The 144,179-nt window shown below is 41.8% G+C and overlaps 2 protein-coding genes and 3 long non-coding RNA genes across 7 annotated transcripts; 3 read left to right on the top strand and 2 right to left on the bottom strand.

Moving 5' to 3' along the window:
- Window positions 1-5,689: 5,689 nt before the first annotated feature.
- LOC121820620 (uncharacterized) lies at window positions 5,690-12,506 on the top strand. The gene is made up of 3 exons (XR_006061223.2): window positions 5,690-8,757; window positions 8,855-8,919; window positions 11,293-12,506. It is a non-coding gene; the product is annotated as an uncharacterized LOC121820620 (long non-coding RNA).
- Window positions 12,507-23,972: 11,466 nt separating this feature from the next.
- Window positions 23,973-68,188, bottom strand: LOC101112109 (CD48 antigen-like). Of its 2 annotated transcripts, XM_042255951.2 has the most exons (7): window positions 68,105-68,188; window positions 67,457-67,515; window positions 43,780-44,151; window positions 31,166-31,456; window positions 29,135-29,245; window positions 28,654-28,799; window positions 23,973-25,727 (listed from the first exon to the last, which is right to left on the bottom strand). In XM_042255951.2, the coding sequence occupies exons 1-7, from the start codon at window positions 68,158-68,160 to the stop codon at window positions 25,617-25,619; spliced, it is 1,146 nt and encodes a 381-aa protein (XP_042111885.1). In that variant the 5' UTR covers window positions 68,161-68,188; the 3' UTR covers window positions 23,973-25,616. The 2 variants fall into 2 exon arrangements, with proteins under 2 accessions (XP_042111885.1, XP_012039132.1); XM_012183742.5 differs by lacking the exon at window positions 67,457-67,515.
- Window positions 60,377-64,148, top strand: LOC132658241 (uncharacterized). Its single transcript, XR_009597559.1, has 2 exons — window positions 60,377-61,585; window positions 61,894-64,148. It is a non-coding gene; the product is annotated as an uncharacterized LOC132658241 (long non-coding RNA).
- Window positions 68,189-69,419: 1,231 nt separating the features above from the next.
- Window positions 69,420-111,492, top strand: LOC132658240 (uncharacterized). The gene is made up of 5 exons (XR_009597558.1): window positions 69,420-69,554; window positions 70,063-70,190; window positions 71,790-71,975; window positions 81,736-110,665; window positions 111,099-111,492. It is a non-coding gene; the product is annotated as an uncharacterized LOC132658240 (long non-coding RNA).
- A 419-nt stretch (window positions 111,493-111,911) lies between these two features.
- On the bottom strand, window positions 111,912-127,781 carry LOC101111337 (SLAM family member 9-like). 2 transcript variants are annotated; one of them, XM_012183710.5, is made up of 7 exons: window positions 127,561-127,781; window positions 127,078-127,191; window positions 122,978-123,358; window positions 119,964-120,260; window positions 118,050-118,184; window positions 117,756-117,847; window positions 111,912-117,481 (listed from the first exon to the last, which is right to left on the bottom strand). In XM_012183710.5, exons 1-7 carry the CDS (start codon window positions 127,598-127,600, stop codon window positions 117,389-117,391), a joined length of 1,152 nt encoding a protein of 383 aa, XP_012039100.2. In that variant the 5' UTR covers window positions 127,601-127,781; the 3' UTR covers window positions 111,912-117,388. The 2 variants fall into 2 exon arrangements, with proteins under 2 accessions (XP_012039100.2, XP_012039118.1); XM_012183728.5 differs by lacking the exon at window positions 127,078-127,191.
- Between the last annotated feature and the right edge of the window lie 16,398 nt (window positions 127,782-144,179).

Genomic DNA, 144,179 nt, shown 5'->3' with positions numbered 1-144,179 from the left:
TGGCCAAAGTATTGGAGCTTCAGCTTCAGCATCAATCCTTCCAACCAATATTCAGAGTTGATTTCCTTAGGATTGACTGGTTTGATCTCCTTGCTGTCCAAGGAGCTCTCAAGAATCTTCTTCAACACCATAGTTCTTCAGCCCTCAACCTCTTTTATGATCCAACTCTCATATCCATACATGACTACTGGAAAAACCATAGCTTCATCTATACAGACCTGTGTTTGCAAAGTGATGTCTCTGCTTTTTAATACACAGTCTAGGTATGTCATACATTTTCTTCCAAGGAGCCAGTATCTTTCAGTTCAATTCAGTTCAGTCTCTCAGTCGTGTCCAGCTTTTTGTGACATGGATTGGCACACCAGGCATCCCTGTACATCAAACTCATGTCTATTATGTCGGTGATGACATCCAACCATCTCATCCTCTCTCATCCCCTTCTCCTTCTGCCTTCAATCTTCTCCAGCATCAGGGCCTTTTCAAATGAATCAACTCTTCACATCAGGTGGCCAAAGTATTGGAGTTTCAGCTTCAACATCAGTCCTTCCAATGAACACTCAGGACTGATTTCCTTTAGGATGGACTGGTTTGATCTCCTTGCTGTCCTAGGGACACTCAAGAATCTTCTCCTGCTGGGGTCCAGCCCCGGTGGATCCATGGAATTCGAAGGTGGGAATGGCGTCGGCGTCTTTGGAAAAATACATATTTAATTATAGATATAGAGAGAGATTAGAAACGGATAGTGTAGTAGGAAGATTAGTGGAGAAAAAGAAGCTGAATAACTTGGATTACGTGGAATAGCATCCATGCTCCAGATGGGAATTCCGCCAGAAAAATGGGAGCAAGAAAGAAGCAATATGGGGGAATCAGTCTTTCCGGAAACTGATCCGATTTCTTTATTTTGGGGTTTGCTTATATACCTTTTGTTACACATAGGGATGAATACAGAGTTACGTGGGGGTCAGCAGTCCTGACCTTTATCAAAATCAGGTGCTTCACATAAATGTATAAAAAAGGTCTTAGGACTATTACATCATCTTCTGGCCATGAGTGAGACCTGCTGACATTTTATGATCCTTTCTTTCTGATAACCAAAAAACTTTATTTCTTCCAAGGGTGTTTTTTCTTAAACCAGGCACCACCCTCCAAATAAAGTTACATTCCTATAGGGTGAGGGTGTAGTGAGTTACAATCAAGAAAGGAATTTATTTAACCCAAGGTTAACATGATTAATCTTAAAGGTTAATACTTATTTCTCCTATATGCTTAAAGGTTAATGTTTATTTCTCCTATATGCTAGTTATATTCATTATAAGGGCAGGGAATATGTAGATTTCGCAGCAAACATCAGCCCAACAAATGAAAATCCTTTCACCAATGCTCCCCTTAAGATCTATTTAGTCTTAAGATAGTGATAAAGTTACATTTTTATGTAGAAAGGGCATGTGATTTATAACAAAGTACAGTGATCTATTACAAAGAGAAAATTCATTAACTCAAAAAGTCTAGTATTGCTAACATCAAAAACTACTATATTTCCTTTTCTATATTCCAAATACATTGATTAATATACTCCCAGGTGCCTAAGGATATGGAGGCCTGGCGGCAATCATTGACTCAACAAGAAGAAAAAGCCCTATGCTAATTAAGACTCTCAAAATACTCCAAAACTCTCTGTGCTGTTTATGGTTGAGAGGTAGTAAACAATCATGTGCCGTAGTGGCAGGAGTATGGATAATCCTGTCACACAGGCTAGTCTGTCAGCAGAGAGGTTTGACCTGAGACACCCTTGTCCCACCCAGAGCAGGGAATTAGCAGCAATTATTGACACAACAAATGAAAAACTCTTCACCAATATAATTCCTAACCAAGCCACTATACTAATAATTTCTAACTCCCCAAAAGAATTTGCCTTTAGTAAGTCTAAAACATCTCGTGCCTCTCAGGTTGGGAGGCTGTAAACAATCACATGCGGCCAGACAAACCTATACAGTTGGGCTAGATAGACTTCAGAGGAGTCTGTAAGCTGAAACACTCTTGTCACGCCCAGGAATTTTTATTGACTTGGAGCCGAAAGTTAACTCCTGCTCCGAGAGAAATGGTTATGGGGGAGAGCCCCCGTAAAGTCAGAGGTGTAGGTGAGAGCATAAAACAGACTCTGGTTTTGGGGTAGATGCTCGGGAACAGGGGGTTTCCTGAGGCTTGATCACGCCTTTGCGTATGCCAAGCCTCCTTCCTCATGACCTTTGCCATGGGCGGAGTTCCTCATGCTGGCCCCCAGCATTCTCCGACACCACAGTTCAAAAGCTTCAATTTTTCAGTGCACAGCTTTCTTTATAGTCCAACTCTCACATCAATACATGACTACTGGAAAAACCATAGCCTTGACTAGATGGACCTTTGTTGTCAAAGTAATGTCTCTCCTTTTTAATATGCTGTCTAGGTTGGTCATAACTTTTCTTCCAGGGAGTAAGTGTCCTTTAATTTCATGGCTGCAGTCACCATCTGCAGTGATTTTGAAGCCTACAAAAATAAAGTCTGCCACTATTTCCACTGTTTCTTCATCTATTTCCCATGAAGTGATGGGACCAGATGCCATGATCTTCGTTTTCTGAATGTTGAGCTTTAAGCCAACTTTTTCCTTCTCCTCTTTCACTTTCAAGAGGCTTTTTAGTTCCTCTTCACTTTCTGCCATAAGGGTGGTGTCATCTGCATATTTGAGGTTATTGATATTTCTCCCAGCAATCTTGATTCCAGCTTGTGTTTCTTCCAGTCCAGCGTTTCTCATGATGTACTCTGCATATAAGTTAAATAAGCAGGGTGACAATATACAGCCTTGACGTACTCCTCTTCCTCTTTGGAACCAGTCTGTTGTTCCATGTCCAGTTCTAACTGTTGCTTCCTGACCTGAATACAGATTTCTCAAGAGGCAAGTCATGTGTTCTGGTATTCCCATCTCTCTCAAACTTTTCCAGAGTTTATTGTATAATCATTAGGGATTCAATTTAGGTCATACCTGTATTGGTCTAGTGGTTTTCTCTACTTTCTTCAATTTAGGTCTGAATTTGCCAATAATAATAATTTGGCCCAGCTCAGGTGCTCCTTTCCACCTTCTGCCTGTGTGTGTTGTCCACCCTCTGCCACTGAGTGTGTTCCATCCAGCCCTGTGTCTCAGTTGCCTTGTTTTGTATTGTCTGAGCCTCTCCGGACCTGCTCCTCTCAGGCAGATACGATGTATGCTCACTCTGCATCCCAAGTCTTGTCCCATGAGCTGCTTCAGTGAACACTGGTGCTTTACCAAAAGTTTTACTTTTGTTTTAGGTTTGAAGGATCCATTAACAAAACAAACTGCTTGTCACACACCATAAACAATTTCAATGTATAATAGAGGATTAATGGAGTTAATTTCAATATGCAGTCAATGAAAGAAGATAAAAAGAAACGATAGAGAAAAGTAACAGCACATACATCACAAAATTGGGGCAACCAACGTGCAGACTTAGCTCTGGGAAGTCCCTCATTAACAACAATCTGGAGTTCCAATTCGGAAAAGGTCCCAGGTGATGCATCCATCCAATGGGCAAGACTACAAATTGCAGTTTCAGGGGCTCAGCTTATCAGTTTGCCAGCAAAAATCAGTTTGCAAGCAAAAATGTAGCTCTGGTTTTACCTTAATCTTTTTACAATGCTGTTTGTTTCACATTTCGATCCACAGGATTATGTCAGACTCTGCAGGGTTGTTCAGACCTCCAGGGGCTAACGAATTCCAAGACCACTCCTTTCCTTATCTAAAGTGCCACCTGGCTTGCTGTGCTTGCAGGCAGGCACAGAATCCAGGCAGTGTCCAGGCAGGTCCGAAACAAGTTAGAGGCCTGGTCTCCTGTTTCTGAAGCGTGAACAAGATTTCTCCCATGGGTGGAGCCAAACAGAAAGGATTCTGACAGCTCTGCATCTGCAGCCTGGGGAAAGGACACCAGCTGCTCCTGCCAGTTACACCCTCCCCACTTGGTATCTTTAGTAGCTTCATCTCCATGGACACCTCTCTGCCTTCAAACTGTTAATAGTCAGCGTCCTAAACATGACTGGATTTCTCTAGTGAATAATTTTCAAAGATATGCATAAATAGTTCAAAAAGGAAAAATATAAGCACTTAATGGCCATTTGGGCACATGTTTAAACTTCCTTGTAGTGGTAGAAATGCAAATGTAATATGCATCAGGAACTATAAAATGATCATGCCATCTGCTTTATTGCCCATATCTGGAAATAAATCCTAAGGGAAAAACCCAAACATTGGAAACATTGTATGCTCCAAAGCTGTTCACAGTATTCTTTGTTAAAGACCTTTTTAGTTGTGAAAAACAATACAGGAAGAACATAACAATTAATGTGTAGCTTAATGAATTATAAAAAAACATCCACATAAGCACCACAGGTCACTAGATAGAACACCCCTGTACCCCAGGAATCCCTGTGTCCTCTACAAATCACAAGGTTCCCATCCCTAGAGATAAGCACTTCTCTGCTTTACTCCAGAGTCAGGCATCCATGAACATGGTGAATTACTTCCCCTGTTTGGAGGGTTCACAAAAGTGAATGCACAGAGTTTGTGTTCTCTCCTCTCTGGCTTCACCCAACATTAAAAGAGCCTTTTCCTCATGTCCCTTGAAGCCAGGTGCATGCATCTGTGCAGACCAGGTAGTTATGAACAGAACCAAATGTTACATTACCAAACTATAACGTTCTTCCAGTTTATAGGAGTACATGGAAGAATGTATATAAGCTCCTAGCACAATGCCCTGTATGTGGGGTGGACTTAATACAGTTTCATTCTTACCTTCCGGCTATGACTTGGGTCTAACTGCATATCGAAACAGGATTCTGTCTGCTCCCACCCTCAGTACTGATCTGCTTCCTCTCCTGCTACCACTAATTCTTACCAGCATCCTGAAAGTGAGTTCTGTCGCTCTGGCCACCAGCAACAGAGCAGTCTCAGCATTTTATCTTCTGCTCTTCACACAGCTGCCACCCTCCGAGAATTCCTTAGGATGCTCTAGGACAGAATAAAGCCAACCCAGGCAGAACCCACCCCTCTGTCTCCCACTCCTCATTCTTCACTATAAACTTCATTTCAGCAATAGTTGTAGTGATTTAATGTAGTAATTAAATTTATATGATTTAATTAAATCATTAAGTAGTAATGGTTTAATCTGTATTGCAGAGGAAAAAGGAAGAAAATACTTGGACTTTTTGGACATCTTTTTCAAAGAAGTGGAGGCAAGAGAAAAAAATCTGGAAAATGGAAACAGATGAATGTTCAGGGTTGAAGCATAGGGATGGTGAGGAAGCAGGGAAGCTGCCTGCTGGAGAGGGGCAGTGGTGGGCAGAGTGGAACCTGAAGAAATAGCCTTGGTGCCTTTGGTTTTCTATCCTTTAAGAAAATCACTGTTGTGAACCACCTGCTCAGTTTCCAGGGTCTTGTGCCCTTTTGCAAAGTGGGTCTTTTGTGATTGCCACTGTTGTATATCAGGTTTCAGGGGAAAAGTCCTTGAAAATTCCTATAGGATAGGGAGCAGGCTTTATCGTGGAAACTTAGAAATGTTTGGCCAAGAAGAAAAGAGGAAGTGACCCTGGCTCTCTCATCGTCACTTGGAAAGGAGTGGCCAGACATCAACAATTTGCTCGACACACAAATGGGAGCTGTGTTCCAGAGGAAGGACTCAGATCTCAGGTAATTCCCCCTTCTTACAAGGCAAGCGGTGAAAGCGTCCTTGACAGTAAGGGGATAGGAAGTAAGAGCCTGCATTAAGTGCCAGAAATTTATAAGAGTTTTCTGGGGTTGCAAACAGCCTAGCACCAGTGTCTTGGGGAATGTGGGACATTTGTAAGCCCCTCTCTAACGGATAGAGCTCAGGACCTCATGGGACATTGACTGTGGGTGCTGCTGCTGCTGCTAAGTCGCTTCAGTCGTGTCCGACTCTGTGCGACCACATAGACAGCAGCCCACCAGGCTCCACCATCCCTGGGATTCTCCAGGCAAGAACACTGGAGTGGGTTGCCATTTCCTTCTCCAATAGCATGAAAGTGAAAAGTGAAAGTGAAGTCACTCAGTCGTGTCCGACTCTTGGCGACCCCATGGACTGCAGCCCACCAGGCTCCTCCGTCCATGGGATTTTCCAGGCAAGAGTGCCGGGGGCCAGCGTGAGGAATTCCGCCCATGGCAAAGGTCATGAGGAAGGAGGCTTGGCATACGCAAAGGCGTGATCAAGCCTCAGGAAACCCCCTGTTCCCGAGCATCTAACCCCAAAACCAGAGTCTGTTTTATGCTCTCACCTACACCTCTGACTTTACGGGGGCTCTCCCCCATAACCGTTTCTCTCTGAGAAGGAGTAAACGTGCAGCTCCAAGGCAATAAAAATTCTTGGGCGTGACAAGAGTGTTTCAGCTTACGGACTCCTCTGAAGGTTATCTAGCCCACCTGTATAGGTTTGTCCGCCACATGTGATTGCTTGCAGCCTCCCAACCTGAGAGGCACGAGATGTTTTAGACTTACTAAAGGCAAATTATTTTGGGGAGTTAAAATTATTAGTATAGTTGGTTAGGAATTATATTGGTGAAGGGTCTCTTCATTTGTTGTGTCAATAATTGCTGCTAATTCCCTGCTCTGGGTGGGACAAGGATGTCTCAGGTCAAACCTCTCTGCTGACAGACTAGCTTGTGTGACAGGATTATCCCACTAGGCACATGATTGTTTACTACCTCTCAACCATAAACAGCACAGAGAGTTTTGGAGTATTTTGAGAGTCTTAATTAGCGTAGGACTTTTTCTTCTTGTTGAGTCAATGATTGCCGCCAGGCCTCTATATCCTTAGGTACCTGGGAATATATTAATCAATGTATTTGGAATATAGCAAAGGAAATATGGTAGTTTTTGATGTTAGCAATACTAGACTTTTTGAGTTAATGGATTTTCTCTTTTGTAATAGATCACTGTACTTTGTTATATATCACTGTGTCCTTGCTGTGTAAGAATGTAACTTTATCATATCTTAAGACTAAATAGATCTTAAGGGGAGCATTGGTGAAAGGATTTTCATTTGTTGGGTTGATGTTTGCTGCTAAATCTCCATATTCCCTACCCTTATAATGAATATAACTAGCATATAGGAAGAAATAAGTATTAAGCTTTAAGCATATAGGAGAAATAAGTATTAACCTTTAAGACTAATCGTGTTAACCTTGGATTGAATAAATTCCTTTCTTGATTGTAACTCACTACACCCTCACCCTATAGGAATGTAACTTTATTTGGAGGGTGGTGCCTGGTTTAAGAAAAAACACCCTTGGAAGAAATAAGTTTTTGGTTATCAGAAAGAAAGGATCATAAAATGTAAGCAGGTCTCACTCATGGCCAGAAGATGATGTAATATCCCTAAGACCTTTTTTTTTATACATTTATGTGAAGCACCTGATTTTGACAAAGGTCAGGACTGCTGACCCCCACGTGACTCTGTATTCATCCCTATGTGTAACAAAAGGTATATAAGCAAACCCCAAAATAAAAAAATCGGATCAGTTTCCGGAAAGACTGATTCCCCCATGTCACTTCTTTCTTGCTCCCGTTTTTCTGGCTGAATTCCCATCTGGAGCATGGATGCTATTCCACGTAATCCAAGTTATTCAGCCTCCTTTTCTCCACTGATCTTCCTACTACACTATCCATTTCTAATCTCTCTATATCTGTGATTAAATATGTATTTTTCCAAAGACGCCGACTCCGCCCCCACCTTCGAATCACCCTGGATCCACCGGGGCTGGACCCCGGCACAAGAGGACTGGAGTGGGGTGCCATCACCTTCTCCGGACTGTGGGTGCAGACTCTCCAAATGCAAGTCCGGGTTGTCACTCTGCCTCTGACCAACTGGCTTAAATCAAAAGATCCCATGATCTACTCTTTAGGTTCAATTAATTTGCTAGAGTATCTCACAAAATGCAGAGAAACATTTTACTTAGTAGGTTACCAGTTCACTACAAAAAGCGGTAACTCAAGCTAAGCCAGATGGAAGAGATGCATAGGACAAAGTATGTGGGAAAGATGCATGGAGTTTCCATGATCTTGCTGGGCATGCCACTTACCCTGATTTCTGTGTTCATCAACCCAGAAACTCTCTGAACAAGTTTTATTTCATTTTGTTTTTACCTGAAACTTCATCACATAGTCATAATAATTGGTAGTGGGCAACTGATTCAACCTCCAGCCCCTCTCCCCTCCCCCAGTGTTGGGAGATGGGACTCAAAGTATCAGTGCTCCAATCACTTGGTCTGTTTCCCTGGAAACCAGCCCCAGGCTTAGGTGCTTTCTGAAACTCACCTTATTAACATAAGGCACCTTCTAAGCTCTCCAAACTTAGGAAATTCCAAGGGTTTTAGGAGCTCTGTGCCTGGAATGGGGATGAAGATTAAATATATACTTCTTATTGTAAATCATAATATCATAATAATACATGAATACAACAGATTGAAACTAGTATCAGTCTGAAGTACAAAAATCGATCACTGACTCGATGGACGTGAGTCTGAGTGAACTCCAGGAGTTGGTGATGGACAGGGAGGACTGGCGTGCTGCGATTCATGGGGTCGCAAAGAGTGGGACACGACTGAGCGACTGAACTGAACTGAATTGAATGGACTCTGAAGGCCATTGGGGAAGAAAGCATTCACTTTTTAATGGAGTTGGCATCTCATACAGTGGTGGCGGTAAGAACAAGACTTTTCTCTCTAAACAAATTCCCGAGTGGGATGCAGGGGCCTCTGTCTCATTATTAGTCTGTTTTTTCTCCAATTCTTCTTTCAGATGATGAGGCCAGTGGGAAGTATGCGTGCATTTAAAACTCCATACCAGAGATTGCAACACTAGAGGTGACCATTTATTCAGCTATCTCATTTTTTCTAATGCATGTGTGAAATAATTGCATTTCTTGTTTTGTTACCTGCTTGTTCCAGTCTTATGACCACAAATATATAGATGCATCTCATCTTATTTATTGCATTTCACTTCATTGCATTTTACAAATACTGTGTTTTTTTTATTTTTTTTGCAAATTGAAGATTTGCGGCAATCCTGCATTAAGAAAATCTATCAGAGTTGTTTTCCCAATAGCATTATTTGTAAATTAATGTATGTACATCGTTTTTAAAGATTTAATGCTATTGAACCTTTAATAGCTATAGTATAGTGTAAGTATAACTTTTATATGCACTGGGAAACAAAAAAATACCATGTGACTTGCTTTATAGTGATGTTTGCTTTGTTGCAGTGGTCTGGAACCCAGACCACAATATCTCCGAGGTATGTCTGTATAATTTATTTTCCTTTTCCATTTGCTTTGATTTAATGGCTTTTCTTTCTGGTGAATGAAAAATCCAGTGTTTTTGTGAGCGTAAGTGAGTTACTGATGCGTATCTACCGATGCATTTTTTATTTCATTGTAAACAAGTTTCTGTGGCTCAAATTTAAAATGTAGACATGAGCTTGTGGAAAACTTAGTATCTATGCTCAGTTATTTTCTATCCCCAAGAACAGTCTTACTTTTAAAAAAGAAAATTAGGAAAATGTGGTGCCATTAAGGGGCACTCCTGGAAGCCTGGTCCAGCGGTAGAGCCAAGTATTCATAAGAGAAGCATCTCCTGGAGAATGGGTTCTGGAGAACAGATATGTTTGTGGAGCATTTGTGGCCTCGCTGGGCACATCCAAAGGGCTTCACTTACTAAACCCAGAGACTCCTGAAGCAGGAACACATCTCCAGTTCTGTGACAGCTCACAGGCTCAGATAAGTTCAGATATTTGTCCAGAGCACTCAGGTAATAAGTAAATGAGATGATTTTCAGACATAATAAGTAAATAAGATGTGGCACTGAGATGAGGCACTCAGGGAGGATTTATAACCTCAAAGACACCGGTCAGCACTTTAAAAAAGCTGGTCACTGTGTGTCCTTGGAATCAGGGTCACAACAATCCTCCCACAGCAACATGCTTCTAGTTGGGTCAGGAAGTTTCAGGAAGATTCTGAATGTGGGAGAAAGAGTCCCCAGACTGACCATCACAGGGTCAGTGCCCAGCAAGCCTCCTTGTTGTTGGGGAAAGACCTTGTTAATGAGACAGGGATGTCTAAGGTCCCCAGACTGAAGAGTCTTTTATAACAAACAAAAAGCTTGTCATTTTATTCTGTCATTTTATATCATCTTTGGCATAATTTTGTCAGCATGAGTGTATCACCAAAACTTCCATGTATTATTGAAATACTGCTGCAAATGACACAACTGACAAGGAACTAATCTCCAAAACATACAAACAGCTTATACAGCCTAATAAAAAACCACAAACAATCCAACAACCACAAAAAAGGGTCAGAAGATCTAAACAGATATTTCTCCAAAGAAGACATACGGATGGCCAAGATACACATGAAAAGATGCTCAACATTGCTAATTATTAGAGAAATGCAAATCAAAACTACAATGAGGTATCACCTCACGTCAGTCAGAATGACCATCATTTGAGAGTCTACAAACAATAAATGCTGGAGAGGGTGTGGAGAAGAGGGAATCCTCCTACTTTGTTGATGGGAATTGTGAATTGTTACTGCCACTATAGAGAACAGTAAGGAGGGTCCTTAAAAAAACTGAAAATAGAGCTATCATACGCAATCCCACTCCTGGGTATATATCTGGAGAAAACTATAATCTGAAAAGATACATGCATTCCAATCTTCACTGCAGCATTAGTCAAGAGAAGAAAGCAATCTAAATATCAATCAACAAAGGAATGGGTAAAGAAGGTGTGGTGTGAGTGTATACAATGGAATACTACTCACTCATAAAAAAGTATGAAATAACGCCACTTGCAGCAACATGAGTGGACTTAGAGATGATCACACGGAGTGAAGGAAGCCAAAGACAAATATGATATGATATTGTTTGCAAGTGGACTCTAAAAAATAAAATACAAATGAACTATTTATAAAACAGAAATATAAAAAACAAACTATGATTACCAAAGAGGAAACAGAGGGGATAAATTAGGAGGTTGGGATTAATATATACACATTACGATATATGAAATAGATAACTAATAAAGAAACTGTGTACAGGCCATTGTGTTCCTGTCTTGTAAAGTAAAATGCTGACTCGAGAGTTAATGATTGGGAAATGTGAAGATGTGGCATCTAGTCACAAAAAGGAACTGGTGAGAATTTAGATTAAAACTCTTCTTATTATTTAACTTATATGCAGAGTACATCATGAGAAACGCTGGGCTGGATGAAGCACAAGCTGGAATCAAGATTGCCGGGAGAAATATCAATAACCTCAGATATGCAGATGACACCACCCTTACGGCAGAAAGTGAAGGAGAACTAAAAAGCCTCTTGATGAAAGTGAAAGAGGAGAGTGAACAAGTTGGCTTAAAACTCAACATTCAAAAAACCAAGATCATGGCATTTGGTCCCATCACTTCATGGCAAATAGATGGGAAAACAGTGTAAACAGTGACAGACTTTATTTTGGGGGGGGCTCCAAAATCACTGAAGATGATGACTGCAGCCATGAAATTAAAAGATGCTTACTCCTTGGAAGAAAAGTTATGACCAACTTAGAAAGCATATTAAAAAGCAGAGACTACTTTGCCAACAAAGGTCTATCTAGTCAAGGCTGTGGTTTTTCTAGTGGTCATGTACAGATGTGAGAGTTGGACTATAAAGAAAGTTGAGCACTGAAGAATTGATGCTTTTGAACCGTGGTGTTGGAGGAGACTCTTGAGAGTCCCTTGGACTGCAAGGCGATCCAACCAGTACATCCTAATGTACAGTCCTAACCAGTACAGTCCTGAATATTCACTGGAAGGATTGATGCTGAAGCTGAAACTTCAGCTGAACTGAATACTTTGGCTACCTGATGCAGAGAAGTGACTCATTTGAAAAGACCCTGATGCTGGGAAAGATTGAAGGCATGAGGAGAAGGGGATGACAGAGGATGAAATGGCTGGATGGCCTCACTGACTCAATGGACATGAGTTTGAGTAAGCTCTGGGAGTTGGTGATGGACAAGGAGGCCTGGCATACTGCAGTCCATGGAGTCGCAAAGAGTTGGACATGACTGAGCGACTGAACTGAACTTCTAAATAACATAATCACCAAACTCCCAGTTCCCTGAAAGATATAGATAAAGGCCTGACACGTATTTCTAAGTTGTTTTTCACAGGGAGCAGACTCCCTTCAGATGAAAACTGCTGACCCCAAGAACCAGAAGGTTAATGATGCTTGAAATATTGTCTAATGCCAGTCAATCCAAGAACTGTCTGGGAGCTGATCATGCCCTGCTCCTTGAACACTATAAAACTCCTCACTACCCTTTCCAAGGTGGGTCACATCGTCTTCCAGGTATTAGCTCCTGTGGCCCCTTTTGCCTGCAAAAGTAATTAAAGCTATTCTTTTCCACTTCACCCAAAACTCTGTCTCTATGTTTCTATTTGGCACCAATGAACAGAGGCCAAGTCTCAGCAACAATAAGAACCTATTATATAGCACAGGGAGCTACACTATATGTGTATATACATTGTGTGTGTGTGTGTGTGTGTGTGTGCGTGTGCGTGCGCGCACGCGCTCTGTGCTTAGTCACTCATTCATGTCCAACTCTTTGCAACCCCATGAACAATAGCCCTGCAGGCTCCTCAGTCCATGGGGATTCTCCAGGCAAGAATACTGGAGTGGGTTGCCCTCCTCCAGGGGATCTTTCCAACCCAGGGATCAAACCCAGGTCTCCCACATTGTAGGTGGATTCTTTAATCTGAGCCACCAGGTAAGCCCAAGAATACTGGAGTGTGTAGCCTATCCCTTCTCCAGGGGATCTTCCCAACCCAGGGATCAGACAGGGGTCTCCTGCATTGCAAGCAGATTCTTTACCAGCTGAGCCACCCAGGAAGCCCATATATATATATATATATATATATATATATACACATATACATATACATATACATATACATATATATATATATATATATATATATATACACTGATTCATTTTGCTGTACACTTGAAACTAACACAAAATTATAAATCAGCTATTGTTGTTGTAAGGTCGCTCAGTCATGTCTGACTCTTTGCAGCACCATGGACTGCAGCACGCCAGGCTTCCTTGTCCTTCACCATCTCCAGGAGTTTGCTCAAACTCAGGTCCATTGAGTTGGTGATACCATCCAGCCATCTTGTTCTCTGTCATCCCTTTCTCCTCTTGCCTTCTATCTTTCCCAGAATCAGGGTCTTTTCTAATGAGTCGGCTCTTCACATCAGGTGGCCAAAGTATTGGAGTTTCAGCATCAGTCCTTCCAATGAATATTCAGGACTGATTTCCTTTAGGATTGACTGGTTTGACCTCCTTGCAGTCCAAGAGACTCTCAAGAGTCTTCTCAAACACCACAGTTCGAAAGCATCAATTCTTCAGCACTCAGCTTTCTTTATGGTCCGACTCGCACATCCATACATAATTACTGAAAAAACCATAGCTTTAACAAGATGGACCTTTGCGGGCAAAGTAATATCTCTGCTTTTTAATATGCTTTCTAGTTTGATCATATCTTTTCTTCCAAGGAGGCTCTTTAGTTCCTCTTCTACTTCAGTGAAAATTATATATATATATATATATATATATATATATATATATATACATTTACAAATACAAATGAAATGTTCTGAAAATTTAGAGTTTAGGGGCATAAAGTGCTGAAGATAAGTCTGTGGATGTTGAGATTTTCTTTTTTTTTTTTTAATTTTATTTCTACTTTATTTTACTTTACAATACTGTATTGGTTTTGCCATACATTGACATGAATCCACCACGGGTGTATACGAGCTCCCAATCCTGAATCCCCCTCCCACCTCCCACCCTTTATCATCTCTCTGGATCATCCCCGTGCACCAGCCCCAAGCATCCTGTATCCTGTATAGAACATAGACTGGCACTTCATTTCTTACACGATAGTATACATGTTTCAATGCCATTCTCCCAAATCATCCCACCCTCTCCCTCTCCCTCTGAGTCCAAAATCCCATTCTGTACATCTGTGTCTCTTTTGCTGTCTTGCATACAGGGTCATCATTACCATCTTTCTAAATTCCATATATATGTGTCAGTATACTGTATTGGTGTTTTTCTTTCTGGCTTACTTCACTCTGTATAATTGGCTCCAGTTTCATCCACCTCATTAGAACTGATTCAAATGTATTCTTTTTAATGGTTGAGTAATACTCCATTGTGTATATGTACCACAGCTTTCTTATCCATTCATCTGCTGATGGACATCTAGGTTGTTTCCATATCCTGGCTATTATAAACAGTGCTGCGATGAACATTGGGGTACATGTGTCTCTTTCAATTCTGGTTTCCTCCGTGTGTATGCCCAGCACTGGGATTGCTGGGTCATAAGGCAGTCTGTTTGCAATTTTTTAAGGAATCTCCACACTGTTCTCCATAGTGGCTGTACTAGTTTTCATTCCCACCAACAGTGTAAGAGGGTTCCCTTTTCCCCACATCCTCTCCAGCATTTATTGCTTGTAGACTTTTGGATTACAGCCATTCTGACTGGTGTGAAATGGTACCTCACTGTGGTCTTGATTTACATTTCTCTGATAATGAGTGATGTTGAGCATCTTTTCATGTGTTTGTTAGCCATCCGTATGTCTTCTTTGGAGAAATGTCTATCTAGTTCTTTGGCCCATTTTTTGATTGGGTCATTTATTTTTCTGGAGTTGAGCTGCATAAGTTGCTTGTATATTTTTGAGATCAGTTGTTTGTCAGTTGCTTCATTTGCTATTGTTTTCTCCCATTCAGAAGGCTGTCTTTTCACCTTACTTATAGTTTCTTTTGTTGTGCAAAAGCTTTTAATTTTAATTAGATCCCATTTGTTTATTTTTGCTTTTATTTCCAGTATTCTGGGAGGTGGATCATAGAGGATCCTGCTGTGATTTATGTCGGAGAGTGTTTTGCCTATGTTCTCCTCTAGGAGTTTTATAGTTTCTGGTCTTACCTTTAGATCTTTAATCCATTTTGAGTTTATTTTTGTGTATGGTGTTAGAAAGTGTTCTAGTTTCATTCTTTTACAAGTGGTTGACCAGTTTTCCCAGCACCACTTGTTAAAGAGATTGTCTTTACTTCATTGTATATTCTTGCCGAGCCTGAGATTTTCTTATTGAGGAGTGAGTGTCTTTAGAGAAATTAGCCAACACCCCTGAAAACAGAGCTGATAAAATGTACTTGGTGGAATCACTGAGGAGTTGTAAGAGGAAGTGAGATGATATGTATTAGGATCTGAGAAAGGAGAGCAGGAAGAGGGGTCAAGAGCAAGGAGGAGAGCAACAGACACTTATTGAGTGTTTATCTAATGATAAAGAAATCATGTCCATTTTCAGACGAGGAAACTGAGGCTTCAGAAGTTAAATAGCTTCAGTTCAGTTCAGTTCAGTTGCTCAGTCGTGTCCAACTCCCACTGAAGGTAAACAGCTAATATCTGGCCGAACTGTTACCTGAACCTGATGCTAGTGCCCCACATCCTTTCATGATACCAAGTACCCTCTCAGAAACCGTGGTCTTGATCCTCCCCAGACCCTTACCAGCCCTTCCCTTCTCTAAGAAAGAAAGCAAGTGAAGTCGCTCAGTCGTGTCCAACTCTTTGTGACCCCATGGACTGTAGCCCACCAGGCTCCTCTTTCCATGGGATTCTCCAGGCCAGAGTACTGGAGTGGATTACTATTTCCTTCTCCAGGAGATCTTCCCGACCCAGGGATCGAACCCAGGTCTCCCTCATTGTAGGCAAATGCTTTACCATCTGAGCCACCAGGGGAAGGTCCCTTCTCTAAACTTGCCCTCAAATATAGAACAGCTGTGGACCTTTTGGGCAATTCTGGACCAGCCACCAGGTGGCGACATTCCCTGGCTATGGTTCAGGCTGCCTCACGTGGGGGGATAGGCGGAGGGATATCTGTGGAGGTTGCCCGGTGCTGGTTAGTTTCACCGTATTAACTTAGTTCTCCCAACAACTCTGGGAAACAGGTATTATCTCATTTTATAGAGGAGGACTTTGAGGATCTGCCCATGATTATCCAGCCTGTGGTATTAGCAGAAATGGCATCAGTGTGTATCTGTCTGTAAAGTCTTGCCTCCCAGCAGGCTGGGCTCCCAAAGACAAGGTCGTTCTGTGCTCTCAGGATATACGGCCCGGTGGGCAGGGTAACGAGCCTGGGATGGGGTGTCTAGTGAAGAAGAAGCCTGGGTGAGGATTGTTTAGGCCTTCGATTTGGTTATTGCAGGGGAGAGTTAGGTTTTAGGGTGGAATGAAGTACAGCGTGGGAAATAGATGGGGAAACGGTGGAAACAGTGTCAGACTTTATTTTGGGGGGCTCCAAAATCACTGCAGATGGTGACTGCAGCCATGAAATTAAAAGACGCTTACTCCTTGGAAGAAAAGTTGTGACCAACCTAGATAGCATATTCAAAAGCAGAGACATTACTTTGCCGACTAAGATCCGTCTACTCAAGGCTATGGTTTTTCCTGTGGTCATGTATGGATGTGAGAGTTAGACTGTGAAGAAGGCTGAGTGCCAAAGAATTGATGCTTTTGAACTGTGGTGTTTGAGAAGACTTGAGAGTCCCTTGGACTGCAAGGAGATCCAATCAGTCCATTCTGAAGGAGGTCAGCCCTGGGATTTCTTTGGAAGGAACGCTGCTAAAGCTGAAACTCCAGTACTTTGGCCACCTCATGCGAAGAGCTGACTCATTGGAAAAGACTCTGATGCTGGGAGGGATTGGGGGCAGGAGGAGAAGGGGATGGCAGAGGATGAGATGGCTGGATGGCATCACTGACTCGATGGACATGAGTCTGAGTGAACTCTGGGAGTTGGTGATGGACAGGGAGGCCTGGCGTGCTGCGATTCATGGGGTCTCAAAGAGTCGGACACGACTGAGCGACTGAACTGAACTGAGAGTACAGCAGCCATGAAATTAAAAGACGCTTACTCCTTGGATGAAAAGTTATGACCAACCTAGATAGCATATTGAAAAGCAGAGATATTACTTTGCCAACAAAGGTCCGTCTAGTCAAGGCTATGGTTTTTCCAGTGGTCATGTACGGATGTGAGAGTTGGACTGTGAAGAAAGCTGAGCACCGAAGAATTGATGCTTTTGAACTGTGGTGTTGGAGCAGACTCTTGAGAGTCCCTTGGACTGCAAGGAAATCCAACCAGTCCATTCTGAAGGAGATCAGTCTTGTGTGTTCTTTGGAAGGAATGATGCTAAAGCTGAAACTCCAATACTTTGGCCACCTCATGTAAAGAGTTGACTCACTGGAAAAGACTCTGATGCTGGGAGGGATTGGGGGCAGGAGGAGAAGGGGATGACAGAGGATGAGATGGCTGGATGGCATCACTGACTCGATGGACATGAGTTTGGGTGAACTCCAGGAGTTGGTGATGGACAAGGAGGCCTGGAGTGCTGCGATTCATGGGGTTGCAAAGAGTCCGACATGACTGAGTGACTGAACTGAACTAAACTGAACGGAAAGTACAGTGAAGACCACTCCTGTGGACCCCTCGGATGCTGCTGCAGTGCAGACCCATGGACCACCCTGGGGAAGTCGTCCTCCTGCCTTGGGGGAGGCTGCCTTTTCCTCCTGATAACAGTTGTCTGTGTTTCTGGGCAACGCTACATGAACATGTGTCTGCAGATTGAAATGTTAGATTCCCCCCAGACAGTGATGTGCTAGAAACACCAGAAGCTTGCTTGTGAAAGCTGGCTTTATGCGTCTCTTCCCGAGTCTGTGCTCTGTATCAGCATGCTTGTGGTTTGAAATGAGCCATGGAGGGGATATCCACACCACAGAGACTGACAAATGCTAGAGACCAGAGCCTTCTCCTCCTGAAGAGGCAGCTGTTAAACAGTTCCCAGCAGCACTATCCCCCCAGGGAAAGTGGGTGGGAGCAGAGAGATGGACCAAGGGGCCTGAGGGAACCCATAGATTTACAGCTTCCATCTCAGGCTCACTCCAGACCTTCAGTTTGAGCAGAGAGTAGATTTTCCTAGAGTGGACTTGCTGCACAATTGAAATTTCTCTTTTCTTCTCTCTTTCTTATTGTTGCTGAGAGCAAATAACTGAGTATGAAACATGCATAAGCTGTGTCTCCACTGGAAGCAAGATGGTGGACGCGGACTGTGTCTTTGGGCCCAACCTGTGATGGACAGTGCCCGGGTCCTAAAGAGGTGGGGCACCCATAGGGGACACGGTGTCTATAGGGTGAACTGTGGGGGGATGGAGCACATGTAACACTCTCCTTGGGACTCAGCAACTGCAGCAGATGGTGACTGGACAGGAAAGGAGGGCCCTGGCGACGTGCTCCTTACAAGTGTGCTCAGTAAATATTTGCTGATTTGAAATTGGTCATGGGTGCAGCTTAGCTGAAAGCTGTCTGTCTTGTTTAAGAACATGTGTGATATTCCAGCATTCTCCCAGGAGGGATGGGACCAGGGTGAGTCAACAGAACACCCACTGGGGTAGGACGGGGCAGGGTCTCAGGGGGCCACGTAAGGGGGGCCATGTGGATTGACCCCCTAAAATAGGGAGGTTTTTCCCAGTTACCTGCTCCTGCTGGGGCTGTCTCTCCCCTCTGTGTGAGCACATCTTCAGGGTAGTGAGTAGGGATCTGCCTCTTCCCTGTGGGGAAGTTGTCCTGAGCCCTTGGTGTGGGTAGAACCTTGTGCTTGGTCCAAATCTTTCTGGGTGGAAGACAGATGCTGAGAACTTGTCCAGCCAGGAACAAGAAGGGAAACCTTATGATATACAAAGCCCAGAAGAAAGAGGCCCAACTGATGTGGTTCAAGTGAGAGTCACCTACTAAGTGAGATTGGGCTGGAGCCCCCCCCCCCCCCCCCCCCCCCCCCCCGCTCCCAGGAGCTGGGCACAAGATTGGGGTGGGAGCAATCCCTCTACCAGGGGAATTCTCCAGGTTTAAAAGGCAATGTAGTTGTATGTCTGATGGGATGGATGTTCAGACTAAGCAGGAAAGACCCTGTAAAACTGGACCACAAGACTCTCTAAGAGGACAATTCACTGCCCCAGGGAGTAGGGCAGGTCCACCAGCCTGCAGCTCACAGGCAGTGAGGGTCCCTGGGCCCTGCTCGGAGACCAACCAGCTGAGGCTTCGCAGGCCAGCAGGCTCTGCAGGTCTGGGTTGTGGTGGGAGATTAAGGCCTATTTGTGACTCACTAAATGCTGGGGGAAGTGGTTGTGGTTGAGATCATCTTGATCTCAGAGATGGTTGAGATGCAGCCATGGGCCTTAGTTACTCTATCTGCGGTGTGTGAGGACAGTGAGAGGCTGCCCTGGGACAGTCCTGGCCTCCCTCCCTCTCATGTGGCTTCTCAAGGTTTGAAACCATCTCGAGTGGGAGATTCACTGCACCATGAGGAACTTATGGAAAGACCAGTGGTCTGAAAGAGCAGGGACCTGGTCGGCCAGACTCTGCCATGGACTGACTTTCCACACCTTGGGGTTCACCACTTAACCTCTCTGGAGCCTCAGTTTCCTCATCTGAAAAATGGGAAGGTAATCACAACAGTACTTATCTGCCTCTCACAGGTGAAAGTGCTTTTGCACTGGAAAGTAACTAGATAGCTGGGAGGCATTGATGGTGGTTTAGCTCCTGGGTGCCCCTGATGGGCTGGACACTGGGGGAAATGTCTGTCGTGTAGTTCAGCAGGAAGAGGTGAAGTGGTGCCCTGTGTATCCAGGAGTCAGACTTCCCCCATTCTTAATCCTTTAGAATTCAGCCCAGGGTTGGGCTCCCACCTCATGGTCACAGGCACAGGGGCCTGTCTCAATTACTTAAGCAGAGGACCTCCCATCGCCCACCTTTGGGGGCCCCTCACCCACCAGAGAGATTTTCCTCTTATGTTTAAAACACAGCCAGGCAGCTCTGTGGGCAGTCAGGCTTGGGGCCAGGGGACTGGTGTTTATGGTGGAAAAACTCTAAATGTCAGAATGAGAAGGATTTTCTGAGGCCCAGTACCCACACAAGCTGCGTATTCAGGACTTTGAAGTTTTGTTTTTGTTTTAGAAGAGCTTTCCTTTGTTAATGTCTGAGAAAGAAATTCCTGGCGTCACGGTCATTGGAAGGTCACGCCTGGGCTGGGGGAGGGTTCAAGTGTTGACTGTTTCATACCCAGACCTCCTAGTAGGTTGGTTCCCTGTTTCAGCCCCATTCTCACCCTACTCTCCTTCCTACCTGGCCCTCTGAGCTTAAGTCCTTGTGGTTTCTCTGGGAAGACGACTCCATCCTCTGCTATGTCCCTGCATGCGTGTTCCAGGTCAGTGGTTCTCAAATTTGGCTGCACACTGGGCTTATCTGAGTCATTAACAAAATCCCACCCCCTGGGCACAACCCCAGAGATTCTGATATAACTGGCCCCAGGTCTGACTCTGCCTTGCTAGGCAACCGTTCTCCTTATCGCTGAGGTTCCAGGCATCTCTGGTCTGCTGAATGGTTGCCTCTCTGTTTCTCTTTGATGTGACTGATACACTTAAGCAAAATACTTTTACCTAGTTTTATAGTTCCAGGGAAGAAGAGAACACACATGCATTTACCTGGTTCACGAACATCTTAAATAAGAATCCAAAACCTAATTTCAATCTACATGTCCAATGCCCATCTTCAACCACAACTTTACACTCTGTAATTTGGCAAATACAAACTCCAAAACTGTTTCCTTTTACCCATCTTCACACAGCCGTTTCCCCACATCTGTGGCATCACTCTTGCCGCTCCCTTGGTAACTCCTAAGCCCAGAGAAGAGCTATGACTCAGCCTCTGCACCTCCTGACCTTCCTTTTGCTCTGAAATGGCTCCAACAGTTTCAAGATCCTCACTGTCACACAGCCGCAGTCAGAGGCAAACACCAGTGGGCAGCTTGGGGTAGGAGTTTCTCCTCTCCCTCCTTCCTCTAGTCAGGATGGAAGTCATTTTCAGAAGCTCCCAGAAAACTTTCCTTGCCTATTATTGGCCAGAGTAGGGTCACCTACCCACCATGAGGCTTCCCTGGTAGCTCAGGTGGTAAAGAATTCGCCTGCAGTGTAGGAGACCTGGGTTTGATCTCTGGGTCGGAAAAATCCCCTGGAGAAGGGAAAGGCAACCCACTCCAGTGGCCTTCGGCTGTATAGTCCATGGGGTTGCAAACAGTCAGACTTGACTGAGTGACTTTCACTTTCACCTGCCATGAGACCACGGGAATTTCTCCACCTACACCGCATACACCAGATGTCTCATCTTGCAGTAGGATCAGTCAGGGCTCTGTTAGTAAGAAAAGGGGAGGCTCTGGGAGGAAGTGGAAGTATTTTATTTCTCCACTCCTTCTGTGTCTTCCTTGGGGAACTAGTTATCTACGTGTTTGATTCCCATGGTCAGTCCATTTTGCTCTAATTGCTCCCCTCTTGTTTTCTATATTATTTTCTCATTCTGTCTTTCACATCACTGATGGGATTTCCTGTCATGTTGATGCTATTCTTTGCATTTTTAAGTTCTTCAAAAGAATTTTCTCAATTATTTTCTTCGCTGTCTCACCCCAACTCCCTCCGTATTCTATTAGTTCATCTTTTACCTGTGCTTTCATCGATCTTTTTTGCAAACTGTTGTTTCTTTCCTTTTTTTGGAGGACCAAGTATTTGTGTAGGTCTCTTGTTAGGTTTTTTTTTGTTTTTGTTTTCTGCTTTTCCATCTTTGATTGGAGTCTTTCTGTTTGTTCTCTGTTTGCCTCGGCAAACCTGTGCATTTGCGTTCCTCTGACCCTGCCTTCTGTCAGGACCCTGAAGTCTGAGCACATGAGTTAGAGACCTATATATAATGGCTTGTATTCTTTGTTTGGTCTCACAGCTGCCTGGTGAGAGTGGGAGGAGAGCATGGGCTCTGGGCAATGGGAGTTGGAGAACCCTGCCTGCTCCACTTGCTCTCGTTCTATGAAAACTACTGAGAAACAGTCTCCTCTGGGTGGGGTCTTCCTGTTTCCCGAGCAGTGCCCTGCCCGTGTGGTTCTGCTTCCTCTCTCCTCCTCCCCGTCAGCCTGGGCCGGCTGTGATGTGGCCTCCCTGTGGGTCACGGGCTTTCTGTCTCCTCACCCCTCTGCCCTGTATCTGCTGCCTTTACCATCTGGGTCTATTGCTCCTGGAATGGTATTTCTCAAACTGGTGTGTTTTATAGTCTCGGGCTGCTGCAAGTGCCCTGTTAGAATGCTTATATTTCTTGCTTTCATTTCAATAATAATCTGAGAGTTTAATAATCTCATAATGTATGTATGTATATATTTGGATCTTGCAGGTGCCTACCTTATAACAAAGGCGTTTTCAGGGCTGCATTTGCTTTTGTGTTAAAGAATCTTCTTGGGGGCACCAGATAATGGCACAGACCACCTGGTGGGTGGTTCACATGGAGGAGACAGGTGGGAGGACTGGTCCTGAGGTGGGGCAGAGTGACAATAATATCCTGTACTATTGATGCTGGCACCACTCCAAGTGCTGTGAGTCTGGTAACTCAGTGACTGCCGACAGCTCTATGAGGGAAGGCCTGACAACACCGTCTCACAGCTGAGGAGATGGAGGCACTGGAAGGTTGAAGCCTTGCTCAAGTATATGTATGCAGCTGGTAAGTGGTGTGAGGATGTGATGCAGGCACCTGGGCCCCAAAGCCTAATTTCTTATCCATTAAGCTGTAAGGCTCACGTACATTTGCCCAATGGTTAATTCAGCTAAAACCGGTTTGCTGAAAGATAGTTGATAGAAAAATCCATTTTCTAAGTGGGCAAATCACAGGATGAACAAGTTGATGAATTTGATAAATTTATAAAATATTTGTTTCTATTAACTGTTAATAATAATTTATTATTTGAATCAGATGGATTACCAAAGCCTGTGAGAACTTTGGGGAGAAAAGACCCCAGGGATCTGGCCTCAGAGTTGCCTCCCTGGCCTCAGTCTGCCAGTCCCTCTGCCTGTCCGTCTCATCTCTCTGCACCCCCAGTTTCTCATCTCAGGCTGTCTTATCAACTGACTTCTCTCTGTGTCTCCAGCAGGGAGCTAGGTAGAGAGACATGGAACATTGTGCTCTTAGGAAGAAATAATGAAAACCTGCCAGCTAAAATAACAGAAGTCTTCAAAAGCTGTTAAACCATTTTTTATCCAATATGAATTGCTTTAAGTTTTACACACAGCTAAAAAAATTAGTTTCTGGTAAATGGATAGATTTGATCACTTTGATGACTTGTTGATGACTTGATCATTCACTAAATTGGCATTTGACAAATTGGCTCCCTTCTTCTCCTCAGCACCTCTCCAACAGGCACATCACATTCAAAAGTTCCTGCTAGGTAGCTGTCAGGGACATGTCTGACTTGTGAGAAGAGTTATGGGGTTCATCTTTGTGGTGCAAATTCATAAAAGTTCATTGGCAGTAATGTTGTAAATACCCATTATGGGTGCAAATACCCAATAAAGAACATTCTTATCCTGTGATTCCAGTGGCAAATAAATAGATATCTGTTGAATGAAGACTTCAATAATGTCATGCTAATAATTTTTTTTTTTTCAGGTGAATAAAGCAATTTTGGACATCTATCTTTTGTTACCAGGCAGAGTTTTGGTTAAGATGAGGTTCTGGTAAACAAAGACTTTAATCAAATGTTGGTATAGTAAATGTATGTGAACTAGCATTTTTTGTATTAAAGTTTAAAAAGTATTAAATATAGGACCTGATGTGAGCCTGCAGTTTTTTTCCCCTTAATGCCAACACCAATGGTTCAATTTCGGCAAAATCAAAACACCCATCATGTTACATTAGAGTTGCACGTTTCAGTCTGAATATGTTTGAATAATCATTGCCCCACTGTTTTGCTGCTTGGTTCTAATTTATTTTATATACATTGTTTTAAAAAATATAAGCATAAGACACTAATATAGAGTTTCATATTTATACATCTTCATATAACATGATAAAAATTAAATTAATACTGAATAACGAGAACCATTTTCTTAAAAAAAATCTTTTTTTAACTATAAAGCAAATTTTAAATTATTACACAAAATGAGGATAAAGGGATCTTTAATAAGCATGACACAAATACCAAACTGACCAAAAAACCACTAAAGAAAGTGCAAGAGAAGTTCATTTATAAATAAGGATGCAAAAATCCCAAATAAAGATATTGTCAAACACTATCACACTAAAAAAATAATACACATTAACTGAGATTTATTCTAATATTGAAATAGTTCAATCCTAAGACATCTATTAATTTATTATTAATGGATTAAAAAAGAAAACCATATGCTATCTTCACAGGTGATAAGTGGGAAACAATACAATTTAATACGTTATTCTTGGTAAAATTCTTGATAAAATATGAGATAAAATAAGACTAAATATATACTTCCTTAACATGATACCGCAGATATGCCTTACCCAAAACACAAAATCATGCTCAATGGAGAAACACTAGAAGCATTTATATTAGAGTTAGGAACAATGTAAGGATAATCTTCATGATAATTTAACATGGCTTTGGAAGTATTAGCCAATTCAATTAGATAAGAAAAGAGAATGAAGCACAAACATTGGAAAGAAGGAAGCATAAGTTATAATCATTTGTTAACATTTTTATTTATCCCTAAATTCAAAGGGATCAAATGAAAAACTGTTACAAACAGTAGAGACATTGAATAACATGGCTTAATATATGATTCATATGTATTATCTTAATAAAATTAGAATACACAAGGGGAACAAGACCCCATTTTTAATAACAATAAAATGATGAAGAATTATTATTTCAATAAGATATGCCTTTTGACTTTTGTGCAAGCATGTATAATTTATTGAAAATATAAGAGTGAGTGAATTGAACTTTGAGAACCTAGATAGTACATTTCCTGTGTCTATAATTAACTCTAGTATATGACAGAGCTAAAAAAAAAAAAAAAAACAGTTTACTTTTCTTTCCACCACTCCCCTCTACAATACAGCTGACCTTGAATCTTGTACCTACAGGCCTCTTTTTTATAATAGTCAAGGGCCATTCTTTTCACTATTCATAGTGGTGAGCTGACTGTGAAACCCTGAAGGTCCTCCCCACAAGGCTCATCCTTCTCAGAGGCCCCAGGTTCCTCCCTGTTCAGAGAAATCATCTCTTTCCCCCCACTATCCCTGTGCAGGTCCTACCTGACCATGAGTATACCCTAACAGGGTTAAGAGGTTCACAGGTCCAAAGTGTGGCTGAAGGCTGAAGGCTGAAGGCTGAAGGCTTTGCTTCTCATATTTGGTTATTTAACTGGAAGAGCCACCACCTACCATCTGTGATGCGAGAAAATTTTGGTAGGAACTTGGGAGAGCAGCTCAGTGAGATTGTTCAGGAAGATCTAGGCTCTAGTCCCAGCTCCACCTTAAGGAGGGATCTTTGGAGGCCCAAGGGTAAAGGGGTAAATGGATGGGACAGACCTTGCCAAGGTCCCCCTCATGCTCTGGTTTTATCATGGGCTAAGCATCACCCTGGGGTTTTGGACTTCTCCGGATCTTCTCGTAGATAGTTTGGACGGCTGAAGTACACTCAGGGTTATGTGAGTGGCAGTTGCCCTTCTCCGAGTCTTTCTACAATTCAAGCAGAGTTTAGGAATTGTCTTGATCAATTTCTAAGCATCAAATAGAAGGGTCAGTCAAGCTACATCTCTTTACGAACTTCTTGTCTTCAACCAGGTAGTTCTGACTCTCAAGCCTGATAACTCCCCTAAATACAGCTTCAGCACAGACTCTCTCTTGAACATTGTAGGATCTTTGCACTTGCTCTGTCTTCTATCCAAGATACTGCCTCTCTCCCCACTCCAAGACCTCCATTTTGCTCACCCCCTCGTTTCTTTCAGGGTCTCTTTTCTTGGTGAGTTTTTCCCTGACAGCCTTAGTTAAAATCGCACACCACCTACCCCACCTCTCTTTTCTGCTTTATTTTCTCCTAACACATACCATCACCTAGAACTTGATGGTTTGCTTATTGGTTTGTCACTCTCTATCCCCTCAACCTAGAATATTCTATGAGACCAAGGACTTTTCTTGCTTTGTAGACTTTCGTAGCTCAGATAAAAACAATTCAGGGAACACAGTAGGTGCTCAACAGATATTTGACGGACTTTAATTTGTAAATCACTTTGCTCTCATTGCAAAAGTTACTGTGGAAGGCTTAAAAGTGTCAGATAAATGTAAGCGATTATTACTGTAATCCTCAGTTCATAAAAGAATAAACTGAGGTAGAGGGAGGGAAGCGATTTTCTAGCGTTGATCAAGAAGTCTGTGTCACAAACTCATTTTATGAAACAAAAACAGACTCACAGACAGAGAAAAATGAACGTATGGTTACTAAGGAGGAAGCGGGGTGAGGAGGGATAAATTAGGAGTTTGGGATTAGTAGACACAAAATACTATATATAGAATGGGATAAACAACAAGGTTCTACTATACAGTATAGGGAACTATATTCAATACCCTGTAACAAACCATAATGGAAAAGAATATGGAAAAGTATATGTCTATCTGTCTAAAACTGAATCACTTTGCTATACACAAGAAACTAACCCAACATTGTAAGTCAACCATACTTCATTAAAAAAAAAAAAAAGAAAGAAAGAAAGAAAGAAACCTGTGTCAGAGCCTCATATCCATTTCTCCAGACTCTTTCTTTATGCCACCCTCATCCTTTTTGCACTTAGCTTCCTGTCTCCTTAGGGCTTCCCTGGTGGCTCAGAGGTTAAAGCGTCTGCCCACAATGCGGGAGACCTGGGTTCGATCCCTGGGTCGGGAAGATCCCCTGGAGAAGGTCATGGCAACCCACTCCAGTATTCTTGCCTGGAGAATCCCATGGACAGAGGAGCCTGGAGGGCTACAGTCCACAGGGTCGCAAAAAGTCGGACATGACTGAGCGACTTCACTTCACTTTCCTGTCTCCTTGAAGGGAGTTTATTTTCTCCACCAGACTGGGAGCTCCCCAAGGGCAGAAACTGAGGTGTCAGAGGCTTCAGCATGGGGCTGCATGTCTGGGTCAGATGTTGCCTCATCTGTTTCTCTATCCCAAAGTTACTTATTGTTCCCCTCCTGTGCTTCTCGGCAGGGGTATTAAGGTTTGGGTCACAATGAACAATTTCCTAAGTTTCCCGAGGCCCAGGCTAGGTAAGGATGTTACCCAGAGGGACTGCCATGGGAAGTCACAACGTGGAGGGCACTGGGGCAGTTGGGGACAGTGCATGGAAGACGAGGCTGGGAACGAAGACACCCCTATTCTGCTTCGTTTGCATGGTTCTCTGATAAGTCCAAGTATTCCCTCTATGTCTCACTTTCCCCTACTATAACCTGCTGGGACTGGACCAGATCCTGATGATTTGTGACTCAATCATCTAGCATTGTCCCCTCTTTGGGGAAGTCAAAGGATGAGAGAGGAGAGGACCTGGCCATTGGCTACTCCTGGGCATCCCTGCTTCTCTTCTGCTCACCCTTTTAGTCCAGTGGTTCTCAATGTGGGACCAGGATCACTAGGGATCAGTATCACTTGGGAATTTGTTAGAAATATAAGTTCTCGGGACTGCCTTGAAGTGAAGTCGTTCAGTCATGTCTTACTCTTTGTGACCCCGTGGACTGTAGCCTGCCAGGCTCCTCTGTCCATGGGATTCTCCAGGCAAGAGTACTGGAGTGGGTTACCATTTCCTTTTCCAGGGGATCTTCCTGACCCAGGGATCAAAGCACATTGGAGGCAGGTGCTTCAACCTCTGAGCCACCAGGGAAGCCAAGACCTACTGAATCAAAAACTCCTGGAGTGGGCCCAGAAAACTTCATTTTTACCAAGCCCTTCAGGTGTTCCTGATGCAAGCTCTATTTGAGAATCATTGCTCTGGGAAGTCCCTTAGATGTCCTTTTTTTCCTCCTGTAATTGCTGTCTTCAGTTCTTCCCCACTGGTGAAATCATTCTATCTGTGACTATAGCACCAATTTCCAACCAAGGGTCAGTAGCCAACATGAGATGCCCTCCCAGGAACACCTCATCAATGGGAGGGCATCAAAACATTTACCTAAAGATGTGGTATTAGTGGTAGGATCTCAGGTAGGTAAGACAGAGAAAGACTTGAGGAAGAAGAGGAAATGAGCTTTTCCTGGTGCTCCTCAGCTTCTTAGGTCTGCTCTCAATCCTGGATCTGCTACTGTGTCCTCCTTTTACTTCCTTGTGCCTTATATAGGTGATGGGGTCTACCAGACACCTGGTCATTTACACTGTTCTGCTCTGCCAACCCTCCTCGGATATTGGTGAGGATGTGATGAGGCTGTGGGCATATGAGTGGAGTATGCTCCCCATCAGTGGTTTCCTAACTTGGCACCTCAGCTCCCAGCATGCTGTGGGTAGCCAAGCACAGCAACCATATTGTCCAAAGCAAGGATTGGACCCAGAATGTGATAGAGAATAGAATACTCTGGATTTCCCCAGATTTACTGCCTCTGAGCACATAGCAGAACTGGTATGATTTGATTCCCTTGGACCCACCTTAAGGTGTCTCAGGAAGCTGATCTCTTCATAGGCAGAGTCTAGGCTGTTGGTCACACCAGTCTGAAGGTTAGCAGATTCCTCTGTGGGAAGGGCCTGGGGAGTAGCTTTCACGCCTGGAGCCTCTGGCAGGAGAGTGGACTCACCTGTATACAGCAGATGCTCAATGAGAATGAATGGAATTGGAGGTGGCCCCTTGTAAGCCCTTGAGTGAGATCAGTCATTGCCCTCTGGATCATGGATCAGGTCCCAGACTCCTGTCCTGTCCCTGCCTTCCTCTTCTCTTCCTTTCTGGACATGCACGTAGCTCCTGCCCCCAGCATTGCTCTACCCCAGGCTTCTATCAGGAATGATTCACAGAAGAAGTCAATGAGCCTCTACCTGCCCAGTGCCCTGCCCTCCTCCCTGGGGTCTTGATCCACTCCCTTCCCCCAGATCCCCCTCATCCCAGCCCTCCCGTCAGGGTCTACCCAGCACCTGCCTCTCCTGGTCTGCATCTTCTTTCTCATCCAGATCCACACTCCGGCCCCTAGGCTCGCCATCAGAGCCATGAGAAGGATGCCAAGCCAATGCCATTTGCTCTGAAGAGAACCTGGAGTCAAAGGCTGGTGTCAGATCTGCTTCAGTCAAGCCTGTTGGGCAGGCAATGGGGAGCAGGTGGGGCCCTCCCCTGGCTCAGAGCCTGTGTCCTGAGTGTACGTCCTTGATGAAGCTCTGACAAGTTTCTTCCTTTCTAGTCTCTCTACACACTAACCACTATTACTATAATGTTTCATCACCAGACTTTCTGTCCAATCTCTGAACAGGACCCTCAGAGGCTTCCATTAGTTGTGTGTGACACTGTTCATCCTGTTCACCTGCCTCTTTTCCCAGACTCTCAGAAGAAAAATACATTCTAAGAGGAGGAAGGGATAAAGGACACGGGGATAGACCTTAGGCTTGTTCTTTTCTCTGTTTGGGATGTCTTTTCTATAACCCCACAATAAAACTCCTATTCATCCTTCAAGGCCCATCTCAAGTGTTCCCATATCTGTGAGGCCTTTCCCAACTCAGGCAGCAGTTGCTCAACTTTTTCTTCCTTCCTTCCTCCCTCTTTCCATTTCTCCCTCCCTCTTTCTTTTCCTTCCTTCTTTCTTTCCTCCCTCCTTCCCTCCCTTCCTCTTTTCCTTCCTTTCTTTCATACCGAAACCATATACTTTGTATTTTCTCCAACTTTATTAACATCTGGTTTTTTAAAATTAATTTATTTTTTAATTGAAGGATGCTTGCTTTACAGAATTTTGCTGTTTTTTGTTTTTATGTTTAGAAATTTACTCTTCCCCTCCTTTGAACTATCTTCTGATAATTACTGACATGATCTGTGTCACACACATAACTGATATCTGATATTTGATATTACTGATATCTGATACTGTGCTGTATCTCTTTGCAGAGTACTTCTTTTCATTCTCACAAGAGCCTCGTGAAGTAGATACAATTATTATCCATATTATGGAAAAGCTATACAAATTAAGTAACCTGTTCAAGTCTCACAGCCAGTGTGTGGTGAAGCCCCCACAGCACTGTAAGTTCCTTGAGGACAGGGATTTATCTTATTTTTCACTGAGCCTTTCCCCCATCATCAGCACCCAGTAGGCACTCAGTTGTGAGGGTTGAAATCTGAGTGAGTGAAGAAACGAGATGAAAGAGACGATTCAGACAAGAGCCCCACATGAGCAAGTAGGGGTCAGGAGGGCATTGGTGGGATAGGGCAACTGAACTAGTAATTACACCTCCTTTTTAACATCAGTTGTTCCTACTTCATATTCCTAGGGAAAGTAGGCATTTTACAATACCACAGTCTGAGTCTCTTTTGTAAGGGTTCACACCTTATAACCCACCCCACTTAGTCCCTTTATGTAACCAAGGTGTTGCTCTAGGCTGATGGAGAAAGTATAGTAACGGGTTGTAGTGACCGCAGGTTCTCACACTGCTCAGAGAAGGGTTGAACTGTGGTTTATGTACTCAGACGTGGTAACCATCCTTTGAAAGGACAAGTCTGGAATGCAGTAAAAATTGGGCATCTGTCAGCCTGAATGTGCTATGCGAGTCCTGCCCACCCAGGGTAAGGGCCAGAGTCTGGGTGACAGGAGTATTCCACGGTTGGGGGCAGGTGGCCCTAAGTTTCTTAGTCTTTACTCCTCAGATCTTTCTCCTCCTCTTCTCGGATCTGATGTCTAATTCAGCCTCCCAGGCTCATTGATGTTGGGAAAGGGGGTGTACACATGCCAGTCTCACATTTCTGTTCTGGGTGAAGCATTAGTCTCCTAATTGGTCCAGTTTCTGGATTGTAGGTTTCAAGACTGCAGTGAGGCTGTGGCCATTCACTGAGGTGGGGATGTTTTGGTTGCATCACATAAACTGCCTTAAAATGTTCCTCAGTACCCCCCATTTTCTTTGAGACTTACCAGCCTTGCCCTCCCCTAGTCTCTGCTGGCTCATTTTCATCACCTTCCTAACTGATCACACTCACCCCTCCAGGGACAGATGTCCTCCAGGTGCAAGGTTGCATTCTTCTCTTCTGCAGGGTTGTTAACCACACAGGTGAGGTGACTGTTGACATGGCTTATAGGCAGGCTCAGGCTTAGGTTCCTGGAGTTGGGGGGTATCCCTCTCTGCTCCAGGTGCCTGGAGAGGCCCTGGCTTAGCCAGGTCACTGTCAGGTTCCCTGTGTTTCCTGGGATCTCACATTCTAGACTGATGTTGCACCAGACTGATGTGTTAGATGATGAACGAATCTGGATCTGGGGGTGGGGGATGGGATCTGGGGTGAGAGGGGACAAGAGAGAAGCTGAGCTTCAAGATTGGAGGCCAATCTGAATGTATCACTTTTCTCAGCACGTGATATGTCTGCATGAGATTTCTAACTGTAGGCCTGAGGAAAGAACCTACTCTGCCTGGCCTAAGAGGTTCTGATTCCCAGCCCACTGATAGCTTAACTTTCCATGCTCAGTTATGTCGAGACAGCTAAATTATCATGGAAGCCTGAAGTGCTGCAATACATGGAGTCACAAAGAGTTGGATATGACTTAGTGACTGAACCACAACAACAATCTGATAATTATATAATTATAAGTAAATACATGATATATCAATATATGGTAACCATATATATTATATGTCTATACAATAAATGAAACATGGGAAACACTGAGAATACACTGTAAAGACATGTTTACAGTCTTGTTTTGTTTAGAGAATTAAAAACCATTGATTATCTTCAAATGTTAAAGTAAAAATGTAAGTTTAGTAACCAGTGAAATAAAAATGAATGTTGTATAATTTCCAAACTGCTAGAAGTTTGGATAAAAGAAAACTGTATTAATAAAACAAAAGGCAAGAAAAAACTGATAAGAAACATTAAATAAGATGTCTGGAGTAGGTCCATACATGTAAAAAATTAAAATACATCTGAATTCATTATAGCCCCCTATTAAAAAACCAAGATCAAAATTAGGTAAAACCAGCTATGTGTTATTGATATTAATGATACAGAAAGATCAAAAAGAGAGATGGAAAATAATAAATGAGAAAAATGTCAACCAAATGATTGCAAGTGTGGCAACAGTCACTATAGACTGCTTTCATCTGACATGAAAAACATTAGCAGGCCAGAGATATTTTAGATTACTATGTACCTAGCAACATGATTTGGAAATGCATAAATCAAATCCACTAATACTACAATAGATGGTTTTACTACGGCAGATATAAATGGATTAGAGGACAGGATGTAACATAGGTAAACACAGATGTTAATGGCCAGGTGGCCAATCTGTTAGGTAACTCACTCTATGCTCAGTCCCTCTTTCCTCACTGTCCTTGACTTTGTCTATTGAAGAATCTAGAAAGCAAAATTCTCCATTTCAGTCTTTCTTACACTTGCACTTGTTCTGAGCAGTAAAGTAAGGGAAATTTGCTGCGTGAGTCTTCACTCCTGAAAAGAGAAAGCTTCAACACAAGAAAGATTATTCCCCATGTCTTTCTTTTTTTGCTATTTTTTTTTCTAGAATGACACCTAGAGAAACAGCTATCCTGTTTCAAAGCAACAAGCACAAGAACAAAACCCATGTGCCAATGATGGCAGAGCAGAAAGATAGAGTGAGCGTCCACCTCAGGGGTCAATGCTGAACAGACGCATGGATGCCAGAGAAAGTTACCTCTTGACTTCTGGTTATATGAGGAAAGTAAACCCCCATTTTCTTAAGCCTTTAAAAATCAAGCTTAATGCTAATTGAAGTCAAATATATTCCAAACTTACGAGCATAGATAACAATAAAAAGATTTGATCAGCAAAATCAAAGCCAATTAAAAAAAGAGATAAATCAAAAGAAAAAATATTGCTAACTAAACACTTAAAGTTATAAGTAAATGTCACTTAGAATGAGAATTGGACATAACTACAGAAAAGTGAAGGGCTTCCCTGGTGGCTCAAATGGTAAAGAATCTTCCTGCAATGCAGGAAATGCAGGTTTGATCCCTGGATCAGGAAGATCCCGTGGAGATGGGAATGGCTACCCACCGCAGTATTCTTGCCTGGAGAACTCCATCGACAGAGGAGACTGGTGGGCGATAGTCCATGGAGTCACAAAGAGTTGGACACAACTGACAGACTAACACTACTACCACTAGAGAAAAGAGAAGATGAAAAGCTATAAGGAAACACTGTGTACAACTGAGTATCAATAGATTTGAAAATATAAGTGAAATAATTCTTTTCTAAGAAAGTGTTAATGATCAAAATCTTATCAAGAAGTAGCAGCAAACCTGAATACACTCATTGTCTTAGAAACATGGCCAAAGCTCTGTCCTTATAAAGGTCATGAAGAATATTTGGTCTCAAGGGTGAGTGTGACCAAATGACCGAAGAAAGAAAACTCTTGTGTTATATACTTTGCCTCAGAGCTTGAAATGGCAAAATACCTCCGGGTCATTCTGAAAGCACAGTTTAACTTTAATACACACATCAGACAAGAATATCAAAACCAAAACAAGATAAAATGCACAAATCCACGGGTTAATGTCAGTTTCAAACACAGAATTTAAAATTCCTAAATTAAATATTAGCAAATATAATCACACAATACACTATGATCGAGTTGGATTTATTATAGGAGTGCAAAGACAGTATAATTAGGAATTTTACTAATGCAGTTTATGCTATTAGCAGATGAAAAGAAAACACAACACCTAACATTTACTGAGCAAGTATGTATTTCCAGACTTAGCTCCAAAGGCTTCACATGAGCTCATCTAATCCTCATAATAACCCTATAAAGTTTCATGGATTAGCTGTGTCAGTAGAGTCGTCTAGGGCAGGGGTAAGCAAAGGGTAAAAGGCTGGACAGTAAATATTTTAGGTTTCATAGGCTGTATGGTCTCTTGAAACAACTACTTAACTTTGCCATTATGGGGAGAAAGTAACCAAATAAAACATCTAAACAAATGGGTGTGTGGCTGTATTCCAATAAAACTTTATTTATAAAGTCAGGCATTGGGCTAGATTTACCAATGGCTATAGTTTGCCAACCCTTGATCTGGGATAATTGCTGAAAATACAAATTTATGGGCTCTTCCCAAGACTTACTGAACATGCATCTGGGGAAATTATATTTTCACATCACTTTAAAAGATCTGGTTTAATGAACAGACAACAATTTAAATGTAAAATCAAATGGAATGTCTATTACAAAGTGTCATGAAGCATAGATAGGTGTTAAGGCAGAGAATGCTCTTAGGCATTTAAAGTGTTCACTTGGCATGTGGTTTTTATGAACTTTTGTTAAGCTCTTTTTAATAGGTAAAAGAATGTTAATCAAGATTGAATAACATAAAAATCCTAGAAAAATTAGGTGCATTTCTATCATTTTCTTTAAAAATTGCTTAAATCTATTTGTTTAAAGGAATACTTTTTGAATGCCTCCTGGGACCTGTATAAAACATCAGACAGATGCAAGAAGAGTAGGGCATGGCCCGTGCTCCCAAGTGGACAGCACACCACACACAAATAACTGTAGTGCAAGGCAGAGAGAAATATGACCCATTAAAGAATTAGGAAAAAGCACTTGTAGACTTCAAAATGGACATACTCATTTAACAGGAATGAGAAACGCCTTTATAGGATATGACAATTCTGAAAGCCCATGAGGTAAGAGAGAGTGAGAGAGAAAGGCTGTACTTGAGGAACAATGTGTTTGGCTAGAAACAAAGCTAGAACACTGGCATTAGCTGATGGCAGATCTCTCATGCTGTGAGGAGTACTTAGTTCCACAGCAATGGTAAGTAAGCAAGTATTATTGTAAAATTCAATAAGGGAGCGGGTGAATTATCAGATAAGTTGGAAGTAAGACAAAAGGAAACCAGCTAGTAGCACTTCTACTTTTTCAAGCAACTCTTCTTTTGCTCCACCATTGTGGTTTTCATGACTTGTTAGTCAAAGCACTCTGGTTTGACTGGTTACATGCAATACAACAGCACAAGCCCCAGGCCTTGACAATCAGAATATGTTATTTCCCTGGTCAGTGACCCATCTAGGGGTGATCTTGAGAACCTAGCCCAACTAGTAAGAGCCTTTTCCTAAAATTTCCCATGTGAAGTGAGCCAGGAAACTCCCTTTGCTCTCTGGTTGAGTGGGGTGCATAGCTGCACAAAGCCACACTCCCAACCACTTGGAGAGGCCCAGGAGAAGAAAGCTAATAGGAAAGGAGGGGAGAGAGAGAAAGACACTGAAAAAGAAGATGAGAGAGTATGTGGTTCCTGAATACAGAAGTGAGCCCCTGTCAGTTTTTCAGTTCCCATGAGCATGAGGGCCAGAGGAACTCCTTTACTGATCTTGCTCCTAGAGATCTAAGCATTTTTTTTAAAATCACAAAACACTCTTATTGACTAATTTAAGTAGGCTTCCATTTCTTGATGCTAAAAGAGATAGGATGAAACTCTATTGGTATGATGTCACTGAGAAAGCTACGCCAGGAATTTATCAGCCAAGGAGGAGAGAAAGACAAGTTCAGGAATCAGAAGCTGGAGACCAGGAAGCAGCTAATATGCTCTCCGTCTCTTATCAACAGAAAAACCCAGCTTGGATAGTCAACCCAGTCAACCTAGCCTCTTCTCATAAGATTTCCAACCCCCCTCCCCACCCTTCACCCCCCCACTCCTCTCCGGCTCCCACTAGGTGGGGTGTGCAGGGAATGTCTTTGAGATGGGAATGTCTTTGAGATGGATATCTCTGGGACAGCCACCAGTGTATGTCAAGAAGGAAAGGACCAGGTGGCAAGGAGAGGGGTAGAAAATTCGGAGCATGGCACATGGAGGAAAGTGTTGGGAAGCAAGGCTGAAGAGGCAGCCAGGGACCAGATCCTGTACAGAGTTGCACTTCTTTTTCTGAGTGCCATTTATTCCGTGCAGAATGGGAATGGGGACTGTTTGGTGTTAAACAGGTAAACAACAGGAAGAGCACTACATTTTAAAGAAGATCAAAATATCAGCTGCATGGAGGGGGATTTGGAAGGCAGAAGAGAAGCCACTCAGGAGGCTGATGTGATAACACAAGCAGAGGTGGTGGAGGATGGAGCCAAAGACGACCAGTGGGAGAGAGCTCTGGCAGGTTAGATACTAATTCTCTGGACTGTCTTCTCACTCTTTCCTGTATTTCTCCATTATACTGTCTGCCCAGGAGGTCAGGTGTTGGGCTCCTTACTAGCCTGGGAGCTCCAGGGAGCAGGCATTGGGTCTTCCCCGGTATCTCTGACTTGTGTCTAGGACAAAACTTTGTCCTGAAATTTCTCTAACTGGACTTCAGATCAACTAGTTTAAAAGCATTTTACGTGATCAAAACTCCTATTTGGTGTTTTTCAAACCAAGTTTTGTTCTTTCAGTTTTGCCAACATCTTTTTGTCACTTAAGAACTTTTAAATCAACTTTCCCCAAAGCATGGAGTAATATTTTGTTTTCATGAACAGGTTTTTTTCTTGTTTCTTTTTGCCAGCTTGCAGTACCTTTTTCCCCAACCAGGGATTGACCCTGTGCTCTTAGCACCTTTGACAAAGCACAGAGTCCCAACCACTGGGAATTCCCAGGAACACAGAGAAGAAATCCAGCTCCACCTACAACAACATCCACACAAGCTTCCCTAACCAGGAAACATTCAACCCTACCCACAAAGAGGAACCTTCACAATAAAGAGGAACCACAAACTGCCAGAACACAGAAAGGCCACCCCAAACACAGCAATATAAACAAGATGAAAAGGCAGAGAAATACTCAGCAGGTAAAGGAACAGGATAAATGCCCACCAAACCAAACAAAAGAGGAAGAGATAGGGAATCTACCTGATAAAGAATTCTGAATAATGATAGTGAAAATGATCCAAAATCTTGAAAACAAAATGGAGTTACAGAAAAATAGCCTGGAGAAAAGGATTGAGAAGATGCAAGAAATGTTTAACAAGGACCTAGAAGAAATAAAAAATAGTCAATATATAATAACACATTATTATATATTGACTAATATATAAGGCAATAAATGAGATCAAACACAGTCTGGAGGGAACCAACAGTAGAATAATGGAGGCAGAGGATAGGATAAATGAGGTAGAAGATAGAATGGTAGAAATAAATGAAGCAGAGAGGAAAAAAGAATTAAAAGGAACGAGGACAACTTCAGAGACTTCTGCTGCTGCTGCTGCTAAGTTGCTTCAGTTCTGTCCAACTCTGTGCAACCCCAGAGACGGCAGCCCACCAGGCTGCCCCGTCCCTGGGATTCTCCAGGCAAGAACAATGGACTGGGTTGCCATTTCCTTCTCCAATGAATGAAAGTGAAAAGTGAAAGTGAAGTAGCTCAGTCGTGTCCGACTCTTAGCGACCCCATGGACTGCAGCCTACCAGGCTCCTCCGTCCATGGGATTTTCCAGGTGAGAGTACTGGAGTGGGGTGCCATTGCCTTCTCCCAGAGACCTCTGGGACAATGTTAAACACCCCAACATTCAAATCATAGAAGTCCCAGGAGAAGAAGACAAAAAGAAAGACCATGAGAAAATACTTGAGGAGGTAATTGTTGAAAACTTCCCTAAAATGGGGAAGAAAATAGTCACCCAAGTCCAAGAAACCCAGAGAGTCCCAAACAGGATAAACCCAAGGCAAAACACCTCAAGACACATATCAATCAAATTAACAAAGATCAAATACAAGGAGCAAATATTAAAAGCATCAAGGGAAAAACAACAAATAACACACAAGGGGATTCCCATAAGGATAACAGCTGATCTTTCAATATAAACTCTTTAGGCCCTAAGGGTATGACAGGACATACTTAAAGTGATGAAAGAGAAAAACCTACAGCCCAGATTACTGTACCCAGCAAGGATCTCATTCAAATATGAAGGAGATATCAAAAGATTTACAGACAAACAAAAGCTGAAAGAATTCAGCACCACCAAACCAGCTCTCCAACAAATGCTAAAGGATCTTCACCATACAGGAAACACAGAAATGGTGTAAAACTCGAACCCAAAACAACAAAGTAAATGGCAATGGAATCACACTTATCAATAATTACCTTAAATGTAAATGGGTTGAATGCTCCAACCAAAAGACAAAGACTGGCTGAATGGATAAAAAACAAGACCCCTATATACGTTGTCTACAAGAGACTCATCTCAAAACAAGGGACACATACAGACTGAAAGTGAAGGGCTGGAGAAAGGCATTCCACACAAATGGAGACCAAAAGAAAGCAGGAGTAGCAATACTCATATCAGATAAAATAGACTTTAAAACAAAGGCTATGAAAAGAGACAAAGAAGGACAGTACATAATGATCAAAGGGTCAATTCAAGAAGAAGATATAACAATTATAAATACATATGCACCCAACATAGGAGCACCACAATATGTAAGACAAATGCTAACAAGTATAAAAGGGGAAATTAACAATAACACAATAATAGTGAGAGACTTTAATACCCCACTCACACCTATAGATAGATCAACTAAACAGAAAATTAACAAGGAAACACAAACTTTAAATGATACAATAGACCAGTTAGACCTAATTGATATCTATAGGACATTTCACCCCAAAACAATGAATTTCACCTTTTTCTCAAGCGCACATGGAACCTTCTCCAGGATAGATCACATCTTGGGCCATAAATCTAGCCTTGGTAAATCTAAAAAAATTGAAATCATTCAAAGCATCTTTTCTGACCACAATGCAGTAAGGTTAGATGTCAATTACAGGAGAAAACCTATTAAAAATTCCAACGTATGGAGGCTGAACAACATGCTGCTGAATAACCAACAAATCACAGAAGAAATCAAAAAAGAAATCAAAATATGAATAGAAATGAATGAAAATGAAAACACAACAACCCAAAACCTATGGGGCACTGTAAAAGCAGTGCTAAGGGGAAGGTTCATAGCAATACCGGCTTACTTCAAGAAACGAGAAAAAGGTCAAATAAATAACCTAACTTTACACCTGAAGTAACTAGGAAAGGAAGAAATGAAGAACCCCAGGGTTAGTAAAAAGAAAGAAATCTTAAAAATTAGGGCAGAGATAAATGCAGAAGAAACAAAAGAGACCATAGCAAAAATCAACAAAGCTAAAAGCTTGTTCTTTGAGAAGATAAATAAAATTGACAAACCTTTAGCCAGACTCATCAAGAAGCAAAGGGAGAAAAATCAAATCAACAAAATTAGAAATGAAAATGGAGAGATCACAAAAGACAGCACAGAAATACAAAGGATCATAAGAGACTACTATCAGGCAATTATATGCCAATAAAATGGACAACATGGAAGAAATGGACAAATTCTTAGAAAAGTACAACTTTCCAAAACTGAACCAGGAAGAAATAGAAAATCTTAACAGACCCATCACAAGCACAGAAATTGAAACTGTAATCAGAAATCTTCCAGCAAACAAAAGCCCAGGACCAGACGGCTTCACAGTTGAATTCTGCCAAAAATTTATAGAAGAGCTAACACCTATCCTACTCAAACTCTTCCAGAAAATTGCAGAGAAAGTAAATTTCCAAACTCATTCTATGAGGCCACCATCACCCTAATACCAAAACCAGACAAGATGCCACACAAAAAAGAAAACTACAGGCCAATATCACTGATGAACATAGATGCAAAAATCCTTAACAAAATTCTAGCAAACAGAATCCAACAACATAATTAAAAAGATCATACATAGTGACCAAATTGGCTTTATCCCAGGGATGCAAGCATTCTTCAATATTCACAAAGCAATCAACGTAATACACCACATTAATAAATTGAAAGATTAAAACTATATGATTATCTCAATAGATGCAGAGAAAGCCTTTGACAAAATTCAACATCCATTTATGATGAAAACCCTCCAGAAAGCAGGAATAGAAGGAACATACCTCAACACAATAAAAGCTATATATGCCAAACCCTCAGCAAACATTATCCTCAATGGTGAAAATTTGAGAGCATTTCCCCTAAAGTCAGGAAGAAGACAAGGGTGCCCACTCTCACCACTACTATTCAACATAGTTTTGGAAGTTTTGGCCACAGCAATCAGAGCAGAAAAAGAAATAAAAGGAATCCAGATTGGAAAAGAAGAAGTAAAACTCTCACTGTTTGCAGATGACATGACCCTCTACATAGAAAATCCTAAAGACTCCACCAGAAAATTACTAGAGCTAATCAATGACTATAGTAAAGTTGCAGGATATAAAATTAATACACAGAAGTCTCTTGGCATTCCTATACACTAATAATGAGGAAACAGAAAGAGAAATTCAGGAAACAATTCCATTCACCATGGCAACGAAAAGAATAACATACTTAGGAATATATCTACCTAAAGAAACAAAATATGTATATATAGAAAAGTATAAAACACTGATGAAAGAAATCAAAGAGGACACAAATAGATGGAGAAATATACCATGTTCATGGATTGGAAGAATCAATATAGTGAAAATGAGTATACTACCCAAAACAATCTAGAGATTCAATGCAATCCTATGGGGTCGCTGAGGGTCGGACACGACTGAGCGACTTCATTTTCACTTTTCACTTTTATTCACTTGAGAAGGAAATGGCAACCCACTCCAGTGTTCTTGCCTGGAGCATCCCAGGGACTGGGGAGCCTGGTGGGCTGCCGTGTATGGGGTCACACAGAGTCGGATACAACTGAAGTGACTTAGCAGCAGCAGCAGAACAAATAATTTCACAATTTGTATGGAAATACCAAAAAAAAAAAAAAAAAAACCTCAAATAGCCAAAGCAATCTTGAGAAAGAAGAATGGAACTGGAGGAATCAACCTGCCTGACTTCAGGCTCTACTACAAAGCCACAGTCATCAAGACAGTATGGTACTGGTACAAAGACAGAAATATAGATCAATGGAACAAAATAGAAAGCCCAGAGATAAATTCATGCACCTATGGACACCTTATCTTTGACAAAGGAGGTTAGAATATCCAGTGGAGAAAAGACAATCTCTTTGACAAGTGGTGCTGGGAAAACTGATCAACCACTTGTAAAAGAATGAAACTAGAACATTTTCTAACACCATACACAAAAATAAACTCAAAATGGATTAAAGATCTAAACATAAGACCAGAAACTATAAAACTCCTAGAGGAAAACATAGACAAAACACTCTCGGACATAAATCACAGCAGGATCCTCTACAACCCACCTCCCAGAATATTGGAAATAAACACAAAAATAAACAGTTGGGACCTAATTAAGTTTAAAACCTTTTGCACAAAAAGGTAACTATAAGTAAGGTGAAAAGACAGCCTTCAGAATCGGAGACAATGATAGCAAACGAAGCACCTGACAAAGAATTGATCTCAAAAATATACAAGCAACACCTGCAGCTCAATTCCAGAAAAATAAATGACCCAATCAAAAAATGGGCCAAAGAACTAAACAGACATTTCTCCAAAGAAGACATACAGATGGCTAACAAACACATGAAAAGATGCTCAACATCACTCATTATCAGAGAAATGCAAATCAAATCCACAATGAGGTACCATTTCACGCCAGTCAGAATGGCTACTATCCAAAAGTCTAAAAGAATAAATGCTGGAGAGGACGTGGAGAAAAGGAAACCCTCTTACACTTTTGGTGGGAATGCAAACTAGTACAGCCACTATGGAGAACAGTGTGGAGATTCCTTAAAAAACTGAAATAGAACTACCATATGACCCAGCAATCCCACTGCTGGGCATACACACCGAGGAAACTAGAATTGAAAGAGACACATGTACCCCAATGTTCATCGCAGCACTGTTTATAATAGCCAAGACATGGAAACAACCTAGATGTCCATCAGCAGATGAATGGATAAGAAAGCTGTGGTACATATACACAATGGAGTATTACTCAGCCGTTAAAAAGAATTCATTTGAATCAGTTCTGTTGAGATGGATGAAACTGGAGCCGATTATACAGAGTGAAGTAAGCCAGAAAGAAAAACACCAATACAGTATACTAACACGTATATATGGAATTTAGGAAGATGGCAATGATGACCCTGTATGCAAGACAGGGAAAGAGACACAGATGTGTATAACGGACTTTTGGACTCAGAGGGAGAGGGAGAGGGTGGGATGATTTGGGAGAATGACATTCTAACATGTATACTATCATGTGAATTGAATCGCCAGTCTATGTCTGACGCAGGATGCAGCATGCTTGGGGCTGGTGCATGGGGATGACCCAGAAAGATGTTATGGGGAGGGAGGTGGGAGGGGGTTCATGTTTGAGAATGCATGTAAGAATTAAAGATTTTAAAATTTAAAAAATAAAAAAAATTTTTTTTAAAATTAAAAAAAAAAAGAAAGCTGTGGTACATATACACAATGGAATATTACTCAGCAATTAAACAGAGTACATTTGAATCAGTTCTAATGAGGTGGATGAAACTGGAGCCTATTATACAGAGTGAAGTAGGCCAGAAAGAAAAACACCAATACATTATACTAATGCATAAATATGGAATTTAGAAAGATGGTGATGATAACCCTGTGTGCGAGACAGCAAAAGAGACATAGATGTATAGAACAGTCTTTTGGACTCTGTGGGAGAGGGAGGGGGTGGGATGATTTGGGAGAATGGCATTGAAACATGTGTATTATCATATGTGAAATGAATTACCAGTCCAGGTTCGATGCATGATACAGGGTGCTCAGGGCTGGTGCACTGGGATGACCCAGAGGGATGGGATGGGGAGGGAGGTGGGAGGGGGGTTCAGAATGGCAGATTCGTGTCAATGTATGGCAAGCCACTACAATATTGTAAAGTAATTAGTCTCCAATTAAAACAAAAAAACTTTTAAAATCAGTTTTTGAAGCAACCAATAAGGGCATTTCTGATACAACTGTATATTTCTCATAATCAATTTTTGCAGTATTTTACAATTGAATGCTTTTTTTTTTTTTGGTATACTCTTGAGTGGGCCTCTATGGCAACCCACTGTAGCATTCTTGCCTGGAGAACTCCATGGAGAGAGGGGCCTGATGGGCTAGAGGCCATGGGGTCCCAAAGAGTCACAACTGAGTGATTAACACTTTTACTTTCACACTCTCACACTCCTGGGGAGCCTTTCAAGTGATCACTCTATTAAAACTTTCATTGGTTGTTTCTCATGAGATATGTAGCATTAGACCCCATCCTGTATCCTGTACCTTCCCTCCACCAGCTGTGTGTGAGTCCCTAGAGTGGGCGGTGGAGTTCGGATGAGGGTCAAGCCGGGGAGGGGAGGTCAGGTGGTCAGGCCTTACCTTGGTGGTCAGGCCTTACCTTGGTTCTGCTAGAGGTGGATTAACCAGAAGGTGACAAATCTTAAGCCATTTTTTGTTCTTATTCTAAATGGATACTTTTAAAGAAACAAAAAGAAATTATAGATAGTTTTTCCTAAGATGTAATATTTAAAATTTAGTTTTACATTTAGGGCATCAGAAGAGATGTAAAAATTTCTAAAAAAAAAAAAAAAAAAGACTTTAAAAAAAATACCGAGTTTAGGCTAACTTTCTTTAAATAAAGTGGTTGTTGGAATGCATGCTTGGGGCATAGTCCCACACCTTACCATATAAACAGAGTCTAAATGCTTCCTCATTTGATTTTCCTGAGTTGAATTTGATTTTTGCTGTATATAGTCCACTCATTTCCATGGTGAGGTTCCTGATGCTCAAGAAAGCCATCTCTGTTAGGTTGAGTCTGTGCTTGTATATTTCTTCAAGATCATACCAGTCAGGATTAGGGATCTGAGGCTTCCAGGACACTAGAAGCTGTGTTTTCTCATCACCCTCAGGTTGCCAATTCCACTCAATCTCTCGGATGTTAGGATCCAAAGGGGAGGTCAGTGTCAGCTGGACAGATGTCCCCACAGTCCTTTTCAATGTGCAGGAAGAGCTGGGATATTTGACAGCTTGAGAATCTGGTGACGGACTAGCTAAGCCTGGAGGAAGAAAGAAGCAGAGCAAACATTATGCTATATCTGCTGTCTTTACATCACAGTAATTTTACACTTATAAGAAGATTATCTCCATTTTTACAGACAAGGAAACAAAACTGCAGAGGTAAACTTGCTTAGGCGTGGGTCTTGCCTAGAAGTTGATAGCTTTGATTCAAGCACATGTCTGTCACCCTTCCAGACTCATGCTCTTTCCTTTTCTTGCGGCTTGCACCCAATATGGCCTTTGGTTTAATTCTAGGAAATAGAAACTGAAAATGTTGAAGTTCATAAGTAATAACACAATTTCCCCATTGTTTCTATACACTAGAAGAAAATCATTTCAGCTTTCTCCTATGATGTCTTTTTTTCCTCCTCAACCCATTGCCTTTTGGTTTCTGGCCACCACTCCTCTGAAATTGCTCTTGATTGAGATACTGATAACTACTTAAAATTAACAAATCCACATGTCATTTAGTCAATCTGTCAGTCTTAGCCTTATGGGACCATCTTGTGGCATTTGACATATGACTACTCTTTCTTGAAATTCTACTTATTTGATACAAATTTTTACTCACTGGGCCCTCAGCCCACTTTCTTTCAATAAATGTTTAATGAGCTAGGCATAACTAAGATTGCCAGAGATACAGTTGTGAACAAGTGGACCCAATCCCTGCTTTCATGGAACTACCATTGTAGCCAAGGAGACTGCTGAAAAAAGCAGGAGAAAGCACAAGATTTCAGGTACTTGTAAGTGCTGTTAAAAAAGTATGTGGCACAGATTTCATGGGGCATGGTCCCACACCTTACCATATAAACAGAGTCTAAATTCTTCCTCATTCAATTTTCTTGAGTGGAATTTGATTTTTGCTGTATATAGTCCACTCATTTCATTTCCATGGTGAGATTCCTGATGCTCAAGAAAGCCATCTCCGTTAGGTTGAACATCTGAACTCCCTTCTCATATTTATGGAATTTTCTGTCTTATGAAACACAGCCCAATGTGAAAATGCCTGATACTTTCCCAGCCACCTTTATAGCAGAGACAGCACATGACCTGGGCTCCTCCAGTCAGATGCACCTTATCAGACTTCCAAACAGAAACTACTGCATGGTGAGAGGAGGACCACAGTATATGTGCTATTGACAATGACAGTCATGGAAGCAGCCACCTGATTGCCTGAGGCAAGGGTGACAGCGGTTCTGAGGCAAGTCAAGTATCCAATCAGTGGGATGTAAGCTGTGGTGTCTGTGTCAGAAGTAACAGACCAGTTTCTACTGGACCAGTTCTGTTGTGGCTCCTGGATGAGTCATCTCAGGGCCTGGTCACCCGGATCCCTCAAAGGTCTGTAGACCACTTGCTCTCCTTTAATATGAATATTTAACTATCAGTTAACTTCTTAGACTTATACAGTCAAGAAGTACAAGAGAAGAAAAAGACCTACGAAATCAATCCCAAACAATTAAGAAAATGGCAATAGGAATATATATATCAATAATTACTTTAAATGTAACTAGATTAAATGCTTTTTAAATTTATTTTTAATTGGAGGATAATGCTTTACAATATTGTGTTGGTTCCTGCCGTACAACAACATGAATCAGCCATAGGTATACACATATTCCCTTCCTCTTGAGCCTCCTCCCACCCCACCCCCCACCCCAGCCCTTTAGGCCATCACAAAGCACTGAGCTGAGTTTCCTGTGCTATACAGCTGCTTCCCACTTGCTATTTTACACAGGGTAGTGAATATATGTCAATGCTACTCTCTCAATTTGTCCCACTCTCTCCTTCCCCCACTGTGTCCATAAGTCTGTTCTCTATGTTTGTATCTCTACCTACCCTGCAAATAAGTTCATCAGTATCAATTTTCTTAGATTCCATTTATATGCATATATATTTCCATATATCAACATTTACTTTTCTCTTTCTGGTTTATTTCACTGTTTGACAGGCTCTATGTTCATCCACAGTCAGTTGATATCTGTTACTTGTAACCAAGAATGCTGATTGACAATTAGAGATAATGTGATAAGATACTGGTGGTTTAATGAATGTGTGAGGCATGGATGGCTTATTAAGAAAGTACCTTAAAAAGATGTGACAGCTAAAGTGAGTTCTGAATGATTAGAGGACAGAATGAATTCTTCCAGGCATACAAAGTTTCCAGTGTACAAAATATCCCACAGGTCTCCATGTGGGATGAATGGAGGACTGTGCCTGGAGCAGACTGAGTGAAGGAGAGATCTGAAGACAGACTGAGGCAGGAAAGGCTTTGTAGGGTTTGTAGGTGGTTTGGATGGATTCTGATTGCCACAGGAAGCTGCCAAATGGTTTTCAGCAGGGTAATATGTGGTTTACATTTTTATTGATCACCTTAGAATACATACTTTGTGCATAATGGTTTATAGCAAGGCAAGAAGAGGAAAAGGGATTCCTGTTCTGAGGCTTTCTCAATAGGTTAAGTGAGAGAAGGATGGTGGTAGGGGATCAGGAGAAATGGGGAGATTCAGGAAATTTTGGAGGTAGAGTTATAGAGAGTGCTGATGGACTGGATGTCAGAGAGAAGGAAAAGAAGAATCAAAGATGATTTCTAGGTTTTTGGCTTAAACAACTGGGTAGATGGAGTGACATTTATTGAGCTGTAAATATCATTAAAGTCTGGGGAGGAGCAGGTTTGGGGCGAAGGTAGGCATAACACAAGAATTCAGCTTTAGACTGTTAACTTTGCCTTCCAAGAACAGATGTTAAATGGGCCACATAGATGGGTTAAGCCTGGGGGGAGATGTCCAGGCTGGAAATGTGGCCCTCAGTTCAGTCATGCTACTTACAGCCATGGGATTAGCTAAAATCACCTAGGGATTAGGCGACTATAGCTAGGGAAGGAAAGAGGGCATAGCACTGACCACCAGAGGATTCAGGTCCATTGGGAGAGGTGGAGAAGGAACAGCCAGTGGGGAGGACCAGGTAAGTGCAGGGTTAGAAAAGCCAAAGAAGGAAACTGTTTCAAGAAGGAGGGGTGGACAACTAGGGCAGCTGAGGTCAGATTTCCTTTCATTCTTTTCTTAGTCTGTTCCTTAGTACTTCCAAAATGCCTTTATACTTCTCATTCCATTAGTACTCATCTCCTTAATACATATACTTCTCCTCTATTATATTAAAATAGTCAAATAATACCCATCCTGCTCTATTTCCCATTGCTCACCACCATTACAACGAGAATGAAAATGTAGAACACTCACTAGCCCACATTCCCTGCTCAGCCTTGTAGTATTCTTACACCTCCCCCTGCAACATTCTTCCAATTTCAAGGTTTCACTGACTTAGTCAAGTGTTCTGTTTCTAGACATTTATTAGATTTTCTCTGAAAATATGACATCTTCATTTCATGAATCTTTGTTGTTGCTGTTCAGTAGTCAAGTCGTTTCTGACTTTTTGAGACCCCATGGACTGCAGCGTACCAGGCTTCACTGTCCCTCACCATCTCCCAGAGTTTTCCCAAGTTCATGTCTATTTAATCAGTGATGCCACTCAATGATCTCATCCTCTGCCGTCGCTTTCACCTCCTGCCTTCAATCTTTCCCAAAATCAGGGTCTTTTCCAATGAATCGCCTCTTCACATCAGATGGCCAAAGTATTCGAGCTTCAGCATCAGTCCTTCCAATGAGTATTCAGTGTTGATTTCCTTTAAGATTGACTGGTTGGATCTCCTTGCTGTCCAAGGGACTCTCAAAAGTCTTCTCCAGCACCACAGTTGGAAAGCATCAATTCTTTGGTGCTCTGCCTATGGTCCAACTCACTCATCTGTACATGACTACTGGAAAGACCATAGCCTCGACTATACGGACATTTGTCGGCAAAGTGATGTCTTTACTTTTTAGCACACTGCCTAGGTTTTCCATAGCTTTTCTGCCAAGAAGCAATTGTCTTCTAATTTTATGACTGCAGTCACCATCTGCAGTGATTTTAGAGCCCAAGAACAGGAAATCTGTCACTGCTTCTGCCTTTTCCCCTTTGATTTGCCATGAAGTGATGGGACCAGATGCCATGATCTTAGTTTTTTTAAAACCGAGTTTTAAGTTGGCTTTTTCACTCCCCTCCTTCACCCTCATAAAGAGGCTCTTTAGTTCCTCTTCACTTTATGCCATTAGAGTGATATCATCTGCATATCTGAGATTGTTGATATTTTTCCCAGCAATATTGATTCCAGCTTCTAACTCATCCAGCCTGGCATTTAGCATAACATGCTATGTGTATTCATTAAATAAACAGGGTGACAATAAACAGCCTTGTCATAGTCCTTTCTCAATCCTGAACCAGTCAGTTGTTCCATACAAGGTTCTAACTGTTGCTTCTTGAAATGCATACAGGTTTCACAGGAGACAGGTAAGATGGTCTGGTATTCCTATCTCTCTTAAAGAGATTTGTTATGATCCACACAGTTAAAGGCTTTAGCATATTCAGTGAAACAGAGATAGATGTTTTTCTGAAATTCTCTTGCTTTCTTTATGAAAGCAAGAAAGTGAATGTTTGCAATTTGATCTCTGATTCCTCTGCCTTTTCTAAACCCAACCTGAACATCTGAAATTTCTTGGTTGGCATAATGCTGAAGCCTAGCTTGGAGGATTTTGAGCATAACCTTACTAGTGTGGAAGATGAGTACAATTGTCCAGTGCTTTGAACATTCTTTAGTATTGCCCTTCTTGGGAACTGGGATGAGGATTGACATTTTCCAGTCCTGTGGCCACTTCTGAGTTTTCCAAATTTGCTGACATATTGAGTGAAGTACTTTGATAGCATCAACTTCTAGGATTTTAAATAGCTCTGCTGGAATTCCATCACCTCTACTAGCTTTATTGACAGCAGTGCTTCACAAGACCCACTTGACTTCACACCCCAGAATGTCTGGCTCTGGGTACATAACCACACCATTATGGTTATTTGGGTTATTAAGATCTTTTTTGTACATTTTTTTCTGTGTATTCTTTCTATGTCTTCTTGACCTTACAATATCATCATCTATGCAGTTTAATTACAATTGTTGTGTGGTTTTTTGCTTACCACTGTTTATTCTTCATCTTTCCCTATTATTCCATGTGGGTTCTAAGTGGCTTCAGTTGTGTCCAACTCTTTATGACCCTATGGACTGTAGCCCACTGGACTCCTCTGTCCATGGGATTCTCCAGGCAAGAATATTGGAGTGGGTTGCCATTATTCTTCCGCCTCCAAGGAATCTTCCCAACGCAGGGATTAGACTCGTGTCTCTTATGTCTCCTGCATTGGCAGGTGGGTTCTTTACTGCTAGCACCACCTGAGAAGCCCACCTACTGTTAAGATTAGCTTCTTATTTGATGGACAACTTTTTTGAGGATTTTTCTCAAATAGGCTCTGTGAGTGATATACTCTCTGAATCCTTACTTAAGTGCTAATGTCTTCTTTGTTTAGTCACTAAGTTATATAAAACCCTTTTGTGACACTATGGACTGTAGCCCAACAGGCTCCTCTCTCCATGGGATTTCTCAAGCAAGAATACTGGAGTGGGTTGCCATTTCCTTCTCCAAGGGAATCGTCTCAACCCAGGGATTGAACCCGAGTCTCCTGCATTGCAGGTGGATTCTTTACTGCTGAGCCAGCCAGGATGGCAATGAGGTTGAATGGCAAAGATTGCTCTCCTATCCTCTGAGTAGCACACAGATGCCTTTTCACTGTCATCAAGCTTCCAGTTTGCAGATGAAAAGTCTGAATTTTTTGTTCTTTAAAACATTTTCCCTTTGGAAACTTCTTGCTCTTTTTGTTATATTTCAAGAATTGTACCAGCATATTGTTAGGTACAGGTTTCCCAGGTGGTGCTGGTGGTAAAGAAACTGCCTGCCAATGCAAGAAATGCAGGAGACCTGGGTTCGATCCCTGGGTCTGGAAGATCCCCTGGAGGAGAGCATGGCAACCACTCCAGTATGCCTGGTGTGCTACGGTCCATAGGGTGACAAAGAGTCAGACATGACTGAAGCAGCTTAATACACATGCACTCACTCTTAGGTACTTGTCTTTTTTTGAGGTGAAATTCTCATACAATTAACACTATGAAGAGTATGATTCAGTGGCAGTTTGTGTATTCCCAATGTTGTGCAACTATTACCTCTCTCAATTTTGTTGATCTTTTCAAAAAACTAACGTGGTTTCATTGATTTCACTGATTCAATTACTTTTCTACATTCTATTTCATTTATTTTTGCACTAATCTTTATTATTTCCTTTTATTCTGCTGGCTTTGGGTTTAGTTTGTTCTTTTGATAGTTCCATAAGATATATATTTATGTTGTTGATTTGAGATTTTTTTTTAATTTTTTAATGTAGGTATTTACAACCATAATGTAATATAATGAGCAGTACTTTTAATATATTTATAAATTTTTTAATGTTTTGCTTCATTTTCATTCATCACAAAGTATTTTTTCATTTCTCTTCTGATTTCTTCTTTGGCCTATTGGTTGAATAAGAGTATATTGTTAAATTTTCATGTAATTACATATTTTCCAGCTTTCTTTTGATTATCAATTTCTACCTTTGGTTATTGATATCTACCTTGGACACAGTATGGTCTGAGAAGATAGTTTCTATAATTTTAAACTTTTAAAATGTATGAATTTTTATTTCATGGTCTAATATGATTTACCTTAGAGAATGTCCATGTGCAATTAGAAAAATGTGCATTCTGTTGTTGGGTAGAGTGTTCTATACATGTATTTTATAAATTTAGTTGGTTTATAAAATTGCCCAAGTTCTCCATGATTTACTGATCTTTTTCTAGATGTTTTATCTGTAAATAAGGCATTGAAGTTTCCAATTTTTTTGTAAAATTATTTTTCTTTTTAATTCTGTCAATATTTGGTTCATAATTTGCAGACTGTTATTTGGCATGCATATTGCATACTTGTTATATTTTCTTGATGAATTGACGCTTTATAGGTATAAAATGTCCCATTTTTGTCTCATAACTTTATTTTTTACTTAAAATCTATTTTTCTGATATCAGAATAGTTACTCTAGCTCTCTTTTCACTATGACTTATATAGATTTTTTTCCCCCATTCTTTCCCTTTTGTCCTATTTATGTCTTTATGTCTATAGTGAGTCAGGGGAGTTTAATTTTTTCAACTTTATTATGCTTTTGAATAGCCAATAAAGTCACATAGCCAAAAATTTTAAAGGTATAGAATGATAAACTATGAAAAGACCCTCATGCCTTTTTCCTTTTCCCTATAACTTTTCAAAGATATTCTATCTCTATGTATAGAAAACATATACATAATTCCCCTTATTTTTTACATGAATAACAAGTTACATAATCTGCTCTGAACAGTGCTTTTTTTTTCCCCCTTGATGATGTAGGTTAGTAATTATTTTATATCAGCACATAAATAACTGAGTTAATCTTTTACATAGTCACATAGAATTCTCCTGAATTGTTATTGATCCTCTTTTTTTCCCAAAGGGAGAACATTTAAATATTTCCCCCCTTTTTTACTTTTAATATATGAGTTACACTATTTTCTCTAATTTGTGATATTTTTTCTAACCATGTGGGCTTCCCAGGTGGCTCAGTGGATAAAGAATCTGCCTGCAGTTTAGGAGAAGCAAGAGACATAGATTCGATCCCTGGGTTGGGAAGATTCCCTGGAGGAGGGCATGACAACCCACTTCATTATTCTTGCCTGGAGAATCCCATGGGCAAAGAAGCCTGGAAAGCTACAGTCCATAGGGTCACAAAAAGGTAGACATGACTGAAGCAACTGAGCATGGGGTCAAATCTATCAACCTTTTCTGTTTTTCAGGAGTTTTTGACTGTGCCCTTGTCTTTGTCATACTCAAGCCTTTCTTACTCTTGGCCATTAAATAAATCATCTCATGATTGTTTCATTTTTCTTGAAATGGTAAAAATTTAGTTTTGAGCAAAAATATTCTTAAAGTACTCTCTATTAACATGACTGAGGTAGTAATGGGACAACTAAACATATTTCTTCCTTGTCTCATATATAGAGATTTTAGCTTTAGAGAGAGAGTGTGTGTGTGTTTTTAATAAACAGTTTTACACAAGAAACGTTTTCTATTTCCAGCCAATTACCACTAATAATAGCAACTGATTTTAATGGGTTATTATGAATTCTGTTAATTGTCTGTCATTAGAAAGTATTTCGTAAATACCTAGAAAAAATGCTACTGCTGCTGCTAAGCCACTTAAGTTGTGTCCGACTCTGTGCGACCCCATAGACGGCAGCCCATGAGGCTCCCCCGTCCCTGGGATTTTCCAGGCAAGAACACTGGAGTGGGTGCCTTTCCTTCTCCAATGCATGAAAGTGAAAAGTGAAAGTGAAGTCGCTCAGTCGTGTCCGACCCTCAGCGACCCCATGAATCGCAGCACGCCAGGCATCCCTGTCCATCACCATCTCCCGGAGTTCACTCAAACTCATGTCCGTTGAGTCAGTGATGCCATCCAGCCATCTCATCCTCTGTCATCCCTTTCTCCTCCTGCCCCCAATCCCTCCCAGCATCAGAGTCTTTTCCAATGAGTCAACTCTTCGCATGAGGTAGCCAAAGTACTGGAGTTTCAGCTTTAGCATCATTCCTTCCAGGGCTGATCTCCTTTAGAATGGACTGGTTGGATCTCCTTGCAGTCCAAGGGACTCTCAAGAGTCTTCTCCAACACCACAGTTCAAAAGCATCAATTCTTTGGCGCTCAGTCTTCTTCACAGTCCAACTCTCACATCCATACATGACCACAGGAAAATGCATAGCCTTGACTAAATGGACCTTTGTTGGCAAAGTAATGTCTCTGCTTTTGAACATGCTATCTAGGTTGGTCATAACTTTCCTTCCAAGGAGTAAGCATCTTTTAATTTCATGGCTGCAATCACCATCTGCAGTGATTTTGGAGCCCCCCAAAATAAAGTCTGACACTGTTTCCACTGTTTCCCCATCTATTTGCCATGAAGTGATGGGACCAGATGCCATGATCTTCGTTTTCTGAATGTTGAGCTTTAAGCCAACTTTTTCACTTTCCTCTTGACATATACTAATCAAACTAACAAAGACTAAACACAAAGAAAGACTACTAAAAGCAGCAAGGGAGAAGCAACAAGTAATATACAAGGAAAACTCTATATGCTTAATAGCTGACCTTTCAGCAGAAACTCTGCAGGCCAAAAGGGAATGGCAGGATATATTTAAAGTACTGAAAGGGAAAAATCTACAACTAAGATTACTGTACCCAGAAAGGATCTCACTCAAAATTGATGGAGAAATAAAAAGCTTTTCAGACAAGCAAAAGTTAAGAGAATTCAGTACCACCAAACCAACTTTACAACAAATGTTAAAGGGATTTATACAGTCAAGAAATACAACAGAAGAAAAAAGATCTACAAAATCAACCCCAAACAATTAAGAAAATGACAATAGGAACATAAATATATTAATAATTACTTTCAATGTAAATGGATTAAATGTTCAAACTAAAAGACACAGACTGGCTGAATGGATACAAAAACAAGACTCATATATATTCTGTCTACAAGAAACCCACTTCAGACTTCAAGACACAGATAGACTGAAAGTTAGAGGAGAAAGCTGGAGTAGCAATCCTCATATCAGACAAAAGAGACCTTAAGATAAAGAATACTATGAGAGATAAGGAAGGACACTACATAATGATCAAGGAATCAATCCAAGAGGAAGACATAACAATTATACATATCTATGTACCCAACATAGGAGAACCTCAATACATAAGACAAACACCAACAGACAGAAAAGGAGAATCTGACAGTAACACAATAATAGTAGGAGACTTTAACACACCACTCACACCAATGAACAGATCATCAAAACAGAAAATTAATAAGGAAACACAAGTCTTAAATGATACATTAGATAAGATGGTTCTCATTGACATCTTCAGGAAATTCCATCCAAATGCAGAAGAATACACATTCTTCTCAAGGGCACATGAAACATTCTCCAGGATAGACCACATAAATCAAACCTTAGTAAATTTAAGAAAATTAAAATCATGTCAAGCATCTTCTCACAATGCCATGAGACTAGATATCAATTAGAAGAAAAAAACTGTAAGAAACATAAACAGATGGAGATTAAACAGTGCATTTTAAAAATAACCAAGAGGTTACTGAAGAAAACAAAAGGGAAATCAAAAACTTTCTAGAAAAAAAAAATGACAGTGAAAACACAGCAACTCAAAACCTATGTGATGCAGGAAAAGTTGTTCTAAGATGGAAGTTTGTAGCAATACAATCCTACCTCAAGAAACGAGAAAAAAAACATCGAACAAACAACCTAACTTTACACCTAACTAGAAAAAAAAAAAAAAGACCCCATAATTTGTAGAAGTAAAGAAATCATGAAGACCAGAGCAGAAATAAATGAAAAAGAAATGAAAGAAACAGTAGTAAAGATTAATAAAACTAAAAGCTGGTTTTTTGAGAAGATAAACAAAATTGACAAATCTTTAGCCAGACTCATCAACGAAAAAGAGAGCAGAATCAAATCAACAAAATTAGAAATGAAAAAGGAGAGGTTACAACAGACAATGCAGAAATGCAAAGGATTATAAAAGACTATTATGAACAACTACATGGCATTAAGGAGAAGGCAATGGCACCCCACTCCAGTACTCTTGCCTGGAAAATCCCATGGACGGAGGAGCCTGGTAGGCTGCAGTCCATGGGGTCTCTAAGAGTCGGACACGACTGAGCGACTTCACTTTCACTTTTCACTTTCATGCATTGGAGAAGACAATGGCAACCCACTCCATTGTTCTTGCCTGGAGAATCCCAGGGACAGGGGAGCCTGGTGGGCTGCCGTCTATTGGGTCGCATAGAGTCGGACATGACTGAAGCAACTTAGCAGCATATGGCATTAAAATGGATAACCTGGAAGAAATGGACAGATCCTTAGAAAAGTTCTACCTGCCAAGACTGAAGAAGGAAAAAATAGAAATTATGAAAAACTCAATTACAAGCACTAAAATTGAAGCTGTGATCAAAAATTTCCCAAGCAAAAGCCCAGGACCAGATGGCTTCACAGGAGAATTGTATCAAATATTTAGAGAATAGCTAATGCCAATCCTTCTAAAACTCTTTCAAAAAATTGTGGAGGTAAGAACACTTCCAAGCTTATTCTACAAGGCCACCATCACCCTGATACCAAAACCAGACCAAAACAACACACAAAAAAAGAAAACTACAGGCCAATATCACTGATGAATATAGATGGAAAAATCCTCAACAGAATTTTAGCAAACAAAATGCTGCGACACATCAAAAAGCTCATACACTATGATCAAGTTGGGTTATTCCAAGGGTGCAAGGATTCTTTTTTTTTTCTTTTTTTTACTTTATTTTGCTTTACAATACTGTATTGGTTTCGCCATACATTGACATGAATCAGCCACGAGTGTACATGAGTTCCCAATCCTGAACCCCCCCTCCCACCTCCCACCCCGTATCATCTCTCTGGAACATCCCCGCGCACCAGCCCCAAGCATCCTGTATCCTGTATCGAACATAGACTGGCAATTCATTTCTTACATGATAGTGTACATGTTTCAATGCCATTCTCCCAAATCATCCCATGCTCTCCCTCTCCCACAGAGTCTAAAAGTCCGTTCTATACATCTGTGTCTCTTTTGCTGTGTCGCATAGAGGTTCATCATTACCATCTTTCTAAATTCCATATATATGTGTCAGTATACTGTATTGGTGTTTTTCTTTCCGGCTTACTTCACTCTGTATAATCGGCTCCAGTTTCATCCATCTCATTAGAACTGATTCAAATGTATTCTTTTTAATGGCTGAGTAATACTCCATTGTGTATATGTACCACAGCTTTCCTATCCATTCATCTGCTGATGGACATCTAGGTTGTTTCCATGTCCTGGCTATTATAAACAGTGCTGCGATGAACATTGGGGTACATGTGTCTCTTTCAATTCTGGTTTCCTTGGTGTGTATGCCCAGCAGAGGGATTGCTGGGTCATAAGGCAGTTCTATTTCCAGTTTTTCAAGGAATCTCCACCCTGTTCTCCATAGTGGCTGTACTAGTTTGCATTCCCACCAACAGTGTTAGACGGTTCCCTTTTCTCCACACCCTCTCCAGCATTTACTGCTTGTAGACTTTTGGATCGCTGTCATTCTGACTGGGGTGAAATGGTACCTCATTGTGGTTTTGATTTGCATTTCTCTGATAATGAGTGATGTTGAGCATCTTTTCATGTGTTTGTTAGCCATCTGTATGTCTTCTTTTGAGAAATGTCTATTTAGTTCTTTGGCCCATTTTTTGATTGGGTCGTTTATTTTTCTGGAATTGAGCTGCATAAGTTGCTTGTATATTTTTGAGATTAGTTGTTTGTCAGTTGCTTCATTTGCTATTATTTTCTCCCATTCAGAAGGCTGTCTTTTCACCTTGCTTATATTTTCCTTTGTTGTGCAGAAGCTTTTAATTTTAATTAGATCCCATTTGTTTATTTTTGCTTTTATTTCCAGTATTCTGGGAGGTGGATCATAGAGGATCCTGCTGTGATTTATGTCGGAGAGTATTTTGCCTATGTTCTCCTCTAGGAGTTTTATAGTTTCTGGTCTTACATTTAGATCTTTAATCCATTTTGAGTTTATTTTTGTGTGTGGTGTTAGAAAGTGATCTAGTTTCATTCTTTTACAAGTGGTTGACCAGTTTTCCCAGCATAGGGGTGCAAGAATTCTTCAAAATACAGAAATCAATCAATGTGATACATCATATTAACAAATTGAAAGATTAAAATGAAAATCTCAATAGATGCAGAAAAAGCCTTTGACAAAAGTTAGCATCCATTTATGATTAAAACTCTTCAAAAAATGGGAGTAGAAGAAACCTACCTCAATAAAGACCATATATGATAATCCTACAGCAAACATTATTGTCAGTGGTGAAAAACTGAAAGCATTTCCCCTGGGATCAGGAATAAGACAAGGGTGTTCACTTTCACCACTATTATTCAATAGTGGAATAATGTTATTCCACTTAATTATATAATTTTATTATTCCACTTAATTATATTAATTTATAATCAATAATAATATCTGGAAGTCCTAGCTAGAGCAATCAGAGAAAAAAAAGAAATAAAAGACATCCAGATCAGAAAAGAAAAAGTAAAGCTGTCACTGTTTGCAGATGACATGATATTGCATATAGAAAAACCCTAAAGATAGTATCAGAAAATTACTAGAGCTAATCAGTGAACTTAGCCAAGTTGCAGGATACAAAAATCAATACATAGAAATCACTTGCATTTCTATATACTAACAATGAAAAATCAGAAACAGAAAGTAAGGAATCAATCCCATTCACCATTGCAACAAAAAGAATTAAATATCCACCACGAGTGTACACCCGTGGCAGATTCATGTTAATGTATGGAAAAACCAATACAATATTGTAAAATAAAATAAAGTAAAAAGAAAAAAAAAGAAGAATTAAATATCTAGGAATAAACCAACCCAAGGAGACAAAAGAACTGTACACAGAAAATTATAAGAAACTAACCAAAGAAATCAAAGATGACATAAACATATGGAGAGATATTCCATGTTCCTGGGTAGGAAGAATCAATATTGTGAAAATGACTATACTATCAAATGCAGTCTACATATTCAATGTGATCTCTGTCAAATTACCAAAGGCATTTTTCACAGAACTAGAACTAGAACCAAAAATTTCAAAATTAATTTAGAAACACAAATACCACAAATAGCCAAAGCAGTCTTGAGAAAGAAGAATGCAGCTGGAGGAATCAACCTTCCTGACTTCAGATTATACTACAAAGCTATAGTTCAAAACAGTATGGTACTGGCACAAAAACAGAAATATAGACCAATGGAACAAGATAAAAAGCCCAGAAATAAACCCATGCATCTTATGGGTACCTTATTTTTAACAAAGGAGGCAAGAATATACAATGGGGCAAAGATAGCCTCTTCAATAAATGGAGCTGGGAAAACTGGACAGCTACATGTAAATGAATGAAATTAGAACACTTTCTAACACCATACACAAAGATAAACTCAAAATGGATTAAAGACCTAAATGTAAGTCCAGAAACTATAAAACTCTTAGAGGAAAACATAGGCAGAATCCTTGACATAAATCAAAGCAAGATCCTCTATGACCCATCTCCTAGAGTAATGGAAATAAAAACAAAAGTAAACAAGTGGGACCTGATTAAACTTAAAACTTTTGCACAGCAAAGGAAACTACAAGCAAGGTGAAAAGATAGCCTTCAGAATGGGAGAAAATAATAGCAAATGAAACAGCTGACAAAAGATTAATTTCCAAAATACATAAGCAGCTCCTACAACTCAATGCCAGAAAAGCAACCAACCCAATCAAAAAGTGGGGAAAAGATCTAAACAGACATTTCTCCAAAGAAGACATACAAATGGCTAACAAACACATGAAAAGATGTTCAACATCACTCATTATTAGAGAAATGTAAATCAAAACTACAATGAGACATCACCTCACACAGGTCAGAATGACCATCATCCAAAAGTCTACAAACAATAAATGCTGGAGAGGGTGTGGAGAAAAGGGAATGCTCTTGCACTATTGGTGGGAATGTAAATTGATACAGCCACTATGGAAGATGTTATGGAGATTTCTTAAAAAATTAGGAATAAAACCACCATATGACCTAGTAATCCCACTCCTAGGCATATACCCTGAGGAAACCAAAATTGAAAAAGACACATGTATCCCATTGTTCATTGCAGCACTATTAATAGCTTGAACATGGAAGTAATCTAGGTGTCCATTGACAGATGAACATATAAAGAAGTTGTGGTGCATATACACAAAAAATATTAAGTTCAGTTGCTCAGTCATGTCCGACTCTTTGCAATCCCAGGAATCTCAGCATGCCAGGCCTCCCTGTCCATCATCAACTCCCAGTGTTCACTCAAACTCATGTCCATCGAGTTGGTGAATCCATCCAGCCATCTCATCCTCTGTCGTCCCCTTCTCCTTCTGCCCCCAATCCCTCCCAGCATCAGAGTCTTTTCCAAGGAGTCAACTCTTCACATGAGGTGGCCAAAGTATTGGAGTTTCAGCTTCAGCATCAGTCCTTCCAATGAACACCCGGGACTGATCTCCTTTAGGATGGACTGGTTGGATCTCCTTGCAGTCCAAGGGACTCTCAAGAGTCTTCTCCAACACCGCAATTCAAAAGCATCAATTCTTTGGTGCTCAGCTTTCTTCACAGTCCAACTCTCATATTCATACATGACCACTGGAAAAACCATAGCTTGACTAGATGGACCTTTGTTAGCAAAGTAATGTCTCTGCTTTTGAATATGCTATCTAGGTTGGTCATAACTTTCCTTCCAAAGAGTAAATGTCTTTTAATTTCATGGCTGCAATCACTGTATTACTCAGCCATAAAAAGGAACACCCTTAAGTCAGTTCTAATGAGGTGGATGAACCTAGAACCTATTACATGGAATGAAGTAAGTCAGAAAGAAAAAGATAAATATATTTTAAATGACATGGCTGGATGGCATCACTGACTTGATGGATATGAGTTTGGGTGAACTCCGGGAGTTGGTGATGGACAGGGAGGCCTGGCGTGCTGCAGTTCATGGGGTCACAAAGAGTCGGACACGACTGAGCGACTGAACTGAACTGAACTGAATGCATATATATGGAATTTAGAAAAATGGCACTGAAGAATTTCCTTACAGGGCTTCAATGGAGAGAGAAACAGACATAGAGAATAGACTTATGGACATGGGGAGAGGGGAGGAGAGGGTGAGATGTATGGAAAGAGTAGCATGAAAACTTACATCACCATATGTAAAGTAGATAGCCAAGGGGAATTTGGTGTATGGGTCTGGAAACTCAAAGAGGGGCTCTACATCAACCTAGAGAAGTGGGATGGGGAGGGAGATGGGAGGAAGGTTCACAAGGAAAGGGATATATGGATACCTACGGCTGATTCATGTTGAAATTTGACAGAAAACAAAATTCTGTAAAGCAATTATTCTTCAATTTAAAAAATTTGAAAATATACATAACATAGAATTTACCATTTTAAACATTTGAAGTGTACACATCAGTGTCTTAAGTATATTTACAATATTGTGTAACTATCACTATTATCCATTTCCAGAGGAAATTTCCAGATATATTTAAATCTTTGGTCCTTGTAGAATTTATTTTGATACAAGATATGCGGTATGAATATAATGCTTTTTTCCCTTATGACTAGCCAATTGTCTCAAAGTAATTTATTGTGTCTTTTCTGAACTTACCATGTCTATTCGTGTGCTGATATTCTGGTGCTTTAACATCTGTAGTTTTATGATATGTTATAACATCTGGTAAACCTATTCCCTCAATTATGCTTATATTTCAGAATGTTTCTGAGTGTTCTTGCCTCATAATCTCCCATATAAACTATCTGGATTTAAAAACAAAAACTTTGTTGGTAATTTTTCACTAGGATCACATTTAATCTATAAATTAATTTCAGGATAACCAATTTATTTACAATTTAATCTTCCTATTAAATGTAATATGATATGTTTTTCTATTTGTTCAGGCTTCCCTGGTGGCTCAGAGGGTAAAGAATCTGCCTACCTGGGTTTGATTCCTGGACCGGGAAGATTCCCTTGAAAAGGGAATGGCTACCTGCTCCAGTATTCTTGCCTGGAGAATTCCATGGACAGAAGCCTGGTGGGCTACAGTCCACAGGGTCACAGACAAGTGGGACATGGCTGAGTGACTAACACTTTCACTTTCACCTTTTCTTATTTGTTCAATAATTATTCAGTGTGTTTCTATAGTATTTTATATTTTTGTCATATATCTTCGACACATTTCTTGTTATGTTTACATATTAGGCATTTTGTTTTCCTGACGTCATGTCTTTCCGGTTATTCAGTTCAGTTCAGTTCAGTTCAGTTGCTCAGTCGTGTCTGACTCTTTGCGACCCCATGAATCGCAGCACGCCAGGCCTCCCTGTCCATCACCAACTCCCGGAGTTCACTCAGACTCAGGTCCATCGAGTCAGTGATGCCATCCAGCCATCTCATCCTCTGTCGTCCCCTTCTCCTCCTGCCCCAAACCGTCCCAGCATTAGTATTGTGTAATATGTTCATTTATTTCTTTATTTAATTTTGTATACAACATTTTTCCTGAATTCTATTATTTGTAAGAATTTTTCTATGGATTCTTTTTGGATTTTTCAAGTAAAAATTAAATCATCTATATATTATGATAATAGAATGCTCTTCTTTGAAATTTTATATCTCATTTCTTTCTCTGGTCTGTTGAAATAAATTTCTAGGCCCATGATTGAGCCTCTCCTGTCTCAGGTGCCATGTCAGCAAACCCAAACGTAAGTAACTTTCATATTCTTATAAATGTTCTGCTTGACAAGAAAATGAAATATCCGGTCAGCCAATCCCTAAACACCAGACCAACTGTGGGCTCTGCACTTATTTTCTTGTTCCTTATTTATTTTCTATTTTTCTCTTCCTTATTCATTATTCCTTATCCTATAAAAGCTTTCTGCCACTCATCCTATTTTGCAGTTTTTTGGACCCTTGGAAATGGAGAATGACCACTTCATGAAGTGTTAAATAAAGTTGATCACCTAAGTTGCCTTTGTCAATCATATTTAACACGGATCTAACTGTATTGCAGCCATGAAATTAAAAGAAGCTTACTCCTTGGAAGAAAAGTTATGACCAACCTAGATAGCATATTCAAGAGCAGAGACATTACTTTGCTGACTAAGGTCCGTCTAGTCAAGGCTATGGTTTTTCCTGTGGCCATGTATGGATGTGAGAGTTGGACTGTGAAGAAGGCTGAGCACCGAAGAATTGATGCTTTTGAACCGTGGTGTTGGAGAAGACTCTAGAGAGTCCCTTGGACTGCAAGGAGATCCAACCAGTCCATTCTAAAGGAGATCAGCCCTGGGATTGCTTTGGAAGGAATGATGCTAAAGCTGAAACTCCAGTACTTTGGCTACCTCATGAGAAGAGTTGACTCATTGGAAAAGACTCTGATGCTGGGAGGGATTGAGGGCAGGAGGAGAAGGGGACGACAGAGGATGAGATGGCTGGATGGCATCACTGACTCGATGGACGTGAGTCTGAGTGAACTCTGGGAGTTGGTGATGGACAGGGAGGCTTGGCGTGCTGCAGTTCATGGGGTCGCAAAGAGTCGGACATGACTGAGCGACTGAACTGAACTGAGCTGAACTGTATTAACTAGTATGTTATAATACTATTAAATTATAGTGGTGAAGGTAGAATCATCTGTTCTGTAAACTTTGATTATAATTAACCTATGAAACTACTGTGCCTGCTACCTTTTAAAGAGTAGGTATTAGACAATTTAGCCTATTTTTTAAAATAAGGTAATGTGTTTTTATGATTTATATGAAAACCATATGTATTTGGTTCTTTGTCTATTATTCCTGGGACATAGCTCCTAAAATCTTTGCAGCTTCCTACATAAGCATTCCAGGGGTAAGTTATGACCAATCTAGACAGCACATTAAAAAGCAGAGACATTACTTTGCCAACAGAGACCTGTCTAGTCAAAGCTACGGTTTTTCCAGTGGTCACGTATGGATGTGAGAGTTGGACTGTAAAGAAAGCTGAGCGCCGAAGAATTGATCCTTTTGAACTGCGGTGTTGGAGAAGACTCTTGAGAGTCCCTTGGACTACAAGGAGATCCAACCAGTTCATCCTAAAGGAAATCAGTCCTGAATATTCACTGGAAGGACTGATGCTGAAGCTGAAACTCCAATACTTTGGCCCCCTGATGTGAAGAACTGATTCATTTGAAAAGACCCTGATGCTGGGAAAGGTTAAAGGCAGGAGGAGAAGGGGATGACAGAGGATGAGATGGTTGGATGGCATCACTGGTTCGATGGACGTGAGTTTGATTAAGCTCCAGGAGTTGGTGATGGACAGGGAGGCCTGACATGCTACAGTCTATGGTGTCGCAAAGGCTAGACATGACTGAACTGAATATCGTTCCCAGTTACTGAATTAGATCCAGAGCAACAAGGTGAAATGGTTATCTTTTGTTATTCCTAACAAACCGCTTTCATACCACAACTGAAATTTATGTTCTGTAGGTGACTTTGGAAAGCTCCTTGGGAGGGGAGGGAACCAAGCCTGATAGCAAGTTAAAACTTTCATTCCCACAATCTGTAATGCTGACAGGGGAGAAGGCCTAGCAACTGAGTTTAATCATCAGTGACCAGTGATTCAATCAATTCTGCCTGTGTAATGAAGTCCTCATAAAAACCCAAAAGGATGGGGCTAGGAGAGCTTCTGGGTTGGTGGACCCAAGTAGGTGCTTACAGGGTGGCACTCCAGGAGAGGGTATGCAAGCTCAGCACATTTTCCCACATGCTTGGCCTGATCCATCTTGCTCATCTGGCTGTTCAGAAGTTATGTTTTTAAATAATAAACCAGTAATCTAGTAAGTGAACTGATCTCCTGTTGTTCTGTAAACTGCTCTAGCAAATTAATTAAACCTGACAAGAAGATCATGGGAACCTCTAATTTATAGCCAGTCTGTCAAAAGCACAGCTAACCTGGACTTGTTACAAGTGTCTGAAGTTGGGAGAGAATAAGGGATTGAACCTTTAATCTGTGAGATCTGACAAGCTGATCTGACAGGAAGATAGTGTTATAACTGAGTGAAATTGTAGGAAGCCCATGTGGTAACCGGTAAATGACAAAATTGCTTGGTGTGGGGAAAAGAACTCTTACATCTAGCATCAGAAGTAGTTTGCTAGCATCAGAGAATAGAGAAGAAACACAGGAGTGTGTTTCCATAGCCTGCTTAGATTTTTTTTCTCTTCTGGACTCAGTATTGGTAAATTATATTTTTCTAGAGCCACTGCATCTCAATTTTCAATATATTTGCTTAAAGTTAAGCAGAATAGAATTTTAACTTTATTTTTATACATGGTTATTTCCTGCTTTTAATTTCTTCTTTTGGGTATTTAGGTTTTCAAGGAAGCATTTTGGAAGACTGGAGACACAAGATCAAGCTGGTGTGCTGGTGGTGGTGATTCATCGGTTTATTTTCTTTCAGACAAAACACTGCAAGGCAATGTTTGGTGTTTTTGAAGAGGGAACTAAATCACTAAAGAAAAAGCAAATAGTCAGAGTTCAGGAAAAGATAGGAATGAGGGAATTTCCAGACTAGCAATTTAATGTGGAAAAGGCAATGGCACCCCACTCCAGTACTCTTGCCTGGAAAATCCCATGGACCGAGGAGCCTGGTAGGCTACAGTCCATGGGGTCACAAAGAGTCAGACACGACTGAGTGACTTCACTTTCACTTTCACTTTCACTTTTATGCATTGGAGAAGGAAACGGCAACTCACTCCAGCGTTCTTGCCTGGAGAATCCCAGGGTTGGGGGAGCCTGGTGGGCTGCCACCTATTTGGTCTCACAGAGTCAGACACGACTGAGGCAACTTGACAGCAGCAACAGCAGCAGCAGCATCAGTTTAATGAAGAGACTTTGCAAGAGCTCCATACAGCTGTAAAGCTTCAGTCAGTCAATTCAATCACTCAGTTGTGTCTGACTCTTTGCGACCCCATGAATCGCAGCATGCCAGGCCTCCTTGTCCATCACCAACTCCCAGAGTTCACTCAAACTCACGTCCATCAAGTCGGTGATGCCATCCAGCCATCTCATCCTCTGTCGTCCCCTTCTCCTCCTGCCCCCAATCCCTCCCAGCATCAAAGTCTTTTCCAATGAGTCAGCTCTTCACATGAGGTGTCCAGAGTACTGGAGTTTCAGCTTTAGCATCAGCCCTTCCAATGAACACCCAGGGCTGATCTCCTTTAGAATGGACTGGTTGGATCTCCTTGCAGTCCAAGGGACTCTCAAGAGTCTTCTCCAACACCACAGTTCAAGAGCATCAATTCTTCAGTGCTCAGCTTTCTTCACAGTCCGACTCTCACATCCATACATGACCACTGGAAAAACCATAGTCTTGACTAGATGGACCTTTGTTGACAAAGTAATATCTCTGCTTCTGAATATGCTATCTAGGTTGGTCATAACTTTCCTTCCAAGGAGTAAGCATCTTTTAATTTCATGGCTGCAGTCACCATCTGCAGTGATTTTGGAGCCCCCCAAAATAAAGTCTGACACTGTTTCCACTGTTTCCCCATCTATTTGCTATGAAGTGATGGGACCAGATGCCATGATCTTCATTTTCTGAATGTTGAGCTTTAAGCCAACGTTTTCACTCTCCTCTTTCACTTTCATCAAGAGGCTTTTGAGTTCTCCTTAGCCTTCTGCCATAAGAGTGGTGTCATCTGCATATCTGAGGTTATTGACATTTCTCCCAGCAATCTTAGATATGTTTATTTGTGTGGTTGCAAGCTGCCTGACTCTTGAGTCTTTTTTGTTTTTGTTTTTGGATCTTTTTTTGTTCTCTCTCTCTTATATTTAAATAAATTTATTAAGTTATTTCTCTCAGGCTACAGAAAATATTATTGACATGATCAGGGAGATAAAGTTACAATTTACAAGAAAACTGAGAAAAAAAACTAGAGAACAATTGGTGCCACTATCCCTAGATCCCAGTTCCTGATTTCCAATTCTTTTTCTAACGCAGCTTCTGGAATCTATTAAAACATACAGAAAAGGACCAAATCTAACAATAACTGAAAAGCTGATAAGAAAATGTAAATAAGGTCATTTCCATCTCTTCTGTATACCAAAACATCCTGTGTGCCCTGCCTTAAGGGTACATGAAAAAATACACCCATAAAACTTTCTTTTGCAAATTTTCAAGGAACTGAAATTAAATATGATGATATGACACCATATCCTTTAAATGTCTTAAAATTATAATTTTAAATGAAGGACAAGCACTCACTAGTTCAATTAACATCAATTCTTAAAAGTATGAAACCAGTACTGCCTGAATCAGCTTTAATCCAGGATGCATTTACAGGAAAGAGTTCTTGTTTTATCACTGTTTAAGTAATGTAAAGGACACTGTGGCTAGAGCCACTGGGACCCACCCAGCTACCTGCCCTCCCCTCTCAAGTGGGACTCACATATACATAGCCTTGTTATTGTTGCTCTCAGTCTGCTTATAATTCGGCTGATGCCTGTTTGGGTAAGGCAGGAACAGCTGCACTTTCTTCGGGGGGACTTCCACCCCTCAGTGGTTGTTTGGCAACTAAAATGCACAGACAGAGAGCAGATGGGCAGATGGCTTCCTGTGTTGCCCTTGCCCTCCCACCTACACACCTCTCTGAGAACATTGAGAGGTGCTGTAATGGCAGAACAGGGGAAGAGCTCTGGAAGCACAGAGGGGCCAGCCTAGATGTAACTACATCTCAAAAAAAAAAAAAAAAATCAGGACAACCTAAACTGCTCACTGATCGCACAAACTCCATGACCTTAATGAGGTAATTTTAGCATTTGCTGACTAAAAAAAGGAAAAAGAATTCAGATTGTGGAGGGCACTAGTGGAGCAGCTGTTTCCTTGCTGAAAAATGTAAATAAGATCATTTTCCTAGAGGTTGGGGAGGGAAGAAAGGGTCAGAAATAGGGAGAGGAGAGTAGTTTCTTTTAAAAAGCAGAGGTTCCCCTATCCCTGAATTAAGAGGTTAGAGTTCTCTGTGGGGAGTGGGCGGTGGGGAGGGTTAGGACAGTGAGGGCCCTGCAGCCCTCATCAGCCTCTCTGCAGTCTGAGACAAAACATGGTCCTGGAGGTGGAGGTGGGTGAGGAGTTTAGGAAAGTGTGCAATCTCTGTGTCACCACAATCCCTTTGATTCCAAAAGGAAAATCTTTTCAGTTTTTAACCTGCTGGATTATGATAAAATCGTCAATTATGAAACAGTGAAACAATACTTTTTTCTTTTAAGGGTCTCTTTGCAAATCTTTCATCAAGATAGAAAAATATAACATGATGTACATGAGTATTCTGTGTCCCTACGTCAGACACTGGTCAGAATGTGCTCTATTTCATTTGATTTCCCAAATGACACATGAAGTTAGGTGTTATTCTATCCATTTTACAAGCAAGGAAGTTGAAGCTCAGACAGGTAAAGCCCACTTGTCCCAGGGTATATACGTTGGCTGAAGATTTTACGGCGAATATGGGGCAGGACCAGAATTTGTGACCCGATGTGTCTGACTACAGAGTTCAGCTTTACTTTGCACCATAAAACGGTTGGGGTACAAAGTCAGGGGGCCAACTCACAATCCACACACAAGACAGCATCTGCAGCCTTATCCCAGCCTCCGCAGAGTTGAAAACAACTGTAACCACACATAAAGGTCATCAACTGTAACCTCACATAAAGGTCATCATATGAGAGGTCAGAATCCCACTTCCCCAACCTTCCCCCAACCCCTCTACCCTCCACCTCTGCAGATGTCCCCACAGCTCAGATGTCCCTGAATATGGGGCAATGGGAGCTTGTCCCAGTCCCTCACTCATCCCACATGTCCCCCTCAGGCTGTAAGGAGAAGGAAGTCTGGGAGGTGGGGGTGGGGGTGGGGGTAGGGGATGGAGAGAAGGGCCTGATATTGTGGAGACAGTTCTGCCAAACCAGAATCTGAAAAATGAGACACTGCTCTAATCATTTCAGCAGCAGCAGCCCCACAAATCAGGGCTAATAATTGCCTTTTGAAGTAAGGGTTTGATGGTGATTTTCCCATCCTGAGGAACTTGCAGACATTCTAGAAAGGCCCTGATCCCTCTTTCCTCCCCTTCAACCCTCAAAGAAGTTTGCGAAACAGGAAGTTGGTACCAGGCAAGCTCCAGCTGCCCACCAATCTTCCTCACACCTGACTCAGCCTCTCACCACCCTGTCCCAGGAGCAGCCCCATCTGTCCTGTTACTCACCAAAAATGAGACTGATTTGGAGAATCAGTGTCTGGGTGGGGAGCCAGCTGCTGCATAAGGAGTCCATGACTGACTGCCTGCTGACTGTGTTAGACCTCTGGCTCCTCCTCTGCTTGCTCCCCGCCCCTCTCCTCTGTGATCCTTTCGGCAGTAAAGTCTTTCCTTGCCTGATCAGTCAAAGCAGAAAATAAAAAAATTAGAGGTTTTTTTTCCCTGATAAAAATTATCCATGCTGATTGTTTAAAATTTGGAAAATATAGGAAATTGTACAGAAGAATAAAGAATCACTTGTTATCACACCTCATAAATCTAACCATCATAAACATTCTATTTTTCCAGGTTATCATGATATTATTGACATGCAGTACATGTAAGTTTAAAAGTACACAACATGATCATGAGATACATGTATGATTGCAAAATAATTACCACAATGAGTATCGTTAATATCTCTCACCCCTCACATAATGACTATGTGTGTGTGATGATAACATTTAGGATTGATTTATTCTTTTGACAAGTTTCAAGTATATAACACAGTATTGTTAATTACAGTCACCTTGCCATGCAGTAGATCCCCAGAGTTTATTCATCTTAATTATCTACTACTACTACTACTAAGTCGCTTCAGTCGTGTCCGACTCTGCGACCCCATAGACGGCAGCCCACCAGTCTCCCCCGTCCTTGGGATTCTCCAGGCAAGAACACTGGAGTGGGTTGCCATTTCCTTCTCCAGTTTTCCTTTAAAACTGGAGGAAGTTACAGTTCAGTACACATAGGCAAAGTCGTATCTGGCTCTTTTAATTATCTAAAGTTTGTACTTTTTGACCAACATCTCCCCATCTGCCAGCCCAGACAATGACCATTCTACTCTCTATTTCTATGAGTTCAGCTTTTTTAGATCCTACATATAAGTGAGATCATACAGTACTTGCCTTTCTCTGTCTGATTTATTTCCCCTATCATGCGGCCCTCAAGGTCCACCAAGTTCTCACAAAAGGCAAAACTTCCTGCTTTTTATGGCAAAATATTTTCGTTATCTATTAATCCACCACTGGGCATTTAGGTGTTCCAGTGTCTTGACTGAAATGAACGTGGAGTTGGGGAATGGGGCAAATATGTCTTTGAGATCCTGATTTCTTTTCCTTCAGATATATACCCCGAAGAGGAATTGCTGGATAACATAGCAGTTCTATTTTAAATTTTTTGAGGAAGTTCTATACTGTTTTACATAAAGGTTGTACAAATTTACATCCCCACTAACAGTGACTAGAATTTCCCTGGTAGCTCAGTGGTAAAAAAAAAATCCACCTGCAATGCGGAAGACTCAGATTTGATCCTTGGGTCAGAAAGACCCTCTAGAGAAGGAAACGGCAACCCACTCCAGATTCTTGCCTGAGGAATCCCATAGACAGAGGAGCCTGGCAGTCTATGTACGGGGTTGCAAAAGGTCAGACACAACTTAGCAACTAAACAGCAACAACAGTGGACAAGGATTTCCTTTTCTCCAGAGCCTCACCAATACTTATTGTCTCTTGTCTTTTTGACAATAGCCATTCTAACAGATGCGAAATGCTTTCTTATTGTAATTTTGATTGCATTACCCTGATGATTAGGGATGTTGAATTTCTTTCATGGACCTGTTGGTCATTTGTATGTCTTCTTTATAAAATGTCTATTCAGTTCCTCTGTCCATTTTTTTAATTGATCATAGGCACTCTTCTATAGTTCCCCCTGGATATGTTTGTCTGTGCATTTTGAAATATAATGAGAAAAAAAGATTAACTTTTTAGATAAAGTAGCAGTCTTCAAAGCGTGTTACCTGAGATGATCCGCAGAAATAGAAGAATAAAACAGAAGAGTTTTCTATCTATATTTTTATTTACAATAAGAAAGAAGAACCCACTCATAGCACGTAATAGAATTTCCTTGACACTCCAACTTGGTCTGTTTGTCAGTCACAGGTGAATGACTCAAGAGAAATGCCAAGGCTGAGAGTGGCACTCTCATTTGCTGGGTCAGTTTCAGACGATCGTACCTGAGGAAGCATGAACATCACTGAATTAACAAGAATGGAGTGGTTAAGGTAAGAAGCTCTCCTGACATGTGTGAACTAGAGAAAACACATGTAAGGGAAAGAACAAGAAGAAGACAGCTGACCCTCTCCTACACGTGATTAAGTTGTCAGCACATTATGAGGCAAAACTGATGACAGAATTAAACTGGACAAGAAACTCACCAAAAACTTAAATACAAATAACATGCTTGGAAATTTCTAAGTATAAATCTAGGAAGGAATCTTGGAGGAGGAAATTTACATCTTAGCATCAAATTAGAAATAGTGTATATATTGGTAAAATTTGACATTTGGAGATGGAGGGAAAATATTGGGGAAAAAACTCAAAGTTGTTTAGGTCGTGATGAGATCTCTCTTACTAGTTGCCAAGTATATTTCTAACAGACACAGGTGTTTGTTGTAATGTTGCTTTAAAATAGAAGAATAATGTAAGTAGTCTAAATGTCCTTGCTTTTTTTGAAGTAAAAAATTCAAACTCACAAAAAAATTCAAGAATACCCTATGAAATATGGATTCGTCTCCACTACTGTTAATAATAACCTTACTATAAATGTATATTGAGTCTTGAAGTATGAGCTAAGGTTGTATGAACCATCATGAACTGCAACAATTGAAATACTGTTTATTTCATGGATATGGATATCTCATATTATGACTTTAAAAATGCAATTCATATTTAATAAGTATACATAGTGGGATTGCCTGCTTAAAATCTTTTGTCTTTCACAACCCTGCCATAAAAAGTTTGTAGAATACTCATATAGACTCTATTTCTTTACCTTCTCTACCTTTTAATGGTTTTGATGATAACCATCCTATTTTCAATTCTGTTAGTAGTTTTTTATAAATAAATAAAAATGCATTTGAACATGTTTTTCCTCTTATCATCAATGCTATGCATAGAATGCTATTTCCTTTTCCATGTTCAATGAGAACTGAGTATGTTTCCTCTCTTTCTCCCAATTCTCAGTTTTGGTTGATATAATTTGAGGTTTTATATACAGTTTATATGGGTTTCCCACATGGCACTAGTAGTAAAGAACCTGCCTGCCAATGCAGGAGACATAACAGACATGGGTTTGATCCCTGGGTTGGGAAGATCCCTTGGAGGAGGGCATGGCAACCCACTCCGGTATTCTTGCCTGGAGAATCCCATGGACAGAGGAGGCTGGCAGGCTACAGTCCACTGGGTTTCAAAGAGTCAGACACGACTAAAATGACTTAGTAAGTACAGCACACATACAGTTTATATGGTTATTGAATCTTGTTTATGTTATGTCTTCTTTTTTCCAAAAATTTAAAAATATTTACAAGTTTGCTTCTCTAGCAGTTTGAGAGTAATGTGCTGAAGTGGGGCCAAGATCAAGTTGTTTTAAGAAAAAAAGGGGGTTCAATGTCAGGATTTCATGTACTAAGACTGGAATTTAATCTAGAAAATCTCAGGAGAGTGGGAGCCAGAGGCATTTCTACTGCTTACATTATTCCCTCTATTTTAAAGCAGTGTTACAGCAAACTTTGGTCTGTCAGAAATACATTCGGCTGCTAGTGAGAGAGACATAATCATGATGACCTAAATAAATTGCAATCTTGTTTTTCTCTTGTTTTCAGATAAACTCTGTAAGAATCAATGCAGAGCAAGCCATGGTAATCCTATGAAGCACCAAGTTCCCAGAGTCCTTATATTTTTCTGTTCACTGATGTGTGGTTTTCATTCTTGAGGTCACAGGATGGCTGCTGGAGCCCTAACCATCATGTACAAGTTCTGGACATTGCAAAAAAGAGAAGCAGGGAAGGGTAAGAGGCTTTTTCTCAAGTCCCACCCAGTGACTTCTGCTTGTATCTCATTGCCTTGCCCTGTATTATTAAGAGGGTCTGAGAAATGTCAATTTTTAGTTAAGCACATCACTACCATCAAATATATAGTTAGAAAGGATAGAGAGTAGGTAGGCAACTAGCAGTTTCATCCATAACACCCTAAAACATGATTCTTTGAGCATTTATATGGCTTTGCTCCTGTTAAGATAGTTCCCTAGAAGTAGAATTTCAAAATCAAAATACAATGTGCATTTACAACACTGAGTCAAATTGCTTCCCCAAAATGCTGTGCATGTTTAAATTCCCACAAACAGTGTATGAGAGTTCCTATTTTTCCATAGCCTTGCCAATATTGGTCATTATTAGCTTGATTGTCACTTTGATATATGAATATTGGTATCTTTTTCACTTTTTATTTCCCTGATAACTGGTGAATTTGAGCATCTTTTTACAAGTTAACTTATTGACTTTTACAAATTGGGGTTTGTCTAGGAAAAATACTCTTCCAACTAAGTCACCCTTCACCCCCTCATCCAAACTACCCAAATCAAGACTAGGTTTGTAAAGAGTATTCAGAGCTAGAGATGTGTAGAAAGTTGATTGAGCCAATAAAGATAAGTTCTATGACATAGCATCTGAAAGGGAAATTGAGTTTTGTTCTGGACAGAGTGAAATTCTAATGAGGAAGAAAAGGCCAAGGGAGATGCTTGTTAATCAGAGTCATAAGATCTGGGTGAAGAGAGAGACAGAAAAGTGATTGTTTAGGATGTTCTGGGAAGTTGTTGATTCAGTTCCCATACTTGGCTCACAATGAGGGTCTCTATCTGGGGTTACTCCTGATAGCAGTAGAAATGTCTGAGAAGACGAAGAAATCAGCTCAGTTCCTGCCAAAGGCTTGGTTGTTATGGTGTTACGGACTCATCCAGCCAGAATAGGGAGATACGTTGTGGTTTTTTTTTTTTTTTTTTTCCTACCCATCATAAAAACCCCATGGCAGCAGCGGCAGCTAAGTTGCGTCAGTCGTGTCCGACTCTGTGCGACCCCATAGACAGCAGCCCACCAGGCTCCCCCAACCCTGGGATTCTCCAGGCAAGAACACTGGAGCAGATTGCCATTTCCTTCTCCAATGCATGAAAGTGAAAAGTGAAAGTGAAGTCACTCAGTTGTGTCCAACTCTTCCCGACCCCATGGACTGTAGCCTACCAGGCTCCTCCATTCATGGGATTTTTCAGGCCAGAGTACTGGAGTCTGTTGCCATTGCCTTCTCCCTAAAAACCCCACATGTACTACCAATTAATGACACCCTGTCACTTGTCAAAGAATAACTTGTCACTTGAATAACTCAAAGATACAAAGTTTGTCTGTTCAGGCGCCTCTTGGAATTCACGCTTGCATAACTCATTTGTCAACTTATTAGACATGCTCTGAAATTCACTTTTATATCCTAGAATGGTCAAAAGCCCTCCTTGGTCTTCAGTAATATTTGACCTCTACACCCTCATAGTCTGCTTTTGGCTGTGTGGCAAATGAATAGTCTTTCTATTTATGGACCACGACTTTTGGGTAGATACTTGTCCATATTTGTTGATCTTTTTCTGCTTTCTCCACTACCGCTACTCATTTTACTTTTTTAAATAGCATTTAAAAAACATTATAAAAGGAAAATCAGCTCTGATGAGCAGCATTAATATTTTTGTCACCATTATTGTTGTCCCAAGAACCTCAGTAGGGGCTGGAGGGATAAGGCATTCTGTCCAATCATCACTCCATGGTTCCTTCCCCACATCTCTCCACCCTGTTGGGTCCAGTTCTGGAACTTTTATTTTCATACACTGGCCAGAGTTCCACTGGAGAAGAATGACTGAAGTAAGTGGATCCCTGTGACAACAAGAAAAACATAATATTCACTGAGAGAGTGAGAATGAGAGAAAAGCTAGAAAGAAAAGATAGTTGTAAGAGAGGATCTCAGGAAAATTGTCAGTCAGGAAAACCAAAGTCCTTGTATGGATAATAGGGTGATTAAACATTGCATGAAGCTTTTCAACATAGACACCGGGTAGAGGAGGAACAGAAAGAGGGCAGAGCATGGTCAAAGGACATCTCAGCTAAAGGAACAGGCAACTGGACGCAGGACTGAAGTGCTCTGGTCACTCTGTAATCACAGGTCTCTGCCTGGCTTGATATAGATAAGGGAAAAGTAGAAAGACAGAAAAAGATGTCATGTATATTAGTCAGGATTCTCCAGAGAAATAGAATCAAAAGACTGTATATACAGAGATTTTAGGAATTGGCTCAGTTCAGTTCAGTTCAGTCACTCAGTTGTGTCTGACTCTTTGCAACCCCATGAATGGCAGCACGCCAGGCCTCCCTGTCCATCACCAACTCCCGGAGTTCACTCAAATTCATGGACATCGAGTCGGTAATGCCATCCAGCCATCTCATCCTCTGTCGTCCCCTTCTCCTCCTGCCCCCAATCCCTCCCAGCATCAGAGTCTTTTCCAATAAGCCAGCTCTTTGCATGAGGTGGCCAAAGTACTGGAGTTTCAGCTTTAGCATCATTCCTTCCAAAGAAATCCCAGGGCTGATCTTCAGAATGGACTGATTGGATCTCCTTGCAGTCCAAGGGACTCTCAAGAGTCTTCTCCAACACCACAGTTCAAAAGCATCAATTCTTCAGCGCTCAGCCTTCTTCACAGTCCAACTCTCACATCCATACATGACTACTGGAAAAACCAGAGCCTTGACTAGATGGATGTTAGTCGGCAAAGTAATGTCTCTGCTTTTGAATATGCTATCTAGGTTGGTCATAACTTTACTTCCAAGGAGTAAGCGTCTTTTAATTTCATGGATGCAATCACCATCTGCAGTGATTTTGGAGCCCCTCAAAATAAAAGTCTGACACTGTTTCCACTGTTTCCCCATCTATTTCCCATGAAGTGATGGGACCAGATGCCATGATCTTCATTTTCTGAATGTTGAGCTTTAAGCCAACTTTTTCACTCTCCTCTTTCACATTCATCAAGAGGCTTTTTAGTTCCTCTTCACTTTCTGCCATAAGGGTGGTGTCATCTGCATATCTGAGGTGATTGATATTTCTCCCGGCAATCTTGATTCCAGCTTGTGTTTCTTCCAGTCCAGCGTTTCTCATGATGTACTCTGCATAGAAGTTAAATAAGCAGGGTGACAATATACAGCCTTGACAGACTCTTTTTCCTATTTGGAACAAGTCTGTTGTTCCATGTCCAGTTCTAACTGTTGCTTCCTGACCTGCATACAGATTTCTCAAGAGGCAGGTCAGGTGGTCTGGTATTCCCATCTCTTTCAGAATTTTCCACAGTTTATTGTGATCCACACAGTCAAAGGCTTTGGCATAGTCAATACCTTATTATAAAGGCTGGCAAGTCTAAACTTCAGGGTAAATGATCCAGGCTGGAGAACCAGAGAAGATCTGCTGCTGTGGTTCAAATTCAAAGGCTATTAGCAGGGAAGACACAGCCAATGTTACATTACGCTGTAGGGAAAGGAGCTTAGCTCAGATCAGTAACTGCACAGTTCGGAGGGACAACACTGCTCTCCTACTCATCTGGAAGAAAATGTTCTCAGATCCTTAGAGAGAAAAGAGATCCTTTAAACTACAATCTGCATGTTTTTGGAGTTAGTTATAATTCACACAACGGCATGGGTGTACACGTTTGTGTGTATGTGGGTGTGTGTATGTGCATGCGTGTGTGTGTGTATGTTTCTTTTCAGAGGCTAGGGTTTTAGTAAAGTTAGTTTCCTCTAATCTCTGGAAGTCTACCTGCTACAGGTTGAGCTTTCTGGCCAAGCTGGGGAAATTTAAAGTGAGTGAAATCTGAGATCTGCTTTTGTTCTGTTTGAATTAGTAATTTAGGCAAATAGGAGGTTGCTTTGTTTATGTAGGGATAATGATGGTAACAGAAAAAAGGAGAGAGAAAATATCGTACAATAAATAACCTTGCAATGTTATCCATGGGCCCAGGTAAACTAGACAAAATTACTCCAGCCTTTCCCATGAAACAAAACACATTTATTGCCAGATTACAGAGGTAATAATAGCTTCTGCTTTCACTTCCTATGGGAAAAAATGATTCATCCCTTTCCCATCAAGCTCTATGTTGTAAAAAAGGAAGTTGATATCTTGCAATATATTAATAGAATGGCAAGAGAGCTCTAGAGGACATACAACGAGCATGTCCTCTGGTCTGAAGCCAGAGAGGGGCATGAGGATGGGGACACTGTTCCAGACATTCAAAATAAGGGGGGTGGCGTAAGAAGCTGAGAAAAAGTATGATGGCTTAGAAAACTCTTCTTCAGTTTCCTTAGCAATAAGGATTAGAGACAGTGAATATTTAATTATTGTTTTCTTACCTCTGAAGATTATGACAATAAAATGAAATTACTGCATGTGAGGTGCTTAGCATAGGAATTGGCATCTTATAAGCACTTGGTCAACTACCCTAGGGAGTAGGAGAGGAAAAATTCAAGGCAAAGGCCCAGGTTTCTGGAATAGGTCATTGACTGAGAGTAGGAACCTAACAATAGTTTGGAGATTGAAGACAATGAACGGGGCATTGGCCATGTTGTACATGACCCCCTAGTGGAGATGCCTAGTAGAGAGTTGGATGCAGGGTCTGATGCTTAGCAGAGGGTGTGGGGTGGAGATATAGACTTGGAGAGTAGCAGCATGTGAATGATATTTGGAGCCCACAGAGTAGCTATCCTAGAGAGATAATGAAAATGCATTAAAGGGAATCTGTGACAAAAACACTGGGAGCCCCGATATTGTAGAAAGCATTGAGATAGAGGAAAAGCAGCCAACAAAGGAGCCTAAGGGGGATGGCAGAGGGGTATGAGGAGGCCTCGGGTGTATAATATTAAGGAAACCAAAGGAAAAGAGACTTTAGGAAAGACTTTCTGACTTCTATTGGGAAAGAAGAGTCAACAGTGTCAAATGTTGGAGCAGCTGCTGGTTACCTCGTGATGCTCAAAGGAGTCAGGGTGAAGGGATGCTGAGGAGTGAGTCCCTTGGAGCAACTGTAGAAGTGGCTGTGATGTGGGAGAGGGAGAAACAGGACAACAGCTGGAGGTGCAAATTTAAGGGAGTGTTTAGAGGTGCACTGAGTACGGAGAAGGCAATGGCACCCACTCCAGTACTCTTGCCTGGAAAATCCCATGGACGGAGGAGCCTGGTAGCCTGCAGTCAATGGCGTCATGAAGAATCAGACACGACTGAGCAACTTCACTTTCACTTTTCACTTTCATGCATTGGAGAAGGAGGTGGCAATCCACTCCAGTGTTCTTGCCTGAAGAATCCCAGGGACGGGGGAGCCTGGTGGGCTGCCGTCTCTGGGGTCGCACAGAGTTGGACACGACTGAAGCGACTTAGCAGCAGTAGCAGAGAATGTTTAGGGACTACTGGAAAGGAGTTAGAGGCATCAGTGAAGCATGCCATAGAAAGAGGAAGCACATTAGACAGTAAAGTCCCTGATAAGGGGCAAGAAGGAGGGGCTACAAGCACGGGTAAAAGTATCAACTTTAGGTTCTAGGAGCTCAGTGTCATTTGTCGGGGTAGAAGAGAAAGCTGGAACATGTGTAAATAAATGTGGGTCAGTTAAAATTTAAGTGATAGGAATTTGAAGGCATCACCTTTTGTTTTTCCTAAAGAAAGTATTTTATTGTGTTTAAAATTGATGGGAAAGTTATTTACAAAAGTATAAAATGTGGTAACTGAAACTTCTGAGTTGAAGTTTTGAGAAGTAGCACCTCATCTGGTCCTTCTATCACTCACCAGAGAGATCAAGCATATCTCTTTCACATTCTAAGCCAACAAAACAAAGTTTCATCCTTTGTTGTTTCAAACACATGGTTGCAGAAGGCATCACTTTTTAAAAATGCATTTGTTCATTTTTGTCTGCACGGTCTTTGTTGCTCCAAACGAGCTTTCTCTACTTGTGGTGAGCAGGGGCTACTCTCTGGTTGCTGTAAGGGGACTTCTCATTGTGGTAGTGTCTCTTATTGCAGAGCATGGGCTCTAGGGCACATGGGCTTTAGTAGTTGCAGCTCATGGGCTTTAGAGTGTGGGCTCAGTAGTTGTGGCGCATGGGATTAGTTACCCCAAGGCATATGGGATCTTCCTTGACCAGGGGTTGAACCCATGTCCCCTGCATTGATAGGTGGATTCTTAACCACTGGACAAACTCAGAAGTCCAAGGCATCACGTTATGACTTCTATTTATGTTTCCTGATAAATAGGAGGCTCTTTCATTACCCAAGAGTGGCAAGGTAGAATGGAGGATTGGAAGGATATGAAAAAAATTTAGTAGTATGATAAAAAAAAAAAAAAAGATGGGCTATGGAACTCAATTACCTGGATTTGAATCTTGGTTCTGATACTTTCCAGGTGTGTGGACTTGATCATATGATTTAGTCTTTCTATGTCTCCTTTTACTAATCTGTGAAATGAGGATAATGATAGCTATCTCACAATGTGTTTTTGGGGGTTCAATGAATTTAAAGCATGTAGACTAATTAGGACAATACATGGCACATGGCAAGCACTCAATAAATGTTAGCTGCTGCTAATTCATATTATCTTTAAATATCTACTAAGCACATAGCTGATTGCTGAGTGTTGTTAAAGATTGGTTGAAGCTGCTGCTGCTGCTGCTGCTGCTAAGTTGCTTCAGTCAATAGTGTTAATTCATAATGACTTTGTCAAGGAAGGTTGATGATTCTTCCAGGCAACTTGAGTGTGGTACAAAGGTGTAGGTGAGTTGGATCAATCTAGGATTGCCAAGTAGGTGAGAACATATTTTTATTCCAATTTATTTACTCATTTCCCCCTTGATCTACCACTATCTGTGTCCTATGATAAATTTGTACAGAAAGTTTTAGCATGGAAATTAGCTAATAGTTAGATAAATACAATTCTTCCTCATGACTTTCCATCTGAATTATCTTGAGAAAGCTTTAACTCAAATTGTCAATATATTTCACCATCAATATCAATATTATAATCTTAAAATGCCAGTTGTTATGGACTGAACTATGTCTTCCCAAAATTCATGTTGAAGTCACTCCAGTGTGATTATATTTGGAGACACAGCCTTTAAAGAGGTAATTTAAGGTTAAATGAGGTCATAAACGTGGGGTCCTAATCCAATATGATTGGCATCCTTATAAGAAAAGTCAGGGATACTAATGATGTATGCATGTGCAGGAGAAAGACCATGTGAAGACACAGAAAGAAGGTGACCTTCTGAAAACTAAGAATAGAGGTCTCAGGAAAAGCCAAACCTGCCAAAACTTTTGATCTTGGACTTTCAGCTTCCAATACTGTGACAAAATTCCTATTGTTTAAATGACATTCTGTGGTATCTTGTTATGGTAGCCTTAGCAGACTAATATACCAGTGTTACAGCATACCTTTATATAGTGGTAGGTATAAACTGAAAAATAAGAGCCTGCTCCCTGAGGAATATCTTTGTTGTTTGTAGATGGAAAAGTTCTTGTTGGCATTTTGTACCTCAGAGGGTATGAGAGAATATGCCTAGTTTCAGGTCATTTCTGCATTGCTTCAATCCCCCCATATTCACTAATTCCATGGACTCGGGTGGCTACCTCAAGTGAGTGAACCAAGATATATACATGTCAGTTTCAGTCACCCTTACTGGAAAGGGGTTCTTTGGATGTGCATCAAAATTCGTTCCTTGTATTCCCATAGTCATTTCTGTGGGGCCACATTCCATTCAGATATCATATTAGAACAGTTTTCCATTATACTTCTACTTGATTAAATGGCTAGACCACTAGCCACTTCCCTTGAATCAATAAAAAGTCAAACTTGAACCATTTTATTTTTATTTCCTTCAATCAAGCTGTTGTCTTTCCAAGCAAGATGTCAGCTATTCATCATGGAATTGCCATTCACAAAGCAAGCAGATTTTTGTTGGTCAATAGTTGTTCATAAGCCACTTGTCAAGTGGCCCAAGTGGCCATAAGATTTAGCAATTCCCAGGTGTTTCCAAAGTTAGGCCGTGAGGGAAAGACTACACCTACTTATGAATTCTCCATTCTCTCCCCTAGTAGCATATTCATCTATAAATCATTTCCATTTTATTTTGGAACTCTTCTTGGCATTGTCCTCTCTGTTAGAATATTTCTCTGATATTGCTCAAGACATTTTGAGTATTTCAGTATAATTTTACAATTTTTAGTGATAAGAGCAATTTTAATTAGCATCCAATAGCAAGCTTGTTGTCTCCCAAATAGTTGCCTCTCAAATTTCTGGTCCAAAATCCTACCAGCCAGCAGTCACTTCTATGTATTATTCACTGACTATTTCCTTAAGCCCCTAGTCTTTCCTCAACATAGGGCTACTGTACAGAAAATCTGTCTGTGTTATCACTACAGTGTCAGCTACAAATTGGCATTTGCCATCTACCTCTACGAGAATTAAATCGTGCTGCTGTAGCTGATGACTTTCAACATCTATTGAAGGTATTTCAGAGTGGAGAGTAGAAATGAGGGACTCTGTGCTCTGGGAAAAACTGGCAGAACAAATCTTCAGATAGTTAGATATTTTTAGGAGCTGATTTTATGAGCCTAATTCTTGGATTTCCTCATATCTAGTAAAGCACTAAATTCCTTCATGGTGATGATTGCTCCTAATGATAGCAGAAATCTTTTACAAAAAATATATGCTTGATTGCATGTACTCTCCCTTCACCAAAATCACATACATACTGATTTCTCCCTTCCCCACCCGTCCCCCTACCCCCATCTTTGGAGGAGTTTCTCAGACCTATGTGAGATACTATCTCCCTGGCTATAGTCCTCATTTAGCCCCAGATAAAACCTAACTCACAACTTTCACTTTGTACATTTTTTAAGGTGTCACCAGCTAGATACCAATTGAGTATTAAAATACTAATCTCTTTTAGCCCACCAGATAGTCTATGACATTACAAATGAATGATTTGTGGACCCAGGCAATCTTATTGTTTCTCACTTAGCGTGTTCTCTCAATTTTAACTGAACAGTATATGTACATATCTCTTCTATTTTACAGTATTCATAGGGGAATCATTTCCAACTCAGACATGATACTCATCCCCATGATATATCCAAGCAAAGGAGTCAAAACATTTTTTCATTGTATTTATTCAAACACTCTAATTTTCATCCAAACTGTCACCATAATCTCATCACCTGTTACATTACTATATCCCCCAATTGAACTGTAGCCCCTATTAGGATTTTGTGAATCAGTCTTGGAACGACAGCTAAGAGTTTCAGAAATAGCATTTCTCTACTCCCTGGCCATGTTACCAGCACATATGCATATGCCCATGGGTCTCCTTTGGTCAGTTCTTCTCTTGAATAGACAGTGGAATCATTGCCCCAGGTGCTTTGAGGTCAAATTTCTCATTCTCAACTTTGCTTCTAGATTTTTAAATTTCTCCAAACTAGAGCGAATAAAGCAGATTTTTGGAGGTCCTAACTGTTGTGGGACCAGCAGGGGTTCCCATTGGTCCATCTAACTTCCAAGAGAGCTACATTGACATTTTTTACACTATTAAAATCTGCTTTATTCATCTCACTTCTTAAAAACCATTTAAAGATTTCTACCCTCCTAGGATGTTCCCTTGACTCTTCTCATTCACTTTCTCATTCCCTTGTAAATTACTCTAATTCTGTTCATTATCTGTTGTTTCAGCATAATTTCTCTTTTGGATCGCAATCCTGAGGCTAGCAGTTGTGGCTTCAAGTGTTTGGAATTCAACGTTGGCCCAGCACCAGGATACACCCTAGCATTCTCTATAATTTTTATTTTAGCTGTTACAGATAACAATTACCAATGGATTGAATATCTAGCTTTTTTCTTGCTACTTTGGATTCTCTCATGCATTCAATAAACCAGCTCTTCAGGAGTTGGATCCATCATTTCTAAATTTAATTGACAACTTCAACCTCTAATAACTGGATTGCAGCACAGCTGTAATTCCATACTACTGGTGACATTGAGGACATATAGGAATCAAAGATTTCTCATCCTTGGCTTCTCATTCTTAGTTTTCTCAAACCAAATGTTTCAGTGAGCAAAGACTGTTGCATGGAGTCCCTCTTCTGGCACGAACTGTGAAAGCCAGGCTCACTGTTAAGTTAGGAGGCACTGTCCACATAAGAACACTCACACGACACTAACTGCAAGTCCAGCCACCCTCAAGTTTTAATAGCTTTGTTAGAATGACTCATGAACTTATTTTTTCCCTTTCTAAAAAACATTTTTATTTTTAGTTGTGGTGGTCACAGATCTCCTTTGTTACAAGGACTGTGAAAATTTCATATTTTATGGCAAGAGAAAAAATGTAAACATAAAAAATGTTCTATACCCTTTGGACTTCTCTCCTCTTCTGTGCATTGTGTATCTGCATTGTGCGTTGGCCAAACCTTCCCATGAGCAGAAATACCTTTTCAATCTTAAAGAACAACATTCTCTTAGTACCAACAAAAAAACTCCTTAAAAGAAACATTGCTTCTTCATCTTATACATGGTCACAATGACCCATCACTTTGTACTTAAAGATCTGGATTTTGCAGATTGATATATGCAATGATATAAATTGATATAATTTAATGCACAGCCCTCTGTCTCAGAAGCCCATGTAACTGTGTTTTGATGTCTAATGGGCAGTACAGTTCTTGGAGCCTTATGAGAAGCTGTTCCCCGGTTATAACTCAATTTGGCTTGAATAAAATTTTCTACACAGGGAACTATATTCAATATCCTGTGATAAACCATAATGGGAAAGAATATGAAAAAGAATATATACATTTCTATACAGCAGAAATTGGCATAACATTGTGAATCAACTATACTTCTATGAAATAAAAAAATTCTATTTCTTTCTTAGACTGATTTTTTTCATCAGCAGGACTGAGGACTCACCGACTCACTGAAGTCTATTATATTCAAGTGTTGGGTTAGTTGCTCAGTTGTGTCTGGCTCTTTGCAACCCCATAGATTATAGCCCACCAGCCTCCTCTGTCCATGGAATTTTCCAGGCAAGAATACTGGAGTGAGTAGCCATTCCCTTCTCCAGGGGATCTTCTCAACCCAGGGATCAAACCCAGGTCTCCCGTGTTGCAGGCAGATTCTTTACCATCTGAGCCACCAAGGAAGCCCCAAGATTACAGTTTATTACAAGGAAAAATACAGATTAAAATTAAGGAAAAAACAGAGGGCAAAGTCCAGAACAGAGGGCAAAGTTCAGAAAAATGTAGCATCTCACCATGGAGTCAAGATAGCATTACTGTTTCCAGCATCAATGTGTAACAATACACAGAGCATGTCAACCAGGAAAGCGTGTTTGTGCAGATTCTCAACATCAGGAAGAAACGAGAGCTTAGGCCTATACATGCAAGGGCCTTCTTTTAATGGAAGAGGATAGCTTCATTTCTTTGCCAGGAAAAGGGGTATATAGCATACTCCTGCCTCTAAAAACTATGTGTCCCAACTTGGAGAGGACAGTGAGAAGTTTTATAGTAATGGTGCAAAGAGTATGTGATCAGCTCTTGGACTCTCTTCAGATGAATTGGTGGTGAGGTAAGTAGGGGTCTCCATTAACAACCTTCAGGTTCCAACTGGGGACTTCGTGCTTGTGGGCAGCATAACGTCATTAAGCATTAAATTCTCCCATCCGGAGGGGGTTTCAGTATCTGCAAAACAGCTAAAAAATATTATGTAAAATAGTGGGAATTAGCTGTATAACACAGGGAGCTCAATTGGGTGCTCTGTGGCAACCGAGAGGAGTGGGATGGGGTGGAAGTGGTAGACAGGTTCAGGAGGGAGGGGACATGTGTACTTATGACTGATTCACACTCTTGTATGGCAAAAGCCAATGCAACAATGTAAAGCAACTATCCCCCAATTAAAAATAAATTTGTAAAATGTCAAACAATATTTGTGTGTGTATCTGTAGATGGGGAACTAGGACCTTGTCCCAAGGCTACACTATTGTTTCTCTTACTGTTTTGTTTCCCCCTGGTCTCACATCCTTTTCTTTCCCTAATTAACAACTGCTGAAATCTCAGAGAAGGTCACGGAAGCTGATTGAAGGCCGTTTCTTGTAATCAAAGACAAGGAGACACAAAAGGGCTTTGTGCCCAGAAGCTGCATGGGGCCCTGCTTGGTATGACTTTCAAGAGATACCGACCTTCAAGTAAAAGGAGAGCACTGAATTAGGTGAAATACAGACACTGTTGGAAATGGGGTCCTCCAGGGAGCCACCAAAGAGCCCAATAATGACAGTTCTTTGCACAAGAACCTTTAAAGAGAGCTCCAGCCCTGTTCTGCTCTTTCAAGTGGCTGCTAGACTGCTAGTTTCACCATGAATTCAGGCTGTTATTTTTCAAAGCTACAACGGAGGTACAGAGTAAAGGGTGGGACTGAGGCAAGTTAAAACCCGCAAAGCTTTCTGTTCTTACTGAGATTAAGCTGTTTTTCTTGAATATATTCCCCTTGGGTTGCTGCAAGCCATTGGCTAATTTTCAGAGTTCTGAAAAAGTACTCTAATGTTAACAGGTTTTCCTTAGTTGAAACCAAGATTTTTTTCCAAGTTAGGCTTTTCCAATTAAACTTACAAAATTTATTGCAAGTTTTTCTTCCCTAGTGATATTTCCATAGATTCATAAATCACTTTTGTCTTTTCAAAATGCATCCTCATGGTAAACTGAAAGGAAGGTATTAAATGTCTTCCCTATCTCCACCCCTAGAACTGCAATTTGTATTTTTAATACAATAATTTGGCTGTAAGAGACTACACTTCTTATTTTTGTATCAGCTATAATTATATCTCTTTCATGAGATGCTTTTGTTTTTTCTTACCTGATTGTAACCCCAGAGGTTCCTTACCTTACATACTAAAAAAATAAATAAATACCAACAAATAAAAATTACAGGTTTTCTCAGTGCTTTTATGGAAAAGAGAATTTTGAAGGCTTTTACCCCACCATTTTCTATATTTTACACTTTAACATGCATGTTGAATTATATTCTTTTTTTTTGATGTCTGAGCTTTTATTTTTTATTATATTCTTTTGCCTTCTTAAAGCTAAAGTTGTTCAGTGTTTATATATTCCCCCTTTAATGATCCATTGAAATCACCCATTATCCTGTTATTATTTTATAAAATTTTATTCTTTTTAATTAAAAATATTTTTTTAATTTAAATTTTATTTTTTTTACTTTACAATACTGTATTGGTTTTGCCATACATTGACATGAATCCACCACAGGTGTACATGAGTTCCCAACCCTGAACCCCCCTCCCACCACCCTCCCCATATCATCTCTCTGGGTCACCCCAGTGCACCAGCCCCAAGCATCCTGTATCCTGTATCAAACCTAGACTAGGTTAAAATATTTTTTAACAGTAAATAGGTCTAGAGGATGAGGGAAAGAGAAACAGATATTCAGAGATCAGCCTCCTGTGAGCCTGCTCCTAGAGCTGCTTGTTCCTCCCTATAACCTAGCCCGGTATGGTTGTCTTGGGCATAGTGGTCATGAAAAAGACAGTAGCTCAGAGCATGTACTCCAAGTCTTCCCCTTATATATCCCTTATCCTTCGGGGTTGCAGTATCCTCCCCACATCAGAAAACAGCCATCCTCTTTCTCCTCAGGCTTCTCACAGTCCTGACTTGAGTTTCTCAGAATCAACACTGTCCTTCCCCTCCTGGATATGCCATGTTTAAGCTGGTGCTGACAGCTTGTGAACACCTTGCCAGGGCTTCCCAGGTAGCACTAGTGGTAAAGAACCCTCCTGCCAATGCAGGAGACAAAAGATATGCAAGTTCAATCCCTGGGTCGGGAAGATCCCCCTGGAGAAGGACATGGCAACCCCTCCAGTACTCTTGCCTGGAGAATCCCACGGATAGAGGAGCCTGGCGGGCTACAGTCCATGGGGTTGCAAAGAGTTGGACATGACTGAAGTGACTTAGCGCATGCACACGTAATGTGGACAAGTTATTTAATCCTCTGGACACCCACGATGCTTATTAATAAGCTATGTGTAATTCTTAGATAATACAGTTATTTTAAGGGTTCAATTCAATGTATTGTGGATTAATTGAAATGATGCACGTAAAGCCACATAATATTAGTAAATATTGCCAAATCTGGAGGCTATAGGGTCATAATACTGATTCCCAGCAAAAGTTAAATGCCAATATTTGCACTGGGGATGTGGAGAGTTCACACTTTAAATAAGAAATTGCTTTGCTCATACTGTCTTATGTAGGCAATCAACAAGTTGAAGTTTATGAAAGGTCAGAAAGGAAACTGGCTCATTGACTGCAGCTGGGAGAGAACCCAAGCCTAGTTCAGCCTTTCTGTAAAGCCTGACTTCGGTGCCTGAAAACAGGTTGACACTGGTGGTCAGGTCTGCCTGAGGCAGAGCTGTTAACCCAAGGAAACAGCTAAGCATAGAAAGTAGGGGAATATGAGGGTGGGATGTGTGGAAACACCAAGGTAGTCATAACTGCAGGGGATGAGGCCTATCTAACATAATATCACGCAAATCATAGACCATGGTTATTTCCACATTTGTTCTATAATTATTTACTGAGTTCACACTGTAGGTATTGGAGAAGAGATGAAAGGCTTTTCTCTTCAGTGGTGAGGCTGTCTCCTCGGAATAAACTTGTTGGCCAGAGGTCAAATAAGAACTGGTTTGCTAGCTCTACCCTGGAGGAATCATGGAAACGGTCCCTAGAGCTCGAGCTTTTACTTTTTTTTGCCTCTGTCTGTTTTGATGATTTCTCGGTAGCTGCACAGGTGGCCAGAGAAGGCAATGGCACCCCACTCCAGTACTCTTGCCTGGAAAATCCCATGCACGGAGGAGCCTGGTAGGCTGCAGTCCATAGGATCGCTACGAGTCAGATACAACTGAGCAACTTCACCTTCACTTTTCACTTTCATGCATTGGAGAAGGAAATGGCAACGCACTCCAGTGTTCTTGCCTGGAGAATCCCAGGGACGGGGGAGCCTGGTAGGCTGCTGTCTGTCGCACAGAGTCGGACACAACTGAAGCGACTTAGCAGCAACAGCAGCAGCAGCAGCACGGGTGGCAGGCAGCCTGCAGTTAGCCCCTGCTCAGAGGACCCCCACCTCTACTGGGCCTCCTGGACCCTGGGATATAACAGTCTCCTCCTTAGTAAGTGGCCTGGGCTCCTGGGAAGGGAGGGAATTGTGTAGAGCCAGGGAGGGAGTGGCTGACTTCTAGGAGGGCTCCTTGGATTCTGATGTCTTTGGTGTACAAAAGGAGAAAAGCACTGTCTTGTAATTTCTGAATGTGTATTTTGTTTAGAGCTCTGGGATGAACAGAAAAAGCAAAACTTGTCACCACCTTATGGGGGTGACAAGGCTGCAATGAGAGTACCATTTACCAGGTAGTTGAAGCTATTTTGTTGCATTAGCAAAGAAGTCACTAGAATCTGGACTGTCTCTGTGTCTGTTGGCAAGGAGGGAGGTAAGAAAGCCGTTTGCCATTATGGGCTCTACACACAAAGAAATGGAGGCTGGATTTGATGCATGAGTTCAGCGGTTCCTGTGGGTTGCACAATGTGGCATTAGGGTAAGAACAGTCAATAAAATTTTGTGTTAACATGTATGAATGTTTCTAGTTTTATATTATTTAAATACATGTTAAACTCAACTTTGTTTACTACCACAGCTTCCTCTAGTACCTTTTTTTTTTTTCCTCTTTAAAGATTAGCATCTTTGTAGATCTGAGTGCTTTGCCTTCCTTCCTTCTCTAAGTCTTCTTTAAACTCTACCGCAGCTGGTGCTCACTGTCAGCACCTGGGTGGGTCTCCCTGAAGCCTGAGGACTGAGGCTCCTCTCTCCCTGATTCCCTCCTTTTCAGCAAGTGGGGGGTCTGGCTGGACTGTTGTTTAACCCTCAGCTGGCCAGAAGCCCCTGTTCTGCTAAAACCCTCTAAGTTCTTTTCTTCCCTTTTCCCAGGAGAGGCAAGTTGGAGGATGAGCCTCTGGGAGCTGCTCAGATCCTGGTGATGAGACAGCGGTGCTGGGAGGGGAGCCCCTGGGGAGGTCAGGGGCAGGGTGGGGAGCTGGTGGGAGCTCCTGCAGGGGAGAAGCCCTGGGCTGGGAGCGGGGAGCTCCGGTGCCAGGTGTGGCTCTGCCCTCTGTGACCCAGGACAGGTTCACCCCCTGGGGAGTCTCCTGCTCTGTGACAGGGGGGCCTGGGAATGTCCCCTCTAAGACCCCTCAGAGTTGTCATGTTCTGGGATTTAGTGCCTCTCCCCTAATATGTTATTAGGTTCAGTTTGCTGATATTTTGCTGATCATTTTTGTGTCTGCATTCATAAGATATATGGGTCTATAATTTTCTTGTGGTTTCCTTATCTGCTTCTGGTATCAGTGTAATATTATGCTCATAGAACAAGTTAGGAAGTATTCTCTTATCTGCTTTTAATTCTAATTTTAGAAGAATTGGTGCTAACTGTTTGAGTAAAAATCATCAGTGTAATGACCTAGTCCTGGACTTCTCTTTGTTGGAATGTTCTTTTGGCTACTCCCTCAATCCTTTTATTTGCTATAGTTTTGTTGTGATTTTATATTTCTTCTTGAGTCAGTTCTGCTCATTTGTATTTCTAAAAATTTGTCCATTTCATCTACATTATATAGCTTGCTGGTGTTTGAATGTTTAGTTTCATTTCTATGATTAGAGATTTTTGTCTTCTATTTAATTTTCCTTTGTCAGTCTCACTAATGGTTTGCCAATTTTGTTGAGTTTTTTTTTCGTTTGTTTGTTTAAATCAATTCTGGTTATGTTGATCCTTTTCACTGTTTTTCTGTTATCGATTGAATATTTCATTTATCTCAGCTCTAATCTGTATTGTTTCCTTCTATCTGTTAATTTTGGGTTTTGTTACACCTCTTTTTAGTTTTTTTATTATTTGTATTTGTCTGTGCTGGGTTTTTGATGCAGCACATGTGCTCTCTGTTGCTGTTCTTGGGCTTTCTCTAGTCCTGGTGGATGGGGGCTACTCTCTAGTTGCAGCACGCAGGCTTCTCCTTACAGTGGCTTCTCCCATTGTGGAGCACAGGCTTTAGGGAATACAGGCTTCCCTATTTGTTGCACATCGGCTCAGTGATTGCAGCTCATGGGCTCAGGTGCCAGGGATCAAACCCGTATCCCCTGCATTGGCAGATGGGTTCTCAACCACTGAACAACCAAGAAAGTCCCTTCATTTACATCTTTAAGGTGTAAACCTGAGATCTTTCTTCTTTTTAAATATATGCATTTACTGTCATAAATTACCCTCTGGCTGCTGCCTCGCTGCATCCCATGTTTTGGCAGTTTTTCTTCCATTTTCCTACATCTCAGAGTGTTTTCTTTTCTCTTTTTAAGTATAGTTGACTTACAGTATCATATTTCTTGCAGGTGTACAGCATAGTGATTTAATATATTACATTATAGTAAACTTTATATATTTGATCACCGCAGTAACTCTAGTTATCGTCTGTCACCATACAATGTTATTGCATTATTCACTATTTTCCCTGTGGTGTATAACTACATCCCTATAACTTAATTATTTATAACTAGTACTCTGTATCTTTTAATTCCCTTTGCCTATTTCATTCATTGCCTCACCAGTCCTGCCTCTGGCAACCACCAGTTTGTTCTCTGTATCAATGAGTCTGTATCTGTTTAGTTAGGTTTTTTCATTTGTTTTGCTTTTTAGATGCTACATATAAGGGAAATCAGGACGTATTTGTCTTTATTTGTTTGATTTATTTAGCTTAAAATAATATCTTCTAGGCCCATTCATCTCATTGCAAATGTCAAGATTTTATTTATTTTTCTGTGCCAAGTAATATTCCATTACATGCATAAGCTACATTTTCTTTATCCATTTATCTATCAGTGGACATTTAGGTTGCTCTGTTATCTTGGCTATTGTAAATAATGCTGCAAAATAGTGCATGTATCTTTTCAAATTAATGTTTTCATATTCTTCTTATAAATGCAGAGAAATGGAATTGCCACTTCAGTATTCTTGCCTGGAGAATCCCATGGACAGAGGAGCCTTGAGAGCTGCAGTCCATGGGGTCTCAAAGAGTCAGACATGACTTAGCAACTAAATGACAACAAAGAGCAGTGATCTGCACATTTGTCATGTGTCTATTGGCCATCTGTGTGTCTTCTTCAGAAAAAATTTCAAGTCCTGCCCATTTTTAAATTGCATTGTGTAAGTTTTTCATTTGATATTGACTTAAATGAGTTCTTTTCTAAATTTTGGAATTTATCAAATGTATCATTTGCAAATATCTTTTCTCATTCAGGAGGTTGCCTTTTCATTTTGTTGACAGTTTCCTTCACTGTGCAGAAGCTGTTTAGTTTAACTTATTAGTGATGCCATTTGTTTTTGTTGTTAGTGTTACCATCACCTGAGGAGACAGATACAAAAAAATATTGCTAAGAATGATGATAAAGAGCATACTACCTATGTTTTCTTCTAGGAATTTTATGGTTTCAGGTCTTAGATTAGTCCATAGTGAGTTTATTTTTGTATATAGTAAAAGGAAATGGTGTAGTTTCATTCTTTTGCATGCAGCTGTCAAGTTATTTTCAGAATCGTTTATTGAAGACACTGTCTTTCCCCATTGCATTTTCTTGCCTCTTATGTTGTAGACTAATTGATCTTATGGCTATGAGTTTATTTCTGGGCTCTCTTTTCTGTTCTTTTGATCTATATGTCTATTTTTCTGCCAGTACCATAGTGATTTCATTATTTTAGCATTTTAGTGTAGTTTGAAATCAGGGAGTATGGTGTTTCCAGCTTTGTTCTTCTTTCTCAAAACTGCTTTGCATATTTTTTCTTTTGTGATTCCATGCAAATTTTAGATTATTTCTTTGAAAATTACCATTGGAATTTCAGTTGAGATTGCAACAAATCTATAGATTGTTTTGAGTAGTATGGACATTTTAATAATATTGTTTCTTCGAATCCATGAAAACAAAATTTTCTTTCCACTTATTTGTTCATCATCAATTTATTTCATCAGTGTCCTATAGTTTTCAGTGGATAGTTCTTTTCCTCCCTTGGTTAAATTTATTCTCAGGTATTTTTTTGATGCATTTAAAAATAAAATTGCTTTCTATTTTCTCTCTGATAGTTTGTTAGCAGTGTGTAGAAATGCAATAGATGTTTTGTATATAAATTTTTTATCCTGGAACTTTACTGAACTGATTTATTAGTTCTAACATTTTTTGGTGGAGTCTTTAAGGTTTCCTATCTATAGTATCATGTCATGTGCAAGTAATGACATTTTATTTCCTTCCAGTTTCGATTTTTTAATTTCTTTATCCAATGGCTGTGGCTAGTACTCCAAATACTATGTTGAATAAAAGTGACTAGATTGAGTATCCTTGTCTTGCTTCTAATCTCAGAGGAATTATGTTCTTTTCTAAACAGTCTATTTTGTCTGATACAAGTATTGCTAACCCAGATTTCTTTTCATTTTCATTTGTCTCTTGTAGGCAGCATATAGATGAATCCTTTTAAAAAAACTGCTTTCAACCACTCTGTGTCTTTTGATTGGTACATTTTGTCTATTTACATTCAAAATGATTATTGATAAATATGTAATTATTGCCATTTTGTTGTCTTCTGGTTGTTTATTTGGTTTTCTCTGTTCCTTTCTTCTTCTCTTGGCTTTTCCCTTCTAGTTTGATGATCTGTGTGTATGTGTGTTATGTTTGGATTCATCTTTTTTTTAAAATATATCTACAGTACACATTGTTTGTTGTTACAATAATGTACATAATTGTTTAAGCTGACAGTCACTTCAAGTTCAGATGCATCCTAAAAGTACTACACTTTTTCTTCTCTTCCTCCAAATTTAATGTCTTTGATGGCATACTTTACATCTTTTAATTTTGAGTCTATTTATTAAGTATTTCTTGAAGTTACAGTTGATTTTACTACTTTTGTCTTTTAACTTTCATACTAGCTTTCAAGTGGCTGATCCTTTGCCTTTGCTACATATTTGCCTTTATTGGTGAGAGTCTTCTTTCTCATTTCTAGTTATGGCCTTTTCTTTCCTGCTTAAAGAAGACCCTTTAGAATTTCTTTAAAGCCAATTTATTGAGTCAGGCTTGTTTAGTTTTGCTTATCCAAGAAACTCTTTATCTCTCCTTCAATTCTCTTTAAAATCATTTTTATTTATTTATTTATTGTTTGGCTGTTCTGGGTCTTCATTGCAGTGCACAGGCTTTGTCTAGGTGTGGTGAGTGGGGGCCACTCTTTGTTGCAGTGTGCAGGCTTCTCATTGTGGTGGCATCTCTTGTTGTGGAGCACAGGCTCTAGGTGTGTGGGCTTCAGTAGTCACAGCATGTGGACTCAGTAGCTGTGGCTTGCAGGCTCTAGAAAGTGGGCTCAGTAGTTGCGGTACATGGGCTTTGTTGTTCTGTAGTATGTGGAAACTCCCCAGTCCAGGGATCGAACCCATGTCTCTTGCATTGGCAGGTGGATTCTTTGCCACTGAGTCACCAGGGAAGCCCTCTCCTTCAATCCTGGTTGATAACCTTGTCAAGTAAAGTATTCTGGTTGTAAGCCATCTTTTTTTTTTTTTTTTTTTTTTTTAATTCAGCACTTTAAATACATCATTCCACTCCCCTCTGGCCTACCGAATTTTTGCTGAAAATCATCTGATAGTCTTGTGGGGGTCCTCTTGTATGTGACTAGTCATTTTTCTCTTGAAGCCTTTAAAATTCTCTCTTTATCTTTCACATTTGTCATTTTAATTAGGATCATGTCTTGTTATGAACCTCTTTCAGTTCATCTTGTTTGAAACTCTCTGTCATTCCTAGACCTGGATGTGTCTCCTTCCCCAGGTTAGGGAAGTTTTTAGTCATTATTTCTTTAAATATTTTTGTTTACCCTTTTCTCTGTCTCTTTTCTCCTTCTGAAACCCTGTAATACAAATGTTGGTACACTTGATATTTTCCCAGATGCCAAACTAAAAAATTCATTAAAAAATTTTTTTTTTGTTTTTGCTGCTTGATTATTTTCCAGATCACTCATCCATATCTGTATCATTTAATCTATAATTGATTCCCTCTAGTGTATTTTTAATTTCAGTTGTTGCATTCTTTAGCTCTGACTGGTTCTTTCTTACTTTTCCTAAATCTTTGCGAAATTCTTACTGTGTTCCTACATTCTTCTACCAAGTTCAGTTAGTCTCCTTATGACCATTATTTTGAAGTCTTCATCAGGTAAATCACTTATCTCCATTTTATTAGATTTTTTATTGCTGGAATTTTATCTTGTTCTTTTATTTGAAACATGTATCTCTGTCTCTTCATTTAGTTTGGCTTTCTGTGTTTATGTCTATGAATTAGGCCAAACCACTACCTCTCCTGGTCTTGGAGGTATGTCCCATTTGTAGACTGTGCTAAGAGGCTTTGGCAGGTTGTCTGGAGCTGAAGTAGATGCCAGCGTGGAATATCCTGGGTTGCACCATACTGGGGCTGTCTTCGCAGAATGGCCGGGGCTGGAGGGAGCACAGGGTAGGTGGTTCCTGTAGTGTGCCATGCCAGTATTGCTCTCCAGAATGGCTGGAGTTAAAGCAGACATGGATTGGGGGTGGGGTCCCAGAGTATACCAGAGAAGGAGGGCTATAACAGGAGTCAGCACAGGCCAGGGTTTCCAGCATGCACTGAGCTGGGGCCATTCCAGTGGAGCCGCTACATGCATGCATGCTGAGTTGCCTCATTCATGTCCAACTCTTTGCGACCCAATAGACTGTAGCCCACCAAGCCCCTCTGTCCATGGGGTTCTCCAGGCAAGAATACTGGAGTGGGTTGCCATTCCCTTTTCCAGGGGATCTTCCTGACCCAGGGTTCGAACCTGCATCTCTTATGTCACCTGCATTGGCAGCTGAGTTCTTACCACTAGCACTGCCAGAGCTGGAGTAAGTGCAGGCCTGAGGGGAAGGGTGGTCCTGGGGCACACCACATTGGGGCCACCTTGGAAAGATGGCTGATGCTGGGGCCGGCACAGGTTGGGAAAACCCAGGTGTATGGTGCTGGGCCAACGTAGGGGAAGCTGTAGTTGGTTGGGGTCAAGTGCCTGGGATGTGCTGGGGTGACCTTGGCAGGCCAGTTTAGAGTGTTTGGACATATTGCCACCCATGCTATCAAAGGGAAGGAGAACAAAAATAAGTACTATCTCATGCCTCCTACCCTGGAGAAAATTCCAACTGTGCCCCACCCATTTGGCAGATGTTCAACAGTTAGTAAATGGATTTCCTTTATATATAGCCCAGGTGATTTTTTAAACCACTTTTTTATTACTGTGGCCCCCAGGGTGGGCTAATCTGTGCATGGGCCCCTCAGTGATATTACATCTTATTGCATTTTTCCACATCAGAAATGGGTTTCCTCATCATATCACATCTTCATTCTTCCTACCAACATCTAGGTGGTCACTGTATCATTTGTTGTACAGAAGCTGTTTAATCAGCCTTTAGTTCTTCTTTAGGAGGAATCACTCTATACAGATGTGTAGATTCAGTATCTGTATGAGAGGAGGTGACTGCAGGGTCTTCCTACACTGCCATCTTAGACTGAAAGCCTCCCACTGTTTCTTTCTTTCTTTTTGTTTTAAGTTTCCCTTGTGTGTTTGCCTTTGATCCACAGGTTATTCTATTGAGTGTCATTTAAATTCCATGTATTGGTGATGTTTCTAGTCTTCCTTCTATTACTGAGTTCTCGCTTCATTCAAGGGTGGTCAGAGAAAATACTTTGTATGATTTGATTCTACTTAAATTTACTGAGCTTTATTCTGTGGCCTAATATAAGGTTCTGAAGAATGGTTCATGCACATCTGAGAACAAATATATTCTATCGTTGCTGGATGAAGTCTTCTAAGTGTTTCTGTTAGGGTGAGTTGTTTTAGAGAGTATTGCTGAAGCAAGGTGAAGGCCCACTGGTGAGGAGCACTGGCTGAGATGAAGGCAGCCGCAGCCGCAGGGCCTGGCAAGGAGACCACGGGGGCCTCAGCCTCCCAGGGCCTGCCCGCCTGTGTTCCCGCTTCCAACCCCGAATCCGAGGAGGCGCCCGGCTTAAGCCAACTGCCCATCGAGATGCTCCTGGAAGTGCTGAGCTACCTTCCCACAAGCGTGCTGCTCGGGCAATGCCGCCACGTGTGCCGGTACTGGCGCTACCTGGTGGACACCCGGGCCGTGTGGCTGAGCATCTTACCCTACAGCCACGCTAAGCTGTGGCCCATCTTCCGATCCTGCCTCCCCCGAGACGACAATGACGACCCCAGGCCCTGCCTCCTAGGCCGCTTCTGCGAGCGTAGACCCTTAGGACGCAATCTCCACCTGAACCCCCATGGCATAGATGCCTTCCTGCCTTGGAGGACAGTCAACTGTAGAAGCTGGAGAAAGGAGGAAAGCTGGAAGGACAGCCGCAGGCTAGTTCCCTGGGACTCTTTCCAGCCTTTCTACAGGTGGTGTTACAAAAAGCAAGTGTTGGACCTGGAGGAGGAAGGTCTGTGGCCGGAACTCCTGGATAGTGGAAAGATTGAGATTTGTGTCTCTGCCGGGTGGGCAGACCAAGAAGCCTCGGTCTGTCTGTATGAGCTAATTATCCAACTTCTAGATGCCAAGCAGGCCAAGCTACATCATTTCTCTCCTAGGCCAATCCATCAAGGTACAACCAGTATCCCTTTTAAGACCGACCACCTGTTCTGCAACCTCAAGAAGGGTGTCCGCTTTGTGTCTCTGGAACACTGGATTTGGGACATGGGATTCCTGCCTGAAGACTATGGAATCATCATGCCCAAGGCCAGTGTGATTGTACAGGTCTGCCAACTCTAGTAGAGGACTGTCCTTGTTAAACAACCTGAGCGTGCCTTCCAGCACCATTGGCTGGGCCACCTCAATAATCAAGGGCTCGTAGTTCCTGGCATCCTGGGATCTCATGGGTCCAATCAAGGGTTCTACTGAGCCCTGTCTTTAAATTCTACGAGAAGCTATGAGAACATTTTTACATCAGGTCTACTGGCTGCTGCTGCTCTAATGCAGCCCCTGTTCTACAGAGTGGAGACACACAGGTGAACACGGGGAAACAGTGAGAGGGCTCCTCACCCTCCCCCCACATGCCAGGCCCCTCTGGTTCTGCCCCAGTACTCTCTGCCCTTCTGTTCCTGCTGCAGAGGCTTCATTGGTCACTTCTAAGAAGCCCTCTCCTCACCTCTGAACTAGAAGCTCAATCCCTGTGGCTGAGTAATTCTAGCACCTAAACTGTGATTTCAGACCTGGGACCAAGACTCAAGAGCTGAAAGTAAAACTAGCTCAAAAAATGTTTGGAGGCAGAGGGTTCTGCCCACCCTGTGAGCAATGAATCGGTCCCCTGTATACAACTGCTCTGAGTTGTATAGTATATAAAATTATTTTGTTACTTTGAAATTCTTTTTAAATATGGAGAGAGGAATGTATCTATCAATCATAGGTAATAAAATTTTGCCAAACTGAATAGAAAAAAAAAAAAAAGAGAGAGAGAGAGTATTGCTCACATCTTCTACTTCCATACTCATATGTATATGCGTGCTCAGTCATGTCTGATTCCTTGTGACCTCATGGACTGTAGCCCACCAGCCTCCTCTGTCCATGAGATTTCCCAGGCAAGACTATTAGAGTGGGTTGCCATTTTTTATATGTCAAATTGACTGGGTCATGGCACCCACTTATTTGGTCAAAAATTATTCTTGATATCTTCATGAAGGTGTTTTTAGGATGAGATTAACATTTAAATATATGAAGTTTGAGTAAAGCTTATTACCCTTCATGGGCTTCCCTTTACTGTGGGTGGGCATCTTCTAATCAGTTGAAAGCCTTGATACAACAAGGGCTGATCTCCTCTGAGCACAAAGAAATTCTTCCAGCAGACTGCTTTTGGACTTAAGCTGAAAATCTTTTCTGAGGCTTCAGCCTTCTGGCCTACCCCATGAGCTTTTGGAAGTACCAAACTTCCACACTCACATGAGCAAATTCCTTAAAGTAAATATATATATATATATTTACTATAAAGACATATACATATTTCTTTAAGTCATTAAAGAAATATACAAACTTATAATTGGAATCTATGTTTGGAATAGACATACTCAGCAACTGGCAGAATCCTCACACTGGTTCCCTGACTTGTGAAGTGAGAGCTATTCTGGTATGAAAGGTAAAGTGAAAGCCGCTAGAACCAACTCTACCTAAAAAAAGTAAACCATGGGTAATTCTGTGTTTGCAGAGGAACCTCACAGATTAGTACTAAGAAATTAAAAGATGCAGGGGTACTGATTCCCATTCCCAACCAACTTGCCTATTTTAGCTGTGCAGAAGACAGATGAGTCTTGGAGAATGAGAGTGAATTCTAAGAGTTAGGCTTGCTTACAGAGGACTGAGGTGGTGACTTGAACTACAGCTGCTGTACCAAATGTGGTTTCATTGCTTGACCAGATTAACTCATCCCCTGGTACCTGGTATATAGCTAATGGTCTGGCAAATCCTTGTTTCTCCATCCCTGTTCAAAAAAATCACTGGAAGCAGTTTTCTTTCTGCTGGCAAGAGCAATAATTAAACTTTCATTGTTCTATTTGAAGGTTATATCAACTCTCACCTCTATTGTTGCTGTTCAGTCATTAAGTCATGTCCAGTGCTTTGTGACTCCATGGGCTGCAGTACGCCATGCTTCTAGGTCCATCACTAGCTCCCAGAGTTTGCTCAAGCTCATGTCCATTGAGTCAATGATGCCATCCAACCATCTCATCCTCTGTTATCCCCTTCTTCTCCTTACCTCAGTCTTTCTCAGCATCAGGGTCTTTTCCAATACAACCAAACTTGCAGGGATCTTGGTCACTTCCTCTTTCCACAATATATCACATTGGTTCATTACATTGATGATGTTGTGCTGATTGGACCTAACGAGTGAGTAGTTGCAACTACTCTAGACTTATTGGTTAAAACATATGTATATTAGAGGGTGGGAAATAAACTTAACCAAAACCCAGGGACTTTCTACTTTAGTGAAACCTCTAGGGGTTTGATGGTACAGGGCATGTTGAAATATCCTTTCTAAGGTAGGGGATACATTGCTATACATCTGGTCCCTCCTACAAGCAAAACAAAACAAAACCAAAAACAACGTAGGCACAATGCCTGGAAGTCTCTTTGGATTTTGGAAATAACTTGCTCCTCATTTGTATGTGCTACTCCAGCCCATTACCAGATGACCTGAAAAGCTATGAGTTTCGAGTAGGGCCCAGGACAAGAGAAGGCTGTGTGATAGGTCCAGGCTGCTGAGCTAGCTTCTTTGTGCTCAAGTCATGTGATCCAACAGATCCAATGGTGCTTGAAAGGGGTTCTGATTGGAGACTTAGCAGCTCCCTATAAGTGAATCGCAGTGAAGGCCCTCAGGATTTGGAAGCACAGCCCTGTCGTTGTGGATAACTATTCTTCTAAGAAACAGCATCTGGCCTACTACTGGGCCTTAGTAAAGATTGACGCTTAACCACAGACCACCAAACTATCATGCTGAAAGCAAAGGAAACACAAAATGGGTTATGTAGCTATAAATACCAGCTACCATATTCGAGTTACAGAAATCAGAAGCAAGGACTGTAATTGTCACATTTTTTTTTCTCATTTTGTTATGAGGACATTTGTGTGTGCAGTGTATATATTTATGTTATATATAACATCTTAAATATCTTTTTTCTTCCATCTCTTATGTTATAATATAAGATATACTAACTATGACATTAAAAACCTTCTGCACAGCAAAATAAATGATCAACAACATGAATAGGCAACATAAGGAATGGGAAAAAATATTTGCAAATCATATATCAGATAAAGGGTTAATATCTAAAATACAAACAAAGAACTCATACAACCCAGTAGAAAAAATACACAAATGATACATTTTTAAAAATTACAAAGGAACTTAATAGACATTTTTCCAAAGAAGATATTCAAATGACTATTGATATGTGAAAAGTTGCTCAATTACTAATGATCAGGGAAATTCAAATCAAAATCAGAGTGAGAAAACCTCACATCTGTTAAAATGACTATTACCAAAAAGACAAGCGATAAAAAGTGCTGCTGAGGAGGTGGAGAAAGAGAACATTTGTACACTGTTGATGAAATTGTAAATTGGTGCAGTCACAATGGAAAAGAGCACAGATGTTTCCCCAAATATTAAAAAGAAAACTACCATATAGTCATCAATTGCACTTCTGGGTATCACACCCAGATTGAGGGCAGGAGGAGAAGGGGACGACAGAGGATAAGATGGTTGGATGCCATCACTGACTCAATGGACATGGGTTTGGGTGGACTCTGGGAGTTGGTGATGGACAGGGAGGCCTGGCGTGCTGCGATTCATGGGGTCACAAAGAGTCGGACAGGACTGAGCGACTGAACTGAACTGAACTGATTTACAGTAGCCAAGACATGAAAACAACCTGTGTCTATTGACAGATGAGTGGATAAAGAAGATATGATGTATATTTACATTGCAATGAAATATACGCAGCCATATAAAAGGAAGAAATCCTGTCGTTTGAAACAACATGGATGAAAGTTGAGGGCTTGTATTAAGTGAAATAAGTCAGATGAAGAAAGACGAACACTGTATGATTTTGCTCATATGTGGAACCTTAAAAAAACAAAACCTTCATAGAAACAGAAAAAAAGATTGGTGGTGGCCAGAGTTGGGGGTGGGGGAGACAGGAAAAGTCCTGTAGCGGTCCAGAGACTGCCCTACAACTTCTGTGAGGCTTGCATCTCAGATCTTTTGTTCTTCCTGGATTCCTCATCTCACTAGACTCCGTATTTCTCTCCCATATGGCACCTGCCCCACTCCCCCTATCCCCCACACACATGCATGATCTGCTGCTGCAGATCAAAGCTCACTTTCCTTTTATTTCACAGACATTGCCAGCACAAGACCATTGCATAAACTATTAACTGACCAAAATGCTCTGTGGTTGGTATGCGTGTGCTTGTTTATGCCTTGACACAGGATGGATGGAACATTAAGACTAGACTCCCTTAAAAAGTCCTTGGCATTTCATCAGCCTGGAGTGTGTTTTGGCTGACCCTTTCCAATGTCACTGGCCTCCAGCCACATGACTGTTTCCTGTCTCCAGACTCGTCTCTCCAGACTCGTCTCTCCACCCTCTTCCACAGAAATAATTTCATAATCAGTTATCAAAGAAGGAGTCCTTTCAGGAAAGAAATAGAGGACATAAGAGGGTGTAGTGGCAGATGAGACTAGCTCTGCATTATTATTCAGGTGACCAGAGGATGAACTGTTTCTATTTTGACTCCAAAATAAGAAGCTTCTGACCCCAGGCTGCACAGATAGCCTTTGTAAGATATTTTCACATTACTATGCAGAGTAGAGGGGAAATAAAGCCTATGCTGAATAGTCTTTTGTCTGGGATGCTTCAGAGTAGTTTGGGGGAGGGGAGAAGCTAGACTGTAGGTGACTTGCTAGAGGCCACACAGTGGGATGGGAGAGGGACTGTGAAGTTGGGGAGTAATTCCTGAATTTATTTCATAAGTCCCTATCTCTATCTGTTGATTAGCTGCGTGACATTTTATGGGTCATGTAACCCCTTTAGGACTCATGTTTCACATCTGTAATACAGTTTTATATGCAGTGACCTGACTTTCTTGTGTGTGTGGGAGTGAAATCAAACCTACAGGTTATAAAGCTTTGAATACTGGTTCCCAGGACAAGGTAAATACCAATATTTGCATTGGGGATGTGGGGCGTTGACACTTTCCATTCAGAGCTTTGTAGCTGGGCAACTGACAGTTGACATTTATTGAAAATGAGAAAGGAAATTTGACTCACACTAAAGAGGGTAGGAACCGAAGACAACCACCATATCCAGGAAACCCTAACCCAATCTTGCTATAAAAGCACAAATTCTGTGCTTCACCATAGGTTGGCATTGACGATCAAGGCTGCTGGGGTAGAGCTATTGACCCAGGAAAGCAGCAAAGTGTGGGTGGATGATGCGTGTGGGGACTGCCCAGCACGATTCCAGGCAGGTCCTAAAGTGATGCTGTTTGTTCATATAGTCTAGCATTATTTGTTCACTGCCCGCTGTGTTGCTGGGGTTTCAGTGCTTATTCTGATTCAGCAAAGAAGATATTGGGAGTGCAGAGATGATCAAGTTCAATCCCAGCCTTCAAGGGGCTGACACTCCAGGGAGAAACTCAAACAACCATAATAGAAAAAGAAAATCACTATACTGTTGTTTTACCCACAACACAGTTGTGAGCCTAGAAATACCCTCCACTGGCCTGAATGCTCCATGATGTTCCCAGAGGTAAAGAAGGTGAGGGCAGTTGGCAGGTCACTGCAAGTTTGCCAATTGAGAACCGGTTTGAAGAATGTGTGCTTGGGAAGGAAATAGCACATGGTGACACAGAAGGGCAAAGAGCTCAGAATGTTTAAGAGGACAGAGGGATTCTCTGTTACTAGAAGCTAACCTCCTTTGGAAGGAGTTTTTGCTTCATTTTAGCCTATCAGCCTGGTTTTCTCTCAGGGTCATCTTCTGAGAACTAATTTCTCAGCCAGTGGTAAGCAAATATAGTCACAGTTTCCGTACCTCTAGGCTTGGCTGGATAGCGTTGTTCTTCTCTGTCATCTGCAGCTGAGCGGGTAGCCTGACATGGGTCCCTGCTGGGCCTCCCAGCTTCTGGGCTGCATTTGCCTCCTGCAGGGTTAGGATTATGTTTCCAGTTTCCTGGGACTTGCATGGCAACAGAGTGGTGCCAGGATATAGATGGATCCTGACCATCTGGAGGGCTTTATAAGCTGCCAGGGCCTGGGAAGCTGAGCCACTGGGGGCAGCTGAGGTAGTATGAGTCACTGGAATCCTCACTATTGAATCCACTGAGCTTCAGCTCAGTTACTCTCATTCTCATCCTGCGTTCTAAAAGACTCACTCACTTTCTAGCATCAGTCTTGGAAAGCTGGCAAATGAAGGGAGTGTTCCTTTTCTTCCTGCCCGTGGGGAATAGTTTTTGCTCTGTAAACAAAGCTCTGAATCCACTCTGTTATTCAGCCTTTCTGAAAAAACTCCCCCAAAACCTATGGTGGGGTCCTTGTCCCGCTTCAGATCTAAAATTTAAGGGAGAAATGAGCTTCCACCTCAGAAAAGAATCTGCAATCAGGCTGCCACACAATTGGAGAAATACTTATTTATCTCATAAAGTATGTCTATTGCACCCACATTTCTGTTTTGGAAAATAGTTTTTCATAAAAAATGTTGCTTACTTAAACATGTAGTGGATTCATAATAGAATACCACAAACTCTGTGACTTGAAGTCGCACCCATTCAATATCTCTCAGTTCTGTAGGTGAGAAGTTTGACACATTTGGGTGAGTTCTCCGATCTGGGTCTCACAAAGCTGAAATCGGTGTTTCAGCGGATAGCATTCTCATCTGGAGCTTGGGTTCCTTCTCTAAGCTCATTCTTATTGTTGGAAGAGTTCAGTTTCTTGTGGCTACAGGTCTTGCTACATGTTAACCGGAGACGACCTCCAACTCCTGGAGGCCACATTCAGGTACTTCCCCCAGGGCCCCCTCCATCACAGCAGTGTAGAACCTCTCACGCTTTAATCTCTCTGTTCCTCTTTTTCCATCTGGAGAAAACTGTTTTTGAGAAATTCTTGTGAATATATTGCTGCTGCTAAGTCGCTTCAGTCATGTCCGACTCTGTGCGACCCCATAGACGGCAGCCCATGAGGCTCCCCCATCCCTGGGATTCTCCAGGCGAGAACACTGGAGTGGGTTGCCATTTCCTTCTCCAATGCATGAAAGTGAAAAGTGAAAGTGAAGTCACTCAGTCATGTCCAACTTTTAGCGACCCCATGGACTGCATCACACCAGGCTTCTCCGTCCACGGGATTTTCCAGGCAACAGTGAGTACTGGAGTGGGGTGCCATTGCCTTCTCCATGTGAATATATTAGGCCTTCCCAGTTATCTTCCTTCCTTAAAACTACATAGTCTAATCAAGAAGTATAATCGATCATGTTTACAGCTCTGGAAATTAGAGTGAGAAATCGTGGGAGCCAATTAAGAGACAGATAGCTATGTATATATATGATTTATATTTCTATTTGTATTTTAGGTTATGTTAAATATTCAACTTTTTTCTACACAGAACTACAGAATATATATAGACTGTCCTTCCGGTCTTCCCTCTGCCACTCTCCTCCCAGGTGCACAGATGTGCTCAGGTACTTGGTACCTGACAGTGACTAAGGAATCCAGCTGCTCTCAACACGATGTGATGAATGTCCTAGTAAAGTCAGTAATGTGTTGAACATAAAGGTTCTGATGGGACCACAACTTCCTCCTGTGCAACGGAATATACAGATGCATGACTCTCTGGATTTGAACCCTGGATCTGAAGTTGTCCCATGGTCTCTGGGGAGGAGTCCCTGCTAGGGGTGCTTGGTGGAGAAAAGGGCACTGGCTGGGGAATACTGGGTATGCCTATGGCCTTGGTCAAGTAATAATAATAGTAATAGCTTAATGGAGTATTGTTTGGACCAGATTCTGTGCTCAAAGCCTTATAAAGGCTTTTATTTTAGAAAGGAGGCCTCAGCAGCCATGCCAATCATTCAGGTGGTGTTTGCATGACATAAGGAATGATGAACCTCTAGGTGTGAAGGACAGGCCTGGAACCTGTGAGAGTCTGTTTTTCCAGGAAGGCTTGGGATGCAAGCAGCAATTACCATATATTGCTCTAATGGCATATAGCATGAGGTCAGCAGAAGACAATTTACATCAATAATTCATGGGCAACTTTTGGCCATGGGGCTCCAGAAACTCTTAGAGACCTGCAGGAAGTTTGCTAAAGTCTCTACAGTGAAGGAGAGTCTGGGGACACTAATAGGAGTGCCTGTTGTATTGTGATTTAGACAGACTCTAGAGCCGTTTCTTGTAAGGGGCCACATACAGAGTGGGCTGCTTTGTAGCAGAAATGGGCTTCAGTAAAATTTCTAAACACATACATAGCTTTCAGAACCAAACATGCCTAAGTTGTCGAGCTTTTTTTAATGTCACGAGTGCTGAAAGGGTCAATTGTTGTTTCTTGATTGTGTCAGGAGTGGAGCAACCCTTGACTTCCTAAATAATTTTGAGAAACTTAACCAAAATGGAAGGATCTTACACTGTGTGTGGAGCAATGGTCCAACTCTTTGTGAGCTTCTTTGTGAAGATCTGTAGGTCCTGAATGAGTGTGTCAAATGAGTTAGTATTCTCCCTTCTGGGAATATATCTAAAAGCTTTGGAATCAGGATCTCAAAGAGATACCTGAACTCCCATAATTGTTGCAGCATTATTCACAATAACCAAAATATGGAGACAACCCAAATATCCATCAATAGGTAAATAAATAAAGGAAATGCGAATACTTATTTTTAAGGCTGGAGTATTATTAAGCCTTGAAAAAGGATGAAATCCTACTACTTGGAATAACATGGATGCACCTGTAAGGCATTATGCTCAATGAAATAAGCCAGGCACAGAATGACATATACTGCATGTTCTGGGCTTCCCTGGTGGCTTCAGATAGTAAAGAATCCACTTGCAATGCAGGAGATTCAGGTTCAGCCTCTGGGTTGGGAAGATCCCCTGGAGAAGTGAATGGCTACCCACTCTAAAATTCTTGCCTGAAGAATTCCATGGACAAAGGACCCTAGTGGGCTACAGTCAGCAAAGAGTCAGACACAACTGAGCAAGTAGCACTTTTACTTTCACATAGAGTTGCACAAGATGAATATGTTCTAGAGACCTGTTGTAAAATGGAGTGCCTATAATTAACGATAAAGTAAATTTTGTTAAGAGGCTAAATATCTCATGTTAAACATTGTTATGCACACACATACATACATGCATACCCTAAAAGGACACAAGAAAACGTGGGGAAGTGATGAAAATGTTTATTGCCTGGGCTGTGGTGAAGATAACAAAAGTGTATACATGTGTTCAAACTCACCTATTTGTATTTATTAATTACATATAGTTTCTCATATCATTTATACCTCAGTAAAGCTGGAGTGGGAAGTCAAACATCAAAAATGGAATCATACTCTTTATCACATGGAAGCTTAAAACCCCCTGTCCTTTCCTAACTCAAGGAAGGCTCTGGCTGCTCCTCAATGTGGGCTCTGACAGAAAATTTCCAGCTAGAAGTCATGTATGTACTCTTCCTCAGTCATGTAAATGCAGTGTCAACAGGGTCCTTCAGGACCTAGATTAATCAGAAAGGTGCTTTTCCCCTGCTTGGAAAAAGGCAAAAGTCAATTGCTGAGAGGTGGGACAAAACCAGGGTCTATGGTGGCAGACGCACGAGTGGGCCTGCTTAGCCTCCTGGCTGTGCCACAGCCTGGGAAGTGGCCATGTGTGGATGGTGGTTTCTCAGCTATCTGGGAATGGCTATAGCAATGACTTCTTAGGGAATTGCCAGTGAGTGTGTCCAAGGGATTGGTTTTTCTCCCCATTATAGTGAAGCGCTCTGGAGCAGCTGCCCAGGAGCCTCTGCTTCCACCCCTATGCCTCATCCTTGGCGTTTAGGGACAACCTTGCCATCCTCCCCTCCCCCACAGACTGTGAGAAAATCACGAGCACCTTCAGATCATCTTTGCCACTTCACCTTCCTACTTCTGTCCTCAACAGTGAGACCTAGACTTCTAACCCAGGTGACTCTGTGATCACTGACTGGGGTTGCTGTGACACTGCCTACCACAGCCAGAACCTCCTCTGCTTCAAGCCTGCTGCTTTCCCACATCTGCCATGTTGGGCCAAGGGCAGGGGAGCAGTGGGGGCAGGAAGAGCTTTCACTTGGAGGGCCCTGGTCCGATTTGTATGAGTAGGAGGGCACACAAGTGCCTTGAGAAGGGCAGCCACTTCTCATGACTCAGAGTCATTCATGGCTGCAAGAGAACTTGTACCTTCCTCTGCACACTGGAAGGAGCTCCTCAGCAGACAGAATGCCTCACCTGGAATGTCAACACATGGAACTGGGACAGGCTGACTTGGATTTCTTTTCCTCAAGACATTAGAGATTCTAATATACTCAGAATCCTGTGGATACATAGTAGAGGGAGCTGAAGCTCTGAGAGGGTTGGTGTGGACTTCTGTCCCCTCCTTTACTGATATGTGAGCACTGCGTCCTGAGACCACTTGGTCCAGTCGTGTCACGACTAGCTTGGAAGGGCCCTTCCCATGCGCCAAATCTCATCCGTCTCTTCTCAGTCTGCCCCTCAAGGACCTATGTCAGGCTGTTCACCTCATACTGAGGGCATGCTCTGTGGGGAGTATGATGAAAGCACAGATAAAATTGCCTCCTGGGCTAGACAAGCAGCAGGAAGATGTGGGATGTGGACAAGAACAGACATTAAGGAAGAGCCTTAAATTTGGGACGAGGCTGACGTGGATAGTCCAGGTAGAAAAGGGCGCTACGCTGACCCCAGTGATGTAGGTCTTGAGTGTGACCCCTTCAGGCCATATCAAGAGGACCTGAAGGGAGTAAAAGGTTTCAACCTGAAGAAGCAGGCCCCAAGAGACCTCTCTCATGAAGTCTTTGCTGATTGCACCAGCCAGAAGTGACCTCTCCCTCTTCTGAACTTCTTTGTATATTTTTTCCTACATAAAAGTTTCAGGTATTTTAGTTTTATAATGACATAGCTCCTTATTAGATCTCTACCCATCAGTGTGAATGTGATTCTCTAGGGCATGGTTCCCCAGTGTTTTGTGAACCTTAGGTCTAGAGACCTTTCAGATCTAAAGTTTTAAGCCCAACTGTACTGACAGCTCCCTTCGCATGTCTCAAAGTCATCGCACACTCAATCAGTTCAAAACTGAACAACTAAGCTTGATGTTCTTTGAGTGTCTCCTACCCTAGCAAATGATGCATTTTTACTATCACCCATGACATCTTTTTCTACCTCAACTCCGTAGACAACTGATCAGTGAGTCTTCTCAATTTTACTTTCTAAATATCTGTTAAATACATTAATTTTTACTAATGTCTTTTATCTGTTTTTTTGCACAATATTTCCACTTCCTCTCTCTCCTTTATGTCTGTTAATTCTTCAAAATGTTTGTTTTGTACTATAGGCTTGATTCCTTTCTTAATCTCTTTGAACAGGTAGTCCACACATATATCCTGATGAGGAAGTCTCCCCATAAATCAGTCTAGTATTTTTCTCAGCTTGAGTCTTGTAAGTTTTGCCTATTTTTAAGGTAGTTTCTTATCTCTGGTTGTAAGAATTCACATCTACCCCCATGCACAATGCAGGCCTGGATTCCAAATTCTCACATTACTCTCATGGAACAGGGCAAGTTTCAGCCCACATACTGGTCTCCCAGAATAAAAGCCAGACACTCTCTTATACTAATTCTCAAAACCTCTCATCTAACTTTTCACAGCAGCCCTACAAGTTCAAGGCCACACTAATATTTCATCCCCACTTATAGACATATAACTTTGGCCTCTAAGGTGTATTTCTGGTTCTGATAACCGCTTGGGACACAAGAATTTCAAATTCCACTCAGCTCTTCAGTACTGAATTCCCTCTTGTTTCTGAATTTAAGTAGCATAATTTAAACATTTTAATTACATTTAATCAGGTCTGGGGCTTCCCCTGTGGTTCAGCTGGTAAAGAATCCATTTGCAATGTGGGAGACCTGGGTTCAATCCCTGGGTTGGGAAGATCCCCTGGAGAAGGGAAAGGCTATCCACTCCAGTATTCTGGCCTAGAGAATTCATGGCCTATATAGTCCATGGGGTCGCAAAGTGTTGGACACAACTGAGCTATTTTCACTTTTCAATCAAGTTTGGCTGTGTGGTTAGAGTTTAAGGAGAAGCTCCTGAGTTAATGTATCTTATTCTCTGGAAAATTCAAAAGTTTAATCATTGTTCTCCACACCCTCCAACACAGGACTGAGAGTCATTGCTTCAGGCAGAGGCCAGAACCGCACTGAGGATGCAAATCTGTGTTCATCCTTTGACTTGCAAAATAGGCAAGAGCCATATTTTATTGATAGAACAAAAGAGACGTGCGCTCCAAAATCAGACAGTAGACTAAGAAAGAGTTCATTTGGCAAGTCACAAACTTAAAAGATGCCAGGTAAGACATCAGAATGGTTTTATATATATACCTGAAAGTAAGTAAGCATTTAAAATGCCTTAAGAATGAGACTGCAATTAAAAATTAAAAGGAATGTGGTATGTCATTCCCTAGGGGCTCAACAGAAAAGGTCTCTGTGGCAGGGGTGAGAAGCAAGCCAGGTGATAGGAATTCCAGATAAGATGAGCAGGAATGCAAATCAGAAGCAGCATGGGTCCCACGTCTCTGGTAGGATAGATCCTTCTCCTAGGGAGTCATGTTTAGTAAATTGAGCCACATGTATTTGGACAATAAAGGGCTTCTCTAGAAGCACTACAAGGTCCCTTTAGCTTGCGTTTCATGTTGGGGAGGTTCGGATGTTCTCAAGGGTTCCTATAAGGGAGATGAGGTGCTGAGAGGGGCCATAGGCCAGAGAGTGCCTGAGTTCAGAATAAGAAAGGTCAGCATACAGGGACCTCACTCCAGAGGAGACTGTGGCAGGGACCAAGGTCATCACCAGTGTTACCCACACTTGCCCCAGACGAGCAGGAATAGCCGCATCCACAGAAGATGCAGCAGAAGTAGAGTGAGAGCCAGACCAGGGCAAAGTTCCCTGGCAAAGACCCACAAGGATCAGAGAGAACAGCCAAATAACTGAGTTCTCTCCCTGACCCCACAGGCACAGGGAAGCAATGAGGAACAGTGAGGAGGATGGTGGTTGACTCTTCCTATGGTGGCGATCAAAGCTCTTGGGTTCTCTGGGTGTGACAGCATTTAGGCTTCTGGTTGCTCCTCTCACAGGGCATTTTCATAAGTCCCTTGGATGCCTCTCCTCTCCCATGCTGGGGATCTCACCTACCCTGTCATAGATGACACTCTCAGGACAGCCACCTATATCATTCTGTTTGGTTTTTGTGTTGGCTGGTCTGTTTCCATAGGCTCTCTTTGTCAGGAACCTATTGCTTCTCCAGATGACCTTCTTGTCAAAGTTCTTTTAAGACCCTACTTCTAGTCGATTAAAAGCATGTTCATTTAGCTCATCAATGCATTTGCAGTTTCTTTCCAATTAGAAGCCAACACCTGAATACTGCAGGCTGTTTCTACAGCATCTCATCCCTTCATTTTCTCAGGTGTAAATCAGACACCTGTCCAGTGCATCCCCAAGCTGCAGGGAACACACATCCAGCTCTTAGAATGGTCTCACTGAAGCATTGTGTCACCATGTTGAGGTGAGAGGCAGGTAACCCTCAGATTAAAAGGGGACTTATGCAGCACAGCTCTCTCCAAAGCCATTCTCTTCCCCTTTATCTCCAAATCCTAACCTTATGTCTTCAGTTTGGGTGAGAGAGGGTTAAGAATCTCAAATGGGTTTTCAGAACCTTCTTTAAAAATTCTACAAATGAAAAAAGTATATGCCTATGAAGTTTCATTATACTGTCCAAGTGCTAGAGAGATTGTGGAGGTTCTTTTATTTGTTAATGCAAATGTATTTTCCCCATTGGTTGGATGGCATCACTGATTCAATGAACATGAACTTGGGTGAACTCCAGGAGATGGTGAGGGACAGGGAGGCCTGGCATGCTGCAGTCAGTCCATGGGGTCGCGAAGAGTCAGACATGACTTGGTGACTGAACAACAACAAATTTACCCATATGTTATTATATTATTATTTTTTTTAATATTTACTTATTTGGCTATGCCAGGTCCTGGTTGCCACATGCAAACTCTTTATTGCAGCATGTGGGATCTAGTTCCCTGAGCAGGGTCAAACCTGGACCCATTGCATTGGGAGTGTGGAGTCTAAGCAACTAGACCACCAGGGAAGTCCCAAGAAGTTTCTGAAAATGCAAGTGTAGGGCAAACAGATGTGATTTCAGCTGTGTGTGGTGACAGTTGAGGGGTACCACAGATGAAAAAGAGCTGACAGACTGGCTGTCTGCACTTCTCTAAACTGAGATTCGGTACTGCTTTCACGTTATATAATTTTGAAAACTATTTCACGTCTCTAAGCCTCAGTTTCTTTAGCTGTGAAATGCCCTGTCTTCCCAGTTGACGGCTCAGAACGGCATGATATTGGGTGAGTAACAGTCCCTCCAAATACAATAATAAGCTTTTGTTCCCTCTTGCCCCTTTCCCAGATCCTGGCTGAGTAACAATCCATCACACCAGGCTGGTGCAATGGTCACCCTGGACCACAGGGCCACAAACGACCTGAAGATGACTTGGATAATCAAGGGCCCCCCAGGGAGCTGGAGCAGAAGAACCCTGGGACCAAGCTCTGAGTCTGCCCCTGAGCCAGCCCAACTCCAGTCTCACCTGTGTGGTCAATGACCATGTGGACCAGAAAACTGCCACCATAGACCTTGGGGAGCTCTGTTTGGGATCAAAAGCATGCCAAGCAAAGTGAGTGTGCCCACATGTAGATTAATTTTATCAATTCATATTTTTCTAGAAATTATCCATTTAATGAAAATTTAAAATTAAATAGACATTAATTAAGAACTACATTCTCTTAAGAGTTTCTCTAGTTATTCTTGTTGCTTTGCTGTTTTAAATGTGAGATCTTGCTGAAAGGGTAAGTGATAAATTAGGTGACACTTTCAGCCCTGAGAGTCACAGGATCCCACAAACCAGTTTGTAGCTTGTCTTTCTGGGTGAAAAGCAAAAGCAATTTGGTGGCTCAGCTAGTGACAAATGGTGTATTGAGGGAGTATCTTCACCCTCCACATCCTTAACTACAATTTGGAAATGAGAGAAATAGGATGGGTATTTTAGAGGGATTAATTTTTACTTCTAGAGACTAAATTAAACACTATCTATCTGGATCACAGGACAGGTATCAAGGAAAGTCTTATTCTCGCATATGCCCATAACCAAAAGGATGTCAATCAGAAGGACGGTTAATAAGAAATGGGGCATGAAGAGAGATGAATGACAGAGGTGAACAAAATGTTCCATCGGGCTGGCAGGAGAACTCCATGCCCTGGGCGCTTAAGTCCTACCATGAAGATGAAGAGCTCAGATGAGAAGGCCTTTGGAATCCACACCAGCAGCATCTGCTCACCTGCCCCAACTCAGTGGTCCCCAAGTAGTCCAGTGGTACCTCAGCTTCCAGTGTAGCCTATCTTTGGGAAAAGGATGACTTGGTCAGGCTAACAGGAATATCCATCTGAGTTAGCAAGTATACTTCCCACTGTAAATTAATAAATAAACATTCTTGTTTTGTTTAACCAGGGTCATTTCACATCTATTATCAAGATTTTGCTCCCACAAGGCAAAAGGGTGAAATGGAGGTTCTGGTTTGGCTCAGGATCTACATATCAGACTCTGAAACTTGGTGAACATGTTGAAGTACAGTTAATCTTTGAGTCATATGGGTTTGAACTGCTAGGTCCATAGGTACGCGGTGATTTTCTTCAGTAAGTGTGTATAACAGTACACATGATCTGTGGTTGCTTGAACCAGTGGATGTGGAACTGTGAATACAGAGGGGTGACTATAAAGTTATATGGTGAATTTTTGACTGTTCAGGGAGTGGGAGCCCCCTATTTTGCTCAAGAGTCAACTGTAACGACAAACTGTAGGGTTTTGTCATTCATTCATTCCTTAGCTCAATCTATTAGAAACAAAAGACACATTGAGAAACAACTTGGAAAATACATTCACAGACTTTCTTTGCCATGTACATTCCCATTTGAATTCCATGAAGACTTCGTGTAGGCCCAAGGTTTCAGTTCTCAAGCCTGAGCAAACATCTAATGAGTATTTCAAAACATAAGTGCACTGGGATGACCAGAGGGATGGGATGGGGAGGGAGGTGGGAGGGAGGTGGGGAGGGAGGTGGGAGGGGGGTTCAGGATGGGTGAAAAAAGTTAAAAATAAAATATAAGTGGTGCCCAGTTTCAGGATACAGTCCAAGCATCTGTTCATAAAAGTTCTCTAGTTGATTTAATGAACATCCTGGGTTGTGAGCAATACATGGGGAGTGTCCATTTGGATAAAAAAATCAAACCAAAATTTTTGCTTTGCCTGAACTATATAGACTGTTATTTCAATAAAGATCCTGAAACCATAAAACAATAAAATAGAAAGTGGAAATAAGCACAAGTTCGTTAGCTTGTTTAGATGATAAAGTTCTTGTTGGCATATATGCGGCTTTATCTATCTGAAGTGTTTCTTATCATGTCACTCCAGTGTTCAAAAATTTTAATAGATAACTTTTTTAGTTAGTGTTGTAAAGGAACTAATGATACAGAAAAGGAGACAGACCACAGAAGTTAGCTACTGTTAAATTCTTGACATACTTACTGTTGGAATACTTCGTGCCCACATAAACATATTTATATAAATTTATAATATAGGCTAATACCATGCACATTCCATAACTAATTTAATATTTCATGGGAAACTTTCCATTCAAATATATAAGGATATAATTAACTCTTTTTAGTATACAAATAGTATTCCATCATATAGAGAAAATATAATTTATTTCACCAGTATGTAGGGGTCAAGAGCTTCAGAATCCAACTCCAAGATTCCAATGCCAGCTCTGCCATCTATTAGTTATGTGACTTGAGTAAATTCATTGATTTACCAGTGTAGCCATTTCCTGGGAATAATAATGGTATTTGCATTATAGGATGGCAGTTTATATTTTGAGACCTCAATACGTACTGTCTACAGCCCAGAATAACTAACTGTACCCTGTCACACTAGCTATGGAGAAAAACAGCACAGGGAGCAGGGAGGAGGCCACCAGAAAGAGTCGGCACTTTTATATAGGGAGGTCAGTGTAGGTCTTACTGAGAAGTTCGCATCTACAAAAAGACTTGAGGAGGTCAGGGAATGAGACACGGATACCTAGAAGGAAAGAATTCTAGCGAGGAAGGAGCATGCACGGAGTATTGAAGGACCGGCAGGAAGCTCAGTGTCCTATAGTGGATTAAGGCAGGAGGGGTGTGTGGGAGAGGAGGCCAGCTGATACAGAATCTTCCAGATAAAGTGGAAGGTTTGAGCTAACAAGTAATGTAATGGGGTAGTTCTGAGCAACAAGGAATGTGATGCAACTTAGGTTTTAAAAAGATTCATCTGGGTGATATTATAAAAATAGACATTAAAGAATTAAGGAGAAAAGTGGGAGACTCTGAGGCCACTGTAATAATCCAAGTGAGAAATAATGACGACATTGGACCAGGGAGGTGATAAGAGGCATTTTGTTATAAACATATTTTTTCATATAGATATAAAAAAATAAGTATTCAAGTATATCTAGAATGTTGAGCTATCAGTATTTTTTTAATAGAGAGTGAAAAAGAAATGAAAATGAAGAAAAAAGGAAGTTAAAGATGACACCCAAATTTTATGGCCAGAACAAAGGGAAGGACTGAGGTGACATTTGGAGGGATAAGAAACTGTATAGGAAGCATGTTTGGGGAGTCTGAGTTTAAACATGTCAAGATGGAGATGCCTGTTATACATGCAAGCGGAAATGTCAAGTAAACAGTTGGATATTCACACTGTGGAGTTCAGGGGACAGATCACATCTCTAGGTCCTTTTTACCAGATAAGGTCATATAGTCACAAGATTACTGCATGGCCAGAGCATCAAACAGGAATGAGTGTAGACAATGAAGTGAGGTGGTCTGAGTATGAACCTTGGTTATTCCAAAGTTTAGATGTTGGAAAGATACTGATAAAGAAAACTACAGAGCAACCACCCAGTAGGTAGAAAATAGCAAAATGAAAACAATATTTCCAGGAAATATATATCCACTGTGGCTGAGAACTTATGGGAATTGAGGATTGAGAATTGACCACCAAATTTAGCAATGTGGAATTCCCTGGTGACTGGAAAAAAAGCAGACTCAGTGGAGATGCAGGGACATTGCATAACAAGAAAGAATTCAAGAGAGAAAGAAATTTCTTCAAGTAAAGTCAATATGCTCATGAAAACATGTTCAGCATAAATCATTTGAGAAATGCAATTCAGAACCACAATGAGATACCACTTCATCACGACTGGGATGGATACAACCTAAAAATAACAAGAGTTGGTGGTAATGCAGAGAAATTCCCACACACTACTGGTGGAACTGCAAAAATGGTGGTGGAAGATGGGAAGGAAAGAAGTGGAGGAGAATGGAGTACAGGAAGATTTATGAAGGATAGCATAGTGGAAGTTGGTAACTGATTGGGTGTCCAAAATGACAGAGAAAGGAATCAAAATGAGTGAGATTATTATCCCCTGTGATCATGCCTATGTAGCTTACACTCGTGAGAACTTCTGTAGAATACTTAATATCTCTGGGTTTTAATTTTTTATTTGTACATTGGGGATTTCAGCATCACATAGTTCTGAAATGAAATTATGAATAATAATGAAAGGGAAGCTGACTTGAGAACAGAGATGCTGAAATCCACAACACACCTTGTATAAGAGGAAGGAATTCCCATAAGACCCAAGAAGAACTCTGCTCTAAATGTCTCCTCTGAACCAGAGCACAGGACCTGTCATTGCATGTCTCCCACCCACATCTCCCACTCCATTGTCCTCTTAAGGAACAATTCCCCTTTCACCTACCAACTGCTCCATTCATCATCAGGATGAACTCATTCAAGTTGAGGCACTTGAGTCAGAACCAGGAACCTTGGAAGAGGAACAAATGGAAAATACTCTTTTCTGAATACTCCAGGATTCCAAGAACTTCACTGACCACGTGGCAAAGGAAAAGATATAAATGCTGGAGTTACCTAGCCTTGAATTTAACAATTTGCTCTGCCACCAACTATTTTGGGATGTTAGTTCCTTGTCCTACAAAATAGGAAAAGTAATTGCAACCCCATGGACTGTAGCCTACCAGGCTCCTCCATCCATGGGATTTTCCAGGCAAGAATACTGAAGTGGGTTGCCATTTCCTTCTCCAGGGTATCTTCCTGACCCAGGGATTGAACCCAATCTCCTGCATTGTAGGCAGACACTTTACCATCTGAGCCACCAGGGAAGTCCAGGAATAGTAATACCTACTCTAAAAGAGTCATGTCAATGTATGGCAAAACCAATACAATATTATAAAGTAATTAGCCTCCAGAAAAGTAAATTAATTAAAAAAAAAAGAGTTCTTATAAGAAGAAATAATATTTATAAAATTCATGGGACAAAAGCTGGTTCAATATAGGCTTGGAATGTTGAGTTCCCTTCTTTTTTCTTTTTTGTCTTATGCTTTGGGAATCGAGGTGGGTGGGAGGCGGTCAATGCTTCTGGACTGATGGCACTGATACCAGCCATGACTGGTCACCTAGGATTCCAGTGAGAGAAGTCATCTTCTTCCCTTTAGCCTTCTGTTCAGCCTGACAATAAACAGGCTAGAAATGGCCTTATTAAGGAAACTCTGCTTCTCCCTTATCCAGCAGAATCCTAGCATTGCTTCTTATTGCTCAAGATTTCAGTTCAGAACTTTTCTTTCTGAGGTCAGAAATGAAGAAGCTAAGATTGCTGAGCTGGGTGGGAAACCAAGAGATTCAAGAATGCAGGCCAGCAGACAAAAGGACACAGATCATAGTACCAGAGTGAGTCCATCTCCAACTCAAGAGCTGGAACTGAAGGCAGGAGACAGAGGCTTTGAGGAGAGGAAGACCCCGAGGAAGAGGAGAAGATCCCCCACAGTACAGTGTGGGTGACATCAAGTCCTCAAGCAATCCTGATTAGGCAGGATTGTTGGGGTTCATCACGTCCATCTTTGCTTCCTTGTGGACTTACTACCAGAAACACCTTTGGTAGATGCTGTGCTCTGAGATCAATCTGCTGAGTTCCTGTGGGAGTTGAGAGGAAGAATAGCTCAGACAATTCACAAAGAGAGGTGTTGTCTCTTTGGCACTGGCCTCCTAAAGCCATGACACCCTCCTGAGGGAGCTCCAGGTGAAGCAGGCAGGGAAGACTGATGACCAACCCAAGTCAAACTATGGCAGCCAAATTGGTTAAGTCAATTGTGTTCGAAAATGTTAGATGTGGGAGAGACCATTTCCAAATCTTTGGGTACACGTACACCATGTGACCTGGAAGGGGGTCTAGGATTGGGTGGAATGCTAGGATTCCAACAGGCAGGGACAGGAGTAAGGGGCAGGGAGGGAGCCATCATTTCAGGCAGAAGTATGTGAGTGAGCAAACAGGAGGCTGACTAGCATGTGAGGCCAGCAGGTTGTGGGGAATGAGGGTCAGTAGAAGAGGCAGGAGAGGACTGGTTCACACCTTCCCACAAGCTTCACTTCTCACAGCAGCTTCATTACAGTGTGTGTGTCGGGGGGAGGCGGGTAGCACATTCCGCTTCCATTCTAATGACCCCCCACACCAGGCAGGAATGCCCTGAAGCTGCTTGTCTATGAATACAAATCCCAACCTGGTCCTTCTGAGACACAGAAGGTTTTGAAGGGCCAGAAACAGTACAAATTCCCCTACCCACTCCACAGGAGGTGAATTTGAGGTCCACGAGCTGAAGCTGAGGTTAGTTAGTACTAGTGATCAGGAACAAGGGCTGGACCACTGTATAATGTGCACTGGCTAGCTCCCCCCAGCACACATACCGACAAATAGACATACACACACAAACACACTGCCCGACATACAACTTTTGCCTTACATATGGGGCAAAGGAAACCTCAGGCCAGTCCTTTAGAAGCTCCCACTACCCATGCTGTCTCCACAGACGCCCAACTCAGCACCCAGCACCAAAGCCTAACCTTGTCCTCTGTAGTCTGGTCAACACCTTTACACTGTCTCCATGCCTGGGCTTGAGTGCTCAGAAAGATACACCAGTCACACAGCAGAGGCTGTGGGGGTTATCATGTGCAGGAAGGTCCTCTTTGGGAAGTTTCAGGAGAAGAGGGGCTGATGCTGGGTCAATGATGGAAAAAGAGCTCTCGTCCCACAGGGTGAGGATCTTGAGTGGGAAGACAGCTGGGGAAGTCGACACAGGTTGTGAGAAGGCCACATGAACACAGGGACTTGAGGGCTGGAGGGTCACGGGGCAGCTGAACCTGGAGCAGAGCTGGGAGATGCAGGTGTCTGCAGGAATCAAGCTCCGAGTGGAGGAGGTATCCTGGTAGTTTTGATTCTTCTGCTTTCTCTGATTAAATTATCTTCATGGCCCCCCTTTCTGGCTTGTAGACCTCACTGTAGAGAGTACCAGGCTCCTTTTCTTCCAAATGTCGTTTACCAGCACCCTAGGAATTGAAGTCAGAGAGTTTCTAAAAAAAGCTGAGAGAGGCCCTAGAGTGACCCAGAAGGAAGCAGTGCTGCTGACAAGAAATGCACGTGAATTCCCCCAAAGTGACCAGCACTACACTGACCCCAAGTTTTAAATTTTCTTAGTAAATACCACTGACAACCTGGAGAGAGTCAAAGAGACAGCTGGGCCAGGAACAGCAGATGACTGGGTTGACAGACCCAGGAGATAGACCCATGAGATCCCAGACTGGGCTCAGCTCCCATTCTCACCTTGTTTGTGACCTCTCCAGACCCCTGCTGGTTCAGCTCCGCATACTGGACGCCACCATCATTGTCCCTCTGATCGTCCTGAAATTCTACACCTGCGTCATACACAGAGTGGAGCTTGAACCTCGGCCTTGAAAGCATATACCTTCCCCCATGGCAATGAACCCAAGGCCAAGCCCCCACCCACCTTCCCCTTCTGCACTGATATTCCTTGAGCAGCAAAATGCAGGAGGAAGGCAACCAAGGGTTCAGTAGGGAGGGGTGGGACCTGGGGCAAGAAGCAGAAATGCAACCTGCCTCTTTCAGTCTTCATCTTCCTCTTCTTTGCATAGGTCTTCCAAAGGAACAGTCCAGTTACGATGATCAACAGCATAACCACAACAGCCCCTATGATGCCTGGCAGGGTCTTAGCACTGTTGTTTCCAGGTGAACCTGTTTTCCTCACACAGAAAGAATAAAGAAAGTTAAGGCAAAAAGGTCTTGAGACATCCCTTGCCGAGGAAGGATACAGATGAGCAAGTGGAGAGGTCTGAAGCTAAAGAGGAAGGGGCAAGGCAATATCATTCACTCATGGTCCTGAGCTTCTGCTTGATGCCAGAGACACTGAGATAAACAATACAGGTCACCCGGGGGGAGGTGGAGAAAATGTCAAAGTCTTCCAGCTAGAGAGACAGCAGTGCAGTATAAGTTAACAACTTGTACACTGGTCTTCATGGAGGGCCTCCCAGAGGAGGTGATGCATAAACTTCACCTCTGAGGGAGGAGTAGGAGTTTACCCGATATTCAGGCTGGGCACAGCTTTCCAGAAAGGAGGAGACACAGCTATGTCAAATCTGTAGTCCTGAGGGTTGCAATCATTCCTCATCAGCAGGCAGGAGAGGGACAGGGCAGGGACAAGCAGGGTGAGGATGATCAGAGAGAAGAGAGTCTCTTTCCAGAGGGTCTTGTGGGTCATGCTGAGTGTTGAACTTTATCTGAGATTCCAGAATGGGACCAAGGGAAAGGTATCATGAGATTTTAAGTGATGCTGACATGTCGGCTCCCACCAGCAGCTCATGGGGGATGGGTTAGAGGGGCTAGACTGCACACAGGATACCAGGTCATTTATTCACTCTGTGAAATACTGAGTGTGATTAGTGTCAGAAGCTTTGTTTGGTATAAGAATTCAAAGGAGAACAAGACATGTCCTTTGCCCTCAAGTTGTTCCAGGCTATGGAGAAGACAAACCCATCAATAGCATTGCTACTCAGCGTGGGGTGGCCATGGACTGCGCCTCAAAGCAGATGATGCCTGAGGCAGGACGGTTACAGCAGCTGCAGTGCCTCTGCAACATGAGATTGAGGCATCTTTTGTTCAAACTTGATTCATAACAGAACTATAACCAAGTGCAGGACATTGGTTATCTGCCCGTGACCTGAGGGAAACCCTTCAATAGCAATAAGCAAGGAACTCTTGATTTGGGAGGTTTGATGGTAGAGGATACAGCATTTCCAGAGGCTCAGAAGCTTGCAACTTCAGGACACATTCAGGGAAGCCAAGCAAACAATTCAGTGTGAAGTGTGTGAGGTAAGGAACATGGGCAGAGGAGATTTGCAGCCCTGAATCCTGAAGGGAGTCCCTGGGTCAGACTCCTACAGATGATACAGACCAATCACAAAATCCGATTGCTTTTCAAAAGACTACGGTGGATGACACACTATGGATAATGGATGAGGTAGGAGAAGTGCTGGAAAACTATTGCCCTGGACTAGATCTGACACTGCCCTGCAGCATTTTGGAGGGAAGAAGCTCCCCAGCGGGCAACAGGCAGGCATGTACAGGCAGCAGGGAGTATGGGTCAGGGGAGGGGTGAGCCTTCAGGGAAATACATCTCTAGGGATTGCTTTTGCTGCTGCAGCCCCAACTCTCTTGGCCTCCCCAACACCACACCTGCTCTGTCTCCAGGGCCAGCTGGGACTGAGAGTTGCTCATCTGGAGGTGAACCAACTTGATTTGCATCAAAAACAAATTCCTTTTTTTCTTGGGGAGAAAAAGGGGTGGAGAGGCAGACATGGACTTCAGAGACAGTCAATGCAGACATGAGCTGAGTATACCTCCCAGGCTCCTGAAAGGGGTGACCTGGTAGGAAGGTGGTGCTAATAACATGGTGGGGAGAAAAGCCCAGAGCCCCTAGTTCTCAGAGTGCCCCTCCCCTCTGGCAGGTGCACTCACCAGAGACACAGACTTCTCCAAGGTCTAAGGTGGCAGTTTTCTGGCCCACCTGGTTGCTGACCACACAGGTCAAGCTGCCATTGGGCTGGCTCAGGGGCAGGTTCAGAGTCAGGTTCCAGGAGTTGGAGGGTAGTTTTGATGTCACTCTCTGCTCCAGCTCCTTGGGAAGGCCCTTGATCTCCCAGGTCACCTTCAGGTCCTCTGTATCCCCGGGGGCTGTGCACTTCAGAGTGGCATTGCACCAGCCTGCTGTGAAGGATGCTGACTTGACAAGGATATGAGGAAGGGGTGCAGGATCTTGGAGAGAAGAGACAAATCCCAAGGAATAGAGTTCACATGATTGGAGAACATTCCAGTCTGTACATTCTCATCCATTACCTCACTGAAACCCTGGCATTCTCCCTTTAATGACAGTGAATGCATTATATAGATAAACAGAATTTGCCCAGTACTTAATACATAGCAAATGACAATAAAGAGGGGAGCCACTGAATTAAGCCATATGTGATTTCACTAGATTGTATGCATGTTGAGGAAGCGTTAAATATCTCCAACAAGAAAATAAATCCTGATCCCACCTTCCCAAGACCAATTATTTCTAAGAAAATGGGGCTCCTTCTAGACGTGGAAGAAGTCTCAGACAGAAGAGCTAATCACAGATCAGGAACTTGGCGTCTTCTTCTGCTCAGATAATGCCTGGGATTTTATAGCCTGTAGAGAAGAAGACGCCTGGTCAGAGTTGGGACCCCAGAGAAAGGTTCTGTGCTCCCAATAGTGGAGACACGCAGTGGCTGTCTCCACAGCAGGAGATGCAGTGGCAGTTTCAGCTACAAATTGGCACTTGCTGTCTCCCTCTACAAGGGTCAAATCATGTGCTGCTGTAGCTGCTTGGCCTTCACACCCCCCTGAAAGAGTTCAAGGTGGAGAGAAGAGATGAGGCACTCTGTGCTGGTGCAGGAGAGTGGCGACTGGCAAGACAGGTCTTCAGATAGCTCGATATTTTCAGGAGCCTATTTTATGAGCCAAATTCTGGTATCTCATCATATCTAGAAAAGTACTAAAATCCTTCCTGGTGATGACTATTCCTGGTGACTAGAAAAAGCTTCTGGAGACTAGTAGGAAACTTCTGGAAAAAAATGTTCATATTGCTCATATTCCTCCTTCACCAAAGTCACATATACACTGCCATTTCCCTCTCACTGGAGCAGTTTCTCAGAGCTATCTGGGGTGCTGTCTCCTAGGCTGCCATCCTCATTTTGCTCCAAATAAAAACTTAATTCATAAATCAAATGTTGTGCATTTTTTTAAGTCAATAATAGCAACTAGGGGAATCCCAGGGACGGGGGAGCCTGATGGGCTGCCATCTCTGGGGTCACACAGAGTTGGACATGACTGAAGCGACTTAGCAGCAGCAACTAGGAATGATAAGTCTAAGTCTGGTTATAACATGCCGCTGAACTTGAGAAGTGACGCACAGATAAGTGTGACATTGATAAGTGTCACATGGAGACCTAAAGCAGCAACGGTCACTCTCACAGCGGATATTTTCCTATGTAGGCAGGGACTTTCGAGAAAGAAAATGTTGGCTAAGTGAGGCTCTCTGGAAGTGCTACTGTGTAACCATTCTCCTACATCTACCCCAGGCTTCTAGAGTTGGATTGCTGGGGTCTTTGTGAGTGAGGCTGGCCTTGGACTGGCACTGAGTTAAAGGGGAAGAGGCACTGACTACACATGAATTTCTGGATTATGGTAGGTGAATCAATTCAGTTCAGCCGCTCAGTCACGTCCAACTCTTTGCGACCCCATGAATCGCAGCACGCCAGGCCTCCCTGTCCATCACCAACTCCCAGAGTTCACTCAAACTCATGTCCATTGAGTCGGTGATACCATCCAGCCATCTCACCCTCTGTTGTCCCCTTCTCCTCCTACCCCAATCCCTCCCAGCATCAGAGTCTTTTAAATGAGTCAACTCTTCACATGAGGTGGCCAGAGTACTGGAGTTTCAGCTCTAGCATCATTCCTTCCAAGGAACACCCAGGGCTGATCTCCTTTAGAATGGACTGGTTGGATCTCCTTGCAGTCCAAGGGACTCTCAGGAGTCTTCCCCAACACTACAGTTCAAAAGCATCAATTTTTCAGTGCTCGGCTTTCTTCACAGTCCAACTCTCACATCCATACATGACCACTGGAAAAACCATAGCCTTGACTAGATGGACCTTTTTTGGCAAAGTAATGTCTCTGCTGGTATGTGAATAATGGGCCCCAAATACTTCCATGTCCAATCCTCAGAACCTATGACTATGATAGGTTACAGGCCAAGGTGGAATTAAGGTAAAAGAATTAAGGTGCTAGTCAGCTGGCTTCAAAATAAAGAGATTGCTCTGATTACCTAGTTGGGACCAATGCAGTCACAAGGGTCCTTAGAAATGGAAGAAAGAAGAGGAAGGGGGTCAGAGGGGTTTGAATGTGAGAAGAATTGGTCCCACTGTTGCCAGCTTTGAAGGTAGAGGAAGGTGTTCATAGCCAAGTGACATAAGCAACCACTAGAAGTGTGAAATACAAGTAAATAAGTTTCCTTCTGGGACCTCTATGGAGGAACACAGTCCTGCCAACAACTCAACTTTGTCTCAGTGAGACCTATGTCTGACGTCTGATCTAGAGCCTACTAAGATAAAAAAACTGTGCTGTGGTCAGCCTCCAAATTAAAGCAGCGTTATAGCAGCAACAGATAAGCAACACACACATTAAATAAACCTAGACATATAAAGAACAACAATTGCTATGGCAAAATCATTTCCCCAAATTTGCATTCTCCTGTCTCAAAATTCTAAAGTGGTTTTATCCCTGGAGTGAATTTCAACTCCTCTCACCATTTGCAGTAAATCCACTTACCCTAATTCAGGGAGAAAATAGTCTGAACGCTGGTGTCTGGAAGGGATCTTGAAAACTGGGGCCTACCTGACACTCCTAGCTCAAAAGAAGGAGGGAAGCCATGGTGAGGAGGTGTCGCTTACCATAGACAGTGAGGCGGAAAACCTGGGTAAATTCTATTCCTCCGATGAAGCTGGCTCGAGCCCGATACTGCCCACTGTCCTCTGGGATCAGGTTCTCAATCCTCAGGGACGTCACATTGGGCACATGGACCCTCTGCTGGTACTTGTCCTGGAGGCTGACCCAGGTTGGGGTGTCTTTCCCACGGTGGACTCGCATGAAGACTCTGTAGTTTGACTCAGGGCCAAAGCCCCACGAGACCTCCTCTGGTTCAGCTTCTTGCTTCTTGGGCACGTGAAACAGCACAGAACCTCCTCGGATCCCCTGCAGGGGAATATGGACTCCAGAATCCTGAACTCCAGGATCAGGTGCTACAGAACTCTTGACCCCAGTGCAGCAGACACCTAGGGCAGAGGTAGGACACAGGAACCATAATTTTTTTTTCAGTAACAATAAAGGAGAAAACACATAACCTATATTTTAAATGAAATTCATTCAATATACTCTATTGATTCTTAGGAGGCAGCCTAGTAAAGTGAATTTAAGCAATTTTAGAATTAAATCTTGGTTCTAGGGAATTGTTACCTTGAGGAGGTAACTTAAATTTTCTAATCTGGAGTTTCGCCACCTACCTCATAAATTGAATGGGATCATGGGGCTTCCCTGATAGCTCAGTTGGTAAAGAATTTGCTTGCAATGCAGGAGACCTGGGTTTGATCCCTGGGTTGGGAAGATCCTTGGGAAGGGAAAAGCTCCCTATTTCAGTATTCTGGTCTGGAGAATTCCATAGACAGTATAGCCCATGGGGTCACAAAGAATCAGCCACAACTGAGTGACTTTCACTTTCACTTTCATGTATCAAAAGCACCTAGCAGACTTTCTGTCAATACCAAATGCATAACTGTAGGATTAGCTTCTTAACTGTTGTCTCCTTGTGTTCACATCCTTTTGTAACGCCCTCCTCTGGTGAATGGGCTACATCTAGTGACTGGCTTCCAAGGAATAGACTAGAGCAGACTTGATGGATGTCACTCAGTGATACTAGGTTATACAAGACTGTGACTTCCCTCTTGCTTACACACACATCCTCTCTTTCACACTCTCTCTCTTGCTCACTCTGAGGAATCCAGCTGCCATGTTGTCAGCTGCCTAAGGAGGGGCCCACATGACAAGACACTGAGGGAGCCTCTGGCCAACATCTAGAGAGGAACAGGGACCCTCAGCCCGACAGCCACAGGAACTGCCTCCCAGAAGCAATCTCTCGAGAGATCTTGGAATCATAGCTTGCCCAGTGGACCATGGCCTGATGCAGCCCCAGCCCCAGCTAAGACGCTAACTTCAGTCTGGGAGACCTTGAGTCAGAGGACCTAGCCCTGACCCATAGAAACTGTGAGACTGAGATTATACCCAGTGGTGTTTAAGGTACTACATTTTGTGGTGATTCATTACATAGCAATAGATACCCAACACAAATATGAAGGCTGCTACCCTTCCTGCTCTTTCTAGGCAGTGCGGTAGTCAGGAAACTATAGGCTGTGCTGTGTAACAAATAGTTACAATACCTCAGGGTGTTAAAATAAAGGGAGTCCATAGTCCCCACCACAGGTCCCCTGAGAGAGTGAGGGAGGGGCCCTGTCATACATGGAGGAAATGCCACTCCTTGTAGCTGTATCCATGGAACTCACAGCATCCTCATAGGCTCCAGCCCCACAGCAGGAGGGGAGAGAGGAGAATCACACAGGGGCTTCACTGCAACTGTCCACAAGTAGTGTGCTCTCTGCTCATGTTTTTCAACCAGCACTCGTGACAAGGCCCTGGCTAATTGTCAAGGACTAGAATATGAGGGGGAGAACAAGTGATCATTTAATGAGCTTTACTGTCCCTGCCACCAAGACAACACTTCCCAGTCAGTCCCTGCCAGGCCACAGTGGGCCTTCCTCAGACACTTTCCTGGAGAGCTGTGACCAGTGGGTACATTTGCTGCAGGGCCACCACCTCCTGAGCCCATGTTCCCTCAGGGCTCGATACCCTCTACCCTTTCTGGGGATGAAGTAGGACAGAACAGGATGAGGGAAAGTCCCTTATCCTGAAAAGACGATCAATCTGCTTCTTCCAGCAGGACAGGATGCACCTACTGGTCCCAGTTCCACTCTAGATGTTGGCCAGAGGCTCCCTCTGTTTCTTGTCAGCCTTCCACAGTCCCAATCCTCTTTCCAATTCAATCAGTTCTCACCATTTCAGACCTGTCTCCCTCCGGCTATACTTTTTCTCATTCCTGGCTCTCACTGGAAGCAGAGAATAACTCATGCCAATGTTCATATGACTAAGGATTTCAGATATTTCTTTGTATTCATTTACTCAGTCATCTTCTCCAGGTCAGGCCTTAGGAGGCATCTATCCAGGCTCCCCCTGTCACAGAGGAGGAGGTTCCCCAGGAGGTGAACCTGTCCTGGGTCACACAGGGCAGAACCATACCTGGCACCAGGGCTCCCCACTCCCAGCCCAGGGCTTCTCCCCTGCAGGAGCTCCCACCAGCTCCCCACCCTGTCCCTGACCTCCCCAGGGGCTCCCCTCCCAGCACTGCTGTCTCATCACCAGGATCTGAGCAGCTCCTGGGTGCTCATCCTCCAACATTCCTCTCTTGAGAAAGGGGAAGTAAGCACTTAGAGGGGTTTAGCAGGGCAGGGACTTCTGGCCAGCTGAGCGCTAACCAGCAGCCTGTCCAGACTCCATACTTACTGGAAAAACAGGAACCAGAGAGCGAAGAAGCTCAGCCCTGAGAGGCAGGGAGAACGCACCCAGGGGGCATAGTGAGCTGAGTATGAGGAAGGTAGAAGAAGACTTGGAAAGAGAAGGAAGGGAGTGAGAGATGTGATCTGCAAAAGATCTAATCCTGAAGAAGAAAATAAAGCCAGGGACAGTGTGGTTACAAACAAGATAGAGTTTATTTAAATAATATAAAATTTAATAGTTGCAAATCAATTTACAGTTTTGTCCATTTTCCCTCTTTTTCTTTTATGTAATCTTCCAACCCCAGAGCCTATGGAGAAAACTGTAAATAACATAACTTATTTTCAAGTTACATAAAATTGAAGAGGAGAGAAGCTCTATATTTTACTGTTACCTTATAGAGTTACATTACTGAAAAAGAGGTAAGGTTTTATAAAGCTCATTCTTAATTCAAGACATCTGTTTATAAACAGTCTATAATTCGTTAAATTTCACATAGTTCTTGAAAGTTCATTTAGTGGCTGGAATACTGAAAAAATAGTTAAAATTTTTTAAACTTTAATTAAAAATAAAAGCTTAAACAATAAAAGCATTCTAACTTTCTCCAGAATTCATAACTCCATGGGCATTAGTGTTTACTCACTAGTTTTTAATTTTCTCATACATAATCAGATAGTCTCCAGGAAGTCACGTACATAATTTGGGTTTTTTCCAGTCTTTAGCTCACTTTTCACTTAACTCTGCATAGTTTTCTATGTCTCTTTCCCTTCTTTCCTCCTCTAGTTCACCCACTTAAGAGCCCACATTACCAGTCTACACTTCTGTTCTTAGTTTCGCCATATTCTTACAACAGGTGGTATACAGAAACCCTTAAATTTGAGAGGCTGCTGTTCTTTTTACAAAAGCAGAATTTAATTTCATTGTATTTAACATTTTGCATCTTGCCCAAGAAATCAAGACTACAATTGCTTCCTCCATCTCAGACACAGGGTTCTAGTCAAACTTCTCCACAGGACAGCTGCACAGACTGTCACATCCCCTCTGAGTTGTTCCCCAGCCCGTCCAAGTCAAGGAGCCAGCTTCTTAGTCTCTCCCCCTCTTTGCACAGCTCCCGGCTCACCCAGCTTCACATTTCCGCTGCAGAGACAGACTTACCTTCCTAGAAATGTTTTCCTTAATGTAGTCAAGGCTGCCTGAGCCCAGGTGTCTCAGACTCACCACAAGAAGATCATTTTGTTCTTTTCACCCCAGGTCTCTAAACCAAAGGCTCTGCATTTGCTAAATAACTGCAGAGCTGTTTTGTCTTTTTGTTCACCAAGGACATAGGACATGGAAAGGGCACCCTCCCTGCCTGCTCCAGAGGCCATCCCTCCCAGGAGCCCGGATCACTCACTGAGGAGGAGACTGGTGAATCCCAGGAGCCTGGAGGCCCCGCAGAGGTGGGGGTCTTCTGAGCAGGGCCCCATCACAGGCTGCCTGCCAGCCTGTGAGGCTGGAGAGGAAGCATCTAGGAGGAGCAGAAAGAGAGGAGGGAGTGTCACTCAAAGGGCACTCCTTTTCCCCACCCGGAGGGCGGGGCTAACGTTTTAATTCCTGGGATCGCAAAGAGTCAGACACGACTGAGGGACTGAACTGAACTGAACTGAACATGTTCTAAATGGATAGCCCACCAGCCTGTACTGAACCACTCAGAGGTTTCCTATTAATTTCACCAGCACCTACTCAGCAAACAATTGCAGAGTACATGTATAAACAACTCCACTCTATTGCAGATACCCCAACCCTGTGGTCACATCAGCCTGGATAAACTCTGGAAAAAAATTTCCCAACATATCAGCCACTGTCCCATTCCACTATGAGGCTTCAAGCAAGTTACCTGAGTCCACTCTGTGCTTCCAGAAACTTCTCTGCTGCATCTCAGACAAGAAAATATCCAATACTGCTTTATTCCTTCCAACCCCATCTAGTTAGGGAGGAATGACTCCTTTGGTCAGAAACCTCTGTAAGGAGTCAAAATCCAGGCAACTCGCCCTCTGGTCACTTTCGGGGTGATGAGGACAGCAAGCCTCATATTTTTTCTCTACTCTTGGAAGTACTGTGAAGGCTGTGTGGGTCTGCTCCAGGGGTGGGGAGGGAGGAGGAGCCTAGAGAAACAGCAATGCAGCTACAGGCCAGGGTCACTAGGAAAGAGCCAGACAACAAATATTCCAACATTCCATGCTGGCAGAACACCAGGGACTTTTTCAAAATCCAGATATCTAAGGTCAGTTCAACATGTCAGCCAGCTATCCTGTGTAGCTGGAAAGCTAAATCTTTATCAACACCCCCGACTTGTCTAGGTCTTATTACACTTTTCAAATTTATAGATTTATGAAAGACAGATATCATTTCAATTATCCTCCTGTTTGACACACGTGGAAACAGGATCCAACGAATTTAGTGAATAAACCCAAGCTTGGAAAGTCAACACGTAGTACAGCATGGCCTGCGACCAGGTCCCTGCACTTTCAGTCCACTGGCCTTTAGAGACCCAAGTCCCTCTCAGTGCAATGAATCTCATACACAAGATGGTTTCAGCCCTTGAGAAGTCACATGATGGGGGAGGGAGACCTAGCCTGGTCCAGGGCAGACCCTCATCTTCCTTGCATCATTCTAGGCAGGAAAACTAAGATGTATGGCTGCATCTCAGCAGCCTCTGGGATCAAGGCAGCCCTTGCCCAATCACTGTTACCTCCGCTTCCACCCAGTGTGTCACAAACAGCCCAACCCAAACCTGCAAAGGCCGGTCTGAGAAACCGCAGTTGGGCGGTCTCCCAGGTCTGGCCCTCATTGTCTGTGACCTGCAGGCTAGTGGATCCTGCCCTACTTCCCTGGGCAGTGAACGCTGTCTTCCTAGGGTGCCTCATGGTCCAGATTTCACAAAGTCTTTTCATCTCTGTAGGGAAAGAGCAAACTAGCCAAGATGGCAGTGACCGGGCTCTCTTGCCACACAGCCTCTTGCCCCACATTTTGTAAATACATGTATGTAACAGCTGAGATCACTTATAGCACTGTGCATGCACACCACAACGTACCGCTTGGCCACAGGCCACTTCTGTCCTGTAAGCTTATGCTATGTCCACTGGGTCAACCACGAGAGGAAAGACTATAGCGTGTCTGCTGCTATGGCTGCTATGCCAGTCAGGATAGAATAAATGTGTCTACAGTTCCTATGACTCTTTGAGCTTTCTTCCAGCTTCCCCGCTCGTGCCTTGCCTACCCTGGGTTCAGTGAACAGTGAGATACAGAGAGACAGTCTCAACATCCTTTCTATCAGTTACACCAAGTACATTACCTTTTAAACCTGAAGAAGCCCCCGCCCATCCACCCGGTGGAGAGGTTGCTCTCGCCCTGTGCTTGCACCCAGCTCCTGGGAGGGCTGCCATCCAACCTGTTTGTCCATGACTCTCACCCCAGCCACAACATTCAGCTTCTTTCTGCTGGGCTTCCTTTACCTCTAAGATTCCCTAGTGATTCTTGGCTGGACTGGTTGCCAGCATCTCTCTTCTGTTCAGGAGGAGAGGACAGACCATGATACCCAGCACAATCATCTTCCCACAACAGGCATTCAGACCACATTAATCTACCCCACAGGGAAGAGGTGGGCTCCTCAGATCCCTACTCAGAGCCCCTGAGAACATGCCCACAGGATTTTGAAACCCACAGAGGGAAGGAGAGTCCCAGCAGATGCAGATGACTGGGAAAAACCTCCCCATTTCAGGGGTCAAACCTCATCCTTTACGGGCCTAAGTAAGAACTCTATCAGCTTTCTGCCTGCATACCTGCCCATTCCATGGAGTAAGACCCTTTCCTCCCACTTACTGTCAAATGTCTCCTAATCATTCCAGATGCAGCTTGGATGGTGTCCTGGGAGTCTCCCCATCCTGCCCCAGGTGAAATTAGGTCCTCTTGCCACTGGGCTCCCACAGCAGTTCAGCAGGGCATTGGTACTTGTGATATAACCAGGCAACATTTGCTCTTGCCCTTCCCTTGTGATACAGAATGCAGTTACTGTGAACAGAGGTGGCAAGGAGATCCCACTCTCAGTCTGGTGCCAATGATGAATCAGCAGCTGAGAGTGGGTGCCCTATTGACTCACCCTGATCCCAGCCCTCCCGTGAGGACCCTGGGGGTCACATGTGCTCTTGAACAAGATAGGCAGCTTTCAGCTAAGCATCCCATGGCACCTGTGACAAGTTTCCAGTAAGCAAGTATTTACTAAGCACACCTGTGTCTCTCAGAACTGCCACGGTCTTCTTTCTATCCAGGTCACCATCTGCTGCAGCCCCTGGGACCTGAGATGACCTCACCTAGCACTTTCCTTCTGACAGACACTTGGCCCCCAAGGACTCTGGGTGCTGTGTTCTGTGAGAAAAATGAAGGTGAGCTCCTCTATTGCCATATTTTCACAGACTTGTTCTAGTGGTGCTGAAAATTCATCCCAAGAACATCCACCCCTCATGAGGATATCTGTAATTCCACAGTGCTATCCTCAGAAATTCAACTCTGAAAACTAAATTCTTACAGTATTCAAGAACCACCAAACTCTTGGAGACACACTCATGTTGACAAAATTAAAACAATCGTGACCTATAAAGTAGACTGTCAAGTTATTATAATAAAAATCTGGGGCTAGGTTCCCTTCCCATGAACAGGCTCTCTCCTCAGCAATAAGAAAGTTTGCTGGGCACAGACCTCACAATGTTCATGGTAGGGGCTTCTTTCTCCCTCATTTTGAAACATCCTGATCCAACTAAAAACACTTTTCTGAGGGCAGATTGCTATGACCCCAATCCTTTTAATGAGAACAGTGTGGAAAAAGGGAAAGAGTAATTTCACAGTGGATAAGCCTGAGGAATGCTCCCTGAATTCAGCCAGTATACATTGTAGTATATCATGGTGATTATATGTACCCTTGATATGACACAATGAAAATAGCACTTTCTTCTGTGGTCCTCCTCCCCAAATCCCAAACCCCCTGGTCTAATTATGAGAGAAACACTGGAAACTTCCCAGTTGAGGGATACTCCACCAAACACCCAACCAGGGCTCCTCAAAACTGTCATGAGAAAAAAGAACAGCTGAGAAACAGTCACAGCCTAGAGGAGCCCAAGGAGACATGGTGATTAAATACAAGATGATGTCCCGAATGAGATTCTGAAACAAAAGAAGACATTGGATAAAATGGAGAAACCTGAGTAAAGTATGAACTTTTCTTTAAAACATATCAAGAGTATAAGGTGCTGATAATGTTGCAGGAAGGGGGACCCCAGAGTCTGAGGCTGGCTCTCATCTAACACTTGGAAAAGAATTGTCCGAGGAGACACATATGCCGCCAAACAAGAGTCTTTATTTGGGAAGGGGCACCTGAATGGAGAGCAGCAGGGTAGGAGAACCCAGAGAACTTCTCTGCCACGTTGCTTGCAGTTTTATGGTGACAAGATTAGTTTCTAGGTTGTTTCTGGCTAATCATGCTGACTCTGGGTACATCCTGGGGGCACCTACATCACTCAGTCAAGATGGATTCCAATGAGGAGGACTCTGGGAGGTTGGTAGGACAAACGAGCTAATGTATCCTCTCTCCTTTTGACCTTTCCCAACTTCTCCAAGCTGGTGGTGGCTTGTTAGTTCCCTGTTTCTTATCTCCTGTCATAAAGTAACTCATGCAAATGGTTACTGTGGGGCCTGGTCAGGGCTGGCAGTTCTAGAGTTTCATCTAACAATAATAGGGGAAACTGTATATAAGGTATATGAGAACTCTCAGTACAATTTCCTGAATTTTTCTGTTAATCTAACAGATTTCTAAAACAATAAATTTTACTGAAACAAAAACTGCTACCTTCCTGAGCCCATATCCCTTCTGGTTACAACTGCTCAAGAAAGGCATGTTCCTCACTATTTCCACAAAGGCCAGCAAGGTCTATGCGTGACTCTCTTCCTCTATTTATACAGGAATATTTGTTTGCAAATAAACCTGCTTCCCACTGCTGACCCTATGGGAACAGAGCTGAAAACCCCATTCAGTTTCTGTCCCCAGGCCTGGCTCACAGACGCTTATAAAACATTTATTCAGCAGATGTTTCCTGAGCCCCTCCTAGATATCTGTCATGTGCTAGATGCTCATAATGTACAGTAAACACAACTTCTCTGTTCCTTGTCTGGACAGAGACCACACCACAGTGGGGAACAGATGTTAAACAAGGAAATACCTTATGTAGCTATCATGGCAGTTACAGAGAAGAGAAAGTACAAGGTGCTGGGAGGGGAGGAGGGCACTTACGGGCAGGGAGGTCCCTCTGAGGAGGGGTGACTAAGCCGAGGCCTATAGATTCTGGTGGCCATGAGCTCCACATGGGCAATCCCAGTGGGCTGATCCCTGTCTTCACCTTACTGACTTTTGGCACAGTTCATCACTGCTTTTTTCAAGAAACCTTCTTTACCTGGCTTCCTGGACACCAGAGTCTCCTGATTTTCACCCTGCCTCATTGGCCACTCCTTCTCAGCCTCCCCTATCTGACTATGACCTTCTGAGGTCCAAAACTTGTTCCCTGGACCACTTCCCTGTCTACACAAATTTGTAGAATATAACATTAAGTGAAAACAGAAAAGTATTGACATCTATATATATATATAATATATATAAAAATATATATATATTTATACATATATATACATATGTTTTATACATACTTATAAAATAAGCATGCATACAAATGTATAAAAATGTTATATGTATACATATAAAAATATATACATAAAATATGTATATAATATATAATATATTCTACCACCAACTCTTCCTTATCCCTGACAATGCCAATCTATTTACAAAGGTATGGTTAACCTGTGACTTACCCAGCACTTGTCTCTAACCTCAGCTTTAAAGTAACATAATCATTTCAGAGAAATGTCAGCAAGGTGTCCTCTGTGCCTCTCTACTGCTATTGAGGGCCACTTCTACTAGACTGATGGTCACATAGAACCTACCAGTAGGCTTCTTTACCACAACTCTCACACAGTTAACTTAACAGGCTCATTGGGTCTGATAGACAGAGTGCCTGAAGAACTATGGACGGAGGCTGGTGACATTGTACAGGAAGCAGTGATCAAGACAATCCCCAAGAAAAAGAAATGCAAAAAGGCAAAATGGTTGTCTGAGGAGGCCTTACAAATAGCTAAGAAAAGAAGAGAAGCTAAAGGCAAAGGAGAAAAGGAAAGATGTACCCTTTTGAATGAAGAGTTCCAAAGAATAGCAAGGAGAGAAAAAAAAAAAGCCTTCCTCAGCAATCAACGCAAAGAAATCGAGGAAAACAACAGAATGGGAAAGACTAGAGATCTCTTCAAGAAAATTAGAGATACCAAGGAAACATTTCATGTAAAGATGGGCTCAATAAAGGAAAGAAATGGTATGGACCTAACAGGAGCAGAAGATATTAAGAAGAGGTGGTAAGAATACACAGAACTGTACAAAAGAGATATTCATGACCCAGATAACCACAATGGTGTGATCACTCACCTAGAGCCAGATATCCTGGAATGCTAACTCAAGTGGGCCTTAGGAAACATCACAATGAACAAAGCTAGTGGAGGTGGTAGAATTCGAGCTGAGGTATTTCAAGTCCTAAAAGATGATGCTGTGAAAGTGCTGCACTCAATATGTCAACAAATTTGGAAAACTCAGCAGTGGCCACAGCACTGGAAAAAGTCAGCTTTCATTCTACTCCCTAAAAAAGGCAATGCCAAAGAATGCTCAAACTACCACACAATTACACACATCTCACACACTAGCAAAGTAATGCTCAAAATTCTCCAAGCCAGGCTTCAACAGCACATGAACTATGAACTTCCAGATGTTCAAGCTGGATTTAGAAAAGGCTGAGGAACCAGAGGTCAGATTGCGAATATCCGTTAGACCATCAAAAAGGCAAGAGAGTTCCAGAAAAATATCTACTTTTGCTATGTTGACTACGCCAAAGCTTTTGACTGTGTGGATCACAATAAACAGTGGAAAATTCTCAAAGAGACTGGAATACCAGGCCACCTGACCTGCCTCCTGAGAAATCTTTGTGCAGGTCAAGAAGCAACAGTTAGAACTGGACATGGAACAACAGACTGGTTCCAAATTGAGAAAGGAGTATGTCAAGACTGCATATTGTCACCTTGCTTATTTAACTTATATGCAGAGTACATCATGTGAAATGCTGGGCTGGATGAACCACAAGCTGGAATGAAGATTGCTGGGAGAAATATCAATAACCTCAGATATGCAGATGACACCACCCTTATGGCAGAAAGCAAAGAAGAACTAAAGAGCCTCTTGATGAAAGTGAAAGAGGAGAGTGAAACAGCTGGCTTAAAACTCAACATTCATAAAACTAAGATCATGGCATCCGATCCCATCACTTCATGGCAAATAGATGTGGAAACAATGGAAACAATGAGAGACTTTATTTTGGGGGGCTCCAAAATCACTGCAGATGGTGACTGCAGCCATGAAATTAAAAGACACTTGCTCCTTAGAAGAAAAGCTGTGCCCAATCTAGACAGCATATTAAAAGCAGAGACATTACTTTGCCAACAAAGGTCCGTCTAGTCAAAGCTGTGGTATTTTTCAGTAGTCATGAATGCATGTGAGAGTTCAACTATAAACAAAGCTGAGTTTTCTGAAGTCTTCAAAAGCCGAAGAATTGACGCTTTTAAACTGTGGTGTTGGGGAAGACTCTTGAGAGTCCCTTGGACAGCAAGGAGATCCAACAAGTCCATCCTAAAGGAAATCAGTCTTGAATATTCATTGGAAGGACTGATGCTGAAGCTGAAACTCCAACACTTTGGCCACCTGATGCGAAGAAATGACTGATTGGAAGAGACCCTGATGCTGGGAAAGATTGAATGCAGAAGGAGAAGGGGACAACAGAGGATGAGATGGTTGGAAGGCATCACCGACTCGATGGACATGAGTTTGAGCAAGCTGTGGGCGTTGGTGTTGGACAGCGAAGCCTGGCATGCTGTAGTCCGTGGAGTCACAAAGTGTCAGACACAACTGAGTGACTGAACCGAACTGAAAGGTTTATCCAGAGCAGTTTGAATCTTTTGCCTGTTAGCGAATTTGCTGGTTAATAGTTAAATGAAGAAAAGAGTTGGTAAATAATAGATATTTTGCATTTGGGAAGGTTGCGGAGGAGAAGAAACATTGATCAATATGACTATTTACTCTAGAGAATCCGAATAAGTGTCCACTAACTCCTCTTAGAAGAACATGGAAGCTTTTATCTGTAGTATATAGAATAATTCTACTTCATGTTCACTTTAGCAAATCGAGTGATAGAAACTAGGCTATTGTCAGCTCAATATTAGTATTCTTGTATCTTGTTGAAATTTCTGATTTTATAATAGCCCTTAATAGAGTTTAAGCTTAGTTTTGAGATGTTTGGGACCTAGTATCAAGAATATCCATTTTTGAAACGGATGTGTCAGCATGTCAATACTGTATCAAACTGGAAAAAACACTGTTCCTCCCCAGTACCCACATTCATCTGGTGTGTGCAGAATGTAGCTTAATGAGCTACTGAAGAAATGTGAGTATATAGTTTAAGAAGATTAATGCTAATTAGGGAATGCCTCAGAAGCATCCATTATATACAAGATCAAACCCTATTTCACAGTCCTAGTTAGTAGCTCAATCCAAATTCTGTCATGGCAACTGCACTTCTGTAACTTAGGTGCGTGTTTGCTTTGCCTGACAGATGGCTCTGTTTGCTTCTCTGATAGCTAGGACAATAATAATTCCATTATTCTGGCCAAAAGAATATTAGCCTTTGAGTTTCAGCCATTTCAGTGTGTCTTCCTACCAGCACAGCATATGAACATATATTGATTAGATTTTTAAGGAAATTGATACATCTGGAACAGTGTGGCTATCTGCAATGCCATCTGCTCAGTCTTAAATCAAATATGACAAAACCGAAGCTGACTCACAGATATACGTAACAGACTAGTGATTATGAGAGGGAAGCAGATAAGGTAAGAACAAAATGGGGAAGAGGATTAAAGGTACAAACTGCTAGGCATATTATTTTATAAGCTACAAGGATGAGATGTACAGCACAGCAAATATGGCCAGTATTTATAATAACCATGGAGTGTAATCTATAAAAATATCAAATCATCGTGCTGTACTTTTGAAACTCATATAATGTTGTAATTCAACAAAACTTCAATGAAGAGGAAAAAATTGGCTTTAACTGTTTTGGTTTCTCCTTTATTTTATGTCCTGGTTTTTCTCCTATAGCATTATGTCATTTTTTTTTTCTCAAAATCTGAGGCAAACAATTTAGGTTTCTCCAGAACAAAGGGGTTGTGCACAGAATGCGTAGCAGCTTGCTACTTCTGTACAGTCATCCCCTGCCTTTGTACATGATGAGTTTGAACATGCTCATTGACAGTCAGAATTTTGACTTACCCAGGGGCAGATGCTGGCTTTAGTATGCTGTTTTCTCTCTCTGACAGAAATCTTCAGTGTTGTCAGAAATAGTCAAATATGCCAATAAGAGATATGAGATACAGGACAGAGGTCTCCCTTTGGAGACCTTATGCATCTAAAATGATGAAAGTTAAATCACTAGAAAGTAATTTTGCATAGGTCAATTTATGCATTTAGAGTTCAAAATTAAAGTTTTAAAATAGGTGTGTCTTAACATGACAATAATCTCTTAATTGCATGGTGAGTTTTTAAATGCCTAAAGAACAAGGGAGGAAATCTATGCCAAAACTTTGGGAAACACTTTCCAACCCAGTTAATGTTCTCAGTCCTCATAGGTTAATTGTGAGTCCCAAGACATAACTCTTCCAAGCTTTCTTCAACGCCTTCTTTCAGTTTTAGGGTGCAGGACGCTCATGGGTGACTTACGATATAAAATGCACTTGAAGTTAAGTATTTTCTTTTATGCACACACACTCACACACACACACACACACACACACACCTTTAATTAAATGTGGACCAAATGCTCTGCTTGTGTCCTACAACTTTGACTCAATGGTAATTCTATCAAATCTGTGATAAGTCTATAAAAAATGATTCTCCTTTCCTTTTTAGGTAATTCCATTAAATTAGGACAATGTGAAACTGTATCATTAAAGATACACCTTGTGAAATTGTTGGGAATATTGTGAGCTCATTGGTTCATTAGAGCATAGCTATGTCTACTTTCTTAACCCTCAAGATATGCCTTCCTCGGTTTTATTCCATTTCAAAATATGTAATTAAATGTGGTGGCATTAAAATAGAAAAAAAAAAATTGACTGAACACCAACCGAGGCCTCATGATGGTAACAGGTGAGGGACATACAGGCCCTCCTGTAGGAATGTTATCTTCCAGCAGGGAGAATATGGGGACAGAGCACACGTCAGTGGAGGCCAACACTATTAAACAAAAAAGCACTGAGTGGTCAAGGGAACAGTCTGGAAAACCTCAAGGAAAAGCGGTGCCTTGAGCTACACCTCAAACCAGGGCCAGGATTTCACTCAGCTGACTTAGGAATGGGAGGAAAGGCCACTCCAGGGGGAGGAAGCAGCTTGAACTAAATTACAGAGAGAAGACTACAAAGGAGGCTGTAGTCAAGTCTGCTGCTGTGCGGGGTTCAGGGGAGAGGAGTGATGGTATTTTGTGTGCCAAATCCTTGCACCCATGTTTTTCACATGTAACACTGTTGAACCTGGCACACATCTTTTGAGTCAATATTACTTAGTGGCTCAAAAAATATTGATGTTTCTAAACATCCAACAAATTTAGATTTGAAACTATTACTATTAATTGTAAGAAAATGAGAGGTTACCCTTCAAGAAAGTGGCTGTGGGAAACAAAGTTGGAAAGGATATTGTCTTTTTCTTTAAATATTTGCTTGAATTTTAAAATATGTATGAGATCTTTGCCATCAAGTGTCTCTTCCACAGAGAACATAATAAATTGTTCTCTTTGTGTCCCCGTTGTCTTAAAAAGTAAACCAGAGCCCTGAAAGAACTCTGCCCACTCCCCTCCCCACTGACGAGATCTCCATAAAGCAGCATGTTGGGAGCAGTGCACTCTGGAGCAGGTGCTCCTAGGTCTTGTTTAATCAAAGAAGAAAACCGTCCTTTGTTTTTGAAGTGAACGTGTTCTCCTTCTATTGGCTCCAAGGAACCCAGGCAGGAGGACCCTTTTGGGGCCCCACTTTAAAAGCTCTGCAAAAGTGTCTAGTATAAGGAGCTCTCAGAACTGGAAGATACAGTCCTCTTTCTTCCTGTCCTACAAAACCACCACTAAGAAGACAGACGAGAAGTGGTCCTAAGACGGTGGAGGAATAGGATGGGGAGACCACTTTCTCCCCCATAAATTCATCAAAAGGACATTTAAACGCTGAGTAAATTCTGCAAAACAACTTCTGAACGCCGGCAGAGGACATCAGGCACCCAGAAAAGCAGCCCATCGTCTTCGAAAGGAGGTAGGAAAAAATATAAAAGACAAAAAGAGAGACAAAAGAGGTAGGGACAGAGCTCCGTCCCAGGAAGGGAGTCTTAAAAGAGAGAAGTTTCCAAACACCAGGAAACACTCTCACTGCCGAGTCTGTGGCAAGCCTTGAAACCACAGAGGGCGACATAACTGGGAGGAAAAATAAATAAATAAATAAAAGTCACAGATTACATGCCCAACGGTAACTCCCCTAGCAGAGAAGAAGCACAGACACCTGCATCCGCCACTAGCAAGCTGGGGCTGGGCAGGGAGGCCTGGGCTGCATTGCTTAGAGTAAGGACCTGGCCTGAATGCCCTGAGGGCAATCTGAGGGAACTAACTTGGGATAGCAAACCAAACTGTTGGATAGCTACCACGCAAAAAGCCCTAATCTAAGACACCACCAGGCCCGCTCACAGAACAAAGGACTGACTAGAGCTACGTGAAAAGCCCTAACCTAAGACACAGCTAGTGCCACACACAGAACAAAGGACTGAGCAGAGCTAGCTGGCTAGACCATCCCCCTCCGGTGACAGGCAGCCAGAGCCAGAAGGAGGCAATCGCAGCCCCAGAGAGGCATTATCTACCAAACTGCAAGCAGGTTTCTTTGCTAACTGACTTCTTGGGGTTCTGGATGGTCAATATCCGCCTGAGAAGGTGCACCAGTTGTACACCTAGAAAACCAAGCGGCAAGGACAGGGAAGGCTATAAGTTGCAGCGACCGTGCTCACCAAACACCTGGTCACCTGAGCTACTTGGACCTGGGAAGGGCACAAAACGCAGGCCCAACCAAGTCTGTGCCTCTGAGGACTACCTGAATGCCTGAACCTGAGTGGCTTAGACCTGGGAGGTGCATACGGCCCAGGGCCAACCTCAGACAGTTCCCGGCAGAGCAACCTAGAGCCTGAGCAGTGTGAGAAGGGAGGGCACACGTGCTGTGAGTGGGGGCAGGCCCAGTGTGGCTGAGACACTGAGAGCACATGCCAGTGTTATTTGTTTGCAGCATCCCTCCTCCCCACAGAGCAATTGAAAAAGTGAGCCCAAAACAGTGTCCACCACCACCCCTTTGTGTCAGGGCAAAAATCAGACACTGAAGAGACCAGCAAACAGAATAAGCTAAAACAGAGGGAACTGCCTTGGAAGTGACAGGTGCAATAGATTAAAACCCTGTAGTTGGTACCGACCACATAGGAAAGGGTCTATAGATCGTGAGAAATATAAGCCAGACCAAGAAACTATCCAAAAATGAACTGACTGCACACTGCCCACAACATCAGAGAAAGTCCTAGGTATATTTTTACTATTTTTACTATCATTCTTTTTTTTTAAATTTTTAAGTCCTCTATTACTCCTTTAATTTTCATTTTTATAACCTATTATTACTTTGCAAAAAAAGACACTATTTTTTAAAGCAAACTTCATATATATATATATTTTAATAATTTTGTGACTTTTTTCTTTCTTTTCTTTAACATTGTATTTTTGAAAACCCAACCTCTACTCTAGATTTCTAATCTTTGCTTTTTTGGTATTTGTTATCAATTTTGTACCTTTAAGAAACCAATCTTCAGTACCCGTTTTTACTTGGGAGTGAGATTACTGGCTTGACTGCTCTCTCCCCCTTTGGACTCCCCTTTTTCTCCACCAGGTCGCCTCTGTCTCCTCCCTCCCCCTTCTCTTCTCCACCCAACTCTGTGAATCTCTTTGTGTGTTCCAGACGGTGGAGAATGCTTAGGGAACTGATTACTGGCTGGATCTGTCACTCTCCTTTTGATTCCCCCCTTTATCCTCCTCTTCACCTCTGTCTCCTTCCTCCCTCTTCTCGTCTCTGTATAACTCCGTAAACATCTCTGAGCAGTCCAGACTGTGGAGTGCACATAAGGAAGTGTTTACTGGCTGGCTTACTCTCCTCATCTGACTCCACCTCATCTCATTCGGGTCACCTCTAACACCCTCTTCCCTCTTCTGTTCTCCATGTAACTCTGTGAACCTCTCTGGGTGTCCCTCACTGAGGAGAAACTTTTCATCTTTAACCTAGATGTTTTATCAATGGTGCTGTATAGATGTAGAAGTCTTCAGGCTACTGTAAAAATAAGACTGAAAATCAGAAGCAGGAGGCTTAAGTCCAAATCCTGCAAACACCAGAGAACTCCTGAATCCAGGGAACATAAATCGATAGGAGCTCATCAAATGTCTCCATACCTACACTGAAACCAAGCACCACTCAAGAGCCAACAAGTTCCAGAGCAAGAACCACGCAAATTCTCCAGCAACACAGGAACAGAGCCCTGAGCTTCAATATTCAGGCTGCCCAAAGTCACTCCAAACCCACTGACATCTCATAACTCATTACTGGATACTTCATTGCACTCCAGAGAGAAGAAGTCCAGCTCCACCCACCAGAACACCGACACAAGCTTCCCTAACCAGGAAACCTTGAAAAGCCACCTGTATCACCCCACTTGCAGCAAGGAAACTCCACAATAAAGAAAACCCCACAAACTGCCAGAATACAGAAAGGCCACCCCAAACACAGCAATATAAACAAGATTAAGAGACCGAGGACTACCCAGCAGGTAAAAGAACAGGAGAAATGCCCACCAAACAAACAAAAGAGGAAGAGATAGGAAATCTACCTGGTAAAGAATTCTGTATAATGATAGTGAAAATGATCCAAAATCTTGAAATCAAAATGGAATCACAGATAAATAGCCTAGAGACAAGGATTGAGAAGATGCAAGAAAGGTTTAACAAGGACCTAGAAGAAATAAAAGAGTCAATATATAATGAATAATGCAATAAATGAGATCAAAAACACTCTAGAGGGAACAAATAGTAGAATAACGGAGATAGAATATAGGATTAGTGAAGTAGAAGATAGAATGGTAGAAATAAATGAATCAGAGAGGAAAAAAGAAAAATGAATTAAAAGAAATGAGGACAATCTCAGAGACCTCCAGGATAATGCTAAACGCCCCAACATTCGAATCATAGGAGTCCCAGAAGAAGAAGACAAAATGAAAGACCATGAGAAAATACTTGAGATAATAGTTGAAAACTTCCCTAAAATGGGGAAGGAAATAATCACCCAAGTCCAAGAAACACAGAGAGTTCCAAACAGGATAAACCCAAGGCAAAACACCCCAAAACACATATTAATCAAATTAACAAAGGTCAAACACAAAGAACAAATATTAAAAGCAGCAAGGGAAAAACAGCCAATAACACACAAGGGGATTCCCATAAGGATAATAGCTGATCTTTCAATAGAAACTCTTCAGGCCAGGAATGAATGGCAGGACATACTTAGTGATGAAAGAAAATAATCTACAGCCCAGATTACTGTACCCAGCAAGGATCTCATTCAAATATGAAGGAGAAATCAAAAGCTTTCTAGACAAGCAAAAGCTGAGAGAATTCAGCACCACCAAACCAGCTCTCCAACAAATGCTAAAGGATCTTCTCTAGACAGAAAACACAAAAAGGGAGTATAAACTCGAACCCAAAACAGTAAAGTAAACAGCAACGGGATCATACTTATCAATAATTACCTTAAATGTAAATGGGTTGAATGCCCCAACCAAAAGACAAAGACTGGCTGAATGGATACAAAAGCAAGACTCCTATATATGTTGTCTACAAGAGACCCACCTCAAAACAGGGGACACACACAGACTGAAAGTGAAGGGCTGGAAAAGATATTCCATGCAAATAGAGACCAAAAGAAAGCAGGAGTAGCAATACTCATATCAGATAAAATAGACTTTAAAACAAAGGCTGTGAAAAGAGACAAAGAAGGACACTACATAATAATCAAAGGATCAATCCAAGAATAAGATATAGCAATTATAAATATATATGCACCCAACATAGGAGCACCACAATATGCAAGGCAAATGCTAACAAGTATGAAAGGGGAAATTAACAATAACACAATAATAGTGGGAGACTTTAATACCCCACTCACATCTATGGATAGATCAACTAAACAGAAAATTAACAAGGAAACACAAACTTTAAGTGATACAATAGACCAGTTAGACCTAATTGATAATTTCACCTTTTTCTCAAGCGCACACGGAAACTTCTCCAGGACAGATCACATCCTGGGCCATAAATCTAGCCTTGGTAAATTCAAAAAAACTTGAAATCATTCTAAGCATCTTTTCTGATGACAATGCAGTAAAATTAGATCTCAATTACAGGAGAAAAGCTATTAAAAATCCCAACATATGGAGGCTGAACAACACACTTCTGAATAACCAACAAATCACAGAAGAAATCAAAAAGAAATCAAAATATGCATAGAAACAAATGAAAATGAAAACACAACAAGCGAAAACCTATGGGACACTGTAAAAGCAGTGCTAAGGGGAAGGTTCATAGCAATACAGGCATACCTCAAGAAACAAACAAACAAAAAATAGTCAAACAAATAGCCTAACTCTACAGCTAAAGCAACAAGGAAAGGAAGAAATGAAGAACCCCAGGGTTAGTAGAAGGAAAGAAATCTTAAAAATTAGGCCAAAAATAAATGCAAAAGAAACAAAAGAGACCATAGCAAAAATCAACAAAGCCAAAAGTTGGTTCTTTGAGAGGATAAATAAAATTGACAAAACATTAGCCAGGCTCATCAAGAAACAAAGGGAGAAAAATGAAATCAATAAAATTAGAAATGAAATTGGAGAGATCACAACAGACAACACAGAAATACAAAGGATCATAAGAGACTACTATCAGCAATTATATGCCAATAAAATGGACAACGTGGAAGAAATGGACAAATTCTTAGAAAAGCACAACTTTCCAAAACTGAACCAGGAAGAAACAGAAAAGCTTAACAGATCCATCACAAGAACAGAAATTGAAACTGTAATCAGAAATCTTCCAGCAAACAAAAGCCCAGGTCCAGACAGCTTTATGGCTGAATTCTACCAAAAATTTCGAGAAGAGCTAACACCTATCCTACTCAAATTCTTCCAGAAAATTGCAGAGGAAGGTCAACTTCCAAACTCATTCTATGAGGCCACCATCACCCTAATACCAAAACCTGACAAAGATGCCACACACACAAAAAAGAAAACTACAGGCCAATATCACTGATGAACATAGATGCAAAAATCCTCAACAAAATTCTAGCACTCAGAATCCAACAACACATTAAAAAGATCATACACCATGACCAAGCGGGCTTTATCCCAGGGATGCAAGGATTCTTCAATATCCACAAATCAATCAATGTAACACACCACATCAACAAATTGAAAAATAAAAGCCATATGATCATCTCAATAGATGCAGAGAAAGCCTTTGACAAAACTCAACATCCATGTATGATAAAAACCCTCCAGAAAGCAGGAATAGAAGGAACATACCTCAACATAATAAAAGCTATATATGACAAACCCACAGCAAACATTATCCTCAATGGTGAAAAATTGAAAGCATTTTCCCTAAAGTCAGGAACAAGACAAGGGTGCCCACTTTCACCATTACTATTCAACATAGATTTGGAATTTCTTTTTCATTTATATGAAAATTTCTTTTTATTTATATCTGCTCTGATCTTTGTGATTTCTTTCCTTCTACTAATCTTGGGGTGGTTTTTTTTTTTTTTTTTTTTTTTTGGTTCTTCTTCCAGTTGTTTTAGATATAAGTTAGGTTGTCTTTTCTACGTTTTTCTTGTTTCTTGAGGTAGGGTTTTATTGCTATAAACTTCCCTCTTAAAACTGCTTTTGCAGCATCCCATAGATTTTGGGACATTGTGTTTTCATTGTCATTTGTTTCTAGAAATTTTTTTATTTCCCTTTTATTTCTTCAGTAACCTGTCCATTATTTAGAAACAAATGATTTAATTTCCGTGTGCTTGTGCTTTTTACATTTTTTTCCCTGTAATTTACATCTAATCTCATAGCATTGTGGTCAGAAAAGATGCTTGATATGCTTTCAGTTCCCTTAAATTTACTGA

Source organism: Ovis aries, chromosome 1, assembly GCF_016772045.2.
Source record: "Ovis aries strain OAR_USU_Benz2616 breed Rambouillet chromosome 1, ARS-UI_Ramb_v3.0, whole genome shotgun sequence".
In the NCBI taxonomy this organism is placed as follows: Eukaryota; Metazoa; Chordata; class Mammalia; order Artiodactyla; family Bovidae; genus Ovis; species Ovis aries.
This window is presented reverse-complemented; position numbering and strand designations above follow the sequence as displayed.

Bases quoted from the DNA above. Each gene is read 5' to 3' on its own strand.
- LOC101112109 (XM_042255951.2), bottom strand. From the start codon at position 68,160: ATGCAGCAGCTGGCTCCCCACCCAGACACTGATTCTCCAAATCAGTCT. The intron at 67,516-68,104 runs GTGAGTAACAGG...GTGTGGTTACAG, and splicing joins CCAAATCAGTCTCATTTTTG to TTGTTTTCAACTCTGCGGAG. The intron at 44,152-67,456 runs GTGAGTTGGCCC...TTCTTCCTCCAG, and splicing joins TGCTGTCTTGTGTGTGGATT to GCTTAGCTAGTCCGTCACCA.
- LOC101111337 (XM_012183710.5), bottom strand. From the start codon at position 127,600: ATGCAGCAGAGAAGTTTCTGGAAGCACAGAGTGGACTCAG. The intron at 123,359-127,077 runs GTGAGTGATCCG...CCTCTGCCCTAG, and splicing joins ATTCACCAGTCTCCTCCTCA to GTGTCTGCTGCACTGGGGTC. The intron at 117,848-118,049 runs GCAGGTTGCATT...TGTATGACGCAG, and splicing joins GAAGATGAAGACTGAAAGAG to GTGTAGAATTTCAGGACGAT.